Below are 132599 nucleotides of genomic sequence, written 5' to 3' on the forward strand. Positions count from 1 at the left end.
AAAAGAAGCTGTGAAGGTGATAACCTCTTAGAACTGCGACAATTAAAAGATCACATACGTAAAGCCTCTGAGGGTTGTGAGCACACAGGACACAGCGTTGGAGCTACTCGGCACCTCCTCTCTGCTCAATAGAGGAAAGGCCAGAGGGGTATGCAAGTGACCGGAATGGGTGAGGGAAGACTCACACGGCCACGCCAGAGAGTAGAAGGGGGCACGGTGAGAAGGGCACAGATCTGGGGCTTGCGTTTATCTCCTCCCCTACTGGGCAGGCCACCCACCCTCAGCCTAATAAGCGTGCCACAGGTGAGCCGCCAGGCCTGAAGGAGGGCCCCGCCCTTGCACTTCACCTGCACGCACACAGCACCCTCAGGGAGTGGTAGGCGGTGGGTGAATGGGAAAGCTTGGTGTGACAAAGTCCCCATGCACCTGCGGGGGTGTCTGGACCTGAGGCCTAGTGAGCAGGCTGGTGTGGATTCTCCAGCAGCCATTAGCCTCTGGGCACTTGTTGGCTGAAGCTTTCATGTTGCTCTCGAAAGTCAAACTTTCCAAGAAACACTATTCACAGTTTACCTTCAAGGAAATCATTTGCAGCTCTAGCTGCTGTGTCCTCACATTAAGCTTGTTGCTGGTAACGACTGTGCCAAGACAGTGCTGCCAAGCGCAGTCTTCCTAAGTGGCCTTAAAAATTAAGCTAATGGCAATTTGATGCTTTATGGAAACTTGTCGTGTCTACTGACTGCCAACAAGAGCCAATCCTGGCCTCCTCTGCCTACAGCTCAGCTTGGACATCTCAGGAGACTTAGCAGGAAATTGTACCCACGTGGCTTAAACAACCAAGATTTCTGTCTCACAGTTTGAAGGCAGATCAGGACGCCCCTTCGTGGTGCTGTGACTTTGCACAGGGAAGGTCACACGATGAGATGCCTGTGGGAAGCCAGGCCGGACTGTTTATTAATGCGGACCGGCAGACTCCGGCTCGGCTGTAGCGCCCGCATGGTGGCAAGCTGAGCCACGTGCTCCTTCCGTGACACCCCCTACAGCATTTACCGAACCACCGGACGGGAGGAGCTGCATCTCCTGTGGCCCCTGTGGCCCTGCAAAGGCAAAGAGGCCACATCAGAGTTTCTAGGTACACAGGCAATGCACTCAGAGTATATATACCAAAGACCTAGAATGAGAAGAAGCATTAGAGGGCGAGAGTGAGACACACATGCTGCAAAGGATGTGACACTGAGCGTGCTGCCCACGAGTGCGCGCGTTCTGTCCGTGCAGACCTGCGCTTGCAAAGGGTGAGGGCCTGTGGACCAGTGCCTGGAGGCACTCGTGCTTCCTAAGCAAAAAGGGCCAAAAAGAAAGGTGCTCAGATGAGCGGCGTGCTGCTGCTGAGTGCACGGTGGGCTCGGAACGACTGTTCCTGAATGTTCTGGGAAGAACTTGTTTGGTTAACTTCAAGGCCCATGCTAATTTGCATGAATGTTTTATATCCAGGCATAAGAGCACTTGGACTTTAAAAAAGAGGGTGAATTAGGAGCTTAGTTTTTCTTTGTTGTTTTTTCTTGAAATGAGGTAACATCAAGGCACACATCAAGAAACTGCAGCGTGTCAGTGATTGAGTTGGTCCCATTTCACTGGTTGGAATCAGCATGTTGTCTGTGTTGTGCGTGTCCATCTGCATCCACACCTCGGGGAAAGGCTGGGAAGGCTCCACACAGCCGTTAACCACGGCTTCCTGTGGACAGAAGGCCAGGGGGAGGTGGAATGGGCTCGTTTGCTTTCCTTCCTGTCAGTTGCCTGAAAGGTGGAGGGGACAGACGGACGGACATCCCTGCATCAGCTGGGAGCTCGCTCTCCCCTCAGGTAGCCTGCGCTGCTCTGAAAGCTTTTACCCCATTAAAAAGAATAAAATTAAATATTACTGGTGTAAATTAACACCTACAAATTTAAAATATCTAGAATTGATAATTTTTATTAAAACAAGGAACTAGAAATATTTATAAATAGAGAGAAGGAAACTCAAAGTTTGAATATCGGTCTTGTCAGCCACAACCACACATACCTGAGTCTATGGTGGAAGGTACTGTAGCCCGGGAATTAGAAATTATCCACTCCAAATTTTCATTCTACAGACAAGGAAGTTGAGGCACCAAGCGTAGAGTGGCTGGTCCCTGCCACGCAGGAGCTGCCGGGCACGTCCGTTGAGGCCCTGGCACCGCCAGGCCGGCACCACCTGCACGCATTCGAAGCTGTCTCTCCAGGAGCAGTACCTTAGTCCGACTAAGCAGCCTGACCGGCACTTTGGGTATGAAAAATATGTTACCTTAAAGGGACATTGATGCCTTTTGAGATTAGACCCTCCAGGCTAACCACTAACTCCAAAGGCAGGGCTGTGGGACTGGGAGGGAGACCTCAGATGTCCTCTGCAGGCTGCATTCCCTGGCCTCGTTCCCTCCCACCTTAGCTATCAGCTCCAGGCCCCAAGGGGCATGGAAAGGGATTTTGAAGTCATTTCTGTATCCAAACCCCAGATAGGGTGGTAGGTCAACATGCTGAGGCTGTCACTTCAGGCTTTGGAAAAATGCTTCTTTGACCTGGGCAGACCCGGGAGAGGGTGCGCTAGCTCAGCCCTGGTTAAATTTCTATGACTTTGGCCCAACTCCTCTGTTATTTCCAAAAGCCAAGCCTTACAACCTCATACCAGCAGGAGGCTGAACTCTGTTTTTTCCTACACCATCACTTTTGAAAGCTGAAAATGAGAATAACTAACTTGTTCAAACCTTAAAAATATAATCTGAACAAAGCGGTTCTTTGTTTTACGTGTACTTTGTAAAAGTAACGGTTTTGTGGAGGTGAAATTCATATACCACACAACTCACTCTAAAACGTGCACTTCCGAAGCACACCGTCCGGCCACAGTTGATTTCAGAGCACTTCCATCACCTGAAGAAGGGGCTCGTCCCCTTCAGGGTCCCGCGCATCCCTCTTCCCCCAGCCTGGTAACCACTGAGCGACCTCCCGTCTCTGTGGCTTCGCCCTTCTGGACAGTTCCTCTGAATGCAGTTACATGCTGTGGTCTTTGTGGCCAGCTTCTTTCACTCAGCGAATGTTTCCAAGGTCCCTCCACATAGCAGCATGTACAGAACTTCATTCCTTCTTATGGCTGAAATATAATCCCTTGCATGGCTCTGCTGCATTGCGTCTGTCCGTTCGTTGCTGGTTGATGAGCATTTGAATTATTTCCACTTTTTGGCTGGTATGAATATTGCCTCTGTGAATATTTGCGGACAAGTACTTCTGTGGACAATTGTTTTCATTTCTCTTCACTATGTTCTTAGAATGTAATTGCCGGGTTACCTGACGACCCTACATTTGCCATTTTGAGGAACTGCCAGACTGTTTTCCAGAATAGCTGCACCACTTTACAGCCCCACCAGCCATGTGTAAGGGCCCCACTTACGCCATATCCTCGACAATACTGTCGTTTTTCATTACAGCCATCCTGCTGGGTGTGAGGTGGTGTCTCATGGTGGTTTTGATTTGCATTCCTCTAATATTTTTTAATGTATATACCTTTGATTTGTATATCCTTTTTTGGAGAAATTTCTCTTCAAATCCTTTGCTCATGTTTAATTGGGTTGCCATTTTTATCATTCCATTGTAAGTATTCTTTATATACTTTGGATACAAGTCAGATACATGATTTGCAAAGATTCCCTCCCAGCATGTGGGTTTTATGTGTCCTTTTTGTACTGGGAACTTGCTTGGCACCTTGCTTTCCTTCACAAAGTGAGGCTGGCAGTTACCTGCCAGTAGTCTTTGAGAAATGATTCCTCGCTCCCCATGACATGCTGGCAGAGCTACAAGCAGCATTCAGTTACTGGCGGAAAAGCCGCCCAAAGTCCTTTGTTTTGAGAAGGAATGAGGCATGGATGAACGTGTCCTTGCACAGTTGATAGGATGCATTATTTCTTTTGTTCTTGTCCTTAAGGGAAATAAAGGTCTTATAAAAGCCAAACAAACACAGGTAATTCTGGTAGTGGCCCCATTTGGAGCCTGGGAGTCAAATCTTTTGTGCCTAACCCACACGCCTGACGTCCGTCAGGAGTCTAGTCCAGAAGCCCAGAATGAGTTCACGAGAAGGGGCAGCTTTCCTGGTCCTGCGTGCGTCCTCACTGCTGCCCGCACAGCAGTCCCCCGTCAGCAAGGGCTTTCCGTTTCAAACGACAGGAAGCTCCTTCAGTTCAGGAGATGAAGACTCTGTGGGCAGGCACGGGCTTCTTTGGAGAGCTGGTGCAGGGAGAACGACAGTCGGAACTACCTTCCCTCCGTCCTTGAGCACAGCCAGGCTGCTGCTGCACCAGCAGCTTGCTCACTGCAAGTGGGGACACAGTGCTGCTCGGTTAGCACCCCAGGAGAGGGGACATCTTTTTCTCAACTGCTAGAGGCATAAGGTCCTCTGCTGTTTCCGACAATTTCCAGAGAGGGCGGATCTGAATGGCTTGAGCTAGGTTGCGTGCCACATGTACCCTTCTAGAACTTGCTGTGTCCGGTGTCCACTTTCTGACATCAGAAGTTATGCTTTCCTGCCCCCTTCTAGTTATTCCAGGCATGGGCTGTGAGTCGAAGTGACAAGCCTCACTTTTGGGCTTAAGTCTCACTTCATTGCCTGTGCGCGGCAGCCATCTCTCCCCTGGGGTGTGGATGGTAAAGGCCGGGTGTTCCCAGAGATGCGGCTGCAAGACGGTGAGCCTCTGCGGGTCTGGGTCTCCAGGTGCGTGAGTGGAGCACAGCCCCGGGACAACCAATGTCAGACGGCACCACCGAGATTTGTGAGGTGTTGGTTCCTATCGAACAGTAAACCTAGAGCTGATAGTGACTTTGTGAGCAATACGAACAGCAAACTCACAGGCAGGAGGAGGTGTGGGGGGAGGAAGTCTCGCATCACGTGTCTCCTCTTCTCCAAAGGAGAGGACTCGATTATCTTCCTTTGCAATATTTATATTCTACCTTAACGGTATTTCCCCTATTGTTTAATCTCGGTCCTACGTTTACATCAATTCAGCACCTCCTCCCTCCTCCCCTTGCATCTCTTCAGCGCTCATGTAAGGAGATTTTTCAGAAGTCTGCCTGTTGCTTTTGCATTTGAATAGACACCTGGACCATGTATAAAATATTGAGGTGAATCTTTGCCTTAGAATTTTGTAGACATTGTCCTATAATCTTCTGTCATTGAATTATGCATGGAGAAGTTTTAGATGAGTCTGATTCCTGACCCCTTGAAAAAATGTTTTTTTAACAGCTTTATTGAGATAGAACTTACATGACCTAAAATTCACCTATTAAGAGTGTAAAACTTAATGGACAACTTTAGTATATATAGTTTTGCAGCCTTTGTCACAGTGTAATTCTAGAATATTTTCATGTGCCTCAGAGAAACTCACATGTGTTGGCAATCACTCTGCCTTCTCTCCTTCCTCCAGCGCCCGGCCACTGCTCACCCGTGCAGGCAGCTCCATGTGAATGTGTGGAGTCACGCAGCGCTGGGTCTTTTGTGTCTGGCTTCTTTCACTCAGCATGATGGTTTCAAGATTCATGCATGTTGTAGCGTGAGTCAGTACTTCATCCTATTTTGTGGTCAAATAATATTCCACTGCGTGGAGCATGTAACATTTTGTTTACACATTGATCAATGGATGGATATATGGTTGTTTCCAGTTTAAGGCTATTATGAACAATGCTGCTATGAATGTTGATGTTTTTGTGTGGACATGTTTTGTATATATAGCTAGAAGTATGATTGCTGGATCGTATGGGAAGACCATGTCTAACATTTTGATAAACTGCCATGCTCTTTTCCAGAATGGCTGCACCATTTTATATTCCAACTTTCTTTCACCTTTATGTTCCATGTGGGCCCTCCGTGGACTGGGTGATGCCCCATCACACCGGCGGGGGCTGGTCTCTGCTGAGCCAAATGCGAATCTCTTCTCCTGCTACCCACTCCGTATTCCCTCGCCTTCAGCAGTCACCTGGGCCAGTTGTGGTTCTTCACCTGGTGGGGTGACCCAACCTGCATCCCTGAAGGGGCTGGGCCACGACCAGTCCTGCCTGGATCGGGGTTGTAGCTTTCCACTGACCGAGTCGCAGGGCTTGTTAATACTGAGATGCCCAACTGAGATGCCCTACAGGATGCCCCGCCTTCCAGACACTCTCTTCCTCACGTCCACCACGGAGCTGCAGCCCCAAAGCCCCCTGGGGGTCAGGATTAATCATCCCAGGACCTCCTTTCGTTGCCCATTGATTCAGGGGCATGAGGAATGTGAAGTGGCTGGGTGGCAGTCTTAACTTTCAGTTCAAAGGAATCTGTTCTCTAGTGGCAGCGTTCTTCCCTCTGGAACTGAGACCTCTAGGCCAGTAGAGCATAAAGTCACAGGATAAGGAGAGAACACTTCTGCTGGTGGGTCGCTGTGGGTAAGCGCGCAGTGACACTCCTGTTCCCACCCTGTGGCTCCTGGACCTGCGAATCCCGGCATCAGACCCACAGCGCCTGTATTAGATGTTGATTCAGAGTGTATGTGGCCTTCTGGAGAATTCGCCTCAGCCCTGCAGGTATTGCCACCTAACTAGAGTTGTAACCGTGTCTTCAAAAGGCCACTCCACCATTCTATCAAGCCAGCTGCTTCAGGATGCTGGGGACACAGGGACCAGTGAATTCCATGAGCACGGGCCCATTGCCACACTTCTTTTGGCATGAAGTGAATTCCTTGACGAAGCAACGCTGTGTGGGACACCAGATGGTGGATGGGGCGTTCGGGAACTTGGGAGGGTAGTTCTGGCTGAAGCAGTGCACGTAGGGAAGGCCAATCCATACCCAGACTTCTTACTGCAGTGAGGACGAAACGTCGCCCTTCCATGCCTGAAGCTGTCCATCGACCTACCAGGTGGCTGGCGGATCCCCCTGGGGAATGATGCCAGATAGGGGACTCCGTGTTGGTCCTGCTGCTCGCAGATCCCGCTCAGCAGTGGCAGCCTTCATCAGTAGGAGGCCATGTTGCTGAGCCCATGCACGACCTCAAACCCTACCACCGAGGCCACTTTGTTCCTGAGCCTGTTAGGGAATCACAGGTGGCTGGGGAAGCAGGCTGACGTGTCCATAGAACAGGTCCTCCTATCCTATCCACTTGACTATTAAAAGGTCACATAGGACACAGATATATTTACATTTTTTTGTCCAGAGAGGTGTATTCATATACTTCTTCCTCAAATTTCTTTGTCACTAATTTTCCAAATCCTATTTCTTCCAAGTCCCTGACCATCTAACCATGTCACTGGCAACAGACATGAATTAGCGTATAATTGTGCACCTGGCCATTTCTCCTTCCAAGCACAGTAAACTAGCAGGTGCACTGCCTAAAGCTTTGCCCGTGGGAGGATTCCCTTCACACAGTCCCTCGGGGGTGTCCCAGGGAGGGGCTGCAGTGCACAGCTGGCCTTTTTGGGTGGTGCCTGTACATCATGCAGAACCATCCTTTCCTCCTCTGTCAGCTGATTGTAGGAAACTCTCCATGAGGTCGTAGACGACAGGAAAGAAGGCAATGCAGGAGCGGAGAGGGTGAACATTTGGGCCGCTGCTTCATGTAACTTATTTGCAACTTCTGGGCCTGCCTGGAACTGATCACATATACACCACTTTTTATTTCACTTTAATTTTTTAAATTGAAGTACAGTTGATACAAAATATATTGGTTTCAAGTATACAACACAGTGATTCAATAGTTATACATATCATTAAATCCTCACCCCAACTAGTGCATTACTGTCAACATAGGAGGACGTTACAGAATCACTGACTATATTCTCCATGCTGCACGTCCATCCCTGTGACCGACTTACATTATGATTGAGATTTTGTGACTCTTTATCCCCCTCACCCATTGCACCCACCCATGGTAACCACCAGTCACTTCTTAGGATCTACAAGTCTACCACCGTTTTGTTCATTTTGTTTTGTTTTTAGCTTCCACATATAAGTGAAATCACATGGTATTTGTCTTCCTCTGCCTGGCTTACTTCACTTAGCATGACCATGCATGTCATCACAAATGGCAGGATTTCTTTTTCATGGCCGAACAATATTCCTTTGTGTATGTGTGCCACCTCTTCTTTATCCTTTCATCTATTGATGGACACTTTGGTTGCTTACGTATATTGGCTATTGTAAATAACATGGCAATAAACTTAGGGGTACATGTATCTTTTCGAATCAGAGATTTTGTTTGGGTAAATTCCTAGAAGTAGAGTTACTGGGTCATATGGTATTTCTATTTTTAGTTTTTCGAGGAACCTCCATACTGCTCTACATAGTGGCTGCACCAGTTTGCAGTCCTACCAACAGTGTAGGTTCCTATTTCTCCGCATCCTTGCCAACACTTGTTATTTCTTGACTTTGGATAATGGCCATTCTGACTGGTGTGAGGTGATATCTCATGGTGGTTTTGACTTGCATTTCCCTGATGATTAACGATGAGGAGCATCTTTTCATGTGCCTGTTGGCTATCTGTATTTCTTGTTTGGAAAAATGTCTATTCAGGTCCTCTGCCCATTTTTTAATTAGGTTATTTGGCTTTTCAGTGTTGAGTTGTGTAAGTTCGTTACATATTTAGAATGATAATTCATCAGATAAATCATTTGTGAATATATTCTCCCATATTGTACGTTGCCTTTTTGTTCTGTTGATGGTGTCCTTTGCTCTATAAAAGTTTTTTAGTTTGATGTAGTCCCACTTGTTCATTTCTGATTTTGTTTCTCTTTCCTGGGGAGACGTGTCCAGAAAAAAATTGCTTATGTTCAAGAGATTTTCGCCTATGTTTTTCTTCTAAGAATTCTATGGTTTCATGTCTTATATTTAGGTCTTTAATCCATTTCAAGTTTACTTTTGTGTATGCAAGATCACAAAATCACAGATTGCAAGATCACATTCAGAAGAATGAGCCAACCTGAAGACACTCCTACAAAAGAGATGATCAGAAAATATGTGATTCCTGATGAAAGAACAATACCACAACAGTCGTAAAATAAAAATGAATCAAGTATGAACTGACCAAGACTCTGGATCCAGAGGACCGAGAAACATCTTGAACTATACCATTAAGTATAATCAGAAAAAATCAGACTGTAACTTGTGAAACTTCAAGTTAAAGATTTAGTTCTTTAACAAAGCAATTGTAAGGAAAAAATAACAGAAGGGCCACCTATAAAGATTATAGAAAATCCTAAGGAATCTATTAGAACTAATGAACGATTTTAGCAAGTTGATTGGATACAAGATCAATATACAGAAATGCGCTGTAGTGCTGTCGGGGAGGGTGGCTGAACAGCAAGCTCCAGGAAGCCGTCCCTCCGCTGAAACCACGACCAGGCCGGCAGGAACTGTCTGAAGCAACCGCTTTGTGATTCTGGAGGACAGAATACTTGCGGCGCCCAGGAGAGTCTGATGAAGAGCCTGGTACGTTTTTTGTCAATTTCAGCTGCCGTGACATGGTAGCTGCCATCTCCATGCTCCTGGTGTGGCCTGCTGGAGCCAAAGGCGGGCAACAAGGGTTTGTCCTTCAGAAGTCGGGTGTGGGTTCTGGTGGCTGCTTTCAGTTGGTGAGTGGCGGGCATGCAGGTTGGCTGCTGTCTCAGCTCCTACGGGTGCAAGTACCTCCAGGCCATGAGAGAATTTAAAGAGGCAGCAAGTCCTTTTCTCTCGCGGTGGACAGACCTGTAAGGAAATCCTTGTCAGGCCACTGGCTGACAGTAGAGGAAATAGATGGGAAACTTGAGCGAGCACACACAATAAAGAATACACTCTTTGGTATGGATACTATGGAAGAGCCACGGAGGACGGCTCTAGGCATTAACAAGCAAAAATCAGCAATCACTGAAGAGAAGGATGATTAGGGATCCAGAGTTACCAAAACATGATGCTGAGAACGTCCACTTCTCAACAGAAAATTAGAAAACACACAAGGAAACAGAAAAGTATGGTCCATACACAGGAAATGAAACAATCCCCAGGGAAACCCAGATATTGGAATTATTAGCCGAAGGTGTGACTACATCAACAGCCTTACATGTGCTTGATGAACTAAAAGGAAACCTTGGAGAAAGAACTAAAGGAAATCAATAAGATGATGTCTGAATAAAATAAAAGTATCGATAAAGAGATGGATATTATAAAAATAAACCAAAAGGAAATTCTGGAGATGAAAAGTACAATTATTGAAATGAAAAGTGCACTAAAGGGATTCAGCTGTAGATTTCAGCAATTAGAAGATTCACTGAACTTGAAGATTAGACATTAAGAAAATATCCAATCAGAGCAGGAAAAAATAAAAACAAAGAAAAGTGAACAGAGTCTAAGCGACAAGCAGGATATCATCAAGTACACCAATGTACAACATCACAGGAAGAAAGGGACTGAAAAAATATTTGAAAAAATAACAGCTGTAAACTTACCAAATCTTATGAAAGACATGAATATACATATCTGAGGCTCAATGAACTGCAAACAAGATAAACAAAGAGATCCACACTGAGATATATTGGAGCCCAACTATATGCATTATAATCAAATTCTCAAAGACAAAGAGAGAAACTTGAGGTCAGCAAGAGAAGGGACTCCTTATGTACTAGGAATCCTCAATAAGGCTAACAGCTGTTTTCTTACTAGAAGCCGTGAAGACCAGAAGGCAGTGAGATGACATTCCTAAGTGCTAAAATAAAAAAAAACTTAACCCATGAATTCTATATCTAGCAAAGCTATCCTTTAAGAATGAAGAACTTATCAACACCCAAAAAGCAAATAATACAATTAAAAAATGGGCAGAGGATATGAACTGATACTTCTCCAAAGAAGAAATTCAAATGGCCAATAGGCACATGAAAAGATGTTCCACATTGCTAATCATCAAGGAAATGCAAATTAAAATCACAATGAGATATCACCTCACATCAGTTAGGATGGCCAACATCCAAAAGACAAGGAACAACAAATGCTGGCAAGGATTCAGAGAAAGGGGGACCCTCCTACACTGCTGGTGCGAATGTAAACATTCAACCATTGTGAAAAGCAAAATGGGGGTTCCTCAAAAAACTCAAAATAGAAACACCATTTGACCCAGGAATTCTACTCCTAGGAATTTACCCAAGGAAAACAGGTCCTAGATTCAAAAGAAGATATGTACCCCTATGTTTATTGCAGCACTATTTTTTTGAATTTTTTCATTAAGGTATTATTGATTTACACTCTTACAAAGGTTTCACATGAAAAACAATGTGGTTACTACATTCACCCTTATTATCATGTCCTCCTCCTTACCCCATTGCAGTCACTGTCCATCAGTGTAGTGAGATGCCACAGATTCACTATTTGCCTTCTCTGTGCTACACTGTCTTCCCCGTGACCCCCCATACCATATGTGCCAATCATAAGACCCCTCAATCCCCTTCTCCCTCCCTCCCCACCTGCCCTCCCACACCCCTCCCCTTTGGTAACCGCTAGTCCCTTCTTGGAGTCTGTGACTCTGCTGCTGTTTTGTTACTTCAGTTTTGCTTCGTTGTTATACTCCACAAATGAGGGAAATCATTTGGCACTTGTCTTTCTCCGCTTGGCTTATTTCAGTGATCATAATACCCTCTAGCTCTATCCATGCTGTTGCAAATGATAGGATTTGTTTCTTTCTTATGGCTGAATAGTATTCCATTGTGTATATGTACCACATGTTCTTCATCCATTCATCTACTGATGGACACTTAGGTTGCTTCCATATCTTGGCTATTGTAAATAGTGCCGCAAAAAATATAGGGGTACATGTATCTTTTTGAATCTGAGAACTTGTATTCTTTGGGAAAATTCCTAGGAGTGGAATTCCTGGGTCAAATGGTATTTCTATTTTGAGCATTCTGTGGAACCTCCATACTGCTTTCCACAATGGTTGAACTAGTTTACATTCCCACCAGCAGTGTAGGAGGGTCCCCCTTTCTCTGCATCCTCGTCAGCACTTGTTCTTCTTAGTCTTTTCGATGCTGGCCATCCTAACTGGTGTGAGGTGATATCTCTTTGTGGTTTTTATTTGCATTTTCCTGATAATCAGTGATGTGGAGCATCTTTTCATGTACCTGTTGGCCATCTGAATTTCTTCTTTGGAGAATTGTCTGTTCATATCCTCTGCCCATTTTTTAATCGTGTTATTTGCTTTTTGGTGTTGAGGCGTGTGAGTTTTTTAATATATTTTGGATGTTAACCCCTTGTCAGATATGTTGTTTACAAATATATTCTCCCATACTGTAGGATGCCTTTTTGTTCTGTTGATGGTCAAAACATAGAAGTAACCTAAGTGTCCATCAATAGATAAATGGGTAAAGAGGAAGTGATACATATACACAACTAGTATTATTCAGTCATAAGAAAACAAATCCTATCATTTGCAACAACATGGATGGAGCTAGAGGGTTTTATGCTCAGTGAAATAAGCCAGGCAGAGAAAGACAAATACCAAATGATTTCACCCATTTGTGGAGTATAACAACAAAGGAAAACTGAATGGACAAAACAGCAGCAGACTCGCAGACTCGCAGACTCCAAGAAGAGACCAGCAATTACCAAAGGGGACTCTATAGCATCTTACTGTGCTGATGGACAGTGACTGCAGTGGGATGTGAAGGGCGGGACTTGATAACATGGGTGAATGTGACGCTCGTGTGAAACCTTCATAAGATTGTATATCAATGATACCTTAATAGAAAAAAAAAAGAATGAAGGAGAAATTAAGATATTTCCAGATAAGCAAATGTTGAGGGAGTTCATTACTGGTATACCCGCCTTTCAAAAAATGCTAAAATGAGTTCTTCAGGCTGCAATGAAAGAACACTAGGCAGTAACTCAAAGACATAAGAAAATATTTAAAAAATACTAGCAAAGTTAACCTCATAAGTAAATATAAAAGCTAATATTACTGTACTTTAGGTTTGATTAATAACATCTGTTTTCCTATATGATTTAAAAGGAAAATGCATAAAACAACTATGTATCTATGATAATGGTATACAACATATAAAGATGTAATCTGTAACAATAATAGCATTAAAGAGGGAGGCAATGGGGATATACAGGGGCAGAGTGTTTGTATACTATTGTAACTAAGTTGACATTATTTAAAGCACATTGTCATAAATTTAGGATGTTAATTATAATTCTCAAGATAAGTCCTATGGAAATAACTTAAGAAAAAAGACAGTAATGGAGAAACTAAGGAACGAAAAACAGAACGCACACAAAACAAACAGCTAAATGATAGAAGTAAATCCTTCTTTATCAGTTATCACATTAAATGTAAGTGGATTAAACTCTCCTATTAAAACATAGGGCTTAGATTAAAAAACAAAACAACAGAACCCATCTATATGCTGTCTTAAAGACAATCACTTTAGGTATGTGGAAATAAATAGGCTGAAAGTAAAAGGATGGAAAAAGATATTCCAGACAAATAGTAAACAAAAGAGAACTGGGTGCCTATATTATTGTCAGACAAAATTGACTTTAAATGAATGAGATAAGAAGAGAGAACATTTACTATTGATAAAATTTTCAATAAAGAAGGTATAACAATTATCAACATATTCATATCTAGGAAGCCCCAAAATATATGAAGCAAAAAATTGACAGAACTGAAGTAGAAATAGTTCTACATTAATAGTTGTAGACATCAACCCCACTCTCAGTAAGGGGCATAGAACAGATGAATGAGGACATACAGAACTTGAACAACACTATTAACCAATTAGACCAGACAGATGCAGAAAACTGAACAATAGGAGAATACACATTCTTTTCAAGTACATGTGGAACATTCTCCAAAATAGACCATATATTAGGCCACAAAACAAATCTCAATAAATTGGAATAGATTGAAATCACACACAGTAACTTTTTCTAATCACAATGGAATGAAACTGGACTAACAAATAAAACTAGAAAACTTACAAATATGTGGAATTTAAACACTCTTAACCAATCAGGGGGTCAAAGAGGAAGTAGCAAGGGAAATGCAAGTACCTTGAAACAAATGAAAACACAACATAGCAAAACATGGAATGCAGCAAGAGCAATGCTTAGAGGGAAATTTATAGTCATATGTGTTTATATTGAGAAAGGATTATCTCAAATCAGTAACCATAATTGTACATCTCAAGGAACTAGAAAAAGAAGAGCAAACCAAACTCAGAACTGGAAGGAGAGCAGAGATAAATAAAATAGAGAATAGAAAAAAATACATGAAACCAGAAGTTGGTTCTTTGAAAAGATCAAGAAAACTGACAAACCTTTATTTAGATTGACTAAGAAGACTCAAATAACTAAAATCAGAAATGAATGCAGGGACATTATCATCAATTTTACAGAAAGAAAAAAGATTATAAAATAATACTATGAACAGTTGTACAACTTATTAAATAACCTAATCTAGATGAAATGGATAAATTTCTAGAAACATACATTCTACCAAAACTGACTCAAGAAGAAATGGAGGTGTGCAAGGATTTCTGGGGGAGGTGACTGGGTGGCATCAAGGCCTTTTGCAGGAGAAGGCACCCCACACAATTCTCTGGCCAGGCCTAGACACTGCAGTCCTTGTAAGGCTGAAAACCTCATGGGAACCTTCCTCTGTAAAAATGCAAACAGTATGGCCTTCTGAACAGACACTAAAAACAGCTCTCATCTGAAACAACCCAGCACTTGTGCAAGAGCATGCACACTTAGATGTGGGACACGGCATTTGATGAATGAATCCTTCAGCCAGGCAGTACTCTCTTTGGACTCATTCCCTTGCATTTGCAGTCAGATTGGATCACTTTCCATCATGTGGCTCCTGATGACTTTGAAGTTTTTCAATATTTACCAAGACACCAGCCCCAGAGAAATCCAGTATTTATATACAGTCTGTTGGTATATACTAGATCTCTAGGGAACACCAGAATTACCAGTGAAGAATATATTAAATGGCTCAAGGGTTACTATGAAGTATTTCTCTATGGCTTGACACTAAAACTCCTACTATCATTTTCTGTTTCCACAGTGAAATCTACAAATTCATGCAGGGCACATCCTGAAGCTTTTATGAAAGAAAAAAATCTAAAGATGCATTCTGTGTTATGGAGATAATAACTGACCTTTAGTCAATATATCCCTGGAACTTTTTCTGTGGACAGGCATCTTTGACAGATAGTGAAGGAATATTCAGCTCTGCCAGGTCTGGCAGTGATTTTTCTAGCTTGTGGCATGAAGAGAAAGTAAAGAAGCTTCAGACAACATCTTCAAGTGACTATTCAATTTCTGGTAACTATTATATTCCAGAAATCATTAGTCTTTTGCTGCTTCAATCCTTTAAGTCTCTAACCTATGAGACTGAACATATATCTGGCTGAAACACTGTCAGGGACTTGCATGCTTGATGCAAGGCTTAATTCAACCACGTGGAAGAAGTCCCCTGTCACCTCTCAATCTTTTTCTGCCCTATCAATTTACACAAGTCACAGTGTGCTACTGGCTCCAATATATTTTAGAAGGACACAATGCACTGTTGAAGTGGATTAATGATGACTTGACATATACCTGGCATCACTGAAACAGTCGTGAAGATAATGTGAAATTTGCCAAAACCTGTGGAAACTTTAAGGAATGGAAAGGGTGGATCATAAAATGCCTTGCAGTCCTCAAAAAATAAGGACCTTTAAACTGGAATAATTAAAACAATACACTTGCACATAAAAATCGGAGTAAGACTTACCCTATAGACTGGATGTTTTGTGTCTCCCCTGAAATTCATATTGAAATCCTAACCTTTAATGTGATGGCATTAGGAGGTGGGGCCTTTGGGTGGTGATTAGGTCATGAGGGCATGAGGCCAGAGCACTGATGAGTAGGATTCATGTCCTTTCAGGAAGAGATATGAGAGAGCTCACCTTCTCTCTCTGCTCTTCCCCATGTGAAGACACACAGTCACCTACAAACCAGGAAGACTGTCTCACTAAGACAGCAGACATGCCAGCTCCTTGGCTGGACTTCTCAGTCTCCAGAACTTGAGCAATAAATGTTTGGTGATGAAGCCACCTGGTCTACGGTGATCTGTTATAGTGGCCCAAACTAAGATAAAACCTATGAGGTAAGGAGATTGAATTAGTAATGAAAAATCTCACAACAAAGAAAATGCCAGAGTCAGATGGTTTCACTGGTAAATTCTACCAAATGTTTAAAGAAGAATCAATACCACTTATTGCAAACCCTCCCAACAAATTGAAGAGGGGAAACACTTTCCAGCTCACTCTATGAGGCCAGCAGTACCCTGAGACCAAAACTATACAAAAGCACTTACAAGAAAAGAAAATATAGATGAAAATCCATTTGAAAATAAATACAAATACTCAAAGAAATATTAGCAAACTACATACAGCATTATATATAACGGACATCTCATGTCCAAGTGGGATTTATTCTGGGAATGCAAGGATGGTTCAAGATTAAATTAATCAATGTAGTAAATCACATTTACAGGTTGAATAAAATCACATGAATCTCAAATGATGCAGAAAAAGGACTTGACAAAACTGAATATAAAAGCACTTAATAAACCAAGAAGAGCAGGGAAATTCCTCAACACGGTAAGAGCCATATATGACAAAACCATAGCTAACATCATACTCAACAGTGAAAGACTGAAAGCTTCTCTAAGATCAGGAACAAGGCAACAGTGACAGCTTTTACTACTTTTATTGAACATAGTTCTGGAAGTTTACACCAGAGCAATTCGGCAAGAAGAAGTAAGAGGCATCCAAATTGTAAAGGAAAGAGTAAAGTTATCTCTGTACACAGATGACATGATCTTACATGTAGGAAAACATAATAATCATACAAAAACCTGTTAAGAGTTAATAAATGAATTCAGCAAACTTGCAGGATACAAAATCAACACATAAAAATAAATTATATTTCTATATACCTAGCAATAAACAAAATTAAATTTAAAGACAATTCCAATTATAATACCATCAAAAAATAAAATACTTAAAGTAAAATGGTACAGCTCTGATGGAAAATAACTTGGCAGTGTCAGAAAGTTGAACAGAATTATTGAATGATTCATAAATTCCACTCCTTGATATACATCCAAATGACTGAAACCAGGTACTTGGACAGGTACCTGGTATGTCAATGTTCATTACAGCATTATTTACAACAGTCAGTAGGCAGAAACAATCCAAGTGTCCATCAATAGATAAGTGGATGAAATAAAATGTGATACATCCTATCACAGAATATTATTCAGATATAAAAAGGAATGAAGTTTAGATGCATGTTATAACCTGGATGAACCTTGAAGAGCTTATGCTAAAGTGGAATAATCCAGACACAAAGGACTAATTGTATGACTCTATTTATATGACGTCCCTAAATATAGGCAAATCCAGAGACAGAAAAAAGAGAACACCAGGGGCTGGGGGAGGGGAATGAGTTATTGCTTAATGGTTACAAAAGATAATACAAACATTTTGGAAACAGTGGTGATATTTGCATAATATTGTGAACGTAATTAATGCGACTAAATTATATACTTAACATGGTTAAAACAGCAAATCTGGTTATTTTGCACTACAATTAAAAAATAATGTAATATATCAAAAACTATTGCACTGCACACTTTATGGGTGAATTATATGGTATGCAAATTATATTTTGGTCAGGGTGTTTAAAAGTAAGTAGTACAATATTAAAAAAATCAATTGGATCAGGGACAGAGCCAAGATGGCGGTGTGAGTAGAGCAGCGGAAATCTCCTCCCAAAACCAAATATATTTATGAAAATATAACAAAGACAACTCTTCCTAGAATAGAGACCAGAGGACACAGGACAACATCCAGACCACATCCAAACCTGCGAGAACCCAGCGCCTCGCGAAGGGGGTAAGATACAAGCCCCGGCCCCGCGGGAGCCGAGCGCCCCTCCCCCCAGCTCCCGGCGGGAGAAGAGCAGGCAGAGCGGGAGGGAGACGGAGCCCAGGACTGCCGAGCACCCAGCCCCCGCCATCCGGGCCAGAGCGCAGACACAGTGCGTGCAACGGGGGGCCCTGGATGCTAGGGAAACAGGGCAGGAAGAACAGTGAGCGGGCACCAGAGGCCGGGCGCCGGAGGACATAAAAAAAAGCACACGACCATTTTTTTTTTTTTTTTTTTTGCTTTTTTGCTGTTTTGTTTTGGTGAGCGCTTTTTGGAAGTCTTAAAGGGATAGGGACCCCAATACTAGGGAAACAGGGCAGAAAGACCGGTGAGCAGAGGCCTGAGGCTGGCACTGGAGAATAAAGAAAAACGAGCAACCACCTTTTTTTTTTAATTAAAAAAACTTTATTTTTATTTTTATTTTTGGTGGTCGTTTTGTTTTGGCGGGTGCTTTTTGGAAGTCTTAAAGGGGCAGGGCGGGGCACTTAATCCAGAGGTAGGGAATCCGGGATCTCTGGGCACCCTAACCCCTGGGCTGCAGGGAGCAGGGAGGCCCCTTACGGAGATAAATAGCCTCCCAGCAGCTCCTGCTCCAACGCGACTCCACCATTTTGGAGTAGCTGCCCGAGCCAGGCCACGCCCACAGCAACAGCGGAGATTAACTCCATAGCAGCCGGGCAGGAAGCAGAAGCCCTGTCTGCGCGCAGCTGCGCAGCACAAGCCACTAGAGGCCGCTGTTCTCCCAGGAGAGGAGGGCCACAAACCAACAAGAAGGGAAGTCCTTCCAGCCGTCACTCGTCCCAGTTCTGCAGACTATTCCTATCACCATGAAAAGGCAAAGCTACAGGCAGACAAAGATCACAGAGACAACACCAGAGAAGGAGACAGACCTAACCAGTCTTCCTGACAAAGAATTCAAAATAAGAATCATGAACAAGCTGACAGAGATGCAGAGAAATACGCAAGAGTAATGGGATGAAGTCCAGAGGGAGATCACAGATGCCAGAAAGGAGATTACAGAAATGAAACAAACTCTGGAAGGGTTTATAAGCAGAATAGATAGAATGCAAGAGGCCATTGATGGAATTGAAATCAGAGACCAGGAACGCATAGAAGCTGACATAGAGAGAGACAAAAGGATCTCCAGGAATGAAACAATATTAAGAGAACTGTGTGACCAATCCAAAAGGAACAATATCCGTATTATAGGGGTACCAGAAGAAGAAGAGAGAGGAAAAGGGATGGAAAGAATCTTGGAAGAAATAATTGCTGAAAACTTTCCCAAACTGGGGGAGGAAATAATCGAACAGACCACGGAAATACACAGAACCCCCAACAGAAACGATCCAAGGAGGACAACACCAAGACACATAATAATTAAAATGGCAAAGATCAAGGGCAAGGAAAGAGTTTTAAAGGCAGCTAGAGAGAAAAAGGTCACCTATAAAGGGAAACCCATCAGGCTATCATCAGACTTCTCGACAGAAACCTTACAGGCCAGAAGAGAATGGCATGATATATTTAATGCAATGAAACAGAAGGGCCTCGAACCAAGGATACCGTATCCAGCATGATTATCATTTAAAAATGATGGAGGGATTAAACAATTCCCAGACAAGCAAAAGCTGAGGAAATTTGCCTCCCACAAACCACCTCTACAGGGCATCTTACAGGGACTGCTCTAGATGGGAGCACTCCTAGGAAGAGCACAAAAAAAACACCCAACATATGAAGAATGGAGGAGGAGGAATAAGAAGGGAGAGAAGAAAAGAATATCCAGACAGTGTATATAACAGCTCAATAAGCGAGCTAAGTTAGGCAGTAACATACTAAAGAGGCTAACCTTGAACCTTTGGTAACCACGAATTTAAAGCCTGCAATGGCAATAAGTACATATCTTTCAATAGTCACCCTAAATGTAAATGGACTTAATGCACCAATCAAAAGACACAGAGTAATAGAATGGATAAAAAAGCAAGACCCATCTATATACTGCTTACAAGAAACTCACCTCAAAGACATATACAGACTAAAAGTCAAGGGATGGAAAAACATATTTCAGGCAAACAACAGAGAGAAGAAAGCAGGGGTTGCAGTACTAATATCAGACAAAACAGACTTCAAAACAAAGAAAGTAACAAGAGATAAAGAAGGACACTACATAATGATAAAGGGCTCAGTGCAACAAGAGGATATAACCATTCTAAATATATATGCACCCAACACAGGAGCACCAGCATATGTGAAACAAATACTAACAGAACGAAAGGGGGAAGTAGACTGCAATGCATTCATGCTAGGAGACTTCAACACACCACTCACCCCAAAGGATAGATCCACCGGGCAGAAAATAAGTAAGGACACAGAGGCACTGAACAACACAGTAGAACAGATGGACCTAATAGACATCTATAGAACTGTACATCCAAAAGCAACAGGATATACATTCTTCTCAAGTGCACATGGAACATTCTCCAGAATAAACCACATACTAGCTCACAAAAAGAGCCTCAGTAAATTCCAAAATATTGAAATTCTACCAACCAACTTTTCAGACCACAAAGGTATAAAACTAGAAATAAATTCTACAAAGAAAACATAAAGGCTCACAAAAACATGGAGGCTTAATAGCATGCTCCTAAATAATCAATGGATCAATGAACAAATTAAAATAGAGATCAAGGAATATATGGAAACAAATGACAACAACAACACAAAGCCCCAACTTCTGTGGGATGCAGCGAAAGCAGTATTAAGAGCAAAGTATATAGCGATCCAGGTACACTTGAAGGAGGAAGAACAATCTTTACCACTTGGAAGAATTATGATACTCGGTAAATTTGATATGAGGCACGAATTCTATGTAAGGGTTGTAATTAGGAAGGAAGAAGAAAAGCTATAGAAGTAGCAGGCGGAAGAAAACATGGGAAGATTGATTATTTCTTTGACATATCTTCTTGTAGAGTAACTTCAGCATGTATAGGTTTTAAGCTACTACTTAAATTGCACACACACATTAACATAATAGGAGTATAGTTACATAACCAAAGCATATCTGTAATTACCAGCCATCTCCAGTGAAACCAAGAAAACCAGTTAGGCACCTTAGGCATTTGTGAAAACTTATCTATGATATGGTGGATATTGTCCAACTGAACTTGAACAGTCTGAGAGAAATCAGACAAATTAAAACAACCCATTCCTGGGAACTGTTCACATGCCATATGTTCTTTTAACAGTAAATAGTTTGTAGTTGTAAGACTTTGGAGCGCTACAATTTGCACTTCTCCAAATTCTTGGTTGAGTTCCAACAGTATAGATCCAGTCAAATTTGTTGTTTTACTGTATGCACAGGCCAGCTTAGATATCTCCTTCCTCATTCCCATGGCAAGTCCAGGAACTGGTGGGATGAGTGCATCTACAGCTGTAGCAGTGCGTGGATCTTTGTTGGGGTTTTTTGATGATCATCTTCTGGCATGAGTCTTCCAGAGAGTGCAGATGTTGGAAGTTCTTTTTCATATCGTATCTTAGTTCATTTTCGGGGTAGCCCAATTAGGCTTTGATCCTCTGTATAAACACAAACAGACCCTTTGCCTACACTTTTATATGCCCTTTATACCCTTGTGTAGAACTCGTTGGAGGTTACCACACAGGAACTGCCTTTTTTTTTTTTTTTTTTTTTGCTATCACTAATCTACACTTACATGACGAATATTATGTTTACTAGGCTCTCCCCTATACCAGGTCTCCCCTATAAACCCCTTTACAGTCACTGTCCATCAGCATAGCAAAATGTTGTAGAATCACTACTTGCCTTCTCTGTGTTGTGCAGCCCTCCCTTTTCTCCTACCCCCCCCATGCATGTTAATCTTAATACCCCCCTACTTCTCCCCCCTTATCCCTCCCTACCCACCCATCCTCCCCAGTCCCTTTCCCTTTGGTACCTGTTAGTCCATTCTTGAGTTCTGTGATTCTGCTACTGTTTTGTTCCTTCAGTTTTTCCTTTGTTCTTATATTCCACAGATAAGTGAAATCATTTGGTATTTCTCTTTCTCCGCTTGGCTTGTTTCACTAAGCATAATACCCTCCAGCTCCATCCATGTTGCTGCAAATGATTGGATTTGACCTTTTCTTATGGCTGAGTAGTATTCCATTGTGTATATGTACCACATCTTCTTTATCCATTCATCTATTGATGGACATTTAGGTTGCTTCCAATTCTTGGCTATTGTAAATAGTGCTGCAATAAACATAGGGGCGCATCTGTCTTTCTCAAACTTGATTGCTGCATTCTTAGGGTAAATTCCTAGGAGTGGAATTCCTGGGTCAAATGGTAAGTCTGTTTCGAGCATTTTGATGTACCTCCATACTGCTTTCCACAATGGTTGAACTAACTTACATTCCCACCAGCAGTGTAGGAGGGTTCCCCTTTCTCCACAGCCTCGCCAACATTTGTTGTTGTTTGTCTTTTGGATGGCAGCCATCCTTACTGGTGTGAGGTGATACCTCATTGTAGTTTTAATTTGCATTTCTCTGATAATTAGCGATGTGGAGCATCTTTTCATGTGTCTGTTGGCCATCTGTATTTCTTTTTTGGAGAACTGTCTGTTCAGTTCCTCTGCCCATTTTTTAATTGGGTTATTTGTTTTTTGTTTGTTGAGGCGTGAGAGCTCCTTATATATTCTGGACGTCAAGCCTTTATCGGATGTGTCATTTTCAAATATATTCTCCCATACTGTAGGGATCCTTCTTGTTCTATTGATGGTGTCTTTTGCTGTACAGCAGCTTTTCAGCTTAATATAGTCCCACTTACTCATTTTTGCTGTTGTTTTCCTTGCCCGGGGAGATATGTTCAAGAAGAGGTCACTCATGTTTATGTCTAAGAGGTTTGTGCCTATGTTTTCATCCAAGAGTTTAATGGTTTCATGGCTTACATTCAGGTCTTTGATCCATTTGGAGTTTACTTTTGTATATGGGGTTAGACAATGGTCCAGTTTCATTCTCCTACATGTAGCTGTCCAGTTTTGCCAGCACCACCTGTTGAAGAGACTGTCATTTTGCCATTGTATGTCCATGGCTCCTTTATCAAATATTAATTGACCATATATGTCTGGGTTAATGTCTGGATTCTCTAGTCTGTTCCATTGGTCTGTGGCTCTGCTCTTGTGCCAGTACCAAATTGTCTTGATTACTATGGCTTTATAGTAGAGCTTGAAGTTGGGGAGTGAGATCCCCCCTACTTTATTCTTCTTTCTCAGGATTGCTTTGGCTATTCGGGGTCTTTGGTGTTTCCATATGAATTTTTGAATTATTTGTTCCAGTTCATTGAGGAATGTTGCTGGTAGTTTCATAGGGATTGCATCAAATCTGTATATTGCTTTGGGCAGGATGGCCATTTTGACGATATTAATTCTTCCTAGCCACGAGCATGGGATGAGTTTCCATCTGTTAGTGTCCCCTTTAATTTCTCTTAAGAGTGACTTGTAGTTTTCAGAGTATAAGTCTTTCACTTCTTTGGTTAGGTTTATTCCTAGGTATTTTATTTTTTTTGATGCAATTGTGAATGGAGTTGTTTTCCTGATTTCTCTTTCTGTTGGTTCATTGTTAGTATATAGGAAAGCCACAGATTTCTGTGTGTTGATTTTGTATCCTGCAACTTTGCTGTATTCCGATATCAGTTCTAGTAGTTTTGGGGTGGAGCCTTTAGGGTTTTTTATGTACAGTATCATGTCATCTGCAAATAGTGACAGTTTAACTTCTTCTTTACCAATCTGGATTCCTTGTATTTCTTTATTTTGTCGGATTGCCATGGCTAGGACCTCCAGTACTATGTTAAGTAACAGTGGAGAGAGTGGGCATCCCTGTCTAGTTCCCGATCTCAGAGGAAATGCTTTCAGCTTCTCGCTGTTCAATATAATGTTGGCTGTGGGTTTATCATAGATGGCCTTTATTATGTTGAGGTACTTGCCCTCTATTCCCATTTTGCTGAGAGTTTTTAACATGAATGGATGTTGAACTTTGTCAAATGCTTTTTCAGCACCTATGGAGATGATCATGTGGTTTTTGTCTTTTTTTGTTGTTGTTGATGTGGTGGATGATGTTGATGGACTTTCGAATGTTGTACCATCCTTGCATCCCTGGAATGAATCCCACTTGGTCATGGTGTATGATCTTTTTGATGTATTTTTGAATTCGGTTTGCTAATATTTTGTTGAGTATTTTTGCATCTACGTTCATCAGGGATATTGGTCTGTAGTTTTCTTTTTTGGTGGGGTCTTTGCCTGGTTTTGGTATTAGGGTGATGTTAGCTTCATAGAATGAGTTTGGGAGTATCCCCTCCTCCTCTATTTTTTGGAAAACTTTAAAGAGAATGGGTATTATGTCTTCCCTGTATGTCTGATAAAATTCCGAGGTAAATCCATCTGGCCCGGGGGTTTTGGTCTTGGGTAGTTTTTTGATTACCTCTTCAATTTCGTTGCTGGTAATTGGTCTGTTTAGATTTTCTGTTTCTTCCTGGGTCAATCTTGGAAGGTTATATTTTTCTAGGAAGTTGTCCATTTCTCCTAGGTTTCCCAGCTTGTTAGCATATAGGTTTTCATAGTATTCTCCAATAATTCTTTGCATTTCCGTGGGGTCCGTCGTGATTTTTCCTTTCTCGTTTCTGATACTGTTGATTTGTGTTGACTCTCTTTTCTTCTTAATAAGTCTGGCTAGAGGATTATCTATTTTGTTTATTTTTTCGAAGAACCAGCTCTTGGTTTCATTGATTTTTGCTATTGTTTTATTCTTCTCAATTTTATTTATTTCTTCTCTGATCTTTATTATGTCCCTCCTTCTGCTGACCTTAGGCCTCATCTGTTCTTCTTTTTCCAATTTCGATGATTGTGACATTAGACCATTCATTTGGGATTGCTCTTCCTTTTTTAAATATGCTTGGATTGCTATATACTTTCCTCTTAAGACTGCTTTTGCTGTGTCCCACAGAAGTTGGGGCTTAGTGTTGTTGTTGTCATTTGTTTCCATATATTGCTGGATCTCCATTTTGATTTGGTCATTGATCCATTGATTATTTAGGAGCGTGTTGTTAAGCCTCCATGTGTTTGTGAGCCTCTTTGCTTTCTTTGTACAGTTTATTTCTAGTTTTATGCCTTTGTGGTCTGAAAAGTTGGTTGGTAGGATTTCAATCTTTTGGAATTTTCTGAGGCTCTTTTTGTGGCCTAGTATGTGGTCTATTCTGGAGAATGTTCCATGTGCACTTGAGAAGAATGTATATCCCGCTGCTTTTGGATGTAGAGTTCTATAGATGTCTATTAGGTCCATCTGCTCTACTGTGTTGTTCAGTGCCTCCGTGTCCTTACTTATTTTCTGCCCAGTGGATCTATCCTTTGGGGTGAGTGGTGTGTTGAAGTCTCCTAGAATGAATGCATTGCAGTCTATATCCCCCTTTAGTTCTGTTAGTATTTTTTTCACATATGCTGGTCCTCCTGTGTTGGGTGCATATATATTTAGAATGGTTATATCCTCTTGTTTGACTGAGCCCTTTATCATTATGTAGTGTCCCTCTTTATCTCTTGTTACTTTCTTTGTTTTGAAGGATATTTTGTCTGATATTAGTACTGCAACCCCTGCTTTCTTCTCACTGTTGTTTGCTTGAAATATGTTTTTCCATCCCTTGACTTTTAGTCTGTACATGTCTTTGGGTTTGAGGTGAGTTTCTTGTAAGCAGCATATAGATAGGTCTTGCTTTTTTATCCATTCTGTTACTCTGTGTCTTTTGATTGGTGCATTCAGCCCATTAACATTTAGGGTGACTATTGAAAGATATGTACTTATTGCCATTGCAGGCTTTAAATTCGTGGTTACCAAAGGTTCAAGGTTAGCCTCTTTAGTATCTTACTGCCTAACTTAGCTCGCTTATTGAGCTGTTATATACACTGTCTGGAGATTCTTTTCTTCTCTCCCTTCTTGTTCCTCCTCCTCGATTCTTCATATGTTGGGTGTTTTGTGCTGTGCTCCTTCTAGGAGTGCTCCCATCTAGAGCAGTCCCTGTAAGATGTTCTGTAGAGGTGGTTTGTGGAAAGCAAATTCCCTCAGCTTTTGTTTGTCTGGGAATTGTTTAATCCCACCGTCATATTTGAATGATAGTCGTGCTGGATACAGTATCCTTGGTTCAAGGCCCTTCTGTTTCATTGTATTAAATATATCATGCCATTCTCTTCTGGCCTGTAGGGTTTCTGTTGAGAAATCTGACGTTAGCCTGATGGGATTCCCTTTATAGGTGACCTTTTTCTCTCTAGCTGCCTTTAACACTCTTTCCTTGTCCTTGATCTTTGCCATTTTAATTATTATGTGTCTTGGTGTTGCCCTTCTTGGATCCTTTCTGTTGGGGGTTCTGTGTATTTCCGTGGTCTGTTTGATTACTTCCTCCCCCAGTGTGGGGAAGTTTTCAGCAATTATTTCTTCTAAGATACTTTCCATCTCTTTGCCTCTCTCTTCTTCTTCTGGGACCCCTATAATACGGATATTGCTCCTTTTAGATTGGTCACACAGTTCTCTTAATATTGTTTCATTCCTGGAGATCCTTTTGTCTCTCTCTATGTCAGCCTCCATGCGTTCCTGTTCTCTGATTTCAATTCCATCAATGGCCTCTTGCATTCTATCCATTCTGCTTATAAACCCTTCCAGAGTTTGTTTCATTTCTGCGATCTCCTTTCTGGCATCTGTGATCTCTTTCCGGACTTCATCCCATTTCTCTTGCGTATTTCTCTGCATCTCTGTCAGCATGTTTATGATTCTTATTTTGAATTCTTTGTCAGGAAGACTGGTTAGGTCTGTCTCCTTCTCTGGTGTTGTCTCTGTGATCTTTGTCTGCCTGTAGCTTTGCCTTTTCATGGTGACAGGAATAGTCTGCAGAGCTGGGACGAGTGACGGCTGGAAGGACTTCCTTTCTTGTTGGTTTGTGGCCCTCCTCTCCTGGGAGAACAGCGGCCTCTAGTGGCTTGTGCTGCGCAGCTGCGCGCAGACAGGGCTTCTGCTTCCTGCCCGGCTGCTATGGAGTTAATCTCCGCTGTTGCTGTGGGCGTGGCCTGGCTCGGGCCACTGCTCCAAAATGGTGGAGTCGCGTTGGAGCAGGAGCGGCTGGGAGGCTATTTATCTCCGTAAGGGGCCTCCCTGCTCCCTGCAGCCCAGGGGTTAGGGTGCCCAGAGATCCCGGATTCCCTACCTCTGGATTAAGTGACCCGTCCTGCCCCTTTAAGACCTCCAAAAAGCACCCGCCAAAACAAAACAACGACCACAAAAAAAAACAAGAAAAAAAAAATTTTTTTTAATTTAAAAAAAAAAAAATTTTTTAATTAAAAAAAAAAAAAAGGTGGTCGTTCGTTTTTCTTTATTCTCCAGTGCCAGTCTCAGGCCTCTGCTCACCGGTCTTTCTGCCCTGTTTCCCTAGTATTGGGGTCCCTGTCCCTTTAAGACTTCCAAAAAGCGCTCGCCAAAACAAAGCAGCAAAAAAGCAAAAAAAAAAAAAAAAAAAATGGTCGCGCGCTTTTCTTATGTCCTCTGTCGCCCAGCCTCCAGTGCCTGCTCACTGTTCTTGCTGCCCTGTTTTCCTAGTATCGAGCGCCCCGCACTCTGGCCCGGATGGCGGGGGCTGGGTGTTCGGCAGCCCTGGGCTCCGTCTCCCTCCCGCTCTGCCTGCTCTTCTCCCGCCGGGAGCTGGGGGGAGGGGCGCTCGGCTCCCGCGGGGCCGGGGCTTGTATCTCACCCCCTTCGCGAGGCGCTGGGTTCTCTCAGGTGCGGATGTGGTCTGGATATTGTCCTGTGTCCTCTGGTCTTTATTCTAGGAAGGGTTGTCTTTGTTATATTTTCATAGATATATGTTGTTTTGGGAGGAGATTTCCGCTGCTCTACTCACGCCGCCATCTTCCGCCCCCTTCCTGTATCTATTTTAAAAATTGAATCAATAATTAATAATTTTCCACAAAAGAAAGTACCAGATCCACGTTTTCACTGATCAATTTGACCAAACATTTAAAGAAGAAATGATACGTTTTCTACAATCCCCGCCAGAAAATAGAAGCAGAGAATCACTTCCTAAGTCATTCTATGAAGCCAGAATTACCCTGACACTGAAACCAGACAAACGCAGATCATAGACCTAAAATGTAAAGCCCAAAACTATAAAACTCACAACAAAAATAAGTGAAAGTCTAGATGACCTTGGATTTAGTAATGAGTCTTTAGATATAACCCAAAGGCACAATCCATGAGAGAATAATTGATGTCATACTTCATTAAAATTAAAAACTGCTCTCCAAAAGGCACTGTTAAGTAAATGGAAAGATAAGCTCCAGATTATGAGAGAATATTTGCAAAATACATAACTGAAAGAGGAATGGTGTCCAAAATATATGAAGAACTCTTAAAACTCAATCAGAAAACAAACAACCTAATTAAAATACAGGCAAATATTTGAACAGATACCTCATCAAAAACAATGTAAAGATGGCAAATGAGAATATGAAAGAAGCTCAACTTCATGTCCTTAGGGAACTGCAAGTGAAAGTAGTGAGACACCACTACATGGCCAACAGAATGGCTAACATCCAAGACTGACAACACTAAACACTGTAGACAACGTGGAGCAACAGGAACGCTCATTGCTGGTGGGAATGTAGAATGGTACAGCCACTTTGGAAGGGAGTTTGGTGGTTTCTTACAAAACTAAACATAGTTTTACCTTATGATAAAACAATCAGTCACACATCTAGGTTTTTACCCAACTGATCTGAAATTTTATTTCCACACAAGAACCTACATGCAAATGTTTATAGCACCTTTATTCTTAAGAGTCATAAGCTGGAAGCAAGATGTCCTTCAACAGGGAAGCGGATAACCAGAATGCTGCACATTCACACAGAATACCACCAAGCGGTAACAAGAAGCAACTTGTGACACATACGGCACATGGGTGACTCTAAAATTATGCTGAGCCAGACACAAATAACTATGTCTTGTATGATTCCATTCATACAAAGTTCAAGAACAGACAAAACGAATCCATGTTAACAGATAGTCAGATGGCAAATGACTAAAGACGGGCACTCTTTCTGGGGTTATGGTAATATCACCTATCTTTATTTGGATGTATATATTTGTCAAAATGTGTAAGACTGTAAACTTAAGATTTGGGTTTTTTATTCCATGTAATTATACAATAAAATTGGTTTTTTTAAAAAAAAGTCAAATAGTGGTTATTTTCGGGGGAAGTAGAGGGTTGTGAATGTGGTGAACACCTGCAGGGCTTTGAGGTGACTAGCAAAGTTCTATTTGTTACTCTGGATGGTAATTTCAAAGTTGTTGTTCTTTTACAAATTTATGAAGCTATACATTTGTTTCATGTAGTTTTCTGTTTCTGTGCTATATTTTACAATAAAAAAGTATGAAAAAATACATCCTTTCAAAGGTGTCCCTTTCATGCCAGGTTTGGTTGGACTGTACAACCTTTAACTTCCAAACTCTAAAACTCTGGTTCTACATTATTACTAGGAATCTCTGAAAATGAAAATACTACCATGCATTTTCTATTTAATGATCTTTTGAAACATCCAGGTTTAAGAAAACAGTATGAAATATTTTCTAGCCCAAACAGGGTTAAAACTTTTCCCCCAGCTTTATGTTTCTTTGATTTTCCCCTGTAAACAACACAAGTCAAATCCAAGTCTTACCTCAAATATATTTTCAATTCTTCCTAATCTTTAAGTAGGCGAGCGACAATTTTCTGGACCAAAAGCCCCTTGGATTCTGGACTTCTCAGCACTACCTCTGGGTCAAAAATTCCTGGGAAGTACAACTAACAATATCATTAATTAAAAAGTTGTGTATAAGTTTATATACAAAGAATAGAAAGCCAGTTTTATCAATACTAAGCCAAACCTGCTAACAACCCAAGTATCTTTCTACAGGTGAATGCTAAGAATTTGTGACATATCCACACAATGAAATGCTTACACTCAGCAATAAAAAGCAATGAGCTATAGAAAAAAGCAGCCTGTGTAAATCTCAGCACAACTTCCATTATGCTGAGTAAGAGCTACCAGATCCCTCCCTCAAAAAAGAACATACTGCATGATTTCATTCACTAGAATTCAGTAGAATTCTGGAAAATGTAAACTAATCCAGAGCGACAGAACACAGATTTGTGTTTGCCTGGAGATGGGGAGGTGGGAGGGCTGGGGCCAAGAAATCACAAAGGGCACAAGGCAACTTCTGGGTTTGACAGTATGTTCGCTGCCTTGGCTGGTGTTGGCTTCAGAGGTGTACACGTCAGATCTTAGCCAGCTGCTTACAGTGCTCAGTTTATGTCGGTTAGCCCTCAGTAAAAGGCTGTTCTTAAATAACAGTGTCCATGGCCAAGGCTCACCTCCCCGCCTCTCCTAACTTCCTCAGAGGGCAGGAGAACACTGAAAATGCTATTTTTCTGGGCCGTACCATCATCACTTGCACTGGCAAGCTTCCTTTGGTCAGGATTATCCAAGTTTTCAGTTGAGGTCACAATACTTTTACAGAGAGCAGGTCTGCAATGCAGGATCCCAAATACTTGAATGCTGTCTTTCCCTGGGCAGGTACACATGACATCACTGGGGCAGTATGTGCACAGGAGAGAAACTCAGGCAAAGGCATGCTCTTCTAGCACAGCCACACTATCCTGGTGGGACGCCGTCCTAGTAAAGCAGCAGGAAGAGCTTGAAGAGCTGCTCCATGCCCCATGGGACAGCCTGGTGGGGCAGCCTCAGCAGTTCTGAGGACTCTTCAGCCTGTGCGCTGCAGGCCTACGAGGCCTACCCAGCGGGGGAGCCAAAGCCTGCTTCACTTCTTCCTCCCACAGCCCCGCACCAGGTGAGAGCTTACCATCCCAACGCAACGGTCAGAACTGGCACGGCCTCCCTGTCTTCAATCTGTTCAGGTCTGGGCGAAAAGTAGAGCTCCAGCCCCCAGCTGGGGACCAGAACCATGTCCTGAGGCGGGAGGACACCCTGCTGGGGGAGGGAGACGGCTGCCTGGGCCAGAGGAAGCGAACCTGGGCCATCCCACCGCTCAGGCGGCTCTGTTCTATAAAGAGAATCCACCCTCATCTAGAGTCTTAATTATTCTAGGTATTGACCAATTTATGTCTGCAGTGAGACACAATACAGTTTTGTATTTAAGATAACCAGGAGCCAACCAACATCTTCAGAATACCAGGGAAGGTGGAACTCTTTATGTGGAACAAAAGAACTTGGACAGACAGACTTTCCACAGTGAGGAACTACAGTAGTATGAGCATCCCACTGACGTTCAGTACACCGGTTAACTTCATAAAAAGATGCCAACGGCGCAGGTACAAAACCCCTTTGAGTCCTTTATTAACTTTTGGAGATGTGTGGTACATACAATTAACAGCATCACCAGCTACAGAAGTACAGATAGCCAAGAATGTACTTCAGAACAGGGACGTCAGAGCAACTTTGGTGCTGCCCGCTCTGAACCTCCACAAAAACTCAACTCACACACGCAGGACAAACAATATAACAATTTCACTTTGAAATGGTTCTTTAAAAAAATGACAAGAACTGTTCAAACCCTTTATAGAGTGAGATGTGGCAGGTCTTGAGGAGCCATGGCACTGCTGTGAAAGGCCAGCTTAGGCATTTGAAGGTCAGAGGGGAGTGAGAGGAAAAGGTGTGAACTGCAGTGTGAAGAGATAACTGGTGGTCTGAGTGGGTACTTTCAGTCCAGGCTCGGTACAGGTCCTGCAGGAATCCACCAGATAAATACAGTTTATAAACCAGAAGACTGAAAAACACTGGCCATTCATTTGTGTCACTGATTCCAACTGGCAGACGCTGGAGCGTCAGGAGTCCCGCACGGCCCAGAGAGCTTGGGAGGGATGCACCCAAATGCGAGCAGCTCGCTGTGCCAGATCTGCTCTGATCCTCTCCTGCCAACGGCTGCCACGGCCCTCTGCTTCCCGTGGGAACTGAGGAACACTTGATCTCAGTGCTCCACTTGAAAATAAACCAAAGCCCTCCCCCCACCCCCACCCCCATTCTTCATAAATTCTGTTTCCAAAGTCCTCTTGATTCTTCTTGGTCTAGACCTTTTCTTTTCGCTTCAATTTTGACACCTTCTTGACAGTCCCATTCTTGTTCAGAAGCTTCAGGACACGATCTTTATGATCTAAAACCTTAAGCATGGAGTCTCTGGCCTCACTGATTTGATCCATCACAAGTTTACACCTCTGCATGTTTCCCTGAAACAAAAGATATTTTATCACCAATTAGTAACCCTGAGGGCCATAGCTCTGGACTGGGGACATTTTGAGGCTTTCACATAGAAACAATGATCTAGTACTTCTTGGTGATGCAGGCTTCCGGACAGCATAGGTTTTCTCTAAAGGTGCTAGTGGATGGGGGAGGGAGATGGGAGGTCGGCCTCACTGTGAACCCCTGACGTGGATGATCAGAAGGCAAGGGCTTGTGCAAACCTGGATCAGCTCATTTATTCGGTGCAGGTCATCATCTGTTGCTGCTTTTTTCTTTGGGATAATCCCTTCCTGTAGGTTGGTGAGTCTTTCATAAACATCATGCTCTAGATTTGTCTGCAACACACAAAGAGGGAGGGCACTGTGACCTTGGGGATACTTTTTTTTGTCAGCCTCAGGCCAGTGAGCCCACCTCCAACCAGCCTTGTAAACTAGCGTCAAGAGCTGTCTGGGTGATGACTCCCTCTGTCCCAAGGACTGAGGTACAGTAAGGGAAACGGATCGACGAGTAATATTACAAGTTGCCGTCATTCAGAGTCATCTTCAAGGACAACTTCTAAATACTGCCCTGGGTTCACAACTGCTCTAAAAAACAAGCCTGCAAGTTTCAAAGAAATACGCTTTGCTGCTAAGTACAAACACAAGGCACGGCACTATTTGTTTTAGGTGCTCATGACAGCCCACGTTATTCCGAGGCTGTTGTTTGACTAACCCCCTCGGCCTTGATGATGCAGGAAGGATTCCCGCCCGAGGCTCATGGAAATGGCTGCACACCTGACGCCCGCCAACTGGACAGATGAGATCGACAGCAGTGTACCAGTCAGTATACTCACAGCCCAGGGGAGGAGGACACCGCACACCACGCAGGGCCGCACGGGGGCTGCACTCAGGAACAGAGTGAACAAGCAGGGGCTGTGGGAGGCAGGCTTTGTAGTATCAAGAGGGAGAGGTGTCCCCTGGTTCCCACAGGAGGATGCGACTGACTTCCTTGAGTAACACTGCAAGGTGGCAGGGAACTGAAGCCCGCTACTCAGGGTAGACGCAGGGACGGTGGCTGTCCCCACGATAATGAGCAGAGAGGGGAGGTGGGGCTTCCAGTTAGGATATTTGAAGCTCCCGTGCCAGATGCCATGGCGACACCTAGTGCTGACCCTTAATCATAAGTCTGATACCACAGCTGTTCGATATATTTTGGATCTGGGTTCCAGAACTAAGATATATTTAGATTTTATCTATGAAATAGATACAATAATCACAATAAGAACACATACAAATTCTACCACAGCCCACGTTACCTAGGAATGCTTCGGAAGTACTCAGAGGGAAATGCTTTATGAACTCAGATGTCTCTAGCATCTACTCCTCTTCAGCAGGATGTGGAAACTGCTAGAACTCTACCTACCAGCTGGAGCAACTGCGCAGCACAGAGGTGGACTTTCCAGCCTTGGGCACGACAGGATACTCCTTTCTGATTAGCTATTTCCTGCAGCATCGCTTTCTTCTCCTCTGGAGCCATAAAAAATAAAAAATATGATTCAATTTTTATAAAGCTAAAATCATTTATGTTTAGGCTGCCTAAATTCTATTTTACCAAGAATTTAGAAATATCTAAATAAATCCTTCTGTACTCAAGTCATTAGGAACAGAGGCCCCGACATGAACAGAAGCTCGCTTGCTTTCCGTCTGCCCCCGAGGGCGGCTTGGAAGACACACTCTGCTGATCTAGCCAGTTTAGGAGGGAGCAAGATAACATTTTAATCTCTTCAGAGAGGGGAAATGGTCTTTGGTGCTTTGGAGCCTTGCTCTGCGTGATGTCTGCAGGCATGTGGAGCTGGGCATGAAGTCGTAGAAGCTCTGTGGTGGTGTCCAGACCTTGGAGAAATCACAGGAATCAAATTTAAGTAACATTTAAGTAACTTTTATTACTGGAGTAATAAAAGTCCAGTAACCAGAACTGTGGTAAAATAAATATGAACTTTATCATCTGAACTGGGGAGAGACAGACTAGGATTGAGGGGTGCTTGTCAAAGATGAGTGTAGCTGTATCTGCATTGTTCTAATTTCTGTTGAACCAGGACTTAAAAATGTATTTATACATTACATGGATAAACATCTTAAAAATGAAAAAAACATTATTATTTCAAAAATTATTCTTGAAAAAACCCTATTTGTCAAAACTGAAAAGTACAACACCAAGACTGAGCCCTAATATAAATGATGAACTTTGGGTGATGATGTGTCAACGTAGGTTCGACACATGTAACGAATGAACCACTGTGGTGGGGGTGCTGGGAGTGGGGGAGGGAGCTGTGCGTGTGGGGGGGCAGAGGGGGGACGGGAAATCTTCCTACCTTCTGTTCAATGTTGTGAACCTAAAACTCGCCTATGAAATTCATCAATTAGCATGAGTATTACTGGAAGAATTTTTAAACTTTTTGACATAATTGTGGATTTACATGCAGTTGTAAGGAACAATGGTAACATCTTATAAAACTATAGTACAATATCACAACCACGACGCTGACATAGTCCATCGACTCTATCAGATTTCACCAGTTTTAGATGTACTTGTATATTTCATTATAACCATTTAAAAAACTTTAGAGTTTGAAATAATTATAGATTCACAGGAAGCTGCAAAAACAGTACAGAAATATATCTGATAAGGGACTTCTATCTAGCATATATAATTTTTTAAAATTAAGGCATCATTGATATACAATCTTATGAATCTACATTCACCTATATTATCAAGTCCCCCCCATACTGCACTGAAGTCACTGTCCATCAGTGAAGTAAGATGCCACAGTCACTACTTGTCTTCTCTGTGCTATACACTGCTTTCCCTGTGCCCTCCTATATTATGTTTGCTAATCATAATGCCCCTCAATCCCCTTCTCCCTCCCTCCCCCTCCCCACCCCCACCTCCCCTTTGGTAACCCCTAGTCCCTTCTTGGAGTCTGTGAGTCTGTTGTTGTTTTGTTCCTTCAGTTTTGCTTCACCGTTATATTCCACAAATGAGAAAAATCATTTGGTACTTGTCTTTCTCTGCCTGGCTTATTTCACTGAGCATAATACCCTCTAGCTCCATCCATGTTGTTGCAAATGGTAGGATTTGTTCTCTTATATATAAAGAATTCTTATAATTCAGTAATAAAAAGACAAACCAATTAAAAAGGGACAAAGATCCAAGTAGACATTTCACCAAAGAAGATATACAAATGGCCAATAAGCATGTGAAGATGTTCACTATCACCAGGGATTAGGGAAATGCAAATGAAAACCACAGTGAGGTACCACTTCACACTCACTAGGATGTTACCATCAAAAAGACAGTATGTCTGAGGTGAGGATATGGAGAAACTGGAAGCCTCATCCACTGCTATGGGAACGTAAAATGGTTTGTTTGCTTTGGAAAACAGTCTGGCATTCCTGGAATGTTAAATACAGAGTCACCAAACATCCCAGAAGTTCTAATTCCAGGTATATGCCCAAGGGAAATGAAAACATATACACATAAAACTATGGTCCATAGCACCATTATTCATAGTAATCAAAAAGTAGAAATAACCTAAATGCCCATCAGTGATGAATGGATAAATAAAATGTGGTATATCCATAAAACAGAATATTGTTTTAAGAGAGAAGAGTGACAGACTGACACATGCTACAACATGGATGACCCTTGAAAACACTGTGTCAAGTGAAATAAAGCAGCCAGTTACAGCAGGTCACATGTCATACAATAGCTCTCGTCTGAAATGCCCGGCCCTGCAACACCCAGATTCAGCAGGCAGATCAGAGGCTGCCCAGGGTTGAGGGGTAGGGAGGGGCAGAGTGGGCAGGCTGGAGGGCAGCGGCTAAATGTGTGCATTTTCTTACTGGGGTAATGAAAGTGTCTTAAGAACTATAGTGACTGACGCAAAACTGTCAATATACTAAAAAACCCCACGGAATTGTACATTTTGACAGATGAGTTATATGCTACATGAGTTGTGCTTCAATAAAGCTACCATTAAAAAAAAAAAAGACAGTAAAGAGATGTGAAATGTTACCCCTGCACTTGGATTCCCCCATTGGGCCAACTTAAGAAACCTGTGGTACAGGACCAAAGTCAGGGAGTCGCCACTGACACTAAGTGAGTACAGTTCTGTGTCACTTTATCCTGTGTGTAGGTTCATGGGACCACCACTGTGATCAGGATGCGGGACTACCGCACACGAACATCTCCCTGGGCTATACCTGTAGCGGCCCACATCACCCATCACTAACCCCTAGCGCCCACTCGTCTGTTCTCTATCTGCATAATTTTAACATTTCAAAAGTGTTACTTAGGTAGAATGACAGTATGTGTCTTCTTCCCTTTTTTTGGTATCCTTTTAAGACTGGCTTTATACACTAAGTGGAAGCATAATGTCTTTGAGATCCAATCCAAGCTGCCGCACCATCAGTGCTTTGCTGTTCATTCCTGAACAGCATTCAATGGGACCAGTATGTTTGGCCATTTGCCTACTTATGGCCATCTGCATTGCTTCCAGTTTTTAACTATTACAAACAAATGTTGCTTTGAATACCTGTGTACAGATTTTTGTGTGGACGCAGGTGTTCAATTTTCTAGCATAAATGCCCAGGAGTGCGACTGTTGGGTCATGTGGTAAGGGTGGGTTTAATTTTTACACAACAGGCACACTCTTTTCCAGAGTGGCTCAACAATGTACGACAGATGATTGACTTGCAGTATGATTGTGCTCCACTAACCTGCTCTTCAGTTTCAGAAGCTGGTAAAAACATAGTAAGCCATTTAAACCTCTGCACAAGGTCCTAAGGGAAAACAGCTGTTCTAATCACACATCTATTCAAGCAAATCTGTGGTAAGAACAGTGAGCCTGTGGTACCTGAGCCAGACAATCACCTCCCTCCCAAGCTCGAGAGGCGGAGACCACCCAGGCAGCTGCAGCCCAAAGGGCTCCCTCCCCTCCAGCTCCCAGGTGGAGAGCTTTCTTCCCAGGAGGGGAATGTAGGCATGTCTCATCCTGCTTCCTGGTACCTGCTGCTGACTCTAAGTCCCAGTGAACACAACTGACATGTGGGGGTGCTCTTCTTCTGTGCAACCCCCACTTGTGGAATGGAGCCTGTACTTTAGGCAAGGTGTGCTAGAACACTGGGGCCCCAGGATCCCTTCTCCCAGAGTGGGCAGTGGTGGCTCTGGCTGGGAGAGACAAGCCAAGACCACCCCAGGCTGCTCACTCCTCTGCCCCCCCGACTGGGTGCTCCTCTCCTAGAGCGGCAGGCTACTCAGAAAGCACGCTTCCCTTGTCCCTACCCCCATCTCCAGGGCTTGAGCCCAGAGATCCTGCCTCGGGGGAGGAACAGGCTGTAAGACACACAGGACAGGTAGCTTCTAATCTCTTCCTAAAGAATCTACAGCAGAGTGAAATTCAAACCTAAAGGTGTTCTTATCAACAGCAGAGGTTGTAATGAAAGGCAACTGTGATAGAAATTTGTAGATCTAATGAAAATACAACCTAGACTGTGGGCTGACTAAATTGCAGGAGAGAACAAAGAATAAGACAGCTGGGAAGAGCCCTCCTGTGGACAGAAGAAATATCAAACACTGAACTCAGGAACTATTCTGGCAAGGAGCTACCATCTCTGGATTAGTTTGCAGAGGAATTTAATTTGTTTCCTGGAAAATTCCAGTACCGTGTTCTTCAGAGCAAACGGCAAGCAGTTAGTGGGGTTCACCAGCTGGGTGCAGTCAGGGAAAAGTGGGAAAGAGGCTTGTCCTGGATGACAGTGACACAGGCACACCCAAAGCTGTGCCGCCCAGAGGACTAACACCAGTAACACACTTGCTGGTGGGGCGATGAGCTTTCACTACAACAGCCTAGCCAGTCACTGCACAAATGAGCAATCAACAGTAACCTGCAGGAGACGAACCACTACCTACAGCTGCTACAATATATGACCTAACATGTCTACTTTCCAACAAAAAAGTATAAGGCATGGAAAGAAAAGAAGGGTATGACCCATTCATGGGGAAAAAAAGCAGGCAACAGAAACAGACATGAGAGTGACCTGACATAAGATTCATCAGAAAAAGATTCCAAAGTGACTATTATAAATAAATTCACAGAATGAAAGGGAAGCGTGAGTAAAGAAGTAAGCAAAGTATGAGGGTCATGTCACATGAAATAGTGAAGTCAATAAAGAGAAAGAAAGTACAAGAGAACTGGATGGAAATTCTGGAACTGAGAAGTACAATAAATGAAAATAAAAAATTCACTACAAGGGCTCAGCAGTAGATCTGAACTGATACAAAAAGTTGAAGCTAGATGGATAGATTATGGAAGCTAAAGAACTGAGAGTAAAGGAACACAAAAAGAATAGGGGCTTGGAGAGATGGGAGACACAACTAAGAGCCCCAACTTGCTAAATTTATTGAAAAACAATAACCTATACATCCAGTGAGCTCAAGAAACTCCAACTATGATAAATGCAAAAATACCCACAAACAAACACATCACAGCAAAAATTCTCAAACTCCCAAGCTGAGAAAATCTTCAAAGCAGCAAGAGAAAAAAATGATGCATTATACACAAAATTACTTCCGTATAATCAACAGCTGACTTCTCTGGAGAAACAATGGAGGCCAGAAGGCAGTGGAATCATATACTCAAAGTGCTTACAGGAATGATGAGAAATCTAACTCTTCCACATCCTCACCAGCATTTAGCATTACCAGGATTTTTAATTTCAGTTGTTTTGATAGGTGTGTAGTGGCATCTCACTTAAAATTTCTCTAATGGCTAGTGATGTTGAATTTCCAAAAATAAATTTTATTGTCATTTTCTGATCCAAGACCCAATAAGGATACCATATTACAGTCACTTGTCTTGTCTCCTTAGACAACTCTTGGCTTGATGGTTGACTTTCCTTGCTTCTGATGACCCTGACAGATTTTTTATTTTTAGGGTGCCCTTCTATTTGGCTTTGATAGTTTTCTCAGGACTGTCATTATGGGTTTTTGAAGGGAGACAGAGGGAAAATGCCACTGTCATCACACCCTACGTAGGCACATACTATTAACATGACTCATCATTATTGGTACTGACTCATCTTGCTGAATGGTGTCTGTCAGCTGTCTCCCTAGTGAAGTTCCTCTTCCCCCCATTCTCTTCCACACAGTACACTTGGAAGAAAGTTTTCATGCACAGTCCACACATGGGGACTAGGGATTTATGTCCCCTTGAACATCTTATCATGTGTGTGGCATTTGTGAATTCTCTTTGGTGAAATGTCTCTTCATGCCCTTTCTAATTGGATTATTCTTATTTACCATTAAATATTGGGAATTCCTAATATACACTCTAGATACAAAGTCCTTTATCAGATAAATGGTTTGCTAATATTTTCTCCCAGTTTATAGTATGTCTTTTCATTCTTCTAAGTCTTATGAAGTTCAATTTGTTTTTTTTTTTCTTTTATGGATGTTGTTTTTGGTGTCATGTCTAAGAACTGTCCACCATGCCCTAGGGCCTGAAGACTTTCTCCCAGATTTTCTTCTAAAAGTTTTATAGTTTCACATTTAAATCTATTATTCATTTTGCATTACCTTTTATTTAAGATGCAAGGATTATACACTCTTCCGTTATTTAGATCTTTCATCAGCATTTTGTAGTTTTTCCAGCAAACATGTCCTGTACATGTTTTGCTAAATTTATACCTAAGTATACCAACTGTCAAAGGTATTATGTTTTCAGTATTGGTTTCCACCAAGTTCACTGCAAGCATCTAGAATTACAGTTGATTTTTTTTATGTTGACAGTGTATCCTGTGACCCTGCTGCATCATTTACTAGTTTCAGAAGTCTTTTTGTAGAATACTTGGGATTTCCTATGTAGACAATGATGTCATCAGCAAACAGAGAGAAGTTTTATTTATTCCTTCCCAGCCTGTGACAGCCTTTCATCTCTTGTTTCTGCCTTACGGTGTGGCTAGAACTCCAACACTGTGCTGAGCAAGAGCAGCGAGAGGACAGCTCTGTCTGCTCGCTAATCTCAGGTAGAAAGCATTCGGTCTTTCACCATTAATTATGCCAGCTGAAGGTTTTTTGTAAGCATTTTATCAACTTGAGGAAGTCTTCCTCTTTTTCTATTTTTGAGATATTTATAATGAAGTACTGAGTTTTGTCAAATAACGATCATGTGACTTTTCCTTTTTAGCTTCTGTTGTGGCCTGACCTGTGTTCCCTCCACAGATATGCTGAATTCCTGACCCTGGCACCTTATTTGGAAGTAGGGTAATTGAGTTAAGGAGAAGCCATACTGAATTAGGGTGGGCCCTAAATCCCAGGACTCATGTCCTTATGAGGAGGGGACAGAGAGAAGCGAGACACAGTCAGGAGCACCACGTGACGAGGGAGGCAGAACATGGAGCAAGTCACACCGAGCACCGCCGGCACCACCAGAGATTAGGAGAGGAAAGGAAGTATTATTTCAACACCCTGCAGATAGAGTATGATCCTGTGGTATTTTGATTCTGGACTTATAGCCTCTAGAGCTATGAGAGAATAAATGTGTTTTAGGCCATCCAGGTGGTGGTACATCGTTATGGCAGTTCTAGGAAATTAATACAGCCTGTTAATAATGGTGAATTACATTGACATTCAAGTACTGAACAAGCCTTGCATAGCTGGAACAAGTCCCACTTGATCAAGGTGTCAAACTCTGTATCCGCTGGATTCAATTTGCTAACATTTGTTAAAAAAGAGTTTTTGCCTCTGTATTTCTGAGGAACATTGATCTGTTGTTTTTTCTGTATTTGTGCTCATTTTCTGGTTTTGGTATCAGGGAAATACTGGCTTCATAAAATGAATTTAGAAGTGCTCCCTCCTGTATTTTGTAAGATACTGTGTAGAACAGGTGTTGACTCTTTAAATATTTGGTAGTATTTCCCAACAAAAGTACCCAAGCCTAGAGATTTCTGTATGGAAACTGTTAAATTAAGGAGTCAACTTATTTATTGCTTATAGGACTATTCAAATTGTCTATTTGTTTCTGGTTGAAGTTTGGTAGTGTGTGGTTTTCAAGGAACTGGTCTATTTCATCTACATGGTTGACTTTATGAGCATAAAGTTGTTGACAGTTTTTCTTATGCTCTAATGGCTACATAATCTATAGGAGAGTAATACCCTGTTTCATTCTTTTTTTTAAATTTTATTTTGGTACTATTAATTTACAATTACATGAGCAACACAATGGTTACTAGACTCCCCCCATTATCAAGTCCCCACCACATATCCCATTAGAGTCACTGTCCATCAGCATAGTACGATGGTATAGAATTACTACTTGTCTTCTCTGTGTTGTACTGCCTTCCCTGTGCCCCACCCCCTACATTATGTGTGCTAATCGTAATCCCCACATTTCCCCGCCTTATCCCTCCCTTTCCACCCAACCTCCCCAGTCCCTTTCCCTTTGGTAACTGTTAGTTCATTCTTGGGTTCTGTGATTCTGCTGCTGTTTTGTTCCTTCAGTTTTTTCTTTGTTCTTATACTCCACAGATGAGTGAAATCATCTGATACTTGTCTTTCTCTGCCTGGCTTATTTCACTGAGCATAATACCCTCTAACTCCATCCATGTTGCTGCAAATGGTAGGATTTGTCTTCTTCTTATGGCTGAATAATATTCCATTGTGTATATGTACCCCATCTTCTTTATCCATTCATCTACTGATGGACACTTAGGTTGCTTCCATTCCTTGGCTATTGTAAATAGTGCAGCGATAAACATAGGGGTGCATCTGTCTTTTTCAAACTGGAGTGCTGCATTCTTAGGGTAAATTCCTAGAAGGGGAATTCCTGGGTCAAATGGTATTTCTATTTTGAGCATTTTGAGGAACCTCCAAACTGCTTTCCACAATGGTTGAACTAATTTACATTCCCACCAGCAGTGTAGGAGGGTTCCCCTTTCTCCACATCCTTGCCAACATTTGTTGTTTGTCTGTTCAATGCTGGCCATCCTAACTGGTGTGAGGTGATACCTCATTGTGGTTTTAATTTGCATTTCTTTGATGATTAACAATGTGGAGCATCTTTTCATGTGCCTGTTGGCCATCTGAATTTCTTCTTTGGAGACGTGTCTGTTCAGCTCTTCTGCCCATTTTTTAATTGGATTATTTGCTTTTTGTTTGTTGAGGTGCAAGAGTTCTTTATATATTTTGGATGTCAACCCCTTATTGGATATGTCATTTATGAATATATTCTCTCACACTGTAGGATGCCTTTTTGTTCTACTGATGGTGTCCGTTGCTGTACAGAAACTTTTTAGTTTGATATAGTCCCACTTGTTCATTTTTTGCTTTTGTTATCCTTGCCCAGGGAGATATGTTCATGAAGAAGTTGCTCAAGTTTATGTCCAAGAGATTTTTGCCTATGTTTTTTTCTAAGAGTTTCATGGTTTCATGACTTACATTCAGGTCTTTGATTCATTTTGAGTTTACTTTGTGTATAGAGTTAGACAATAATCCAGTTTCATTCTCCTATATGTACCTGTCCAGTTTTGCCAACACCAGTTGCTGAAGAGGCTGTCATTTCCCCATTGTAATCCATGGCTCCTTTATCGTATATTAATTGACCATATATGCTTGGGTTAATATCTGGACTCTCTATTCTGTTCCACTGGTCTATGGGTCTGTTCTTGTGCCAGTACCAACTGGTCTTGATTACTGTGGCTTTGTAGTAGAGCTTGAAGTTGGGAAGCAAGATCCCCACTGCTTTATTCTTCCCTCTCAGGATTGCTTTGACAATTTGGGGTCTTTGGTGGTTCCATATGAATTTTAGAACTATTTGTTCTAGTTTACTGAAGAATGCTGTCGGTATTTCCATAGGGATTGCACTGAATCTGTAGATTGCTTTAGGCAGGATAGCCATTTTGACAATATTAATTCTTCCTACCCAAGAGCATAGGATAAATTTCCATTTATTAGTGTTCTCTTTAATTTCTCTTAAGAGTGTCTTATAGTTTTCAGGGTATAGGTCTTTCAGTTCCTTGGTTAGATTTAATCCTAGGTATTTTATTCTTTTTTATGCAATTGTGAATGAAATTGTTTCCCACTTTCTGCTAGTTCATTGTTAGTGTATAAGAATGCAACAGATTTCTGTGTATTAATTTTGTATCCTACAACTTTGCTGAATTCAGTTATTAGTTCTAGTAGTTTTGGAGTGGTTTCTTTAGGGTTTTTTATGTACAATATCATGTCATCTGCAAGCAGTGACAGTTTGGCTTCTTCTTTACCAATCTGGATGCCTTTTATTTCTTTGTTTTGTCTGTTTGCCATGGCTAGGACCTCCAGCACTATGTTGAATAACAGTGGGGAGAGTGGGCAACCCTGTCTTGTTCCCAATCTTAGGTGAAAAGCTTTCAGCTTCTTGCTGTTAAGTATGATGTTGGCTGTGGGTTTGTCATATATGGCCTTTATTTTGTTGAGGTACTTGCCCTATATACCCATTTTGTTGAGTTTTTATCATGAATGGATGTTGAATTTTGTCAAATGCTTTTTCAGTATATATGGAGATGATCATGAGGTTTTTGTCCTTCTTTTTGTTTATGTGGTAGATGATGTTGATGGATTTTCGAATGTTGTACAATTCTTGCATCCCTGAGATGAATCCCACTTGATCATGGTGTATGATCCTCTTGATGTATTTTTGAATTTGGTTTGCTAATATTTTGTTGGGTATTTATGCATCTGTGTTCACCAGGAATATTGGTCTGTAGTTTTCGTTTTTGGTGTAGTCTTTGCCTGGTTTTGGTATTAGAGTGATGCTGGCTTCATAGAATGAGTTGGGAAATATTCCCTCCTCTTCTATTTTGTGGAAAACTGTAAGGAGAATGGGTATTACGCCTTCTCTAAATGTCTGATAAAATTCAGTTGTGAATTTGTCTGGCCCGGGGGTTTTGTTCTTGGGTAGTTTTTTGATTACCGATTCAATTTTGTTGCTGGTAATTGGTTTGTTTAGATTTTCTCTTTCTTCCTGGGTCCGTCTTGGAAGGTTGTATTTTTCTAGAAAGTTGTCCATTTCTTCTAGGTTATCCAGCTTGTTAGCATATAGATTTTCATAGTATTCTCTAATAATTCTTTGTATTTCTGTGGGGTCCGTCATGATTTTTCCTTTCTCATTCCTGATTCTGTTTATGTGAGTAGATTCTCTTTTTCTCTTAGTAAGTCTGGATAGGGCTTTATCTATTTTGTTTATTTTCTCAAAGAACCAGCTTTTGGTTTCATTGATTTTTTTCTGTTGTTTTATTGTTCTCAATTTTATTAATTTCTTCTCTGATCTTTATTATGCCCCTCCTTCTGCTGACTTTGGGCCTCATTTGTTCTTTTTCCAGTTTCAATAATTGTGACTTTAGACTATTCATTTGGGATTGTTCTTCCTTCTTTAAATATGCCTGGATTGCTATATACTTTCCTCTTAGAACTGCCTTTGATGCGTCCCACAGAAGTTGGGACTTGTGCTGTTGTTTTCATTTGTCTCCATATATTGCTTGATCTGTTTTAATTTGGTGATTGATAGATTGATTATTTAGGAGCATGTTATTAAGCCTCCATGCATTTGTGAGCCTTTTTGTTTTCTTTGTACAATTTACACCTTTGTGATCTGAGAAGTTGGCTTGTAGAATTTCAATCTTTTTGAATTTACTGAAGCTCTTTTTGTGGCCTAGCATGTGGTCTATTCTGGAAAATTTTCCATGTGCACTTGAGAAGTGTGTGTATCCTGCTGCTTTTGGGTGTAGAGTTCTGTAGATGTCTGTTAGGCCCATCTGTTCTAGTGTGTTGTTCAGTGCCTCTGTGTCCTTACTTATTTTCTGTCTGGTTGATCTGTCCTTTGGAGTGAGTGGTGTGTTGAAGTCTCCTACAATGAATACATTGCATTCTATTTCCCCCTTTAATTCTGTTAGTATTTGTTTCACATATGTAGTTGCTCCTGTGTTGGGTGCATAGATATATATAATGGTTATATCCTCTTGTTGGACTGACCACTTTATCATTATGTAATGCCCTTCTTTGTCTCGTTACTTTGTTTTGAAGTCTATTTTGTCTGATACAAGTACTGCAATACCTGCTTTTATCTCCCTATTGTTTGTAGGAAATATCTTTTTCCATCCCTTCACTTTGAGTCAGTGTATGTCTTTGGGTTTGAGGTGAGTGTCTTGTAGGCAGCATATAGATGGGTCTTGCTTTTTTATCCATTCTATTACTCTGTGTCTTTTGATTGGTGCATTCAGTCCATTTACGTTTGGGGTGATTATCGATAGATATGTATTTATTGCCATTGCAGGCTATGGAGTCGTGGTTACCTAAGGTTCAAGGGTAGTTTTTTTTTTAACTATCTAACCATCTAACTTAACTCATTTATTATGCTATTATAAACACAGTCTGATGATTCTTTATTTCTCTCCCTTCTTTTTCTTCCTCCTCCACTCTTTATATGTTAGGTGTTTTATTCTGTACTCTTTCATGTTTCCCTTGAGTGATTTTGTGGATAGCTGATTTTATTTTGCATTTAGTTAGTATTTGGTTGGTCTACTTTCTTTCCTATGGTTTTATTTTCTCTGGTGACCTCAATTTAGCCATAGGGGCACTTCCCTCTAGAGCAGTCCCTTAAAAATACCCTGTAGAGATGGTTTGTGGGAGGTAAATGTCCTCAACTTTTGCTTATCTGGGAATTAATTCCTCCTTCATATTTAAATGAGAATCTTGCTGGATACAGTATTCTTGGTTTGAGGCCATTGTGTTTCATTGCATTGAATATATCAAGCCATTCCCTTCAGCCTGTAAGGTTTCTTCTGAGAAGTCTGATTATAGCCTGATGGGTTTTCCTTTGTAGGTGATCTTTTTCTCTCTCGGGCTGCTTTTAATACCCTGTCCTTCTCTTTGATCTTCACCATTTTAATTATTATATGTCTTGGTGTTGTCCTCCTTGGGTCCCTTGTGTTGGGAGATCTGTGTTTTTCCATGGTCTGAGAGACTACTTCCTTCCCCAGATTGGGGAAGTTTTCAGCAATGATTTCTTCAAAGACATTTTCTATCCCTTTTTCTCTCTTCTTCTTCTGGTATCCCTATAATGCAAATATTGTTCTGTTTGGAACAGTATTCTCTTAATTTTCTTTCATTACTAGAGATACTTTTATCTCTCTCTGCCTCAGCTTCTCTGTATTCCTGTTCTCTGATTTCTATTCCATTAACAGACTCTTGTCCCTCAGCCAGTCTGCTCATAAATCCTTCCGTTGTTTTATTTCATTTCTGTTACCTCCGTCCGGAATTCGTCCCTTAGCTCTTGCATATTTCTCTAGCTCCATCAGCATGCTTATGACTTTTATTTTGAATTCTTTTTCAGGAAGATTGGTGATTTTGGTCTCACCAGGCCCTTTCTGGTGTTTGAGGGATTTTGGACTGAATAAGGTTCTTCTGCCTTTTCATGGAGATGGAAGTTATTGCCGGTGAGTAGCACCTATGTCAGCTGAGAGAACAAAGTCCCTTCTTACTTGCTGGTTGCCTTGCCCGTCTCTGCTGCCTGTGCCAGTCAACCGCACACAGGGAGCAGCCTCTGGGTCAATCCCCTGAGCTGCCATGGGCAGGGCTCCCTCGGGATGGCCTAGGGCACTGGTTGGGGTTGCAGGTGAGCGCCATTGTGTTCTCCTGCGAGAACTGTGCCCCTTTGTGCTTTCTGGACTTTGCGCCAGTCTCTTCTGTCTGTTCTGGACAACTGCACACAGGGAGCAGCTTCTGGGTTGATCCCGAGCTGCCATGGACAGGGTGGCCCTCGGGATGGCCTAGGGCCCTGGCAGTGGTTGCAGGCGATCAGCATGTGTTTGCTGCAAGAACAGAACCCCTACATGCTTTCTCGACTCTGCGCCGTTTTCCTCTGCCTGTGCTGGTTAAGCAGGTACAGGGGACAGCCTCTGGGTTGATCCCTGAGCTGTTGTGGGCAGGACGGCCCTGGGGATGGCCTTGGGCACTGGTGGGCATTGCAGGTGATCAGCACGTGTTCACCATGAGAACAGAGCCCCTACATGCTTCCTGGACTCCGTGCTGGTTTCCTCTCCCTGTGCCAGTCAGCTGCATGCAGGGGGAGCTCTGAGTTAATCCCCTGAGCTGCTGTGTGCGTGGTGGTCCTCAGGATGGCCTAGGGCACTGGTGGGTGTTGCAGGCAAGCAGTGCGTGTTTGCTACGAGAATAAAGCCACTTTGTTCCTTCCCGACTCTGTGCCAGTCTCTGCTGTTTGTGCTGGTCAACTGCAGGCAGGGGGCAGCCTCTGGGTCTGATCTGGTTAGCTGTGTGCTGGGAGAAGCCTCTGTGTGGTTGCTGTGGGTGGGGCTGATGCCTGGCTCCTCCGCAGCAATGGCAGGTCAGTCGGTTCGCTTGCAGTGCCGGAAGGGGAGAATGAACAGCAGGTTGCTTATCACCGTGAGGGGCTTCGGAGATGCGTTGCCACCCACAGGGTAAGGGCGCCTTAAGTTTCTTAAAGTTCCCAGCCTGCTGGGCTGAGTGTGCAAGGACGATTTTGTCCACCTGTTAAACCCTTATCACTTTAAGACTTTTAGAGCACCCACTTTTCTTTTGTCCCAGGGCAGCCGGCTGTGGGTCTCAGTCAGAGATTTTGCTTTTCCATTCCTCTAATATCCAGAGCACCATGCAATGTGTGTCTCTGTTCCCAGTGCAGAGTACTAGGGCTGATTATTTAGTAGTCCTGTGCTTCCACTCCCTCCCCACTCTGGTTCTTTTCCTCCCACTGGTGAGCTAGGGTCGGGAGAGTGCTTGGGTCCCGCTGGGTCGTGGCTTTGTATCTTACCCTTTTTGTGAGATGCTGAGTTCTCACAGATGCAGATGTAGCCTGGCTGGTGTATTGTATCTTCTGGTCACTCTTTTAGGAATAGTTGTATTTGCTGTATTTTCAAAATATATATGGTTTTGGGGGGAGATCTCCGCCACCCTACTCACGTCGCCATCTTGAGAATCCCCCTGTTTCATTCTTGATATTCATGATTTGTGTCTTCTTTTATCTTTTTTAGTCTTCCTAGAGATTTATTTATTGATGTTTTTTCAAAGCACCAGCCTGTTGTCCCACTGACTCTGTGCTCTTGCACCCAGTCCCACGGATTCGTGCTGTCTTCCCTATTTCCTTCCTTGCACTTGCGCACAGTTCCCTTTGCTCTTCTCTGCCTAGGGCTTTGTGGTGGGACTCCGAGGTACCCCACTCTGCCCAGGCAGACAGTAGTGCCGTCCATTTCCCCCTCCCATTGCTTTAGGCTTCCACTCATTCTTTATGTATTTTTTTAAAAACTTCTGTTGAGTCTTCCGCTTGACCTGTTGTTTAAATTCTATGGTTTGGAGTTTTTTCTGTTCTCTGTTACTGGCCTCTAGTTTGATTCCATTATGGTCAATGAAGTCATTTTCTATGATTTCCGTTCTTCTACATTTGTTAAGGCTTGTTTTATGACCCAGGATATGGTCTATCTCTGTATGTTCTGTGGACACCTGAAATGATGTGTACTCTGATGCTGTCTGGAGTGTTGGGTGAATGTCTGTTGGATGTTGGTCCACAGGTTCAGTTCTTCCACATCCTTAGTGGTTTCCTGCCAAGCAATTCTCAGTTGCTAGTTTGCACTGTATATATTTTTCTTTTACCATCAATCTATGTCATTGTATCTGGTGAGTTTCTTATATGTAGGACACAATTGGACCTTTTCTTTCCAGCCAGTTAGCCAATCTGGGTTTTAATTGGTATGTTCAGACTATTTACACTGGTGGTAATTACTGACATGTAGTATACATTACTGTGTTTTCTGTTTGTTCCTGTGCTTTTTGTTCCTCTTTCCTTCCTGTGAATTATTTCACGAATTTTTAGAATTGCATCTTGATTTATTATACAAACATGACTTTAAAGTGAGGCAAAGCAGTTCACTAAAGTTTAATAGTCAGGAGACGTGGCACAAGGGAGGTATTAGGATATACATATCCAAAAGGAAGACTTAGGAATCACTAATAATACTAGCTGGCAAATTAACTTTTTTGAGATAGTTTTTGAAAAGTAAGTCTCAATAAGCAGTAAGAATCTTTCAGTATAGCTTAAAATGTTACCAGGCAAGACTTCAAATATTTTACTGCTGTGATGTGGAATTCTTCTGGTGTGGAGAGATGTTTAAGTGGCCATATCCTGCCTCCCTGAAAGGGCAACATGCTCTGACCTTTGACAATCTCCTGTCATATCCTCAGGGGAAAAAGAGCTGGGAGTGCAGCCACCTGAGGGCGTCTATTCAGAGACTGCACTGTCAGGACCCTCGCCCCAGCTCACTCAGAGACACTGGTCAGTATCAGCCAACTCAGACTCACCTCCAGGCTTCAAGAAAAGTCCCACAGAAGCTTCCAAGAATTTAAATGAAGAATGGGAAATGTGACCAATTCTCTGAAAATGTACCCTTCTCTGTGCAATACATATGAGATTAACGATATTTGTAGGGTATTTACAAAGTACTATAAGCCATTTCTATTATATGTGGGTTTATTAAAATATTATTCCCAAGTTTGATCAACAAAAAAATTTATTGAGGGTTTGCCCTATACCATTCTAAGAGTTGCACATATGTTAAACAAAGGATCTTTTGGAAAATAAACTTCCTGGGGTTTACAATGCACGTCTGAGCCTCCTATGGACTACAGGGACTGTGTGTATATCTCTTCCACAACTACTCTGGGGGCTAAGGAGGTCATCCTATATTACCACCCAGGGAGTTGGTAACACATGAATCTAAAACAAATGCTGTTGCTTACTTATTACACTGTTTTTTCAATAAAGCATGTATAGCTCTCTGAGGCAAAGGATAATATTCCAGATTTATACTCAACTGGATATCTTTTTTTTTTTTTTAATTATTTCAAATATATTTTAAAACAAAGAGACAAAGGAGGGCATTACATAATAAAGGGATCAATCCAGCATTGTAAATGCCTATGTACCTAATATAAGAACACTTAATTATAAAGCAAATATCAACAGACATAAAGGGAGAAATTGATAACAATGCAATAATTTTAGGGAACTTTAACACCTCACTATGTCAATGGATAGATTATCCAGACAGAATGTCATAAACAGTGGCCATAAATGGTATATAAGACTAGATGGATGTAACAGATACACACAGAACATTCAATCCAAGCACAAGAATACACATTCTTTTCAAATGCATATAGAATATTTCCCAGGATAGATCATATGTTAGGCCACAAAACAGTCTCAATAAGTTTAAGAAGATTGAAATCATATAAAGTATCTTTCTGTACCACAGCAGTAGGAAACTAGAATTCAATTATAAGAAAAAAAACTGAAAGAAAACCCCCACAAACATGCGGAGGCTAAACAACATGCTATTAAACAGCTAATGGGTCAAGGAAGAAATCAAAGAGGAAATTTAAAAATACCTTGAGACAAATGGAAATGGAAGCACAATGTGCCAAAATCTATGGAATGTAGCAAAAGCAGTTCTAAGAGGCAAATTTATACTGATACAGGCTCAACTGGATATCTTGCCTCAGTTAAACACTAAAGTCTAAAGATTTTATAACAATAATTCATGGGTATTTTTGGAGCTGGAAAATTGTGATTCTGTCTACTATAATTGCAATACAGTCAAGTGAAAGACCAATTCCATGCATTTACATTGGATATTTTGGAGAAAACTAACCTTTGACTCGGACATCACTATACCGCTGAAAGTGGTGGTATGCAGCTTTCCAGGGGTTTCGGTAGTGACGGAGCAAAGTAATGGGGGGTCTTGGACGCACTGGGACGTACCTCACACCTTCTTCATCTATTCAAAAGGGAAGAAAAAGACATTAAATAGCTCATTATATATTTTCAAAAATCCTCCAGGTACAATTTTAGTTAAGTGAGCTGTAATTGTAAGTGAAATGTGACTATGTAAGCAGCCTTAAGGATGGACTTCTGACTCAAGGGGGAAAGCTTCACATGACAATCATTAGCTAAGTGACCATTACCGATATACTCCTTGGGAGGAGACTTGCGCTTCTCAGCTTTCACCAGGAGGCTCTTAGCAGCAGACTTCTCATCATCGGTGCTATTCGTCTCCATCATATCGCCTTCTTCAGTTGAAATCACGTGCTGTTGCTTCCGAGGCTTTTTCCTTGGTGAGGCACCAGGCGGTAGGTCACTTGTAGGCATGGACAGGTTGTTAGCCAGCAAAGCAAGAGATGGAGACACAGTGCTGGGAGCCAGTGGAGGAACTGCTGTCAGAGGGAAAAGCACGCATATGTATAAGGACCCAAACCTAATGGAAGGTGTCCCTGATTTCCACCAACGAGAATGGATGAGGAGATAGGAGGAGAGCATTAGTTTTCCTGAGTCTTCCAATGTGCCAGCACCGTGTTAAGCTCTCTAATTATGGCAGAGGCTGCTAACTGCAGAAGCCACTAATACCCCACTGAGCAAGTTGTAGTATCCCACAATTCCACAATCTTGAAGTGAGAACCTTCACTTTTGATGGGCATATTCACACTCAGCTGAAATGCAGTACTTATTAGCCTCCCTTATAGGTAGGTGTGACCATGCGAAAAGAAAATAGAAGTGTTTTGTAGTACTTTTTGGAAGTTTCCTTAAAAGAAAGAAGGTGTGACCTTCTATTCCTCATCTTCTTTCTGTGACCTTGGAGCTCAGATATGATAGGTGGAGTTCCGGCAGCTATCTTAAATCAAGAGCACAAGGGTCAAAATCCTAGGGTAGTAGGAATCCGGATCCCTGATTTTCTGGAGTTCTCAGGCCACCCCTGGACTGTTTTTCCTATCTGAGGCTTTTTATACTCACTGTTCTCTTGGCCTGGAATTCTTTTTTCCCAGATAACCTCATGACCAGCACTTCACTGTTTTAATGTCTCAAAAGATCACTTCCTCAGTGAAATCCTCCCTTTAAAACTTTTCTTAAAATTATCACAGCTCCAGCCCTAACTTTCCCTCACATCTGTATCCCTACCTTGTTTCACCACTTGTCTCCCTCGCTAGAATGTAAGCTCACAGGGGGTGGAGATGCACCTGTCTTGTACAAGGAGGCCCTCAGTGCGTGCTGCAGAGCCCCCCAGCACGAGGCAGGGTACTGTCAGCTTCCCCAGATGGGAGGTTAGGGGAACCACCCAAAATGAGGGAGCAGGGGAGATCCACAACTGAGAACATTTTGTTTCCATTCCTGGGTTATCCGTGGTACCTTCAATGGAAGTGCTGAGGCTAAATATGGATGGGTGCCACAGAAGGCGATTTTGCTGCATAGTAGGTGAAATAAATGAGCAAATAAATCAACAGCAGATCTAAAAACTGTAGACATAGCCCAGTCACACCTCTTGCTATAAGCGGCGTGGGAGACGGAGGCCTTCATGCTGGAATGGATCTTCGTGTAGTACTGGGTAGGTGGGGTGCAAAATGACCTGCTTTCTACTCTGGCTTTGTCTGCATTTCATACATTGCATACTATCAATGATCGTTTTGTAGAATTTCAGATTTCTCAATAAATTATTTTTTTTAAAAACCCTAACAAATAAAAAGAAAACCTCTAAAATGGAGGAGTCTGCATACAAGCTAGAAGTTTAGAGTCAGGAGGAGGAGGGACAAGGGGTAATGAATAGTTTAGGATTTTACTAATCACATGTAAGTTTATCCAGAGGATGTTTTCAATAACATAAATATTGCTTTACTGAATAAACGGGCAACAAAAATTGTCAGGAATAAATTGTAAACGATCAGGAATTGGCTATAATCATATCGTAACCCCTTTCACATGGGAGTATTTTCTTAATGAATACAACAATGAAGCTACATTTAAGTATATTCTCGGGGAAGCAATAATCTTTTTCATGATTTTGGTAAGAAATAAATTAAAAGGGCAGCAAAAATGGTTTTGGTTTTCAAAAGGAGCTTAATACTGTCTTCCATTTACTAAAAACTAATAAAGTGCACATTTAAAACGGCCATCCCAGAGTCAGGCTCCCTGGCTGCCGTGTCTAGGTCCAGGGCCGGGGCGCCAGGAGAGCTGGAACAGAGAACACTTGGCCACTGGACTCACCAGACACCGGCCGCATGATGTCCATCGGTTCCACTTCCTCTTTAACTTTTATATCAGGGACAGCAGGGCCCAAAACGGAGGAGAGACTGCCACCCACGGCCGCTGGGGGCGGGGGGGCGGTGGCAATGGCAGTGGCGGGCGGAGGGGCGGGCACTGCCCCAGGAACGGCTGAAAGGGCAGCTGCGGGTTGTGAGGGTGGACTAGCTGCCATCACGGCTGGAATGCTCGGCGCAGGCTGCTGAGCTGCGGGTGGTACTGCGATGGTGGGCTGGTCATTACTCTGATTGGATGCCGTCTCCATGGACACGGTGACTGGAGTGGCCACCGATACGTGGATTTCTGATTTAGGTTTGGCACTGAAACACAAAAGTAAAGAAAATGCAGCAAACAGAAAACTGCCTTATCCTGTTAGCATCTCAGAGGAGGGGATCTGCCCAATTCTTTCTGTATAACATGTAGCACAACTGAAACCATTTCTTGATTCTACAAACTGAACTCTAAGGTAAGCTTTAAAGGGAATTCAAGTTTCAAAAATATATCCTCCTTGCCCATCACCATGAAGTTTTAAAAACAGCAATAAAATTAACTTGGAAAATAAACATTTGAAGACATCATTCAATGTCATGTCACTGAAATACAACTAATTTTTATTATTTTTTCTCCCAGAATTCCATAATGCATATGTTGTCTCAGGAATTTTTCCCCCACGATTGTACTCATACTTCATATGTAGTTTCTTGTAAACCTATTTCTTATAAAAGAGGAAACTCATGCACATGGCAAAGATCCAAAAGACCCAAAAGAATACAAAGTGAAAATAATTTCTCTTTACTTCACACACCCAGCCCTCTTCCCACAGGTAGCAATGCATAACTTTTCAGTACATCTTACCAGAATACTCCAGGTATCTAAGGTAGTTACAAATACAGTGTGTTCAAAAATCTATATCCTATTTTTCAGTTTCATAAAAAGGATTCAGTCACGTCATTATAAATTCTTTTTAGACATTTTTAAGCAAAATATTTTATTGAATAGCCATGAAGGTTTACCTAATTTATGTTACTACTGCTGAGAATTCAGGGTATCAGAAGCTACACAAAAAATACTCTTCAAGTTCAAGGCCAAGAACAACTGGACTTCCACAGGCAAAAACATCTGTCATAGGTCAACACAGGTCATCACTGACCTAAACCCCACACCATATACAAAAATGAACTCAAGAGAGGTTATAAATCTAAATGAACAATGTAAAACTATTAAATTTTTTACAAGAAAATACAAAAGAAAACCTAGGATTAGGTGAAGAGTTCTTGTCAACATGTTACCAAAAACACAACCCATAAAAGAAAAAATTGATAACTTGGACTTTCTCAAAATTAAAAACTCTCATTTTGCTAAATAAAGACTTCATCAAGAGGTTGAAAAGACAAAGCACAGACTGAAAGAAAGTATCTGTGAAACACATATCTGACAGGATGAACCTTGAGAACTATGCTAAATGAAATAAGCCAGTCACAAAGACAGTATTGTGTGATTCCACGAATATGAAGTACCTAGAGTAGTTAAGCGCCCTGAAGAAAAAGTGGTTCCCAGGGGCTGGGGGGAGGGAAATCGGGGAGTTCTTGAATAATGGGTATAGAATTGCAGTTTTGTAAAATGAAAAAGAGCTGGAGATTGGTTATACAACAGTGTGAATATGTTTAATACCACTGGAATGTACACTTAAAATTGGTAAAAAACAAAACAAAACACACATGTGATAAAGGACTTATATTCATAATATATAAAGAACTCTGTGAATTCAAAACTAAGAAAACATATAATCCCATTAGAAAATGGGCAAAAGACATGAATAATGAACAGACACCTCACTAAAGAGAATATTCAGATGGCAAATAGTACATGAAAAGATGTTCAACCTCACATGAGCCATCAGAGACAAGCAGATTAAAGCCCTGATGATATACCACTACACACCTATCAGAATGGGGAAAATACGATTCAAAAAATTTTTTAATACTAAGTGTGGGGTATGTGGAACAACTAGATGTACAAAAAAAACTCCTACACTAGTAAATGAAGTTAGCAAGGTTACAGGACAAAAGGGTCTCAGATGTTGCAGGTGGGAATGTACAATGGTACAGCCATGCTGGAAAACAGTTTGGAAATTTCTTATAAAATTACAAATATACATACCATGCAACTCAGCAACTGCTGAGATAAAAGTCTTGGGGTTTTTGAAGAACCAAGATGGCGGCATGAGTAGAGCAGCGGAAATCTCCTCCCAAAACCATATACATTTTTGAAAATACAACAAATAACAACTATTCCTAAAAGAGAGACCAGAAGACACAGGACAACATCCAGACCACATCCACACCTGCAAGAACCCAGTGCCTCTCGAAGGGGGTAAGATACAAGCCCCGGCCCGGCGGGACCCGAGGCCCCTCACCCCAGCTCCTGGCGGGAGGAGAGGAGGCAGAGCGGGAGGGAGAGGGAGCCCAGGACTGCTGAACACCCAGCCCCAGCCATCCGGGCCAGAGTGCAGACACAGGGCGTGCATGGGGTGTTGGAAACTAGGGAAACGGAACAATAAGACCTGTGAGTGGGTCCCCGCAGCCACACCCCTGGGACAAAGAAAAGCGAGTGCTTTTTGTAAGTCTTAAAGGGACAGGGACCCCACAGCTGGACGGAAGTGTCCTGGTACACCTAGCCCAGCAGCTGGGAATCCCAGGGAACTCTGGGCGCCCTAACCCCCTGGGCGGCAGTGCATCTCAGAGGCCCCTCACGGTGATAAACAGCCTCCTGCCTGTTCCCCCTCCAATGCGGCTCCGCCATATTGGAGCAGCGGCCCGAGGCAGGCCATGCCCACAGCAACCGCGGAGCTCCACAGCAGCCCGGCAAGAATTAGAAACCCCGTCTGCATGCAGCTACCCAGCACAAGCAGCTAGGGGTTGCTGTTCTCCCAGGAGAAGAAGGCCACAAACCAGCAAGAAGGGACTTTCTCTTAGCCAACACATGCACCAGCTCCCCACAAATACCTCTATCGCCATGAAAAGGCAGAAAAATTTGATACAGACCAAGATCACAGAGGCAAACCCTGAGGAGATAGACCTAACTAATCTCCCTGAAAAAGAATTAAAAATAAAGCTCATAACCATGCTGACGGAGCTGCAGAGAAATATGCAAGAGCTAAGGGATGATGTCCAGAAGGAGATTACAGAAATGAAACAATCTCTGGAAGGATTTATAAGCAGAATGGATGAGATGCAAGAGGCCATTGATGGAATAGAACAGAGAACAGGAACGCATAGAAGCTGACATAGAGAGAGATAAAAGGATCTCCAGGAATGAAACAATATTAAGAGAACGGTGTGACCAATCCAAAAGGAACAATATCCACATTATAGGGGTACCAGAAGAAGAAGAGAGATAAAAAGGGATAGAAAGTGTATTTGAAGAAATAATTGCTGAAAACTTCCCCAAACTGGGGGAGGAAATAATCGAACAGACCACGGAAGCACACAGAACTCCCAACAGAAGGGACCCAAGGAGGACAACACCAAGACACATAATAATTAAAATGGCAAAGATCAAGGACAAGGACAGAGTTTTAAAGGCAGCCAGAGAGAGGAAAAAGGTCACCTACAAAGGAAAACCCATCAGGCTATAATCAGACTTCTTGACAGAAACCTTACAGGCCAGAAGAGAACAGCATGATATATTTAATACAATGAAACAGAAGGGCCTTGAACCAAGGATACTGTATCCAGCACGATTATCATTTAAATATGAGGGATTAAACAATTCCCAGACAAGCAAAAGTTGAGGGAATTTGCCTCCCACAAACCACCTCTACAGGGTATTTTAGAGGGACTGCTCTAGATGGGAGCACTCCTAAGACTAAATAGATGTCACCAGAGAAAATAATATCACAGCAAAGCAAGCAGACCAACCAAATACTAACTAAAGGCAAAAAATAAAATCAACTACCCACAAAAGCAGTTAAAGGAAACACAAAAGAGCACAGAATAAAACAACCAACATATAAAGAACAGAGGAGGAGGAATAAGAAGGGAGAAAAATAAAGAATCATCAGACAGTGTTTAAAATAGCTCAGTAAGCGAGTTAAAGACAGTAAGATACTAAAGAAGATAACCTTGAACCTTTGGTAACCACGAATCTAAAGCCTGTAATGGCAATAAGTACATATCTTTCAATAATCACCCTAAACGTAAATGGACTGAATGCACCAATCAAAAGACACAGAGTAATAGAACGGATAAAAAAGCAAGACCCATCTATATGCTGCTTACAAGAGACTCACCTCAAACCCAAAGACATGCCCAGACTAAAAGCCAAGGGATGGAAAAAGATATTTCATGCAAACAACAGGGAGAAAAAAGCAGGTGTTGCAGTACTAATATCAGACAAAATAGACTTCAAAACAAAGAAAGTAACAAAAGATAAAGAAGGACACTACATAATGATAAAGGGCTCATCCAACAAGAGGATATAACCATTATAAATATATATGCACCCAACACAGGAGCACCTGCATATGTGAAACAAATACTAACAGAACTAAACAAGGAAAGAGAATGCAATGCATTCATTTTAGAAGACTTCAGCACGCCACTCACTCCAAAGGATAGATCCACTGGACAGAAAATAAGTAAGGACACAGAGGCACTGAACAACACACTAGAACAGATGGACCTAATAGACATCTATAGAACTCTACATCCAAAAGCCACTATTTACAAAAGCCGAGAAATGGAAGCAACCTAAGTGTCCATCAGTAGATGAATGGATAAAGATGATGTGGTAAATATACACAATGGAATATTATTCAGCCATAAGAAGAAAACAAACCCTACCATTTGCAACAACATGGATGGAGCTAGAGGGTATTATGCTCAGTGAAATAAGCCAAGCGGAGAAAGACAAATACCAAATGATTTCACTCATATGTGGAGTATAAGAACAAAGGAAAAACTGAAGGAACAAAACAGCAGCAGAATCACAGAACCCAAGAATGGACTAACAGTTACCAAAGGGAAAGGGACTGGGGAGGATGGGTGGGTAGGGAGGGATAAGGGTGGGGAAAAAGAAAGGGGGCCTTACTATTAGCATGTATAATGTTTGGGGGGGGCACGGGGAGGGCTGCGCAACACAGAGAAGACAAGTAGTGATTCTACAGCATCTTACTACACTGATGGAGAGTACTGTAGTGGGGTTTGTGGAGGGGATTTGGTGAAGGGGGGACCCTAGTAAACACAATGTTCTTCATGTACTTGTAGATTAATGACGACAAAAAAAAAAGTCTTGGGATTTTTATCCTAGAGAAATGAAAATGTGTCTACAAAGAAAGCCGTGTCTCACTGTTCACAGCAGCCTTATTTGCAATAGCCCCAAACCAGAAAACGACCTCAATGTACTTCAATAAGCAAATGGATAAACAAATTCTGGTACGAATGATGCACCACATGCCCCAACAAATTATTGTCACCTGCTACAACTTGTATGGCTCTCAAAAGCACTAATGGGTATCCTTAGGTTATTGTATCTGAAATATATATATGCAATAGTTATGAAATTCCACTTATATAAAACTGAAAATGAAAAAATTATAGTGATGGAGGACAGCCAAGTGGCATGGCATTGGGGTGGAGGAAACGTCTTTGTGGTGATGAAACATTTTTGTATTCTGTCATGACAATGGTTATGTAAATCTGTTCATGTGGTAAAATGTCATAGTAATATACCCTAAAGGAAAAAAAATGTAGATAAAAACTGGTGACATTCTAAAAATGTCTGTAGTCAAATCAACAGTATTATAACAATGAGAAAGAAATTATTAAAAAAAAAAATTCTGGAGGTGGAAAGGATAAAAGCTGATGGGAAAAAAATTAGTAGAGGGACTCAGAAGCTTAGTTCAGCAGGTATAAGAACAAACAATAATCTTGCAAGATATGTCAATTGAGATTATCCAGTCTGAGAAACTGAAAAAAATATGGGAGGAAAAATAAGGCCTCAGAAAGTTTGGGACAGCAGTGAGCAACCAACGTGTGTAGTGAGAGTCCTGGAAGGAAAGGAGAGAGGGGCAGAAAGAATATCTTTAGAAATATGGCCAACAACTCCAAAAACTTGATGAAAAACATCAATCCACACATCCAAAAGTTCAATGAAGTCCACGTAGGTAAAACCAAGCAACTCACAGCTAGCCACATAATTGTCAAAAGGAAGTACTTAAAAGTAAAATTCTGTAATTTAACTGTACCAAAAAAGCATTACATGGCAAAACATTAAAAGTTAAATCTAGTTGAATATTATTTTTTCTATTTTCCTCTACATTTATAGATTTTCATTTGAAGAACTTTAAAAAAAAAGAGAATGCTGTAAGATAAAGTCAAAGATACCACCAAGAAAAGACTTCCAGCTTAAAATTCTCCCAGCCACTGTATGATTCAAGAGTACAGGCAGGACCTCTGTTAGTGGGAAGATGACAAAGCCATACTTTTTCCTACTCTTCCTGATAAACATGGCTAAAAACCTGGGTGTTATATGTGAAACACACGAAAACTGCTGAACGGTGCAGACAGACCAGCTAGGGTCTTCGGACCTGAGGAATGACCTTGGTGAGTTCCTTTTGGCCTCATGCGCCCCAGATTGGCTGCTGGAGACCTGGCAAACCAGAAATGTCAAAGGACACAGGAAAAAGAAGTCTCAAGTCAAGTCTGCTCAAAGAATCAAGCAAGAAGCAGATTTGCAAGATGGAAAACTTTTAGACAGTAATTGTTTGGCTCCAGTGAAATGCCATGGAAATAACTGTGGTCCCATCCCCATTCCCTCTGGCAAAGGCTGTGGCGAACCTAGATTTCCACACTTGCTAGGCTGCAATGAGGTGCCTCAATTATCTCTCCCCCACCCCACTACTGGTGTCAAAAGAGGCCCAGCAGGCCTCTGCACATCAGTTCCTACCTGGCAGAAATACACAACATTTTCCTTCCCCCAGCTGGGATGGTTGGAGAGGACTGCTAAATCAGGAGCTATAATAAATTCCAGTTTCCTAAGACCTGAAATGTCCAGGACCGAGCAGAAAACCACTTGTTAATCAAGAGCCAGGAAAATCACAACTTGAATAAGAGAGCAATGACGTAGGAAATACCTGATGAGGACTTTAATGCAGCTATCATAAAAATGCTTTGATAAGCAATTTCAAATTCACTTGAACAAATGAGGAAACAGAAAAATCTCAGTGAAGAAATCAAAGTTATAAGAAGAACCAAATAGAAATTACAGAAAAGAAAAAATACTACTGAACAAATAAATTCACTAAATGTTCTCTGTAATAAAGATGAAATAGAATCAGTGGACTTGAGGATGACAGTGTGATTTACCTAATCTCTAAGGGAGAATGAAGAGTGAGAGCAGGATAAAGACATTTTCCTATATATGAAGTGTCAAAAGTTGACACCTTTGTCTGTGATGAAAGGGATGCTCTAACTGATCAAGAGAGCAAACCAAGAGAAAGGAAGTACATGGGCTCCTGCTGATGAGGTGAAGGGAATTCAGAGCACGATGGAGGAAAAGGACCAGGGATAATAATGGCTGGGCATCAAGTGCAGAGGGCAGCCGATGCAGACGAGCGCAGGTGGAAGCAGGGCTTCCAGTAGGGATCATGCTGAGAAAAGATGGAACCAACTGAAATCTGACAGGCCTGCCTGTACCCAGAGGATTTCTGCAGGTTTGGTGGGAAGTGCGAAGATGTATTAGTGGTTGGCAGAGAAAACCTAAGCAAACATTAATAACAGCCTTACAGTATTAGATGACTTCTTTTACAATTAAATTTTTAAATTTATTTTGACAACTTTATTTTCTAAATCTTTTTTCTATTTTATAACATCTTAATTTTCCTTCAAAAGATGTAATGGACCTCCCTTAACGATGGCTACCTCCACACAATACCATTCTATTTTGTATTTCACTGAATCTAAGATGCTGACAATCACACAATACACCAATACTTTGTGTACCACTTTAAAAACAATGGTAGAATATTAACAAGCCATCAATTTAAGATCATATATTGATTTCAGAGATGTTGACATGTACATATTTGATCTTGCTTGTATCATAGTATGTTCTGTATGGTTTTTATCTTTGTTTCTTTTGAAATTTTGTTCACTTTTTCATTTCTACCTGCCATGTCTACACTTTGCTGCATTAATTTTGCCTTCACTCTGTGATGGTTTCTCCTAGATCTTTGTTCAGTTCTGTCAACTCATGTGTCGTCTCTTTTGTTTTGTCATTTCATCTTGGGAGTCTTTGCGTTTCATCTTTGTGTTTTCTTTCTTAGGGGTTGTGGTTATTTGATTAATTTAAATTCAGTCAAATGTTTTGTTACAAACTTCATCTGCCCTGTTTTTCTGGTGAGCATTCTTAATGAACAAATCAGTATATTTTGTTGCTCTTTTCCTACTTTTTAATTTTACTTATCTTCATATTGATCCTTTTATTACTCATCAGTGAATGAGCTGGGTTATTCCCAAAGACAGCTATTCCCTCGACTCCTTTCACATGGGCATGGGACTGTGGGGACACTGATCTTTCGTTAGCTGTTCTGCACAATCCAAACGCTTTCTTCTTTCAGGTGCCTACAGCAAATAAAGCAAGTCTGGGTGCCTGTGTAGGGCCCCACCTCCACAACTTCCCTGAACCATTCTAAATCCTGGGGAGCATCTACAAACAGCCCCTCCTCCCCCGAGTTTTCTGCACACATTAGTGCTCACTAGGAATATACTTGTGTACTCCACCGTGCTCTTCACCTTCAGGAATTATGTATTTTTGTAGCACTTTAAAAGTAACTCCATATGCTATTTTGTTTAAAGAAAAAAAACCCCAGCCTTTTAAACAATAGAAGTAATATTACATTAATAAAATTCAGTATCTTGGGTTGGCAAGAATGTGGAGAAAATGTGACATATATTTCACAAGGATGTAAACAGGTATACTGACTGCAAATCAGAATTTAAACTGCAGTCACTTTGACCCAGCAATGCTATTTCCAGGAATATATCCCAGAGAAATGTTTGCCAAGAGGCTCAGTGGTAAATGAGCAGATTTACTGCAGTATTGTTTATTACAGTAAGAACTGGACATCACTCCAGTGTTTGTTAATGGAGGACTGATCATTGCAGCTACACATCTGGGAGCATCCACCGTATGAGAATACAGCCTCCTTTCCTGGCTTTTCATTTCCCCAACTTCTAAAGACAGTATGTCCTAGGGCAAGTTCCATGTACTTCTCACATCTAGACTGTCAGTGGGATCTCTTCCACTCCCATGGTGTTTAAGAACCCATATTTGTCTGTAATTCCCAAATCCTGATCACCTTAATCTATCTTCAGTTCTGGAATTGTATCAACTTCAGAATTTTATACCCAACAATGCACCTGATTTCTCCACTCAGTATATCTAACCACTTGGATATCTCAAGCAGAATGTTTAAAACCAAACCATTAATCTTTCCCCTTCATTTTAGAGGTTAACAGGCGCCTCCTTTTAGAAGGTTAATTCCTTATCGGTCATTGCTCAGGCAAACCTCACTGCTATCCTTGATTCCCCCCTTTCTCTCCACTCCATCAGAAAAATCCAGAGTCTCAACTCTTCCCGAGACGTGTATGACCTCCAAGCAGGCCCGAGCCATTAAGATGGTCTACGATTCTCTCTCTCTCTCACTTGGTCTCACTGCTTCCACACTGGTCTCCTTGCCGTTTATTCTCAGCACAGGAGGCAGCACAGAGTAGTCCTTTAAAAAATAAGTGAAATCATGTCACTCTTATGCCTTCGCCCTCTGATGGCTCTCCATTTCAACCAGACTAAAATCCAGAGGGTTTTGAATGGCCCACAAAACCCTATAAAATCTGGTCTTTATACTGCCTTGTATAACCCCCAATTTGTTCTAGGCTGGTTTCCCTTCTGCTCCTTGTGAATGCCTAATAAACAGTCAGTTTTCACTATGCACAATACTGATATGTGAATTTCACGTATGTATGTGCAACTCTATTACGCCAGTCCCTCACCAACATCGTTCAAATTTCAGTTACTACAGTATTTTAACTGTGAGTAATCATGTAAAGTGCAAACTTTGCTGCTAGCTCTTCAGTCCACAAGCACCATGTAACTAACAGACCCGCATCGTGGTCCATGACAAATCACATCACTTCTTCTTGAGCATGTCAGTGACTGGTCACTGTGCATCTGCTACCATTTTATGCAAGCAGCAAAGCATGTAGTTGCTGCTGTTCCTTGTTTCCAGTGATAAACCTAGGTGAAATTTTTCAAAAATGGATGATCAAAAAGAGATCTGGCCAACAAAGATGAAAATGCAGAAAAACAAGATAATTCTGGAAGTAAAGTTGGAAGTGACCATAAGATCTGAAATGGCAATAGCAAAGAAAGGCAGGATGAGACCGAAGCTTGTTCGAAGATGGTGTGGGCCCTACTCAGGAAGTCCAGTGAGTATGAAAAAGATGGCAAAGTCGCTCCGTGTCACCGCTTAGTTGGAACTAGTTGGCGCAGAAAGCCACTCTGGTGAAATGGACTATTTACTTCTACTTTGGATTGAAGACTGTTTAAAAAAAAATCCTAATCATTCAGGCCAAACTGTTAAAGTTGGTTGCCCCATTGAAAGAAAATGGCAATTACAAGGAGAATTGAAAAAAAAAGCCCTTTCACTGGCAATAAGGGCTGGCTTGTTTTAAAAGTCAGCATGAACTTGATGAAAAGTTAGCTGGTGAAGCTGCCGGCACAGAAAAGGCGCTACGGTGAAACGTGCACCCAGACCCTAAGGACAGTAAAGGCAAGACTGTTTTGATGAAAAGGATGAAATGTCCTTGGAAGGGATGCTGGCCAAAAATTTCACATCAAAGGAACTCTTACAGATAATTTACAACACTGAGAAGACAAAGGATAAATGTCTGAAGCGGATCCAAACTTGGGAGGAGTTCCGCCCTCCCCCGGGCACAGGACCTGCTCTGCGTCACAGGTCTTACAGTGCGAAGAAGGCAATCACTGTTCCAACTGCTCTCACTTAGTTTTTGGAAAGAAATAAAACGCTCTGATTCTCAATGCTTTGAATGTTTAAATCCCAGTGTACTAGGTAAATATTAGTTGTACTATTTTTTTCATCTCCCTATATAACCGCTGGTAGGACAGCTTTCTGTATTTTCCCAAACGTTTTTAAAGATCACAGATATTCCGAATTTCCCCCACTACGATCACTTTTCAGTTTCAGTTTTCTATACTCTTGCACTCGCCCAGCATGATGCCCGGCGTGCTCCTACACCGAGGCCTTGGGCCCCGCCCCTCCTCTGCCGGACCTGCCGACCGGGAGCACGGCTTCATCCCTCAGCAATTCAGCCGCTGCCCAGGGAAGCCTGGAGGACGTCCTTGCCTCTTCCTCCCATCACCTTGACCCAGGCTTTCTTTTCCTCATGTATTCATTACTTCTCTACACTCACTACAATGTAAGCTTAAGGAAAATGGACACTTTGTTCTAGTCACCACTATATTCCCAGGTTCAAAGACCATACCTGGCGCACATACGAGGCATTCATAATTTTTTTCTTGAATGAAGTTTTAGGAAGTAGACTTGAATATATTAACATGGTAAGCAATTAGTGATATAGGGGAAAAATGCAAGGAAGAACAATCTAATCAGCAAGATCCTGTTTCTAATAATCTATCAATGCATCTACATGTTAATGTAGAAAAAGATATTTAACAAAGTTGTTACCTATCAATATTATTCTGGGGAGTGGGATGGCAAGGTGGGTACAGAACAGGACAATGATTTTTACTTTGTATTTTCACTGTGAGGCAGGCTCTGTTCTAAGCGCTTTAAATTTCTCTCAATTAAATACACAAAAATCCTATGAGGTAGATGTTATAAGTATATCCATTTCATAAGTGAGGATCAGAGAGGCTGACAACTGTGTCCAGGTCACACAGCTAGAATGTTGACATGAGAAGATGCACACAGGCAGGTTATGTAAAGTTTGTCACACGCTTTAGGCTCCCTCCTCCCAATTCTATGCAGCTGGAAGCAAGAGTGATAACGTTCACCCGCTCACCCTGCAGGCCTGGGAGACCCGGACGTACTCCGCAGAGAGCTCTCCACTCGAGGACCAGCTACTTCAGGAGGCTGAGGGGGAATGAGGGTTTTCCGAACTGCCATTCTGCAACATGAGACAGACCCAGAAAACAAGTCAGAAGGCATTCCAGGATAAAAAGTACACATTCGCTATGCATATTTATGGCAAAACAAAAGCACTATGTTGGCTAGGTATTTTAATGGATTTTTCAGTTTTATCAAAGTAATAGAGGCACATTACCTAAAAAGTCAAATAGTACTAAAAAGCTTTTTAACAAAATACAGCAGTCCCCTCCTCAGCCTTCCTCACCTCCTGCCTTTCTCCTGGAATCAATTGCTGTCACTCTTCTAGCTGCTGCTTCTAACATGCCATATCTCCTTTCTACTTAATATTAAAATGTAACTAAGTATTAAGTGCTTATGATCATTATTAGGTTTATGTAGTTATTTTGACCTGAGCAAGTTCCTGGAAGGCAAGAAAAAGTTGATCAAGGTGGTCAGCGATCAGGTATGCCATTCAGCAGAGGCCACGTGCACTCAGACTAGGAATTAACCCCTGGGTTCAGCAGTGAAGCAGTCATGAGCAAGTATGACAGCTTTCGTTTGGCAGAGTGGTGGGAGCAAATGCTGGACAGAACTGGGTTGGAAAGAAACCAGCTAGAACCAGAACATACCACTGTGCAATGCCTAGTAATCAGGGTCCAGATGCAGACCATCAAAGCTAACATCTCAGAAAGGGTGGCCACAAGACAACAACACCTCTCTTGGTAAAAGACTAAACCACCAACTTATGAAGTAATCTTGCCCCAAAAACACAAAACGCTAATCGAGCTTCTATATTTATGTAACAACATTAGAGAAAACACGCAGGAGAGAAAGACAAGCAGATGACCCTGCAGGGGTGGAGGACTGAACTGTGTTCATGATACAGCCACAGCCTAAGTCCTGGTACCTGTGAATAAAAAAAAAATAGGGCCGTTGAGAATGAAACGAGATAACGTTCTTAAAATAATTCTAGATTTAGGGAAGGCCCTAAATCCAGTAACTGGTATCCTTCTAAGAGAAAGAAGAGGGAGATTTGAGACACACAGACAAAGAGGGAAGGCTGTGTGACACGGAAGCACAGATCTGAGTGATGTTTCTGTGAGAAATGCAAAATATTGCTATCAGCCACTAGAAGCTAGGAGAGAGCCATGGAATGGATTCACCCTAAGGGCATTCAGACTTAATCCAGACACTGCCAACACCTTAGTTAAAGACTTCTAGTCATCAGAACTATGAGAATGAATTCCTGTTGTCTTAAGCCACTAAATTTGTGATGTTATAGCAGCCCTAGGAAACTAATACAGTGGGGTTGCTCTGTATTATACAAAATACAAAGTCCAAGGAGAGAAATACAATGGGGATGCTTTGTATTAATTTTTTTTGTATTTGTATAATTGACAGTATCCAAGGAGAGAAAGGGATGGAGATTTAAAAACACGTTTCTTCAACAGATAAACTGCGAGAAAAAAAGAAAGAGAGGAAACCTATATATTAGAAGAATCTTAAGAGACGTAACTAATCATAATGTGGTCATCTTATCAAAGTGCTGATTCAAATAAGTAATATAAAATAAAACAAGAAACTTTTCACATTTGAACCACAAGACTAGACATTTGATGACATTAAGGGGTTATTACATATTTTTTAGTAAGTATCTCTTACTAGAGATAGACACATGCTGAAACATATACAAATGAAATGACATGTAGTCTGGAATTTGCTTCAAAATATTACAGTAGAGGGGGTGGGCAGGGACTTAGATAAAACAAAACTGACCATGAGCTAGTAAGCTGATAATTGATGTTGGATGATGAGTATGCATTCTTATGTTCAAGATTTTATTATGTTTAAATTTTTCCATCAAAAGAAGAAATAAAGGAAAAAAACCAACTCCGTTATCCACACCAAAAAATCAAAACAAAGAACCTAAATGGGATAAAACACCATAAATCCAAACTTGAGAAGAGGGCTGGCAAGGGTGACCGCAGTGGTCCCCACTGGTGGGTGTAAGGTGGGGTAAGCACCTGCAGGACTGCAGTTCATCTACTAGAGCTGGACCTAAGCAGAGCCCCCACCCCAGCAACCCCTTCTGGGTACAACAGAAATGGTTTCATGTATGCAAAGGTCATGCACACAGTGTTTAGGAAAACATGGCCCCAAACTGGTAACCACCCCAATGTCCACAGATAAATTATGGTAGTTACACTATGGCACTCTTTCTATAGCAACGAAAAATGACCATCACTGACAATAACATGGATGAACGCAAAACCAAGGGAAGAAGACAGACTCACACAAAAAAATGTGTAATACATGATTCCCTAAGTTCAAAAAGAAGCAACAGAAGTATACATGGTCAAAAGAAAAAATGGTTAGTGACTGTGGGAGAAATGCTGGTAGAGTTCTGTTTCTTGACCTACCAGTGGCTATATATTGAGCTCGCTTCGTGCTAATTCGTTACGTTCACACATTATCCGTGCAGCTTCTGCACTTCGGTGGAACTGCTGAGAGATTGGAGGAACTGGAAATGGCCAGGAAGACAACTCCTTTATTTTCTTTGCAAACAGGAGCAACAAATGGGGTAGATAATGGAGCAAAGTGGTCAACAGGAGGATTTTTTTTTTATGTAAATGATGCACTAGCAGGGAAAACTGATGAAGTAGTAGGAAAGAGGGAGAAGAGCTGGACAGGCAGGAATGGCTGAAGCCAGGGGCTTGGAGAGAACGCTGACTTCAGCCTAACAGATGGGAAGGCAGCACACAGGGCACATGTGGCTGGCAGGGAGATGAGATGGGCAGTGTTTGTGGAGCTTCTCTTTTGCTAACTTCCCATTTTCTCAAAAAAGTAGGCTGCCAGTTTGTAAGCTAACAGTGAACAGAGGAGAAGAGCAGATGAAAATGTTTCTCTAGGAGAGTACCCGGCTGTTTCCCTGCCACAATCCACTGCACAAATTAGGCAGAAAGTTGACTCAACTCTGGTTTTGACAAAGTGAAGAGGGGGGAAGGAAATCAAGGCTGTATACAAGGAAATGACTGCGACAGGCACAAGAGCTGAATCAGGAGGACAGAGAAAGAGGCTAGGAAAGGCAGTGAAGAACATGAGACGGTGGTAGGATCAGCAGACTGAAGGCTCCCAGGGGCGGGTCGCTGGGTTTGAGGACTGCACCAGGGAGGGGGGAAGAGGGAAGGCAGGCTGGGGGACACTGGAGTGAAGAAAAAGAGGTCCAGGCCTCCTCCTTCCTGAGCTTCTGTGCTGAGGAGGGCTGGGGATTGTGGGTGCGCACCGTGGAGGGTGGGCGGCGGGAGGGGAAGCATTCAAGCAAGGGGCTAGAAAGCTAGGAAATCGTTTTTGTTGGCATTAAAGACAGAATGACAGGCAGCTGTTATGGGAAGGTACATTGGAGGAGAAAGCCGCCACTGAGAGAGGGCAGGGGAATGAGGACTCCAAGCAAGAGCTTAGAGCTTCCTAAGCTCTTAGGAAGAGCTAAGCTCCAGTTAAAAAGCAGTGCGGGATTTTGATGGTGGCCTGCAGAGGGCGTGGCGGAAGGTCCTGAGGGGTGTGAGGTGTGGGAGAAGGGGGTGCATCTTTCTGTCTCCACTGTTGTGTTGTTGGTTTATTTGTGCCCTATGAGTGCAATAAACCATTTACTTGCTGAGCATTTCACGGTTCTTGAGATCAGGAAACTCATGCCATTCCTGTTTGGGAATTTTCTATGAGTTATTTCTAAGTGTTCCTCCTCCTCTTTGATCTCTCTTGCCAAAACCCTATTCCTTGGAGGGTGAATTGGTTCTTTCATTTTGTCTTTTCTCTACTTTCTTTTTGCCTCTTTGCTCTACTTTAGAGATTCCCTCAACTTGATCTTCCAACTCAGCACGGAGTTTTCGATTCCTACCATTACGTTTCTAACTGCAGGACACACTAGTTCTCCGGATAGCACTGCCTTCCCGTTCACGGGCTGCAGTTTTTTCTTTTGCCCTTGGACAGGAGTATTCGGAGTTTTTGTCTTTGTTCACCGGTTTTGTGTGTGGTTGTAGCTGTATTCTCCTTGCCTAGCTTCGGATCTTCCAAGCTGCTTCTCCTCAGGATGATTCCTGTGTTATCCACCTTGCATTGTTAGACGTCTGCTTATCCTCGGGTTGTGTGCTCATGAGTAGGAGTGGGGCCCTGAGAAGCAGGTGGAAGCCCTGAGCACGTGGAAGGGCTTGTCGACCTCGAGGTTCACCGTAGGGCGATCTGATCCCTGCGCTCAGGAACCCCTCTTGTCAGTATCAGTGAATCTTCCCCGGGGCGGGCTGGACCCCCAGAGGGAAAGGAGAGTCTGCCTCTCACTCTGTCTCCAGAGTGCAGCCCGACTGCCAGGGCTCTACAAGGGAGAAAGGGCTGCAGGTCTCAGCACTCCTCACATGCCCGGTCACCACCTGTTTCTGGTAGAACATGCATGGTCTTCATTGTGCCACCTGATCCCAGTGGCCCAGGAAGAGTGTACCCCTGCCCCCTGTGCCTGCTGGGGTGGGGAGTGGCATGCACCCCTCGGTGTGGGTAAGGAAGGGGATGCAGGGTTCTACCCATTTTTCAGATTCCAGCCCAGCCTTCTTTCACCCCTGGCTCTTCATGTTGCTGGTCCTTTTGAAGATTCAGCAATTTAAACAAGGCTGGGTCTCTGTTCTCCTCTGCAGACCTGACATTCAGCTTTCTCACAGCTAAGCGAGTGACCCCTGCCTATCTGCTTTCCAGCTTCAAAGTTTTATTGCTGTTGTAGCTTCTATTCTCCCCATCTTGTGTGCTTAAAGACTTTTCTTTTTTATTAAGGTATCACTGATATACACTTTTATAAAGGTTTCACATGAAAAGCATTGTGGTTACTACATTTACCCATATTATCAAATCCTCTCCATACCCCATTGAAGTCACTGTCCATCAGTGTAGTAAGATGTGTGCTTAAAGTCTTTTTAAAAAGCATCTTTATGACAAATTCGGTATGGTTTTGAGAGAAAGGACATTTAAAACTGTAGGTGCAATCTGCCATCTTAACCACAAGCTTTGCCTTGTGCTTTCATTAATAAAGCTGCTTTGCCATTCACTGACTTACCCTTAAAAGACAGGCTGGGCAAAGATCTGCACATCTGAAAATACTGCATGGATCCAGCAATTTACATTCTTGCTGTGCTTCAATCTTCTGATGTTGATGCTTATCAGCTCAGCGGAACCACAGAAACTCTGCTCTTTAAAATGTGACTGCTCATCTCCCCCACTCCTAAATTTTTATGTTTCATAGCATAGCACATACTTTCCTGCCTATGACCCTCCACCTCAGAGCTTACAAGGCAACACAGACACTATTTGCTACTAGATAGGTCCCTTAATACGTGTAGCAAATTGCTTGCCCCGAACAATTCATGCTGGATGATAAGGAAAAAATATACAGTATGTGTTTATATGCCTACGTAGATAAGCCTGAGGAGTTCCGTACAAGCACTTTAGGGGTTCTAGGATTAAATTCCCAGAACTGGAGAGAACTCACAGTGTGCAACAGATGCTTACACACAGACATGCCACTGACTCACAGATTCCCAGCATCCTGTGGTCTGCACTTGGCAAGGCTCTACCCAGCACCCTGCAGTCAAGATACTCTGGAGGATATTTAAAGTGCCCCAGAAGACGAGAAATTAGAGAGTTTGCACCAGCAGTGGCTGGGTTTACACCAATCAGATCCAGAAGAGAGGTGCCACCTGGCACTGCTGGGCCCACTCACCCATCTGTGGTGGGTTTCTTCCGGAGGATGCTCGGACGGGGGGACGAGCCTGGGGCTGGCGCGCTGGCGCTCGCGCTCTGGCTGTGGGTCTGCACCACAGTGGTTGCTGCTGGAGCGGCACTGAATGGACTGTTAATGGGGTTGGCCACAATGGTGGCGCCGTCTGCCAACACCACTGCTGGAGGATGGGGAGGGGGGATGGAACAACGGAGGGGGAGAAAGGAACGTTACTCCAACGTCACGAGACAGCAAGAACCATCAGCCCGCCAGAATTAGAGCATTCGTGCTGTGACTATGTGGTGCGAGAAGGTAATGGGCGGGAGCACAGTGTCTGTCCACCTAGAGGCAGACGGCAAAGAGGGAGAGGCTACTAAGGCTACTGACACACGATCAATAACCATTTTTCTCGGTTCTGTAATCATCATTACTAACAAATGAGATATGATAGTATGGTTCATAGTAGGCTTTAAGAAATGCTCTACAGCTTCTGTAAAACCACCATCTCTCAATCCCTCACAATGACATCCATAGTCCAGTCTGCCTTAATTTTAAAGCTTTCACACAGTTGCGAGCCCACTCTCACAGGGAGTGAGAACAACTCACTGTAAGGTGAATCTGCTCCCTTAACCATGTGCCCATCACAGAAGGCTTCTGACCGCACAGAGATGTGCATCAGGCTATTCATACATGTGATCACTAATGCCTGTAAGGACCCCAATGGGCAGCTTCTAAGCAACTCATGTTACAAATATAAACTGAAGCCCAGAAAAATTACCCGAGACCACGAAGCCAGCAAGTGGCAGAACCAGGGGCAAACCCAGTGTGTCTTCCTCCACATCAACTCCCACGCAAAAAATTAAGATTACCTGACGTCTTTCCTTCCGGCTGAGGCTGCTGAGTACCCACTGGGGCAGGCTGAAGTCCCTGTGTGCTGATTGGGGTTGCTGAGTGAATTCCCTGTGTGCCGATTGGTGCTGGCTGTATTCCTGGGGTCCCAATGGGGGCTGGCTGGATCCCCTGTGTGCTGATGGGTGCTGGCTGGATCCCCTGGATGTGTCGAGCATGAGATGCATCTACTGTCATCAGCTGCATGGGGTTCAGGTGGACTGTAGATGCCACCCCAACACCAGTCTGAGCTGTGATGGCAGAGTTTGGAGCTTGAGCTGAAACTAAAAATGATGCAAAAAATGACTATAAGAGTCTCAGTTCTGATTAGACACAGTCCACAAAAACAATAAAATGCAAAAAATTTTTCCAATGTACAAGGTTCTAAACAGTCAGTTAAAAAAAAAGGTGCTACACAAAATTGTATACACCAGAGTTTTTTTCTCCTCACTTCCCACCCATTTGATATGATCTTTCTGCAGATTGCTAGAAAAGCATTAAAACCAGAAAAAAGCAGTCATTTACTAAATACAATAAACCAGGAAACTGTGCTAAATAGTATAAAACTTCTGAGACATACACATGGCTCCATGGTCAAGAATCTTTGCTTTAGTTGTTAAAACCACTATGACAGGCAATTCTGAAATATAGTACTTAATTACTTAAAATCCCATATATCCACTGAAAAGAAAGAACAAGCAAGTTTCCTTTTACCTGTAAGGCAAACAGTTGTCTACTGTGTGTATCAAAAACAAACTCAACAACAATAAAACTGAAAACAAAAGCATCCCTAGGAACAGCAAAAAATAAGGGATTTCTCATTATTTGTAGAAAGAAAACACAAAAGACTTCTCATTTCAGCCATCAAAACAATGCAGATAAAGATACATGCACCCATTATGTTCATAGCATTATTTATAACGGCCAAGCTATGTAAACAACTTAAGTGTCCACAGATGAATGGATAGAGATGTGGTACATATATGTAACGGAATACTGCTCAGTCATAAAAAAGAATGACATCTTGCCATTTACAACACGGATGAACCAAGAGGGCATTATGTTAAGTGGAATAAGTCACACAGAGAAAGACAAATACCATATGGTATCACTTATACATGGACTCTAAAGATGAGTAAAAACAAACTGAGTTTATACAGAGAATAGATGGTGGTTGCCAGAGGTGAGGGAGGTGGGTAAAGTGGGTGAAGGGGGTCAAAAGGTACAAACTTCCAGGTACAAAATAAATTAAGTCATGGGAATGTATTGTACAGCATGGGGAATATAGTAAAAAACACTGCTTTGTACATCTGAAAGCTGCTAGAAGAGTAGATTTTAAAAGTTCTCATCACAAGAAAAATTTTTTTAACTATGTATGGTGACAGATGTTAACCAGACGTACTGTGATCATTTCATAATACGTACAAAATACCGAATCACTAAAACTAATATAATATTCTATGTTAATTATATCTCAATTAAAAAGAAGAAATAACATTATGGAAAAGGTTTTATAAACCACATAGGTTAAAAAAAAGGGGAAATAATTATGAGAATGAAAAAAGTACAGTGAAAAGGCAGTACATGTAAACTGATAGTCACAGCTCTATTGTAATTCTTCGCTTATTGTAAATGAATGAAAGAGCCAATCCCCAGAGCAGGGTGGTCTCCTCCTGAGGAGTGTACCTGTGTTACTTCTGTTCATTAACAGCTTTTGGTCTACATCTGTCTGTGTGGACCATGCAGTCTCGTCACTGTTCATGCCTTCTTGATCCAGTCTTACCCCATGCTCTGCATCCTTAACACTATGCTCCTGGCAAAAGCAAAACCACCCTGTCCGAGCACACGTTTTGAGGGTACTTTATCCACAATGTGCTTTTCTCCAGCCCCACCATGGCTCTGCCCTATCCATTCCGAAAGATGCCTCCCAAAAGTCACTTCCTGTGGGAAATCACTCCTGGCCTCTCAAGTAGAAAAGACCCTGACCTCAGGCGCAGCATGGCTTTGCTCCAGCCTCACTTTTGGGACTGAGAACATTTTCTCCTGTAGTCTCTCTCCACATCTGATCTCCATACTAGACTCTAAGCTTGCTGAAAGTAAGAGCTGTTTAGGAGTCAACTTTAAAAACAGACCCTACCATAGGACCTTACGTACAAGTACAGAAGGGTTTCAATAAGTATTTGTGGAATTAATAAATGCACAAATGAATGAAATGGGAAAGCATCTATGAAACAAATGAAATTTCAGGAACAATTTGTGAGGGATCAATCACTTGAAAACTTTATCAAGTATGTGTATATATTAATAATTATACATCCACATCTATATTTAATAACTAATGACCAACAAGATTCTAACCTACCATTAACTATATATTACAGTAACCTTATATTTGGCAAGGTAACAGCCTATTATATATACATTGTCCTATTCTGTTCTTGATTTGAAAACATCTGCTTTGAATCGTTTAAAATGAGCCATAGACTCCATAACACTTGAAAACAGGACAGCGTAAGCTCGTTAATAAGGCCTTCCTTCAGTCATGCTGAGTGACATGTCTGAGAAATAATACATTACCTTTCATTTCGTCCAAAATATGTCTTCAAAATTTAGGGTATATTTTACTCTTAAAGCACATGTCAATTCAGATATTAAGTTTTTATCAAAAGTATTTGATTGGTATTTCAATTCTATAAAATCTACAATTTTGAAAAAGTAGTTTCATATGGCTGTTGTTCTAAACACACAAACATGACTGGGAGATAGTTTGATTCCAGACTCAATATTGCAGTTAAGTGAGTCAAATGAATGCTTTGGCTTCCCAGTGCTCACAGAAGTTATGTTTACCCTTTACTGTTGTCTGCTAAGTGTGCAACAGGATTTCATGTAAAAAATAACGTACGCACCATAATTAAAAAATACCTAACCATCATCTGAGCTTTCAGTAAGTTATAATCGCTGATTACAGATCACCATAACAAATATAATAAAGAAGTTTAAAGTACCTTGAGACTTACTAAAATGCCACAGAGACATAGAGTGAGCAAATGTGCTTGGAAAAATGGTGCCAACAGACTTGTACACATTTTGTATTTGTAAAAAAAAGCCACTGTTTGTGAGGTGCAACAAAGTGAAGTGCAATGAAATCAGACATTTGGAATACATGTATTTGAAATTTCCCTAATTTTAATTAATCACAACGGAAAGTTCAGTTCTTCATTTGTGGCAGGTCTCCGCCCCTTCAAGTGCTCAACAGCCCCCTGCAGTCCTGGACTGAATGAGAAAGGGCAACACCCACAACCTGCACAACCTGGCTTTCTTATGTGTCTGTGTGTCGCACAGGAAAAGATTACACAAACCTTGATGCTTAAGAATTGTTCTTTCCTGGATTGGCAAAAAACACTATTTTCAGGTCAGGATGGTGAGTGCTGAGCGTAACTGGACTAAGAACGAAAACACAACTACCCCACAGGACAAGAGAAACCTGCAGAGCCCAGCTTCATTCATGTTAAGGGTACTACCACTGTACGGTGCAACAGCAATTAACATGCTTCTCCTTGGGGTGGGGTAAAATCATCCCAATAAAAAAACAACCTTTTTATAAATCACAGAGATGGTGACTGGAAACCTTAAAGCTTCAGATTTTAGATTTATCTGAATCTGAAAATAGAAGCTGGAGTAATTAAATCCATACTAGAAATACTGATTGATTCTACAGGCAAAAATAAAAATGTTACATCATCTTAATAGTGGGGTTCATACCTGGATACTGTCGGATGGTGGACACAGAGCTGGTGATTGGAGTGTACGTGTGTGCGGCCAGTGGGTACGCAGAAGGTGGGTACGTTGGCAAAAAGTACTGGAACTGAACAGGAACAGATGGTCTATAGATGGAAGACAGCTAATATGAGCCAAATTGTCTATTTTCTTCCGTACCTCCATATGCCCCTACTCTCCAGATCCTCTTCACCCTCTTAACTGTCATACCAGCACTTCCCAAATAGCATCCCAAACAATCAGATCAAAGGATACACGCCTAGAGACAATAACATTTTAAAATATAAATGGGTACTAATAACTATCAATAAACATAAAAATGTACATAGAATAATTACCAAAACTGACTCAAAAACTCAGGTCCTCCCTGTTCAATTCCACTTGAAAGACTCTAAGCTCAGATTGCTTTTACTAGCAAATTTTATCAAACATACACAAAAGCAGTAATTCCAAACTTACACAAACTGATTCAAGGACCAGAAAATGAAGAGCTATAACTTATTTTTTGAACTTAATATATAGCCCAATACCAAAATTGGACAGGGAGAGTATAAGAAAAGATTCCTCATTGACAAAACATTCCTAAATTAAAGTGAATTAAGTACTATATAAAATTAAATACATTATGATCAAATAAGGTTTACCAGAGAAGAATGATTCAATAACAGAATTTCTATTCATGTTTCAGATATTAAAGAATTAAAGGGAACAATCATTTGAAATGTTGCAAAAGACACAGAAAAAGTATTTACTAACATTCAATATTATTCGTGATATAAATGCCTAACAGGAATGGAAAGAAACTGTTCCTCAAACTGAAAATAGTATCCACCAAAATCTGTAAGGAAATTTATGAAGAATTCCCTTTATGTCAGGAATAAGACGAGAATTCTGTTCAACATCGTATTGGAAGTTCTAGCCAACAAGAAAAATGTACGTATACAAGATGAAATTGAAAAAACTCCCTCATCCCTCAAAAAACTGTCCGTATTTGTAGTTGAAATAAACATCAGCATAGGAAATCCAAGAGACTCCACACTTTTAAAGCTAATAGTTGTGTTCAGCAAGGTGGCTGGACACAAGATCGATACAATAAACCTACAGGCATTCCTATATACCATAGTAACCAAACAAGGATTCAAATGACCCAATTCTGAAATTACTTCATGTGCACTGTGGGAGGTTCTCACTGTGCGAGGAGGGAGAGGCAGATGTGAAAGGGTGGAGAGAATGAGGTTCAACCGTAAGTGTCCATGTGTACTGAAGAGTTTTTAAATGTATTCCTACCTCCAGGCCTGCTGAAAGGGCCTAGAAGTAATGATAATAGTAGCAATGAACAGAGCTGATGCCTAGGTCTGGGTTTCTAGATGATGAAAAAACCCAGGGCTCCTTGGAGAAATGGCAGATTCCAGGGCTGAAAGTTCAGGAGCAGCTTGGAGTGCTGGGGGGTGGTGGGAGCTAGGAGGGGCCCGAATGACTGGGATGTGGCGGAAACAGAATGACTAGCCTGTAGGGGCTCCCAAGGACTAACCTGGAGACAATTTGAGCATCAAAACAGATGACAGTAATAGACTATAATAATGAGTAACAACAAATCCATGAGCCCATGCTGATTTAAAAAAAATTAAAATATGCAACAAAATAAATAAATGGGGGACAGAATTTCTTTACATAAGACTGTCAAATGATAAACATGGAAGAAATCATAGTTAGAAAAAGTCACTATTTTCCAAACAGCAACTGATTCAGCCAAGAATCATCAATAGGTGCTAAAACTCTTGAATGAAAGTTTACTGGGGAACAGGGTATTTAGTCTTGAAGTATTTCCACACAAATTAGTTGTTTACAAAGAAGGAAAGTACACTTTTACAGTGAAAAAATAGGGCAAACATCACCTTAACTAAGCAGTTAATGCTGACATAACTAATAATAGTATGAGTTCTCTGATGTAATAATGAGGAAAATTTGAAAGTAAGTCAATATATACCACATCTGTGGGACATTTTGTTGTATTGAAAAATCAAAACAATTAATGATAAAATGGGGCAGTGTGACCGGCACATTCTCCCTACCTATTGTCACTTCGGGTTTCCATGGCCACAGGATTTGGAGAGGCCCGGTGTCCTGAAATGGGGATCAGGCTACCCCTCTCCGCAGGGTAGTCAGGCTGGATCCGAGGGGAAGTGTGTGTGATCTGTTGAGGCACCACCTTAGCTACAAAAAGTGAAATTCAATTACGTTACTGCTCAGCTGCTTTTTTTTTTTTCCCAGCTGCTTTTAATGGCATGCCAAACCTTCCTGGCCAGCGACAATCTTAAGAAGGCAAACAGCAGTAAGATGCCTGGGTTTTTACTTTTAATCAAAATAGAACATGAAAGATGAAAACATAAAGTTCAACTGAATTATTTCAATCCAAAATCCTCTGATACATTCCTACTGTTATTTGTCAAAGCAGAGTTCAGTGTTAATACTTGAGCAAAAATATCAGCAACCAGGCCCTTTCCTCCCAACCCGGCTTCATGGAGACCTATTTTTTAAAAGGAGAAAACTTAAAAAAAAAAACCAACAAAATTTTGAATTCAGAAATGGCAGACTTGTGAGTCTACTTCAAGGTCCCATAGGCTAATTAAAAATATGTAGCTATTTAGTAATGACTAGATCATTTTAATTTTCAGGTCTCAGTTTTCTCATCTATGAGGCCTTTTCTAGATAATCACTAAATTTCTAAGGTCCTTTGAATATCCTGTGATTTTGCATACTTTAAAGCAAAATCACAATGACCACAGTTTTCAAATTTAATCTGAGGTTCCAATTTCATCTAAGGCTCAAAGTTTGCTCTTCTCCACAATTTGCAATCAAATTTTGTTTAGAAGGTAAAGGTGAAGAGAGACATACTGTTCTTACAGACCCATTAACCAGCTGCCTGGGAATGTGGAAAGAAGAGCTGAGACCTACATCAGAGAGACACACAGGGACAGCCTCCATCTGCAGAGACCCCAGGCACACCAGGGACAAACACGAGCGACTAGGATGCCGCCACATTGCCTGGAGTGCAGCTCCGTGAACACAGCGGTAAGCACATAAACCCACGGCGATTCTCAGGTATTTCCTGAGGAGAACAGCTGGTGCACTTCTGCAGGATGACAGCTGGGACGCCCAATTCAACCTCTGATGATGGCACTTAATGGCCAATGCAGAGAAGCTGGCATGACACATTTTCCATCACTAAGTAAGAGGGGGAGCTGAGTGGAAAGCAACTAAACCTTGTTTTTTCACTGTGTTCAAAAAAGGAAGAAAATAATGCTTCCGATAGGTTCATCTGCAAATTAGCTAACCAGTGGTTGGTAACCATTCACACACCCACAAATTTATGTCTTTATTTTTTTTCTAATTAGAAAAAGTACGTTCTTAGTTATCTAAAAATGCATAAATAAAACTTAAGGAGAGATACAATGCAAAAACTGTAAATTGGCCATAATGCTATCTCCAAAGATAATCTGTTTTCTGAATGCTGTGATCATCTGATTCTGCTTTCTATAATTCTGAGACCCCTGTCACAAGTGGGCCAGAGCTCAGGGAAAATGAGGTACTCTGATGGAGATGAGCAGTCATTAGTGACACACCTATGCTTATGGTTAACTAGGTTTTTCCCTGACCCAACACATTTCCATTAGCAACAGTGGCTGAATTCAGTATTTAATCTCACCTGGAGGAAGCAAGTGTCACTTGGAAAAAGCTGTTTAGGAGATCTTAGTGTATTTCCTACACCCCAAATTAAAAACCAGTGGCTAAAACTGAAGGAACAAAATAGCAGCAGACTCACAGACTCCAAGAAGGGACTAGTAGTTACCAAGGGGGAGGGGTGGGGAGGGAGAAGGGGATTGTGGGGTATCAAGATTGGTGCACATGATGTGTGTGGGGTCACGGGGAAGACAGTGTAGCTCAGTTAAGACAAATAGGGACTCTGTGACACCTTATCACACTGATGGACAGTGACTGCAATGGGGTATGAGGGGGACTCAATAATAAGGGTGAATGTAATAACCAATGATACCTTAATTTAAAAAAAAAGAGAAATAAAAGTTAAAAGAAAAAATCAGTGCCTAGTAGTTTCAGCCAAAGCAGACACACCCATTTCCCGGTCCTTCAGTGAGCTCACCTCTAGTGCAGCCTCTTGGGGAGATGGTGATACCCACAAGAACCAACTCTGAGCAATTCTTCAGGGAGAGGGTTTAAGGCAAGACCAGAGAGCCCCACAGCGTGCCTCAGCCTCACTGGGGTGGCTATCTTCGTAGCTACACATGTGCTCATGAGCATGGGTGTGGCTCACGGCACAGCATGAGGAGCACTGGTGGCCTTGTGAGGCACAGCCAGGATGTGGTCAGAAGGGGGGCTTTGGTACCACCACCAATCTTTTCAGCAGAAGGCCATTCGTGCTCAAATCACACACACACAACAAACTTCTTTTGGTGGAAATGCAATTAATTCAGAGGGGTATGAGAGAAGTATGTATTGGTCTCTCCAATGCCACGGAAGCAGTGACATGAGAAAGAGCAGTGGCTGTGTTTTCACTGCTAAAAGCCTACGGGGGGCTTAGTACCAATTTCAGGTCAGGAATGGCCCAGTTATCTGAAGAGAAGTAGGGTTTCTTAGGTCCTATGATTATTTTGGAAAAGTATCTTCGAAGGTTTTTAAGAGGGATGTAGAGATGCAGCCTGTCTCACATGCCAAGGAAGGAAGGAAGAAGCAGGGAGGGAGAGGGGGGCACCCCATCCCAGGTCACAGCAGGTAGGGAAGCCACACTGCTATTATGGTCTCCAGATTTCAGACAGTTAAAATGTGTCAGTGTGTCCTCTTGTAAGAGCAGCCTCCCTTGTAAAAGCACAGCATGTTAGAGATCTGGCAGCTATCCCTTGTCTTTGGGGGTGGAGCCCGGTGGGAGTGTGTGCTCACTGGTTTTACAAACCCAGGCTAAAGTAACATTAGACACTAAACCTGTGGCCTGTGGGGTAGAGAGCAGCGTTGTGCGTCCATGTCTCTGCTCTGGCAGCTGTGAGATGTCAGCCCCTAGAACAGGTGTTGGCAACCTGTGGGCCAAATTGGCAGGAGGCCCGCTTTCAGTATGGCCCGTGAGCTAAGAGTGCTTTCAAATGGTTGGGGGGAAAACATCAAAAGAGTACCTCATGACACATGAAAATTTATGAAATTCAAACTTCTGTGTCTGTAAAAAATGTTACTGAAACGTAGCCATGTGCATTTGTTTACATATTGTCCATAGCTGAGTAAGTGCAACACACACTTACCGGGCCTGCAAAGCCTGAAACAGTCACTATCCAGTCCATAGAGAAGCCTGCCAATCCACTGCCAGAAACTTTCCAACGACTTTTTTATATTCAAAGTACCTCCAGTTACAGCCTGCAGGGAATTCTAGGATGGTGTGCAGGGCCTCGGGCAGCACCCAGAGCAGCAGCCAGTGCGAGCAGGGCAGCTCTCCGCCTGCCAGCCTCTGGGCCGCCTGGAGGTGCGGACTCAACCCCCTGTCAGTGACAAGTTCTCTTCACCCCACTTCTTTGCTTCTTTCTTGCTTTCCCTGTTGTTCTTATCTAACTATGTCAGTCAAATTATTTCTTGAAAAGATATAAAAATGTAGAGTTTGATGAATGAGGAAGTCAAGAGTTGAATAAGGTTTACTCTGAGCTCTCAAAGACTGTTATCCTTTTTTTTTCTACTGTCAATGCCAAGTGTGAGGCAAATAATATTACAAGTTAAATTCAGGGTTGCTTTGCAAATCAACAATAAAAAAAATTAACGCTAGCCATTTATATGAAGACCTGGTTGGGTTGTAGAGCAAAAAATTCCTTTCAAGCTTCTGTCTGCAGGCTGCACGGCACTTACCGACTGGGATGTTTGAGGTGGTCACTGCGGGGGCGTGGGATGAGTGTGAGGGCATCGTCATGGTAACAATCGTACTCGTGGGTGCCTGCGTGTGAGACACAGATCCTGAAATGAGAGAAGAAAGGGAGTTCTTCAACAGTGACCTGTCCACACACATCACAGATTCTCAAAAACTCAGGAGAAGCTCTGAGGGGAAAGCTGAGACTCCTTCTCGCCTGCCCTCTCTCTCTCTGGCCGACGCTGGGAAAGGAAAAGGCAGCTCACCATGCAGGCCTCATTCTTCCCCGCCAGGAAGAGCAGGGCTGCTGACTTACCGGCTGTGGTTGCTGAAGGAATGGTGTTGGTTGCCAAAATAGGTGCTACTGTGGCTGCGGCCACTGGTGTGCCAGTGCTGAAGATCGTTTTCTGTGGGGAAAGCCACACCACAGTCATCAACGAGGACCTACCCACTGGGCCCAGCTGGAGCGATCGCTGCCAGGCTACTGGCAGGTTTCAGCAGCTGTGACACCACGCTGGTCTAGCCCACAGAGTACTGGATGGTTCTCCGCCTCTCGTCTTACCTGAGCCATGGCATGAAGCTGCTGTTTTGGTGTCCCTAATGCAGGGTGAGATGGCAGTGTGATCCTTGTTGTGACATCCCGTGCCTGGGCCGGGCGCTGGATACTAATTGCTGCAGATGGTGGGTGCTGGATAGACAAAGTTGGCCGACTGAAAAGTCAGAAACGACATTGATTTATAGCTTGTCTCTGGACACAATGCAGGCCATTTACTACCTTGAACTAGACCACAGTGGTGCAGCTGTATTTTTTCACAGGTCTGTGAAGTCCACAGTTGAATCAATGAAGTAAATGGCCCATCAAGTTTCTCTCCTGAAACTGTTGTAAAGCTCAATTCAAAAATTATCAATATGCACCATGAACTGAATAAATCAAACCTTAGTCACATTTAGGGCCCTTGACAGAGTTTATCAACACACTGACACTCTCAAGTAACCACTATTACATCAAGCACACTTATTCTGTGGACAAAGCTGAAGATCATGAAGGCTCTCATGTTATGAGAGAAAATTACAGACAACCTTGATTAACAGCAGCTTAACCTGTGGCCCATGAAGCACCGGCCACCCCCTCTTCGTTTTGTTCCTTCCTGCATGCTAGGCAGTTACAGCTTGATTGCCTAGTGACTGAAAGGGACATCAACACAGACAGCATGCATGTCTCACTGGCAGCAAGCTACTGAAATCGCAACAATGGCAAGAAAATTTGACAGTGTAAGAGTTGGTATCTCGAGTCAGAGGTGGCAGAGAGTGGAATATTTAATAAATGCTGTTTAGAAGACTAGGTAACTATTTGAAAAAAAAAATTGGATCCATACTTTACACAGTGCCCTTGGATAAACATGAAGATTAAGGATTTAACAGCAAATTAAAGAGTACATAATGAAAAGATAGGAGAACTCTTTTATAACCTTGGAGTGGGAGAGAGCTATTTAGCTGTGAAAAGCTTTCAAAATCCAAAAGCTATAAAAGATCAACTAAATTGACTTTGTGAATAAGCAAACTGCCTACATAGCAAAACATATTATAAGCAAAGTAAAACTACTCATAGATGGAAGTATAATCTTCTTAACAGACAAAGAGCTCTTAGTAGTCAAAGAGTAAAGTAACAGCCCAGTAAGAAACAGGTAAAGGCTATGAAGAGCCAATTTGCTAAAAAAATAACATAAACAGCCCCTTAACAAGGAAAAGGTGCTCATTCTCACTCATAGGGAGAGAAATGCAGTTTAAAAAATACTGAGATATCCACCTGTCAGGTTGGCAAACCCCCCGCAAACCTGACAGCCTAGCCCCACTGTTCAAGCTGCAAGGAAACAGGCACTTTAAAACCTTCTGGAGGGAGTATAAACTCTAAGCAAGGCAATTACAGGTATTAAATTGCAGCTGCATATCCCCTCTGACCACTTCTGAGATTCTAGCCCACAGGTGTTCTGGTGCACATGCATAATGACACAAGCACAAGGTTATTCACTACAACACTGCTGGAACCAAGGTCATGTCTGTGCACACAAGGGGTCACTGTATGACCACTAAGAAAAGCGAAACTCTAAGTAATGAAATGGAAAGCTCTTTATAAATATTGTAATGTGGGAAAATGTAAGTAAAAGAGGAATACATGAATTAAGCAGTTTTGCATAAAAAGGATAAAAGAATTTAATTTGAATGTGACTATAAGAAATGCTGGAAGGAGACTCAGTAAGCTGTTAGCAGTAACTTAAGCAAAGGGACAGAACAGGAAGCTTGGTAGAGGGGAGAGTGATTCTTTTTATCATACGCTTCTTTGTTCTTTTCTGTTTTGGAACCAAGTGAGTATAAATTAGCAATAGAAGGTGACGAGCTGAGCTGATAATCTGATTGGGACTGCATGTGTCCAAACTCGCAGTGGTTCCATCTAAGGATCCACTCTCAAAGAGTTTTAAAACCAGACATGGTGGGTTATCAGGGAATAAAGTTTGACAACTGAATAAAGGACGGTTTTCTCCCCGCAGATAGATAACTAAGCCGGCGAATCACTGGAGTCTAAAGGAAAGCGGAAAGGCTGGTCACAGATGCACCATGGAATTTGGTGGAAAGCACTGAGGAGAAAGCCCACTACTAGAGTCTGGGTTTGTATTTTTAAATTTTCATTTTGTATTTTTTCAGGATGAGTCATTTCCCAAGCCCGTTCCCTGTGTTCATCTAAAATGTAAAGGACCCAGACCCTGAAAGATTTCCCTCATGGTCTCTGTCCAGGTGAGGCTCAGATACATGCAGGAAATGTAAGAAAAGCAGCAAAAACCTAGTAACGTAAAAGCCAGGATAAACCTAAAAAACCTGGTTGTTTATATTATGCCTCTTCCACTAGTCACTCAAGATGGCAGTGGGACACAGATGTCCCGAGAATCTAAATGACCAACTCTTGATTTCATTTGTTTTCATTATCTTTGTATTCTGTGGCAGAATCCAGTTTTTATTATGAGTAATAGAGCCCCAAAGTGACATCCAGGAATCTGAAGGAGAAAAATAAAAGGACCTGCGCCACTCCGCGGTGAGGGCACCTCCACCATGAAGTGGAGAGCCGGTGCACTGCGGAAGAGTTGGCCTGCGCAGGGCCGGCAGCTCAGACCAGGGTCTCTGCGCTCTCAGGGACAGGCGAGTACTCTGTGGCTCCTAAATGACGACAGACGGCCATCACCACACCAGCTGTTGTGAGGGTCCAAATGCAGGTTGCAGGGCCAGGTGTTGGCGTGATCCCTGCTTGGTCAGCCTACAGTTATTAAGATAATTCTTGATGAGTTATCATCAAATGTTGAGCTCAGACCTTGCTCCAGGTGACAGGGTCCTGAACACCACCGGTTCAGTGTGAGTGAGCAGTGATTAGGACCGCATTTTACCGCCTGGACTCTTTCCTGTAGGGCCTTTGCGCCCCCTTCCAGGGGGACTTCAGACTAACCACACAAGGTGAGTGGTTATTTGTGGACACGGATCCACTGCATGAAGTTGTCACTCCAGTACCAGGTTGCCCCTGAGGTTTCACCAGGTAAAAACTCAATTTTAAAAAAGTATATTGGAGACTGGATTTAAAGGTCCAATTCACACAAAAACATACCCAAAAATAAATATTTATGTTAAGTATTTGAGATGTTTTTTCAAATATTTTTTAAAGCACAGACTATATAGTAGTGTTTGATTTTCATTTACTTCAATGAAAAAAAACAAATGTTAATATTTATATAAGGCATATTACATGCTAGGCATGTTGTAAGTGCTTTACATATATTAATGTAGATATTCCTTGTAATGATTTCTGTGGTAGTTGTATTATTGCCATTTTCTAGGTGAGGAAACTGAGACATTTACTCTTTGACCTCACACTCCCACCTCCACAAATATACCTTCAAGGTATACCATCAGAAGCACACAACAGCATAGGCCAAAATGTCCATTACACAGCCACATGCTGAGTATAATTCAGTCAGACATAAAAAGAACGAGTGAGATATCTTTGCATACTGATCTGGAGTCACCTGCAGAATATACTGTTAAAAGAAAACTGCATGGTGTGAGACAGTAGGTGTAACTATAATATGCTGTGCTTTCTGTAAGAAAGGAGCACAAACAAGGAAAATGTATGCATTTATCTGTGTGTATACTTTTCTCATAAAAAGAAACTGAGAGGGCGAATCCGAGGAAAATAAAATGGTGACCTACCAAGAGTAGGGGGCAACTGGAAGGGGACAGAGCTACTCCTGAGTCTGTCTTTTTATAAAGCTTTGACAGCAAATTTAAATAAAGAATCCTAACTATGTAATAAATTATAATAAAACACACAGTAAAGATAACCAAGAAACTCCTAACAGGTTACCTTAGAAAGCAAAGGGATAGAGGACCACAGGGAACTGGCATCTGGGTGACAGAGATGAATGACCCTCCTCAAAGGGTACCTTCTTAGATGTTTATATTCTGGGAACATGTGAATATAAACTAGCAAAAAGAAAATGTTACTACATATCCTACAGAGAAAGAACTACTTCAAGTGACTTTTGGACCAACACATCCCTACTCTGCTCAGTGGGATTGGGTCTGAGGACAAAGAGAGCTGTGACGAAATCTTAACTGACTACTCAGTAGGCTTGTTGTCAGTGTATCTACAGAAAATAAGGGGTTAATTCATGACAAGTGGATTTTGGACTCTTGAATTGTCACTGCAATTATTTTTTGTGTGTTATGGATGCAAAAAACCAAGCACTTATATTAATGTCTTTGGGAAGTAAGGTTTTCAGTGCAAGAGAAGAGATACACAAATACAAAAAACTGAAGAAAACAAGAAAAACTTGTAATGTTAAATTTCATTTGTAAGTACCAGTATGAAGACACGACTGCCTGCTATTTCCGTCCACAGAAAGCCCAAAGCAATGAGAGCCCAGAAGCAAGGTGTACCCCTAGTTCCCAGATCTTGGGTTCTAAGTACAATGGTATTTCAGTAAAAGCAACCAGGGATCCTGGGAGAAATGGCTGCTTTCAAGACTAGGGAAGCAGGGAAAGTAAAAATGGGCCTGATTCATCATGTACCATAAAGAAGAAAGTACCCAAAGACTAACAGGAGTTACCAAAAGATACTCGAGCCAGTTCAAAGCGGTTCTCACCAGCCAAATTTGGGGATACTGGGAGAGAATAGAGGGATTCTGATGAAAACACATTGAATAAATAAAATATCCCTGAAATAGTGGTCACTCGTCCCTGCCCCACTCCTCCACCCCCCACACAAAGGTTGAAGAGATTAATTAAGGTCAGCCAGCAAGGAAGCGCTCCTGGGTCTGTTGTCACAATCGCTGCACGATTGCTCCCAGTGATCCATCTGCTTTTACAGCTTCAGAGGAGGCTCTAGGGATGGAGACCCGATCTAGAACCTTGACATACACAGAAAACACGGGTTTAAGCTGTTAACCCCCCAGTGTTCAGCTGGGTCCTTATCTGACTTCTTGAAGCGAGGAAAGACTGCATCAGAGACCACCAGTGTGGCGTTTTCTCCTCCTCTCAAAGGACAGAAACAAAGAAAACACAGAAGAGAAATACCATCTCCATCTGTGGCCAAGCTGGGGGACACCTGAGGCCTCCTGCCACCGAGCAGGCAGAGCACCACCAAAGGCAGCGACCAGCAAACAGGGATGCCGCAGCTGAGGGAGGAAGGGTGGGTTTCCACAGCTGGAACTAAGGGGCAAAACCCAGGGCAGCGTAACCCTCCAAAGTGAGGCATGTACTCTGACCGAGGAAATCAAGGTCCTTTGTTTGTAACAGTGGGAGTCAGCAGTGAAGCAGGACCTGGACCCAAACTGCTTCCACGACCCAAAAAGCAAAGGACAAAGGGTTGACCTACGAGGCACACCATGTGGGACACACTGTGCTGAGACCCAGGGAAAGAGACACGTTGCCACTTTGAGTAGTCTGTCTTCACTGGCAGGAAAGAAGAAACAACCAAGAAAACTCAAACACAGGACCTTGAGTCACTAGGACCATTTCTTCTAAGCCTCTATGTGTACAGCCCAGCCTACAACAAGAACTAAACACAAATAGCTGATCCAGAATAAATTCAATTCATCCAAAGACGAGCACAAGGAAAGGGACCAGCGCAGGATCTACTTAAACATGCTATAAGACAAAGGTGGACAGAAACAGGCAAGTTCACCACAAATGCTTTCACTGAGCAGAGGTAAACTGTGCCATGAATTACGAAACTTAATGAAATCACTGCTTCCATGAAATGAACACAAGAACAAAGATGTATGAGCTCACCAGGAGTGATGACAAGACACCAGGAGATGAAATAAACAGGCAAGCTCTAAAGAAGCGGAATTCCTCCAGCTGTTTCAGTAATGAAGGCAAAATTAAAAGTGGAGCATGAGAGGCAATGCTGAACACTCAGTGAGGGACAGAGACTGTGACAGAAGTAAGCAGAATCAAAAGAAGAAAAAACAGAGAGGGTTAGATAAGGAAGTTGTGCAAAATGCTCCAACAAACACATAGTTGGGTGCATCTCCCAAACAAAAGGGAACAAAATGGACACACAAAGATAAAGCTCAAGAATACTATTCAGGAATAGTTTTATGCTGCAGATTAAAATGGTACACTATGTTCTGGAACAAAATGATACATAATGGTCGCAACAAAGCACATCCCAGTAAAGTTGCTGAAATTTGAAAATAAAGAATCTTAGGCAATCAGGCAAAAATATCAAGGTCCTTTTAAGGGGTTAAAAAAAATGAGGCTGGCCTCAGACTTCTGTACAGCATTACCCAGTTCTAGAATGCAGAGGAAAAACCCTTATAAAGTACTTGTAGACAAACACACAAACCAAGTGACTTCTTTGTCAGCCAAACTACTGCTTACAAATACTTAAAAAAAGTATAAGGCTATCTGGGAAATGATTTTGAGCATGTGAAAATTCCAAGTACTGGTCCTATAAGCCCTTCTTGAAGTAAATCAAAGACTCATTCAATCAGGTGATGAACAACAACAAAGATTTTTAAAAACCTGGCAGATGGGATTCAATCTATTTAACAGGAGGAGGAAGACATCACTTAAATTTTAGGGGGAACTTTCCCTCTATTTCTATGCCTTGAACCAATTTAATTACCACCGGTTTCTCTGGTCTTTGGGAGTCTGGCAGAACTCAGTGGCACTGTGACACTGTGTGGGCCTGGTGCTTTTCTGGGAAGCAGTGCTTTGAAATTTTCTTCTATTCTTCTGTGGAAATTGGTGTCCATAAATTTTCCATCTCCAGACTTCACAGGAAGTTAGATATTAGGAAATCTGTCATGGGTACAGACATAAGTGAAGAAATCACCTGGCCATCAGGGCTCGCATCTGATCCAGAAGCATATGCCAAGTGTCTGGAGCAGTGACCGGCACGCCAGAGGGACGTGGGAGCTGCGGTACAAGTGAATGCTGCAAGTGTGCCCACAAAACTCAGTAGCTACTTTTTATTAGAAACTCGGTACACTGGAAAACATACTCTGATAATACAGTTTTTAAAAACACAACCTAACCTGTGTTTTCCCTGTATACACAGTTATGCCTTTTGAATTTCATCATATCACTTGAATATATGAACTTTTTAAAGGTAATATAAAGTTAAAACGAACATCACATAATCTATTTTACATTGGGCAGTTGTGTCTTTTTGTACCTCAGGCAATATATTCAATCACTGAAGAGTAAAGTGCCCTCTTTTCATTGAAGGGACTAAGGATCAGGAATGTTGACAAACTTGCCTGATGTCACACAGGTAGTAAAGGACAGAGCTAGTGGTTGAAGGTAAATGCTAGGCACAATTGTACTTCATTGTTCACCCTGAGTTCTGCTCCAGGCCCTCTTCTCACTCTATTTCCTACTGACACACAGACTCAGATACCTCAAAGCTTCAACTGTTGATGACCTAAACCCATGATCTCTTGTGCAGACATCTTTTCAACCGCCTGTTGACTATTCCATGTAAACCAGGATCCCACCAACTCAACATTCTTTCTAAGCCTGCTTTCTTTCCTTCCTTCCCTTTTCACTTACTCAGTCAAGCAAGGAGACATGTCACACTGCCTGCTCCTCCTCCCCACGCAGCCCTGCTTCTGACTGTAACCAAGTCTTATGGACAGTCCAGCTCCTGACACTCTCCCCTCCAGGCCTACTGTCCCTTCTTCTATACAGTGAATCACTTGCTTATATTGCCAAAAGGCTCTTTTCCTGGCACCCACAGAACCAATGGCGAGCATCTAGAATGACCCCAGGAAGCCTGCGTGCTCCTGGCAATGCTCCTGCCCCCTGCCTCCCCAGCGTTCACAGCCTCAGCCCACAGGGGGGTTTGGACATCATGAGAACAAAGGCCATCACGGCTTCATTGCTATCTGTGTCAGTCCTATGAAATATCCGAGACCACCATTCACTAAGCAGACTTTATCCCTGTATAGCCCTGCAAGTCTCTTCATTGTACTATCTTCCATTTCCAAACACCCAACCCTTCCACGACACCCTCTCAACTTACACATTCAGCAAAACCCTCTATGTCCTCAACCTCTTCTCTGAGTATCTCCTTTACCATCCTGCTCTAGGGTGCCTTGATTCTCCTGAGAACACTGCTTCCCTAAGTCCTCTCGACTGGGAGCAATTTCTCTCATAAACCTCCACCCCATCTACTGTCCTCCTAAACTGTCTCCTCCAGAACTCATCCCTGACTCCAGACTCACATGTTCAACATCTTGCCCAGGTGCTCAAAAGTCAGCTCCACCTTAAAATGCCCAAAACCAAATTCCTCCCATGGTTCTCCATCTCAGGCTGCGCATCTGCTAACCACACAGGCACAATCCTGATTTTTCTCTTTCTCTCATGGCATCCTGTGTTATACCTCTGAAATCCTCTTCTCTTCAAAATTCCATTCAGGATCTAAGCATGCCCTTCCATCAACAACCACCTCTCCTGGATCCCCGCCACATACTCCTAGATCACGTTTCCAGTTTTGCCTCTTCCCAGCTTACTCTACCCAGCAACTAGGCTGCTCCAACTAGAACTTCAGATAATGGCCCTGCTCTGCTCAAAACTCTGCTAAGGCTTACCACTGCACCCCAGCCAAGTCCAAATCAGAGTGGTTCATAAGTCTCTACGTCATCTGGGGCCCGTTACCTCCTAGAATAACCTCTCACCACTTTCCTGCTGCTGCTCCTTACATGTGGCAAACATGCCTGTCTCAGGGCCTTTGCACCTTCTATTCCTGCTGCCAAGAATGCCCTTACCTCAGACTGCCATATGACTCGCTTCATCACATCTTTTCATCTTACCCACAAAGCCCTCCATGATTCCCTTACATGAAACAGTAAACCTCCCGTAATGTCACTCCAAATCCCATTCACCCTAATTTTTCCCCAAATCACTTTTCACCATCTAAAAAACTACGTGTGTGTGTGTGTGTATGTGTGTGTGTGTGTGTATATATATATATATGTTATTGTTTATGTCTTCAGCCCCTAAAGTAAAACTCTGTGAGGGTGGGCATTTCTTACTGTTTGATCACTCATTAATCCTCAGTATGTGAACATACATGGCTCATAAAAAAAAGCACTCAATATTTATTGAGTTGAATGATGGAACGAAGGCAGGAAAGGAAATGGTGAGGAGGAGGCAGGGCAGCCGGGTCTCCACCCCCCGTGTACCTAAGTGCCGCGTCGGCCGCATGTGCTGCTGTTGTAGTGATGACTGGAGACTGAGCTCTGGTGGCCGCAACCGTTGCTACCACAGCGGGAGGGATGGTGTTAGAGGTGGTCACAGGTGGGCGAGACTACAAAGGGAAAAAAACATTTCATTTAGAACAAAAAGCCAAATAAAATACAGTAAGCCAAATACTGAAAGTATCATTTGAAACTTGGGCCTACAAATGAGTATGTGTGTGTCCATATAAAGTAATTTCTTGCCATTCTAAGGAATTCATTTTCAGACAGTTGTTTTAAGACCAAGAGGCAGAATTATCAAACTCAATTTTGGCTGTACAGTACACAAGTCCCTCCTTCCCAAATACGACAGGATTCCAAGTTCTGTTCCAGCACACATACAGGTGGGACAGAACCCTGCAGATCTAGAGGTCCCACACACCTGTCACGGTCCTGGTGCAGACATTTCACACGCCTCACAACCATGCACTTCCCACTGCAGGGCTACTCAGTGCCTGGAGAGAGCTGTTGGCTCTCAGGCCATGTAAGGTGGCATACGAAAGGCAAACCCATGCTGACAGCATTCTTTGCGTGCAGAAGGCTCGGGGTGCACAGGTGCTTTCTGGATGTTTTCACATGGATTTACTTCCTTGACCACTATATCCATGTGTAAGATCTTCATCTGACAAACAGCCTTGACACTGGGCTTCATCTGCTTGTCCACTGTCACTTCTTCCAATCGGAGCTCTTCTGAGCAGACCCTTTCTTGTCTGACATACTCAATTAAATCATAAACTCTGCCCATCCCCGACCCCTGCCGGTCACCTCCAGCCCTCTTACCTGCTGCACCTAAGGCCACAGCTTCCTGTCTCACACCAGGACTGCTGCAGTATCTTCCTCACTAGTGACTCCTCTTTCTCCAATCCTTCCTATATGCCATATGTACTGCCAGGGGCCTGATCAGTCTTCAGCAAGGCCTTGTATTTTGTTTCAGTTTGCAAACCCCAGACTGCACAAGTGCACACAATCTCCTAATCAGCACTCTTCCATACTGTCTGAAATCCAGCTGTTTCACACCCATTACTAATCTGGCCCCCAAAGGTACCTGAACTTTCACCTCTGGCATGGAATTCAGCTAGATTAATTTTTCAAAGACACTTTGTTGATCATAACATTACTGCATCCAAAACACTTAGTGGTCTCTGCTGTGTATAAAATCCAGTGTACACTCTGTATCCTAAAGTTCTGAACTTAAAGAGACACCGCAATATCCCCTGGTAACACATTATACTTTGGTAGTACTGAGGCCAGATGTTACTTTGAAAAAAGCTGAAAGGCATGTACTGTCTCCCTCAAAAAGCATGTATGTGTTTATGCACATGTGCATACATTGGGGGTTCCCAACTGCCACCCAAATTCGGATCCCTCAGTGCCGGCTGGCCGTTACTCAACAGTTATAACCACTGTTGTCCTTGCCGTTGTTCAGCATATGGCTCTCTTTCACTTCCTCTTCGTTTATCTGATCCCATGACCACACCCACCCCAGAACAAAGCCTTTCCTCATCCTTTCTCTCCTAAATTCCTACAGCTCATCACATGACAATGTACATAATTCAACCCTCCCTCCACCTGGGCAACTAGGAGGTCCAAGGACTGCTGGCTCCTAGCGGGGTGGGTCACCCCGAGTCAGTGCCCTGTATGCGCTGGCTGACCACTGAGCCTGGACGTGCCTGGATTGGCTGGTGAATGATGTGCTGGACAGCAGGCTGAGCTGCGGCAGCATTTGGCAACTGTGAGGTCGGCCTCAGGACCGTGGTCACCTTGGAGCTGGACATCACGGCAGCAGCGGCTGCGCCTGGAAGAAATTGCTTCTGTTAGTATGAGAAATAAGCTCACCACTCCCAACGTTTCCCCAGGAAGGTGATCAGAGTAACTTCTAATACAAGCTCGACACTCCCAACACTTCCCCAAGAAGGGGATCGGAACAACTTCAAAAATCCGGGACACTTCTAAAATCCAGAACAACAGCATTTGGCCAAGGTGCTTTACGTCTATTTCTCATTTCATCACACAGAAAATTAAGACTGCATGTACTCAAGGGTTATGGTTTAATAAGATCAATAATCTGTATTGTTTCCTCAAGGACATTCTTAACGGAAACTGGCTGGCTTTGGTTTTTGTGACTGCGTGTGTGGAGCTGTGCGGTACACACAAGAACCAGCATGGTGTGGTGCCACTGCCTTGTTTAGGCCACGGCTCCAGCAGTTTGACCACCAGACAGTGAGCGTTCCCAAGAACCACCAGTGCCCTGCACCCTCAGTGCAAATGTTAGCACTGTGAGAAAGGAAATGATGTCTTAAGATTGATGAAAATAGTTCTGACCTTTGCCACCTGTGAAACTCAGCGAACCAGTTACGTTACAATTAAATAAAGCTGGTTTTGGGTTTATTAATCTGATTTTACCAACAATTCTACCTTCCCCAACAGAAGGTACAACTTCCTATCAAGCAGCTGAGAAAACTCATTAAATGTAATACTTTACAACCTATTAAAATTTAATTGTTAGAATTCATCTTATTACTATGTGAGTAAAAAATTGGGATAACCATTATCTCTAAACCTAAAAATTATTCAAAATTAGTATCTGTGACTTATTTACCAAAAGCAAAGACCAGGCATTGAGAATTCATTGCTTTGAGTTCTTCGTTTTAAAGGACAACTTTTAGATCATACTAAAATCTAATTGCCTCGTTTCTACACATAAGTACATATGCTTGTTGCAATGCGAGTATAGTAAGCACACACTTGACCACGCTAAGAATGGGTACCACTCTTAAGTTTATTCCTGCCGTCCTGCAGACTTTAATTAGCTGATTCTGGACACACTCTGTGCTACCGTATCTCCTACCAAACATGTATCTGACATTGTTTTTATTCAGTCTCCACCTCGAGGTAGATGAGACGCTCCGATGTGCAGAGGGGGTCCCGGGGCACTGCTGCGGATGATGGACATCTGTACATTTGTGGTCATGATATGATGCAGGCTACTGGGGTGTCCCTGCAAGAGACAGGGTGCAGCATTATTTTCAAGGGCCTGGCCTGCACCATGGCTGCTTAGCCATAGCTTCTAGGAAGTCAGCTGCCTCCAAATGAGGGTCAGGTTGTTCCTCTGAGATAGTAAGCTCCCCAAGGACACTGAGTTTTTTACCCAGCATACTGCAGAATGACCCGTGCCAGCAGGTGTGAGGTAAGTGATGGAGGACCCACCCCCAGCCCTGAGCCTAGTGAGGGGCCAGATCCCTATGACAGACGGTACACCTGACAGTCCACTTTCGGACACTCATCTTCAGTGTTATTCACACTTGTTTTCTCTGTCTTGGCCAAAAGTTTGTTTTTTCCCCTAGTTCCACTACTTCCTGAACAAGCCCCCACATTCACCCGCTTCTATGCCACGTGGGATTTCTACGTGAGCATCAGTGAGCACCCGGCAGGGATGCCCCCACCAGTGCTTCAGCTCACCCCTGAGGTATCCCTTCCTCACACCCTCCCGACCCTGATGCCAGGGCTTCTCAGCAGGGGTGCCTGGACTCGCAGGAGCACTTGGCAGTATGGCGAAAGGAAAACCACAGTGCATCTTAGAATGTCAATTTTTTTTTAAAACATGAAGGGAGTTTTGAGATTCAGTTTTTTCATTGGTTACATATATATATATATATATATATATTCAATATATTATTATATACATATACTGAAATCAATTAAATACATATTATAGAATAGCACTACAAATTCAACAAAAGAATTTGAGTTAAAACACGAGACTTCAAAATCAATGTTGGTGACTGGTAGGTGTGTAAGGAAGCCCACCTGCTGCCCTCCTGAGACCCTAGAGAAGCAGCACAGTTGCGAGTGAGGCTGCTCTCAATCCACCAGCACTGGACCTACAGCCAGGCAGAGCCGGACTCAGAGCTCCCAGGGACAGGAGTGTCCTTCCCGGTGCACATCTCAACCAAGGGCAGGGCCTCACACACAGCGCATGCACAGCACACTGACTCGGTGACGGCGACCAGCGTGAGTGTGCCACTGAGCACAGCAGCCGGGCTCCCGGTAGCTCCCCTTCTCTCAAGCCCACTCTCTCCCCCTTGTGGGTGTCAGTGACGATTTAACTTTTTACTCATACAGTGCCTGATGTACTGCTGGCATTTGATAAATAATGATCAACAGTTTGGCATCTCAGTTTGAAAATCAGCAAATTAAGAGGAAAAAAACCTGTTGTCCACTGATTGTTGCCACAGGAATGGCGGAAGCTTGAGGGATGCTACTCTCCATGGTAACGGTAACCTGCCCTGGAACCTTGGGGGGAAGTGACAAGGTAGAAGGTGGAGCAGGAGCAATGGGACGACTAGGCATGGTGGGCTTCGGGGGCGGCTGCAAACAGAAAACCACACGAAACATATCAACAGCTTTTTACTAGTGATGCATTTCATTCTATAGTTAAAAGTACACAAATCAAACCTGGAGAGTGCCAGGAAGATGCCAGAAGACTTACAAAGTTTATCTCTTAGCATCACGGCTTTTCCGTTTTACAGATGAGGAAACATACAAAGCAAGACTAAGTCACTTGCTCGAAGCCACACAGGCGGTAAAAACTAGAACTGGGAATAAAGCCCAGATCTGTGTGGCTCACAGCCCACATTCTTTCTTTTATACAATGCTGCCTCCCAAGTTGGGTGGAAGTAAATGAACTCCCAGCAACTGAAACAACCACAAGGTAATACGCAAGGCAATCTTCTCAGATACCCCCGAGTTAGCATGCTATTAAAACAAAACCTTGGAGAAGAGTGCCACTCCAAGATAAAAACTGAATCAGCATGTCCAGAACATGAATAAAATCAGTATCAAAAGACACTGGAAAAGATCCTGTGATGCCAACTGCCCAGCGGCACGAGATGAGGCACTGCAGACCAGCAGAACTCTGAGCAGAGCTGAACTGGTAGGTCAGAAAAAAAAACCTAAGCTCCTACGATATAGCCTCAGACCTTGTGAAACTGTCAGGAGTATCAGCCAGTCTTTAGCTGTGGTTCAGTGTGAGATTTTAAGCCTCTCCATTACCTTCATAAGTCCCTCCGAAAATGAGAGTGGCACTGCTGGCGTCAGGTGTGCCGGTGGGGCTGCCACTGTGACAGGTGTGCCCGATGCGACAGCATGGTGTGTAGACAACATCTGCACCTGTGGATAGGGCCTTACCACAACAGGCTCTTGCTTCTCTTCCCGGGACGGGAGGGAGCTGCTGGAACCCATGTGCTCCCTGGCAGTGACTTCAGCATCTCGACCAGATTCATCGTTGACTAGTAAAGACATAAACAGTAAAAGAACATGTCATATCCTTCCAATATTAATTAATGTAACAGTATATACCAGAGTGGCATTTGCAGGTAAGTTTCAGGGTTGATAAACTGACCATCTCCCAGTGAGATTTAGATCCCCCTGATGGAGATCAAACCCAAGAGCCTCACTTGTGGAACACAGGCCTTGTTCGGATACCGTGCTTTCCCACTTCAATGAACAAAGAGCCTGACAACTATCTCAAGTGAGCTCAATTAGTTGAAAGTACAATATACATACAAGAATTTCATTAGAATATTTATGTAATAAGTTATAAAAGCCAAACATTAAAGATAACTTAAGTATAGTTAAGTCCAAGGGCATATGATTTTTCAAAACAAATTTCTCAGTGCAAATCCCCACAGAGTGAACATGGAAATCTCTATCATTATTACAGTGTGTGCACCCTTTGAGCCTCAACAATTCCACTTGCTGGAATGTATCCGATAGACTGACAGCATACATATAAAATTACTAATTACAAGGTAATTTGTTTAATCATTTTTATGCTAGTCAAAAAGCATAGAAAAAAACCACATGACCATCAACAGGGGACTGGCTATATTAGAGTGCACTCCAACAGTAGACTACCATGCAAATAAATAAAAGTTAAAAGTTAAAAATAAAACAATGTTTTAGATACTCTTACAGAAAATCCATAGTATATATTATTAAAAATATATATAAAGGAAAAAAGTAAGGTACAGAACAGTGAAAAAGCAAATTAACACACAAACATATATGCGTTTATATTTGTACATGGATAACACATCTTCCCACAGCATCCTGACTGCTTGAAGGGAAAGAATGGATGACTGGGAGATAAGGATGGGAGAGATACTTTCCGTTGTGTACTTCTTTTCTCTTGGAATTCTGGACCATGAAAACATGTAATCTATTTAAAAATTACATTGCAAAATCAAGGAACTAATGTAGTGAAAGAAAAGAGTTTGTGAAAATAGTAACTCATACTTGTCTATTATTTTTCCAAAGTAATACTAACATTTTTCTGGACATAAAGATCATACTTATGTGAAAATTTTTAGTTATTTGGAACACTAGAGAAAGTAAAGCTGGTCCCAAAGTCTATCCCCCAAAGGCACCAAGAGTTATTATTTTGGTAAATCCTTCAGACACTTCTCATTTTTTAGTTTTGGTGGGCTTTTATTTAATTTTTCTTTGAACTATGTAACCTTCATAAAGACAAATGCACAAATATTAATTATGCAGTTCAACAAAGTTCCACAAACTGAATACACCTGAATATCTGGTGCCCAGCTGAAGAAGTAAAACATTACTGGTTCCCCTGTAACCCTGTTCTTTCCGATTCCAGTCACTCTCTCTCCCAAAGATCCTCACTAAATCCCAACTTCCAACACTACAGATTACTGTTGTGTATATTTTTGAACATAACAGAAGTAGACTTGTAACGAATGTACCCTGTTGTGTCTTGCTCTTCTACTTACAGGTATGAGATTCACCTATGTTACTGCACATAGCTGTGTGGCTTTCATTCTCAGTGCAGTATGCTACTGCATGAATAAACCACCAACTATCCATTTTACTGTTAATAGGCATTTAGACAGTTCTCAGGTTTTTTTTTTGCGATTATGAATAGTTGTGTCAGGAATATTTTCAACCATGTCCTCTGGTGAGCATATGCACCACTTCTACCAGCTAATACCAAGCAGTGGAACTGCTGGGTCTACATCCTGCACTGTTTTTAAGATGCTAAATGGAATTACCCTGCAAAGATATATATACTATAGTTTTTTATTTTTATTTACTTTTTAAATTTTTTTGTACTATATTTGCTTTTTTAACCACTCTATCATTGATGAGCTTTTAGGTTATTTCCAATTTTTTGATATTCTCAACAATTCTGGGATAAACATCCATATGTACTTTGAGTCCTTGTTCAATGATCATAGGAAAAAACTTCCTAAAAGTACAAATGCTGGCTGAAAAGACTGATGTGTATTTTATATTTGCCAGGTATTGTTTTCCCCCCAGGTCATTCAGATTATTTAAGATTTTTATTTTAAAAACCGCTGGAGATGTAATTCACATCCAATAAAATGGCTATTCCTAGAGTGGAATTATTTTTTTTTACAGACACTCTCACCAATAACCCAGGAGCAAAATGGCTGGGCAAAACAGTAAGCAATATTTAACTTGATACAAAACTGCCAAAGTACTTTCCAGAGTAGTTGTATTATTTTATGCTCCCACCAGCAGCTAATTGAAGAGTTCCAGTTGCTCCTCATTCATCCTTACCAACTCTTCATACACATTCTATGGTTTCAGTGTTTCCATGACAACTAGTAATGCTCAACTTCTTTTTGTGTGCTCATTGGCCATTCACATATATCTTCCTTTGTGAAGTGTATGTTCATCTTTTATTCTTTTTTTTAACCCATCAGCTTTATTGAGGTATAGTTTACATATAAAATCCGCTAATTCCTTGTATAAAATTAAATTTCACAAAATTTACAGTACTGTAACCACAGTAAGATGACCACACAGGGCATTTTGCATTACTCTAAAAAGTTCCTTCATGCCATTTGCAGTCAATTCCCTCCCTGCCGACCCTACTCCTTAGATACCACAGTTCTGCCTTCCATCACCACAGCTTTGTCTTCCTGGAATCTCATATAAAGAAAGTCATATAGCACATGGCCTTTTGTGTCTATCTTCTTTCTTAGTGTACTCTTTTCTGAGGTTGATCCATGTTACGCACACCAGTAGTCGCTCCTCTTTATTGCTGAGCAGTATTCCACTGTACAGATAAACTAGTTGCCAGTTGATAGAATTTAGGTTATTTCCAGCTTTTGGCTTTTTTGAATACTGCTTCTACGAACATTGAAGTATAAGTCTTGGTATGTATGACACACATTTTCATGAATCTTCAGTAAATGCCTAGGCATGGGATTGCTGGGTTGCATGGTAAGTTGTTTAACTTTATAAGATACTGCCAAGTGTTCACTAAAGTGGATAGGTGGTGGTAGGTTCACCAACCATGTAAGTTTTCTACTTGCTCTGCAAACACAGCAAAACTTGGTATCCTTGGTTTTTTAATTTTCATCATTCCAGTGGATGTATATAACTTTTTTTTTTTTTAAATAAGCCATGAACATGGTAAGATCTTGAAGTAAGATAGTAGAGTCCACTGTGGCTTTAACTTGAAATGCCCTAAGGATTAATACTGTTGAGTATATTTTATGTGCTGATTTGGCACTTACACAGTGTCTTTGGTAAAGAGTCTATTCAAATGTTTTGCCCATTTAAAAAATTCAGGCTGTCTTTTTACTGTTGAGTTACAAGGGTTCTTTATAATTCGGGAAGTAAGTCTTTTGCAGATATATCTATTGTGTGTTCTCATCTGGGGCTTGCCTTTTATTTTGTTAATGGTGTCTTTTGAAGAGCATTTTTAATTTTGATGAAGTATAATTTATCAGTTGCTTCTTTTATAATTAGTGTTTTTTGTGATCTAAGCAATTTTTGCTTACCCCAAGGTCACAAACAGCTTCTCCTAGGTTTTCTTTTATAAATTTTAAGTTTTACATTTAGGTCCATGATACTTTTTGAGGTAATTTTTGTGTATGGTGAAGATAAAGGTCAAGGTTTATTTTTTCCCATATAGATATTCTGGTGTTCTAGAATTGTTTTTTGAAAAGATTGATCATTTCCCTATGGAATTAACCTATACACTTTCATAAAAAAATCAACTGACCATTACAAGTGGGTCTATTTCTGGATCTTCCACTTTGTTCCAATGATCTATATTTCTATCTTTATGCCAATATCACGCTGCCTTGATTCTTGTAGCTTTATAGCACGTCTTGAAGTCGAGAGTCCTCCAACTTTTTTTTTTTTTCCAAAATTGCTTCAGCTATATTCTAAGTCCTTTGGTTTCATTTGGATTCAGGCTGTCACCTTTTATAAAGGGCCTGATGAGATTTTGATTAGGATTTCTCTGAATCTACAGTTCTCTCTGGATAGAATTGGTAACTTAAAATTACTGAGTTTTATAATCCATGAACATGATAGACCTTTTCATTTATCTAGGTCTTTAATTTCTCTCAGCAATGTTTTAGTTTTCTAACCTTAGGTCTTACACATATTTTGTTAACTTATCCCTAAGTATTCTGTGTGTGCGTGTTTTTTAATGCTACTATCAATGACATTAAAAAAGTTTCATTTTCACGGCTAGTAGAAATATAATTGATTTTTGTACACTGAACTTTGGTCCTGTAACCTTTACTAACTTTACTTATTAGTTTTAACAGCTTTTCAAAAACATTCTTAAGGATTTTCTACATACACAACCATGTTATTTGTTAATAAAGATAGTTTTACTTCTGTGTTTCAACTATCAAGTGATTTTTAAACTTCCCACTGTCTGAACAGATTTTCCCCCAGTTAAATTTTAAATTTCATAACTTTCCCCTAAACCTATTTGTCCAGGAAGACTTTTATTTTTGACAATTTCATTAAGATATCATGTATTGACCACTTTCTGATGGGCTCTTTTTGGAACCGTGTATCATTTCCTTCCAGACATTTGGAGCTATTTTGGTTTATTTTTACCAGAAAAGAATCTTGAAGCAGTAGTTAAGAGAACTGGTTGTAAACATGTACTTGAAATCCTGATATGCTTAGGATCCCAAATTACTTATTCGGATAAGAGTAAATGAAAATACAAAGAGATACCTAACTATTTAAGGAAAACTTTTATCTTCTTTTTTAAGAGCAACTAAAGAAAGAAGCCCATTATTCTGAAGTAAAATTATAGACAATTTTGGTCTAATGATTTCCTTCTCAGCAAGATCTGAGGGCAATTACTGTTAACTAAAATTTTTAATCAGCAGTCAATTCCTTACAAACATTTGTGCAAAAATATTCTCCTTAACTTTGCTTCTTTAAATTACCCTGCTGTGAATTATACCAGAGACAAAATATTGTTAAAAATATGTTAAGGAATAAAGAATTTTAAGTGGCTCGACAGGAACCTGCTGACCACTCTTTGTGCCCCACACTGTAGCAAGCATTGCACACACAAAGGTCTAAGAGACAGACATGGCCTCTGCCTTCCTTTAGGATATCCTAACCTGCATTCTTGTGGATGATGGAATCAGCAAAGACTTCCTGGAGAAAAGTGACGTCTAAGATGAAATTTCAAAGAACAGGAATTAATCGGAGAAGTGAGTGTGGAAAGTAAGAAGGAAAGCTGTGGCAAAAGGAACAGAATACGTAAAGTTCCAAGGCAAGAAAATTGGGACCTTTTTATCATTCACTCAGAAAATGAGTAGCTATTATTACATAGGAGGCATAAATAGCTTTGAGTTACTTCAAGTCTAAAGAAAACTAAATTTGTAACAAGAACTAAGTTGGCAGGAGGGGGGCAAAGCAACAGAAAATGAAGCAGAAATATTAGACAAACAGTGGTAGCTTGTAAGTGAGAGGCAAAGAGCAACCGAACATGCTGCTGGAGTTCCTGGTTTGAGCAACGATTAGACAGTGGTACCATTTACCACAATAAGGAACACAGGAATTAGGTAGCGAAGAAAAAGGAATAGAGAAATGAGTACTTCATCACTTCGCAGTGCCATCTTTTTTTCAAAATGTAGGAGACAACCTGAAGGAGCTCCTCAGTCTTGGCACTGCCGACGAGATGCTTGGTGGGGGGCTGTCCTCCCCACAGGCAGGATGTCTAGCAGCCTCCCTGGCCTTTAAAAATCAGATGCCAATTGCACCCCCTAGTTATGACAACCAAGATGTATTTGAACATTGCCAAATATTCCCTGGGAGGCAAAAATCATCACCTGCTGAGGACCACTTATCTATGGCACGCAAAGGGTATACAAATAAAAACCAAGTTACCTATAAATGCATAAACTTAAAAAAAAAAAATTCTCTTTTCTTACACAATAAGCTCCTAAAAGGCAAGACCTATGCCTTACACACTTTTGGGCTCCTTCATGGCACTATTTGAGAGCCTTTACTAAATGAGAACACATTAATGCATTTAAAAAATAGTTCTTGTAGGCATGCCTTACTATAAGTTTCACATCTACTCTAGCATATGCAAAAGAAGTGGTTAAAATAGGAAGGAAAAACCCCTTGTTTAAATTAGAACTGTGATATATTCTTTCTTCCAACCCGGTAACCTAGTGTTGACTAAATTGTCACAAGGAATTTGCTAATTTTTACATCAGAAAACTGATAATATTCTTAAAGTGGAAAGCATTATAGGAGAACAGCAGATATCTCACCTGTAGCAGCTGGGTTTATCAGTCCTGCAGAACCACTGTTTGCAATCTGTGAAGGAGCCTGGCTTAGCCCAGTGGAAGGGGTTCCTAACCGCGGAAACTGTTGAGAACTCATTTCCACCTGCAGTGTATATGTCACATGGTTATCACTGGATTCTGAGATTAGACTCAATAATGAGAAATTAAAGCAGCCTTAGTACCTATATCTTCTCTTAGAAAGCAAATGCAGCCTCATTTATCTATAACAACTACTTATAATCAATATACAGTACAGAAATAGGTCTAAATTCTTTAAATTTTTGTATGTACATAGATACAATAGTAAAATCCTTTATGTGGTGTTGGGGGATGCTATGCGCTTTCAGAAATACTTTGAATTGGTACACTAAAAAATCGACACTGAAGCCTGTACCACAGCCACGGGACAGGCATTAACATAATACATATGTATCTGTGTGAAGTTTTATGGAAAATGGCACGTCCCTTTGAAAGACTTAAGCCTCACATCAAGGTGAACACAACTGTCATCAGTATGTCACAGGAGGCTCTGAGGGGAGATGCTTTAAGAGATCAGAAACCATACGTCAAGACGTGAGCCAGAAGGCATTCTCAAATGGTTTTCAGCACGGGCCTCCATTTACGGATTTCCCCCCGCCCCTCTTTCACAGACACCCCCGACCCGAGCCAGAGGGACCCGAGTGCTTCACCGCCCTCCCTAAAATCGAACCCCACGTTTCCTTCAGGAGCCAAGCTCTGCCGAGATCCCCGATTCGCCCGCCCCCGCCCCGCCGCCGAGATGGGAGAGCCCGGGTCGCCAGACACTTCGGGTCTCAGACTCTGTTCCCGGGTAGGGGCAGGCGTCGTGGGAAGCCCCGACAAGCAGTGTGCCGCTTCACCTGCAGCCGCCGCCCGCAGCCCGCACCTCCCGCTTCCATGTCGCCGGGCTGCGGCTGCCGCGGAGGGCCCATCTCCGTGCGGCGCCGGGCCGCGGAGGTCTAGTGCTGGAGCGCCTCGGGCCCGCAGTGGTCCAGCCAGCGGGCCCGCTCAGCCGGCCGCCCGGCCCCGCTCCGCTCCAGTCCCCGTCCCCCGGACCTGCCCCTGCCTCCCCCACGCGCCCATTGGCCCCACGCCGGGCGCGTCACTTGACGGCCGGCACCAATCGGCCGCGGTCTGCGCGCTCAGATCCCGCCCCACCCTCCCGCCGAGCACCAGCCAATCAGGAGCGAGCCTGGCCGCGGCCAGGGGGGCGGGGAGCCGGTAGGCCCCGCCTCGGCCGGGGTCTGAAAGCGGCGGGCGCAGGGCCCGGATGTGGAGAGTCACTTTAAACTGCTCCAGGAACCAAACTCCCTGGGCCGCCCGCCCGCCGACGCTCCCCCAGCCGCTCCGCTTCCCCGCCAAGGCCCACGCCCGCCACGCCCCCACGCCCGAACCAGCCCACCCCTCCCGGCGCCTCTCCCTCCCTTGCTGCAGGGCACTCGGCCCTGCCGCCTGCCCAACAGCCGTGCCCAGCTCGCGAAAGAGCCCAGGTGTGAACCGCAGGAGACTGGGCACCGCTGCCCTTCCCCGGGGACGCGCAGCGGGACGGACGCTGCAGCCGGGCTCGGCCGCCCCGCCCCCTCGTCTCCTCCCCTCTCCTCCCCTCCCGGGCGCTCGTCCCGCCATTACCTGGGTGCTGCGCCGAGTGGCCGCCGCGCCGCCTCGAGCTCGCCCCCGTGAGCTCTCCGCCCGTGGGGACGACGTCCTCAGTCTACCGACCCGCTGCCGCCGCCGCCGCCGCCGGGGCTCTGGCACTCTGCCCCCCACCCCTCAGCCCAGCGCCGCCGCTTCCGCCGCCGTAACGAGCCCCCCATTCATTGGCCGGGGAAAGCCCCGCCCCACTCCAGAAGAGCCAGTCAGCGCTCAGTGTAAGCGCGAGAGCGGACGGGTCGGCCCCTCAAGGCCGCGGAGGCCTCTGGGAAATGTAGTCTCCGGGCCGGGAGGGCGGTCCTGGGCGGGGCTCCAGCGGCCGGGCCGAGCCACACACCCCTTTCGCTGTTCGGAGTCGGTTCTACCATTTTTTCTCTTTGCCACTGAAAAGGTAGTGGGTCCCACCCTCTTTCCTCAGCTGAAGGTTCTGAGTGTCACTCTCCCCGGGTGGTGCGGCGCGCGAAGCGAGTGGTGGAGGCCGGGTCGGCGGGCCGGAGAGGCCGCAGGCGGGCCGCGGTTTCCCGGCTGTGCTTGCTTCCCGCGCCGCGCGGGACTTGATGTCGCCGCTTAGGGCCACTGCCTGCAAGCCTGAGCCCCGGGGCGGGCAGCGCGCGCACTGGAGCGGCCCGGCTGGGTTTGCGCCGGACGCGCCGCCTGGGAGCCGTATCCCGGGTAAAGCAGGCCGGCGGAGTGGGCTCCGGACCCGGACCCGGGCCCGTGCGCCTGCTGCGCTGTCCCAGATTGCAGAGAAGCGGCGGGTGCGGGAGGGGCGTCGTTTTGTTGTTTTGTTTGGGGCGGAGGACTGGAGTTTATACACCTGTGGAAGCCAAAGGTGCCGAAGCAAAATTTGGATCTATCTGTAATAGACGTTATGCCCGCCTTCTCCCTTCCCAGATGGTGTTTAGACCTGGGGTTTTGTGACAAGTTAGAAATAAACGAGACTCAAATCCCTCCTTCCTGTCGTGCACAGAGCTCTCTGTAAGGAACCTGCATGCTGAGAGGACAGGAGCTCCTGGCAACAAGGATGAGTCTCAAATACCCCTCCTCCCTCAAGCCACTTTCCTTTCTCACTTTATTCCTTCCCTCCTCAAATTTCTACTAAAAGTAACTGGTGTGCTATCCTTCGGCCTCCCGCTCCTTAGGCAGTCTCTTACTTCTTGTTGCATTCTGTTCCTGTCTCTGTTCTCAAGCTGCTCCCCCAAAGTTACCAGTGACCTATTCAGCTTAACCCAGTTGTCTTTGCTTAGTTTTCATCTTGTCTGTTTACTGACAGTAAACTTTCTTCCCTTGGCCTCTACACTCACACTCTCTCCTGCTTCTGCTCCTCCTGGTATCAAGCTCCATTACACCTATTTCTCACAAATACAGCATTCCCTGAGACTCCCACCCTCTTTTTATGCTCTACTATCTTCCTAACTGGTTTAATGTACTCTTACAGTTTCAAATATTCTTGAAAATGATTCAAAGTTTTATCTACACAGTGACCTCTGAGTTGTACACTGATAGTTCTACATATATGTCTTACAAACCCTTGAACTTAACTTACTGAATGCCTTTATTAATGACCTCACCTATGTATTCCTCCTGATTTCTGGGTCTGATCCCTGGCATCACCACCCTCTCTGCCTTTGGTCTCCACTTTTCCCGAAGTCACCATATGTACCTAGCTACCCCCTTTCCAATATCTTTCATAGTGTTGGCTCAAGCTTTCATTTTCTTGTCTGGGTTATAGCAATGCTATAATTGAGTGCCCCCACTCAGATCTCTTCCTGCCCCCAATCTGTCCTCCACAGAGTTCTTTTTCTAAAGCATTAATCTGAGTCTGTCCTTCCCATGTGTGATGTTCCAGGAACTTCAGAATCTAGTCCAGACCCCTAAACTCAGTATTCAAAGGCCTTACTAATTTAGTCCCTCCTACTTCCCCAAATACTGAATACTCCCCAGGGTTTTGCTCAGGCCTGATGTGCCTTGTATAAGGCCTCAACCTTAAGCAGTCATCTAATAGTGTTCTGCCCATTCTACAACACCTAACTGGAAAGAAAGGAAAATCATTTACCTTCTCCAAGAAGCTCTCCTTGAGTTACCCTCCTTCCCCCATGCTGCAGGGTACCTTCTTGGAAATTATGCAGTACCTCTACTGGAGCATCCCTGCTGGACTAGGCAGAGAGAGAAGTGACTTATCTTTATATCTCCCATCAACAGAAGATTCAATAAATGTTCACTGTGCATAGTCACAAATACATCATCGTACATAGATGAAATCTGACCTTTCCTTAGTTGCTAGGGACAGTCTCTGCTGTTTTATCTACCCATGTCTCCAGTCTCTCACATCATGGACACTGGAAAGAAAATAGATGTTTCACCCATGGTTGTGTTGTTCGGATTTAGAGTTTCCATCCACTGAGCTTGGCATGCTGAAGACAGCCTGGCCTGGCCTGGCTGAACCTTCTGCACTTCTCAGGTGCTCAAGCCCTCTGACAGTCTCAGGGCATATGATCTTGAGTTCCTGGAAATGATGTTGCCCCCACAAGTTAGTCTGGATGAAGTGAACACAGACATCAATAGGTACCACATCTGCTGGGTGGTGAGCTAGAGAAAAGGCAGCTGATGACTGCCCTCTGCTAGCAAAGAGGACAGGTTCTCAATGCAAGGGTCCTGTGCTGAGCCCCCGGATGTCAGCAGGTGGCTGGCGAGTGTTGGTAAAGCTCCAGTGGGCCTCAGTCTCAGAGGATGGGTGGTCTAATGATACTGACTCTTTGTGGTTCTTCTAATTCCAGGACTCCTCTTGGCCCAGCTCCAGCCAGGGAAACTGAGTCCCTTCCAGTTCACTCATCTGTCAAATGAGAATACCACTACTTACCTCAGTCTTATTGTATAGATCAGATGAGCTACGCACATAAAAGATGTGAAGCTTTTGAACTTTCTCACATCCTTTGATTTTATAGCCCTCATTTGTTTATTACCTAGGCCAAACCTAGCATCTGTCTCCCCCAGCCCCATGGGCTGTAGCACTGCCCCAACCCCACATGCTGCTATGCAAGGTGTCACAGACAGACCCTACGATGACCCCTCATGATCCTCCTCCTTGTGTTTATGCCCTTGTATTATGCCTTCCCCTTGAATTTGGGCAGGACCCATGGCTTTCTTCTACCCAGTAGAATATGGCAAAGGTGAGGGGATGTCATTTCATTGACGAGGTTATATTCTGGAAGACTCTCTTGCTGCCAGACTCATTCTAGAGGCTATCCTAGATGGCCTGATGAAGCAGCCTGTGGCTTACATGGCAAAGGACCGCAGGTGGCCTGTAGAACTGCAAGAAGCCTCTAGGAGTTGAGGTTGGCCTCCAGAAAATGCCTGTGAGAGGCTGGTTCCTCAGTCCTCAACAGCAAGGAAATGAATTCTGCCAACAACCTGAATGAGCTTGGAAGATGATTCTTCCTTAGTTGAACTTCCAGATGAGAACCTATCCAGCTGATACCTTAGTTGCAGCTTGGTGAGACCCTGAGCAGAGGGCTGAGCTAAGAAATGCCTGGACTCCTTATCCACAGAAACCATGAGACAATAAATATGTGTTAAAGTCACTAAGTTTGTGATGTCTTATGCAGCAATAGCTAACTAGTACCTAAGAGTAGGGTGGCATGTGACCCTAGGGCAGCCATCCTATAGGCTGTCTGCAAGGAAAGTTCTTTCCATACTAGAAGGCATGCACTTAACCAACCTCAGTTCTCTCCAGAACTTGAAAGTGATACAGAGAGAATAGGAGCAGCAAAGCTGAAAAGCCTGCAGCCCATGAAAGCTATAAGGAAGCTAAGCCAGAAACAGACTGAAGCCATGGACAGAAAAGTGCAGCATGGAGTTCCCATGGACACTTGGCAGACAGGGCAGCCTGGAGAAGCAGAACAGGGAGGGGTCAGTTCTTCAGGCAGTGAGTGGGAGACAGCAGACACCTCTTGGCAAGGAGGGCAACCAGTTGTCTCCATCTTGGGACTGGACCAGAAGTCCTGTGGGTCTGCACCCCCAGCCCACTCTTCATGAGGCAGAGGGAACACCCATCTCCTTTATAGCCAGGGACAACTTGGTGGTAAACTCACATTAATTTGAGTGAGTCTGATGGTGGCAAGCAAGCTGCCAGGTTCAAGTGTGAAGTCTGAAGGTAGGCAGCATGGATTTGATGTGATGGCTGCACAGTCTCTAGGAATCCAGATCACTGTCTCCTGCCTGGCACGTTTCATCTGCTCCCCCTTGGCAGCACCAGCTCTAACCATCTACTCCGTTTCCACCCCAGTCAGTGCAACCTGTGTGGACTGCAGTTCAGTCCTGACTGTAATTACCGCATTAATGCAGGCCCCATCAGCTGCCCTCACTTCAGATGCCTGCCACAAGTCTCACAGGGCTCCCAGGCCACCTGCACTTCTGACTAACTGGCTATAAATTTGGGAGTTCCCACAAATCTGTTCCATAATTTGCTAGACCAACTCTGTATTTACAATCATATTTTTATTGTAAAGGATACAGACCAGGTGAGGTCTGAGAAGCCTTCACCAACCAGGAAACTCCTCTGAACTTCTATGTCTAGAGTATTGGTGTTTCACCATGTAGGCGTGATGAATTAAATCAATGGCTGCATGATTGAATTCAATATCCAGTCCCCCTTCCATCCCCAGAAGTTGGTCCCTGAAAGTCCCTACGCCCATCCTAAAGCTTTGTAGTGGCCCTTCAGGAGCCCCCTCACTGGCATAACAGGCTCTCCTATCACCCAGAAAATCCCAAGGGTTTTTGAAGCATTACGCCAGAAACCCTGCACAAAGACCAGACAGCGTGTGTATTATACCATGCCAGGAGTAAGGGGCAGAGAAAGCCCTCTGCTGTCCCTTTACAGACACACTGAAAGCTACATAGGACTACTCCAAAGGCTGGAGAGAAACACAAAAGGTAGAAAGTTCTTTCAGCCTCTGTAGGAAGTTGAGATGTCGTGGAACCACTAACATGGCTGTGAGCAATTTTTGTGGTAACAAATGGCAGCGTCCTGGCCCCAACCCTGAGATCTGGCAGGGACTGCCAGCAGCAGAGCTGTGAGTGTGCCCACGTCAGAGGCCAGGCTCCTACCTGTGCTGACCACGAGGGCAGCTGAGATCACCCCAGCAGCCAGAGAAGATAACGTTCCCTGGAGCAGACGGGAAGTGCAGGCCACTGGTTTGCCAACAGATGGAGTGACAGGTCCATCACCACCCTCAGGAGCATTACATAAATACAGTAAGCTGCCCACCCACCCACCCCAGGTAGGAAGGAGGCAGAGTCACAGAGCTAATAATTTGTGACCTTTACTATGACAATATTGCTGGCCCGCGTGGTCATAGAAATCTCAGGAACTGTCTCTTTGAATGAATGACTCGTGTTTTGGCTGACCCATAGTCCTTTCTTTTAGGAACTCCTGATCTCCACAACTCCAGGTGTAATGATAACAATCATAAGGCCCTGTCCCAGCGCCCAGGGATGGGTGTGATGCCCCCTGGAAGAGTGAGTCCTCCCCCGTGAGCTGGAAGCTTGTGCAGGGGCTGCAGATACTAATGGTGCACGGAGCCCAGTCCCCCCAGGGCAGCCCTGCAAGGTTCTGGTGCACAGGATGCCAGTGGCTCCTGGGCTCCTGCCTTTGCTGGAGTCTGCTCCTCGGGCTCTTGCTTTGCATCCATGCATTTTCAGCACGGATCTGAATTAGTTTTCTACTGCTGTTACAAGTTACCTCAAGCTCAGAGCAGCCCTATGTACCATCTTGCTGTTCTGCAGGTCATCTGTCCCTTGGGAATCTTCCTGTCTGGAGGCTCTGGGGAGAATCCATTTCCTTGCTCATTTGTGTTGTTGGCAGAATGCAGTTCCTTGTGGTTGTAGGACTGAGATCTTTGTTTCCTGCTGCTGCCCCCGCAGGCCATTCCCAGCTCCCAGAGGCCGCCCACGCTTCTGGGTCTTGCTCCCTTCCTCCATCTTTAGACCCAGCAGTGTGGGTTGAGTCCCTCTTGTGTTCTGAATCTCCTCTCTTTCTCCCATCTCATCTCTGATGAAGCCAGGAAAGGGTCTCTGCTTTTAAGGACCCATGTGATTAAACTGGGCCCACTGGATAATGCAGGAAGATCTCCCATCTCCAGATCCACACCCTTACCTGCACCTGAAAATTCCATATCGCCCTGTAAGGATCCTGGGCCGGAGTGCAGGCCTGCTGGGTAGGCCATTAGCCGACATACCACAGCACACACCTGGTTAATCCCTGGGGGCCAGGGGATCTGGTTTCAGTCTCAGCCCTGCTGGGCCAGACGCTTCCTACCTTCCAGCTAACAGGTCACATCTGGAGGAAGCCCCTCTGGCAGAGCCGGCCACACAGGCTGGCACAGGGCCGACAGAACAGGTCAGCAGCCTGGAGGCATCAAGTCAGACTGAACCTGAGGGTGGAGAAAAGCTGCTGCTGGGGAGGAGACAGACAGGCCGAGCGGGGACACTGGGGCTGAGGCATCTTCGCGAGGGCGGGCTCTGGGCTGCCCTGCTGAGTGCCAGCCCACAGTGAGTCGGCAGTCAGCCCGACGTTCAGGCAGCAGAGCCAAACCTCGCTCCCACTCCCTGGCCCTTGGACCCTCTGCGGACTCCAGGGGCCCTTTGAGATGGTCCACCTGGTCTCTTGTGACTTGGTGGCCTTGTGGCTTCCGGCCCTCTGGGCGGTGGGATGTGGTCCCATTCCCAGCACATTGCCTCCCTCCCTCCCCACCACCATACAGACCCTAAGAGTCCAGTGGGTGCCCTCCCACTTGCTCCAGCCTGTCTCCTGCCCCTCCCACAAGGCTGTGTTTGGCAAGACCCCCTGGAGCCCCCTGCTGCCTACCTGCTTCTGCTGACCATGCCTTTGGCCAGCTAAACCTTGAATTTGAGTCCAGCCCTGCCAGTAAGGGTGACTCACAACGAGGCTTAGTGCAGCAACCCCTCTTGGGTCTGAGGGAGGGAGAACCTCAGGTGGCCAGCCAGGCCTGTGCAGGCCCTCCTCCCCTGCCCTGACCCACACCACAAAGGCACCTGGCTTTCTCGCAGGACAGTTGAGCAGTGTGGCTCAAAGACCTCTGCTCCTGGTCTTTTTTTCCCAGGAAGCTGGTCTTGAGACAAACTACCTGCTTTGGGACTAGAAGCTTCTCACCATAAAGGTCGCCTTTAGAGGCCTGACTCCATGGGGTCCCCCGCCGTTGTGAAAAGCCCTCAAACGTCTCTGGAGCTGGCAGTGCTGTGTTTCATTATTCTGGGGCACCTCGCTACTTGGAGTCTCACCGTGGTATTTGTATCTACCCCCTCACATTTTTTTGTGGGTGTAATAGCATTGATCCAGACATTGGCCAGCTGCTGTGTCCGCCCTTCTTGGTTCAGTGTTCAGGCCCTTCCTGTTCTCCTAGTCACCCTTGGTGCTCTTCTACTTCCTCTTCCCCCCTCACTCTGACAACTTCCCAGTCCCCTCCCATTTACCATGCCTCCCGGTTTCCCTGAGAAAGGAAAAGCTGAGTGGGGACCTCATAGAGGAGTCTTCTGGGTAAGGGGAGGCATCAGAATGCACCCCAGATTGGCGAGAGAGAAATAGAAACTACTTAAGTTAGGTCCTGGCCAGACTGGAGCAGCTGCTCCGAGGGGACCCCCCACCAGAGAGGAAGAGAAGCCCCCCGGACACCACAAGTGACAGCTCCTGAGGACTCCTGGAAGTGCCGAAGGCAAGGGAAGCAGCAAAGTCTGGAGGGGCCAGAGAGACATTTTATACTATTTACAAATGTTTGTATTTGAAATTTTTCCTTATTTTGTGAATTCTGCAAAATGAAGTAAAATGCCAGTTTTAACACTGGTGCTCTTGTATTACCCCAAATAAAAATGACAGAACTGGGCTTGTCCTCTTGCTCCATCATTGCAATTTCTTGATCACTGCAGCCTTGAGTAGCTGAGATGGGCCTGGAGAATCAGCACAAATGCGCCCAGGAGATCTACCTCTTTCTGGTATGTACGGACCATGAAGCAAAATCAGATGGGCCATGTCCTGGAAAGCTAGAGAACCAGAGTAGCAAAGTCATAGAATATAAGGTCAAAATATAAAAATCACTGTGTAGCTATATGCTAGCAATGAACTTTCAGAAAATGAACTTTTAAAATAATACCATTTACAATAGCTACAAAAAATAAGCTACCAGTAGAAACCATAAAACTTCTAGAAGAAAACATAGACAATAAACTCTCGAACATCAGCATGAGTAAATTTTTTCTGGATATGTATCCCCAGGCAAGGGAAACAAAAGCAAAAATAAACAAATGGGACTATACCAAACTAAAAAGCTGTACAGCAAAGGACACTCTCAACAAAACAAAAAGGCAACCTGTTGTTTGGGGGAGTTTATTTGCAAATGATATAACTGATACGGGGTTAATATCCAAAATACATAAAGAACTCATATAATGCAACATCAAAAAGCCAAATAACTTGATTAAAAGATGGGCAGAAGACCTGAATAGGCATTTTCCCAAAGAGGACATACAGATAGCCAATGGGCACATGAGAAGATGCTCCATATCTGAAATCATCAAGGAAACACAAACCAAAATCACAGTGAGATAACATACCAGTCAGAATGGCCACTATCCAAAAGACAAGAAATAACAAGTGTTGGTGAGGATGTGGAGAAAAGGGAACCCTCTTATGCTCTTGGTGGGACTGCAAATTTGTGCAGCCACTATGGAAAGTGGTATCGAGGTTTCTCAAAAAACTAAAAATGGAAATAACATTTGACACAGTCATTCTACTTGTGGGAATTTATCCAAGAAAAACAAAATCACCAACCCAAAAAGACATATACACTCCCATGTTTCTCACAACATTGTTTACAGTAGCCAAAATATGGATACAACCTCCATGTCCATTGATAGATGAATGGGTAAAAAGATGTACATTTATATGTGATGGAATATTACTCTGTCATGAAAAAGAATGAAATCCTGCCATTTGCAACAACATGGATGGATCTAGGGGGTATTATGCTAAGCGAAATGAGTCAGACAGAAAAAGACAAATGTCACATGATTTCACTTACATGTGGAGTTTTAAAAAACAAATAAACAAACAGATTCAGAAACACAGAGAACAGACTGGCAGTAACTGTAGGGAGAGGGATCGGGGATGGGTGTAAAAGGTGAAAGGGGAAAAATTGGTGAGGAGAAAAGTAAAATTCTATGGCTAAACTAAAAAAATTTGGCTGTACAAAATACTGTATACTTAAAACCTCCAAAGATTTGCCAAGAGAAACTAAAGAACTAAATAAATGGAGCTATGTACCATGAGTTTAGTAGATTAAATGTTAAGGTGACAATTTTCCCAAAATAGATCTACAGATTCAACACAATCCTAATCAAAATCCTGGGAAGCCCTTTTTGCAGAAATTGACAATCTGATTCTAAAATGTATACAGAGATACATACATTACATGTACATGTAATGGAGGTAAACATTTTAGAGACAGGAGATGCAAAAGACCCAAAAGAGCCAAGATAATCTTGAACAAGAGAATAATGTTTGAGGACCTACATGCTCTGATTTCAAGTCTTTCGAGACTTACTATAAACCTACAATAATGAAGACAACGTGGTATTGCAGTAAGGATAGATGTATCATTCAAAGGAGCAGAATACAAAGTCTAGAAGCAACCCCCACCTCATGCATGATTAATTGCATTTCAAAATGGTGCAAAGGTAATTCAATGGGGGAATATCATTATCTTTTCAGTAACTGTTGCAGGAATAATTGGATATTTGAATGGAAAAAAATGAACCTTGACTCCTAATTCAAACTATATATAAAAATTAACTCATGAGGAACTTATAGATAAGCCTTTCAGGTATGTTCAAAGAAACAAGAAAGAAATACCGGTATCATCCCAATTTATTAGTTGTTATGTAAGTATTAATGAAAATGCCTTAAAAAGTGTCATATTTAATGGCATATTGTGTGGCTTACTTTGTGGCTTCCTTAATCAGAGAATTTTATATTTAGACCCTCACCTTGTGACTAAGCAGATAGCCCCATCCAAGACCCTCTAGACTGCAGATGCCCACACTTCCACAGCCCCACCGCACCACCCATGGCTGTTTGGAGCATGCCCACCTCCCACAGCATGCCCTCCCACCGTCTGCCAGGGCACAGTAAGCAGGATCTTCTCCCCTGTGCTTTCCCCATGCATGCAGCACTCTCACTCTGGGTCGCCCACAAAGAATGGAATGATACCTTCTGGTTGTGGGCAAGGACTGTGACTGAATCTCCTTCCGCCACCCCACCCGCTTTGCTTGAGAGAGCCTTCTAGACACTGACCTGCAGCTGTGCTTCTGCAGGAACCATGTGTCAGTGGCACTCTCTGGCCTCCAGAGGGATCCCCGTGAATGCGGCAGAGGAGGAGCAGCTCAGCCTCCTAAGAATGGGGGTCTGGAACCTAGCTGTCCTGGAGAATGGGGCTCGTGTCTTGGCCACATACCCTAAGTTCCCTGATGTCCTGGGGTGTCCTTCGGGCAGGACTGCCCTACTTGATTTACCGTCTGGTCTGTCTCCCCACCAGCCTTTGCGGGTTGCCATCTATCTGTGAGTAGGTCATGATGCAGACAGATTTCTGACTCCTTAGGCTCGGCCTGGCCTTACCATCAGTACCCAAGTACTCCCTTAATGCAGAGTCCGGATTTTGGCAAATGTGTACCGTGGGCATACCTGGGAAGCACTGCTCTGGGGCACATGTGTATCTCTCATCCCATCTAGGCTACTATCTAGATATAAACAATGCTCTGTATCATGTTGAGTTTTGTTTTTTCCCTTTGACCTGATTGTTAGAAGCACTTCAATATATTATTTTTCTTTTCTCACCCTTTTATTTAGAAATATTTCAAACACACAGAAGAGTTGAAAGAATTGCGTAATGACTAGCTATATTCCATCCACCTAGATTCAACAGATGTGTTCAGCATGCATCTCCTAAGAACTTTCTCCTACAAAGCTTTAATTCCATAAAATTTGCTCCGATGAGCTCCGTATCTCCAAAAGACCCAAGCCTTCTGCTGTTCAGTTGAAGCCTTGTCTTCTTAGCAGGTGCATCAGCACAAGTGGGCACCAGGTACTAGGCTGTTGCCTCTGGCTGTTGCCGAGAGCCAGCCCTGGGCCTGCCTTTTATGAATTAGCTGTGCTTTGTTCTGCTGCTGATTAAGCTAGATACTCAGGCTCCCAGCTTCCCAGGCACAAATAACCCACCAGTTCTTCTATTTTGTGTTCTAACTGAAATACATCCACCTGTATTTCTGCTCAGCCCTGCAGCCCTGCATGTATGCTTGTTAATGTTCAGCATGCATCTCCTAAGAACTTTCTCCTACAAAGCTTTAATTCCATAAAATTTGCTCCGATGAGCTCTGTATCTCCAAAAGACCCAGGCCTTCTGTTGTTCAGTTGAGGTGTCGTCTTCTTAGCAGGTGTGTCAGCACCGGGTCCTCTTGCTGCTCCTGTCTTGTGGCCCTTCAGTTCCCCTCCCTGGAGGAAACCATGCGTACTAGCCTTTGTGTCATTTCCCAGATTGCCTATGTCTTTACAAGCAGATACGAGTGTATCAGTGGTTCCCCTTTTTTACAGAAATGCTCGCCCATGACATACACTGCTCTGCACCCATTTCAATCAATACTTTAGAAGTATACATCTGAAAGATAAGCAGTCTCACATTTGAAAATGGTGCCTAAATTCCAACTGTTCTGTTGTAATCAGGCATTAACAGCTAACTTGATATCCAAGGGCTATAGTTTCCATTCCTTTAGGAGACAGTCTGGTGGCCACAGAAAGTGGTGTTTGCTCAGGGAGCCTCTGTTCTCACAAAAGGGTTTCCCCAGAGACTCCTGCCAAGTCACCAGCGACAGAATCCAAACTCCAGCTTATGTCGCCCAGTCCAAGTTCATGCCACTTGCCGCACGGCAGGCCAGTAAGTCGAGAGACAAGGGAAAGTGACTTCATTCAGAAATCCAGCAGACCGAGAAGATGGTAGACTCGTGTCCTAAAGCACCATCTTAACTCGGGGTTGGTTTCAGGCCTCTGTGATGCTGGTGAAGGGGGAGCAGGAAGGGGGTGACTGTAGGCTGCAGACGTCTGGGCACCAGCCCCGGTCCAGGAGAGCTGAGGACCTCTGTGTCCTTGCGGGGTGACTCTCACCCACACAGGTCTGGTCATGACGCTCCTATACATCTCTGACAATCACTATGTCCACACATACTCCCCTCTCTCCTAGGGGGAGGCAAGCTTTGGGTAAGGGTCTACTTACAGAGACCTCAAACTGAAAACAAAATTCCTTTTGATGATTAACAAGCAAACATGCAGGGCTGCAGGGCTGAGCAGAAGCCATTTCTCTTTTTATCCTCCCTTTTGGCCCAAAGGTTAAGGCAGCAAAGGAGACTAATGCAGTGTGGAGGTAGAGAGGCTGAGCTTTTTCTACCTGTTAACAATGATAAGAAAAACAATTTTATCTAGAACCAAATATATTTCTAACATAGTATTGACACTATCTCTTCCCAGCACAATGTGTGCCATTTCTAACATGTAACTTAACATGTGAGGAGTAGTGGGCAGCCCCTATGCTCTGGACCCTGCTGAAATTAGTCAAACTTGCCAATCCTAAATCTGCTTTTAGCCTCCTTCCCCTGCCTCACCCATTCCTTCCACTGGGAACCATAATAAAAGCTCTTGGCGTGATTTCCCCTGTGTTCTCTGACTCCTGCCTGACCCTGGTGCTTCCCCATGTGGCCCTGTGTGGCATGGCATGCCCACTCCTCTGGGGGAACTGTGAGTAACAGCCTGTCTTCTCAAACATAAGTGTGTTCTGATCTCTTGGCCTCACCATACCTACATTTAAAAACAATCATGCAGTTTATATAGTTAAGGTAAGGTATGGTAACATCTCAAGTGAATGTTAAACCTAGAAAGTTATATATCTGTGTAGTTGGAGTGTAAAGGAGAATTGCAATGGCCCAAACCAACACTAGGTTAAATTAAGTTAAATTACTCCCAAGACTAAATGGCAAAATGAGATTCAGAGTCAAGGAGTCTAATGCATGGTGATTTATCAGGTTAAACTGATCGTTTGAACAAAAAAAGCAGGAGTAACCCTGTGATTTCTTTACGCATAAAAGGGAAATGTAACTATTTCTCCAGTAGTCTTCAGATTTTCCCTCTGTTCAGAGCAGGAGAGAGCATGAGATCAAGTTCCATTTAGAAAAGTGTGTAACTTAGAGATTCAGCACACTCTCTACCAAAATTCTAGCTAGTTCTTTTTCAGAAATTGACAAACTAAAAGTTATATGGGACTACCAGGATAGCTAAAACAATCTTATAGAAAAGAAAGCTGGGGGGACTTTTATTTCCTGATTTCAGAACTTTCTGCACTGCTGCAGAAATCAAACAGTGTGGCACGGTCATCAGGATGGACTAGTAGATCAATGGAGTAGAATTAAGAATCTGAGAAGCTAAAAGTAAACCCTCACACTGTGACCAATTGATTTTCTAAAAGGGTGCCTTGAAAATTCAGTGAGGGTAAGAATAGTCTTTTCAACAAATGGTGCTGGACACGGGAAAGCCATATGCTAAAGAGTGAAGTTGGACTCTTTGCTTACATCACACACAAAAATGAACTGCAAATGGATGATCAATCTAAATATAGAGCTAAAACCATAAAGCTCTTAGAAGAAGAAACCTGAGAAACATAGGAGCAAGTGTTCATGACTTAGGCAAAGTTTCTTAGGTGTCCATTTAAAAAATGAAAAGATAGTTCACAGGATGGGAGAAAATATTTTCAAAGTATAAATCTGATAGGGAACTTGTAACCACAAAATATAAAGAATCTTATATATCAATAATAAAAAGACAACCCAAATAAAAAATAGGCAAAGGATATGAACAGACATTTCCCCAAAGAAGAAATGTGAATGTCCAACAAACATGTGAGAAGATGCTCAACATCATGAGACATCAGGGAGACTCAAAGCAAAGCACATTGAGGTCCTGTCATACCCCTGAGGACGGCTGCAGGAAAAGGTCCCATAACAGATGTCGGTGAGTATGTGGAGTGATCGGGACCCTCATACGCTGCTGGTGCAAATGAGAACAGTGCACTTAAAAAATATATATTTGCTGCAAACTTCTAGGGGATTCGATATGCCTCTTTAAATTTGTAGTTTTCATTGCCTGCTCTTCTTTAGCTGTTTATTGTTTTCATCTTTGAGTGTTTTCCACCAGTGTGTGGCGGTGGTGTGCATTCCCAGACGGAATATGAATCACTGCACCTTGCATCCCTGCCGCTAATAAAGAGGCATAGGACTTTGGTGGGCCACTTTAAATTTTGGAGGCCACAGATCCATCTGAGCGTGTTGTCTGATCTCTTTACTGAGTAACACATCATCTTTCAGTTTTGAGTTAAAGCCAGAGCAGAGAAGGCACTGAAGTCACCTCAACTTTACTGCCAGCTACTCTGCCCCTTGAGCCTCATGACCCAGCACGTTCAATGGCTCTCCAAGTATTTCTGGTACTTTGATGGAAATGACGGAGCTCCTGCAAAATCCCAACAGAGCATGTGAGCTCAAACTTCTAGCACTGTGGAGCAAAGTGATGCCTCCTTGTGAAGACAGATGAAAAACAGCTCCTAATTTATTTTCGGTCCTGGTATAGAACAAAAGGCAACTAAGTTCTCATCTGACCTCAGTTTCTTATCATGATTTGGTGTTATTAGACCCATGAAGCCATGAAGTTGGTCTCATACCGGTAACTCAGCATCAAGTGGAAACAGTATAGATGAGACTGTGCACAAACACGTCCTGATGGAGCAAGTGAGTTGTGTGAGCAAAGGGCTTAGACCTTTGCAGCAGCTGCGTCTCTGGGAGTGTTGATGCCTCTTTCACAGCCCACTCTGTGGCCTCATGGGGGAGTGTCCTCTGACCAGCTGACTGAGAAAAGCTAGTTTTTTTCTCAGGCTTGGTTAATAAATGGTTCTAGATGACATGCTAGTACTGATCAGAAGTTGCATTTGTTGATGCTAACCTTATAATTTAGACTTTATAGTATATCAAAAGTGGGCTGCAGTTGGTAGAAAGGAAATGAACATCACCTAGAGACAGATACAGTGGTTTAAAGGCCTCAAGGTGTCACCTGAGGGAGAGCCCAGGAGCGTCTCTGATGGCATGAGGGCCAGTGACAGGATGTGAGGGAGAGATGATGGAATTATTGTTGTTTGTTGGCATTTTTAATACAAATAGAAGGGTATGTAAGCATGCTGGTTTTTTATTTTGAGAAAGTGTAGACTCACAGAAATTTGTGAAAATAGTATAGAGTTCACTATATTCTTCACCATACATCCTCTAACATTAATAATGTATATGATCATAGTATAATGATCAGAATCAGGAAATCAACAATGGCACAATACTATTAACTATAGGCTTTCTTAAAAACCCCACCAGTCTTCCTCTAATGCCCTTTTAATGTTCCAGGGACCAATCCAGAGCCCGCATTGCATTTGGTTTTTGTACCCCCTTGTCTCCTGCAGTCTATTTTCTTACTCTAGTCCAGTTCATTTCTTTGACCCTGACGTTGGTCAGGGGTTTTAGAGTATCTCTCCGTTTAGGGTTTCTCCAGTGTTTTTTCATGATTGTACTGAAGTTCCACATGGGATTATATTGAAGGACACAGTGTGTCCTTCTTGGTGGTTTGTATCAGGACGTACACCTTGATCACTTGGTTAAGGTGGCATCTACTGGGCTTCTCTGATGTGAAGTTACTGATTTGCCCCCTTTGCAAGTGAGGAATGCCACCCTGCTTTGCCCACTGACTTTAGTGTCCTCTGGTGAAACTTGCCTCCAACAATTAGCTATGGTATTTGCCTGCTGATCATTTTAAACTTCTTTTATTCCTTCAACATTTATAAGTGGTATTCTTTCATGAGGAAGGGCTGTCCCTTTTCTCCCATTAATTAACTAATTAATATTAGTATGAAATCATGGATATTTATTTTATTCTACCACATATTATGTTATCATTGTTTAGTTTATTTGCTAAATTTCCCTGACTTTGATGTTGAGAACTCCCTCTGGTGAGCTCTGTGTCCTTTCGACGTTCTTCCATCTATTCAAGCACTTCTTTGTTTTACGGCATCACAAGATATTCCACACTCATTTTCTATTTTCTCTTGCATAAGGTTTTGAAGGCAGAATAGAACCTATGGTGGCAGTTTCAGGCCGATACTGGGTGGATGGCAAACGCTAAGGCCCTTTGGTATTGTAGGCAGCTGAGATGGTCATCAGCATCAGCCTCCTGGACATTTGGTCCCTGAGCCTTCCAATAGTCATTGTACTAGTTATCTATTACTGCTTAACAAACTACCACAGACTCACAGTTTAAAACAAATTGCCTTTATTTTTCCACAATGGCTTTGGGTCAGGAGTCTGTCCTGACTTAACTAGGTCATCTGCCTCAGAGTCTCTCATGAGGCTGAAATCAAGGTGTTGAGTCAGGGCTGGGGTTTCATCTGAACCAACTACTTGGGAAGGATCATTTCCAGGCTCCAGCGCTTGTTGGCAGAAACCAGTTCCTGCGGTCTGTTGGAATGCGAGCCTCAGCTCCCGGCTGACTGCTGGCTGGAGGCCATCCTCAGTACCGTGCCAGGTGGACCTTTCCAACTCGACTACTTATTTCACCAACCGTGAGACAGAGGCAGTAGAGAGTCTGCTGGCAAGACGATGTCACAGTCTTGTGTAACCTGATCCACAAGGTGACCTCCTTTGATGTCCCTAGCCTCTGCTGCATTCTACTGGTTAGAAGCAAGTTGCTGGGCCAGTCCACATTCATGGGAAGGGGATCATGTGAGGGTGTGAGCAGCAGGAGGGGGACATCACTGGGCCATCTTCCAGCACAGTTGTGTAAACCTCTAATTTTTTCTTGGTCTTTCTAGAGTGGCTACTGTTTTCCTATTGGAAGCCTGATTGACCCAGCCATCCTAAAAGGACTGCATCTATATCTCTTCTGGAAACCAGGAGACTCTCTGGGCTAATCGAACTGTGGAGATCATAAAACCTTGTGGCTTCCACCTCTGTGCACTCAAATAATCTTTCATAGCAGACCAGGCTGTTTGGACATGGCTCCACCTGATATTCTTCAACTCTAAGTGGTGTTAGAGGGTTTTACTCAGGCCTTTTCTGAGACCAGTTGTGACACCAGACATCAGGAGCGCAGAGCAGATCAGGTCTTCTCCTGTATCTTATTGTATAAGGACCTCTGAAGACTGATGCCTTCCGAGGGGGCTGGGTTTTACCTTCCCCACCTCACAGCACACTTTCTGACAACAGTAAGGCAAAGGGAAGGCATGACCCTGAATCTGAAAAATGAAGAAAGAAGTAGGAAAGAGAAGTCTTTTCAATAAATGGTGCTGGGAAACCTGTTTGTCCACAGGCAAAAGAATGAATTTGGACCCTTACCTCATACCATGTACACAAATTAATTCAAAATGGATCAAAGACCTAAACATAAGACTTAAAACTATAAAACTCTTCAAAGAAAACATAGGGCAAAAGCTTCATGACATTGGATTTGGCAATGATCCCTTGGATGGGACATTGTACAGTCAGCAACAACAAAAATAGACACACTGGTCTTCATGGATATTAAAATATTTTGTGCATCAAAAGACATTATCAACAGAGTTAAAAGGAAGCCCACAGAATGAGAAAAATATTTGCAAATGATATATCTGATAAGTGATTAGTATCCAGAATTTAGAAAGAACCCCTAAAACTCAATAATGACAAAAGGCAACCTGATTAAGAAAATAAACAAAGTACTTGAATAGACCTTTCTACAACAAAGATGTGCAAATGGCCAATAAGCACATGAAAAGATGCTCAATGTCACTAATCATTAGGGAAAAGCAAATCAAAGCCACAGTGAGCGACTGCCCCATACTCGTGGGAACAACTACTATCAAAAACCCAAACTACAACTCAGCAAACCACAAGTGTTGGCAGATGTGGAGAAATTGGACCTCTTGTGCAGTGTTGGTGGGAATGTAAAATGATACGCCCACTGTGAAAACAGTATGGCAGTTCCTCAAGAAGCTAAAGATAGGATTATTATATGACCCAGTAGTTCTACTTCTGGGTACACCCAAAAGAATTGAAAGCAGTCCCAAAGAGATCTCTGCACATCCGTGTTTATGGCAGCATATGTTCAACAGCTACAAAGTGAGGCAACCCAAGTGTCCACTGAAGAATCAGTGGGTAAGTGAAATGTGGTATATACACACAGTGGAATATTAGTCAGCCCTAAAAAAGGAGGAAATTCTGATATATGCTATAACATGGATGAACCTTGAGGACATTATGCTAACAATATACAACATTAATAAATCAGTCACAAAAGATAAATATGATTCCATTTCTATAATGTACCTAGAGGAGTCAAATTCATAGAGACATAAGATAGAATGGTGGTTCCAGGGGCTGGGTGGAGGGGGAACTGGGAGTTGTTTAATGGGTATAAAGTTTCAGTTTCACAAGAGGAAAAGTGTTGTGGAGATGGACGGTGGTGATGGTTCCACAACATTATGATTGTATTAACTGTATTAAAAATGGTTAAGATTGTAGATCTTAAGTTACATCTTCATTTCATTACTATTTTTTTTCCTGAGGTTTTCTCTTCTTCTTTCATTTGGAGCATATTCCTCTATTTCTTCATTTTCCTTGACTCTCTGTGTTGGTTTCTGTGTGTTAGATGAAACTGCCACCTCTTCCAGTTCTTCCGCAACAGCCACCGATTATGAGGTAAAAGCATGTAATGTTAATGAAACTTCTTAGTACTGAAATGCCCTGCAGTATGTCTGCTGCCTTCTATCTGGCAATTCTAGGGAAACCCTAGCTAGGCCTGATATGCATTTTTTTAATGTTGAAACAAAATTGTAATAGGTAAGGATTCTTATTACATTGGGGTATAATAAAATATACCAAGACCTTAAGACACTCCAGGAGAGAGAAAAATAAAAAGGAACTATACAGCCATCACCTTGAAGAATGGTAAAAGATAAAGGTTCCATTAGCAAAGTAGTGTGATAAGAAAAGAATAGAGGGAGGGGAGAGAGATTCAAGATGGTGGGGTGAGAGGTGAAACAGAGAACTCCTCCCAAAACCACATATAATATGAAAATATATTTAATACAACTAATTTTAAAAGAACAACAAGAAAGAAGGCTGCACCAGAATGCATACACCTAAAGAACAGAACAGACCTCACAAAACAGGGTAACGTACCAAATCCTTGATCCAGTGGGACCCCCACTCCAGCTCACCAGCGGGAGGAAGAGAAAAAGAGTGGGGAGCGGGTGGAATCCTAGGACTGCTGAACACCCAGCCCTGGAGATCTGCTTTGGGAGCAGGAACCTACATTGCATGGTGCTCTGGAGATTAGTGGGGTTGGAAAGCTAAGACAGGCAGAATACCTAGAGAGACTGAGATTCCGGCCATTTGTGGAGGACAGGGATCCACATCCAGCTGCTCTGGGACAAAGGAAAGGCGGGAAGTCTGAGAGGCTTCCTGGCAGCAAGAGGGCTGCTGAAGGGGCAGGGTTTACATGGAGCTTGCTGTGCAGGAGAAGAGATAGGTGGACAAGGTTGTCTGGGCATACTCTGCCCAGCAAGTTGGGACATTTTAAGAGCTTCAGGCACTCCATCCCCCTGGCTGGCTACTCAGCTCCAAGGCCTCCCACTGTGATACGCCACCTGCTGCACCTTCCTCCTGGTCTGTCAGTACTGGCTCACAAATCTGCAGTGCCTTCCTTGGCATCAGGCCAGCCAGAGGGAGGTCCCACCTATGGCAGCTACAGACACAAAGCACAAGGCTTACATGTGTGTGCTTGGACCACTGGTTCTGGCAGTGCAGACAGGCACGCAGCCAGGAAGCAGGAAACAGCTCTTTCCTCCCCCACCAGGCACCAGTGGCACTCCCTGTGATCCCTGAATTCACTCCACGGGCTGAGCAGCTCCAGAGACTAGAGCTTCTGGGCACTAGAGGGCGCCACATACAAATATGAAACTTCAAAGGAAACTGGTTCAAACAAAAATCTCACAAACACCAGGAAAAGGGCCAAATGAAATGGAACCCACCAATCTTCCTGAAAAAGTGTTCAAAATAAAAATCATAAACATGCTCATGGAGATACAGAAAAACATTCAAGAAATCACAGACAAATTTAGGACAGAGATTCAATCATTAAGAAATTCCATATCTGAAATGAAACATACAATGGAGGGATTTAAAAGCAGATTATATGTAGTAGAAGAGATGGTAAATGGAATAGAAACTAGAGAAGAGGAATACAAAGAAGCTGAGGCACAGAGAGAAAAAAGGATCTCTAAAAATGAAAGAATATTGAGAGAACTATGTGACCAATCCAAATGGAACAATATTCACATTATAGGGATACCAGAAGAAGAAGAGAGAAAGAAAGGGATAGAAAGTGTCTTTGAGGAGGTAATTGCTGAAAACTTCCTGAATCTGGGGAAGGCAATAGTCTCTCAGGCGATGGAGATGCACAGATCTCCCAACACAAGGGACCTAAGGAAGACAACATCAAGACATATAATAATTAAAATGGCAAAGATCAAAGATAAAGACAGACTTTTAAAAGCAGCCAGAGAGAGAAAAAAGATCATATGCAAAGGAAAACCCATTAGGCTACCACCAGACTTCTCAACAGAAACCTTACAGACCAGAAGGGAGTGGCATGGTATATTCAATGCAATGTAGCAGAAGGCACTTGAACAAAGAATACCCTACCCGGCAAGAAAATCATTTACATTTGCAGGAGGGATTAAACAATTTTCAGATAAGCAAAAGCTGAGGAGAATTTACCTCCCACAAACCACCTCTACAGTGCATTTTGGAGAGATTGCTATAGATGAAAGAACTCATAAAGCTAAATAGCTGTCACCAAGGGAAATAAAACCACAGCAAAGAAAGTAAAACAATTAATTACTAAGCACATGCAAAATCAAATCAACTACCCCCAAAGTCAATCAAGGGATAGATAGAGTACGGAATATGATACCTAATAAATAAAGAATGGAGGAAGAAGAAAAAGGAGGGAAAAAAAAGAACCTTTAGGTTGTGTTTGTAATAGCATACTAAGTGAGTTAAATTATACTGCTAGATAGTAAGGGAATTACCTTGAACCTTTGGTAACCACAAATTGAAAGCCTGCAATGGCAATAAGTACATACCTATTGATAATAACCCTAAATGTAAATGGTCTGAATGCACCAATCAAAAGACACAGAGGCACTGAATGGATAAAAAACTAAGACCCCAGAAGAGGGGCGGAAGATGGCGGCGTGAGTAGAGCAGCGGAAATCTCCTCCCAAAACAACATATATCTATGAAAATATAACAAAGACAACCCTTCCTAGAATAAAGACCAGAGGACACGGGACAATATCCAGACCACATCCGCACCTGAGAGAACCCAGCGCCTCGCGAAGGGGGTAAGATACAAGCCCCAGCCCCGCGGGAGCCGAGCGCCCCTCCCCCCAGCTCCCGGCGGGAGAAGAGCAGGCAGAGCGGGAGGGAGACGGAGCCCAGGACAGCCGAGCACCCAGCCCCAGCCATCCGGGCCAGAGTGCAGGGCGCTCGATACTGGGAAAACAGGGCAGCAAGAACAGTGAGCAGGCACTGGAGGCTGGGCCACAGAGGGCATAAGAAAAGCGCGCGACCATTTTTTTTTGCTTTTTTGCTGTTTTGTTTTGGCGAGCGCTTTTTGGAAGTCTTAAAGGGATAGGGACCCCAATACTAGGGAAACAGGGCAGAAAGACCGGTGAGCAGAGGCCTGAGGCTGGCACTGGAGAATAAAGAAAAACGAACGACCACCTTTTTTTTTTTTTTAATTAAAAACTTTTTTTTTTTTTTAATTAAAAAAATTTTTTTTCTTTTTTTTTTTGGTGGGCGTTATTTTGTTTTGGCGGGTGCTTTTTGGCAGTCTTAAAGGGGCAGGGCGGGTCACTTAATCCAGAGGTAGGGAATCCGGGATCTCTGGGCACCCTAACCCCTGGGCTGCAGGGAGCAGGGAGGCCCCTTACGGAGATAAATAGCCTCCCAGCAGCTCCTGCTGCACCGCGACTCCACCATTTTGGAGTAGCTGCCCGAGCCAGGCCACGCCCACAGCAACAGCGGAGATTAACTCCATAGCAGCCGGGCAGGAAGCAGAAACCCTGTCTGCGCGCAGCTGCCCAGCACAAGCCACTAGAGGCCGCTGTTCTCCCAGGAGAGGAGGGCCACAAACCAACAAGAAGGGAAGTCCTTCCAGCCGTCACTCGTCCCAGTTCTGCAGACTGTTCCTATCACCATGAAAAGGCAAAGCTACAGGCTGACAAAGATCACAGAAACAACACCAGAGAAGGAGACAGACCTAACCAGTCTCCCTGAAAAAGAATTCAAAATAAGAATCATAAACATGCTGACAGAGATGCAGAGAAATACGCAAGAGAAATGGGATGAAGTCCGGAAGGAGATCACAGATGCCAGAAAGGAGATCGCAGAAATGAAACAAACTCTGGAAGGGTTTATAAGCAGAATGGATAGGATGCAAGAGGCCATTGATGGAATTGAAATCAGAGAACAGGAACGCATAGAAGCTGACATAGAGAGAGACAAAAGGATCTCCAGGAATGAAACAATATTAAGAGAACTGTGTGACCAACCCAAAAGGAACAATATCCATATTATAGGGGTCCCAGAAGAAGAAGAGAGAGGAAAAGGGATGGAAAGTATCTTAGAAGAAATAATTGCTGAAAACTTCCCCACACTGGGGGAGGAAGTAATCGAACAGACCACGGAAATACACAGAACCCCCAACAGAAAGGATCCAAGAAGGGCAACACCAAGACACATAATAATTAAAATGGCAAAGATCAAGGACAAGGAAAGAGTGTTAAAGGCAGCTAGAGAGAAAAAGGTCACCTATAAAGGGAAACCCATCAGGCTAACGTCAGATTTCTCAACAGAAACCCTACAGGCCAGAAGAGAATGGCATGATATATTTAATACAATGAAACAGAAGGGCCTTGAACCAAGGATACTGTATCCAGCACGACTATCATTCAAATATGACGGTGGGATTAAACAATTCCCAGACAAACAAAAGCTGAGGGAATTTGCTTTCCACAAACCACCTCTACAGAATATCTTACAGGGACTGCTCTAGATGGGAGCACTCCTAGAAAGAGCACAGCAGAAAACACCCAACATATGAAGAATCGAGGAGGAGGAACAAGAAGGGAGAGAAGAAAAGAATCTCCAGACAGTGTATATAACAGCTCAATAAGCGAGCTAAGTTAGGCAGTAAGATACTAAAGAGGCTAACCTTGAACCTTTGGTAACCACGAATTTAAAGCCTGCAATGGCAATAAGTACATATCTTTCAATAGTCACCCTAAATGTTAATGGGTTGAATGCACCAATCAAAAGACACAGAGTAATAGAATGGATAAAAAAGCAAGACCCATCTATATGCTGCTTACAAGAAACTCACCTCAAACCCAAAGACATGTACAGACTAAAAGTCAAGGGATGGAAAAACATATTTCAAGCAAACAACAGTGAGAAGAAAGCAGGGGTTGCAGTACTAATATCAGACAAAATAGACTTCAAAACAAAGAAAGTAACAAGAGATAAAGAAGGACACTACATAATGATAAAGGGCTCAGTCAAACAAGAGGATATAACCATTCTAAATATATATGCAACCAACACAGGAGCACCAGCATATGTGAAACAAATACTAACAGAACTAAAGGGGGATATAGACTGCAATGCATTCATTCTAGGAGACTTCAACACACCACTCACCCCAAAGGATAGATCCACTGGGCAGAAAATAAGTAAGGACACGGAAGCACTGAACAACACAGTAGAGCAGATGGACCTAATAGACATCTATAGAACTCTACATCCAAAAGCAACAGGATATACATTCTTCTCAAGTGCACATGGAACATTCTCCAGAATAGAACACATACTAGGCCACAAAAAGAGCCTCAGAAAATTCCAAAAGACTGAAATCCTACCAACCAACTTTTCAGACCACAAAGGCATAAAACTAGAAATAAACTGTACAAAGAAAGCAAAGAGGCTCACAAACACATGGAGGCTTAACAACACGCTCCTAAATAATCAATGGATCAATGACCAAATCAAAATGGAGATCCAGCAATATATGGAAACAAATGACAACAACAACACTAAGCCCCAACTTCTGTGGGACACAGCAAAAGCAGTCTTAAGAGGAAAGTATATAGCAATCCAAGCATATTTAAAAAAGGAAGAGCAATCCCAAATGAATGGTCTAATGTCACAATTATCGAAATTGGAAAAAGAAGAACAGATGAGGCCTAAGGTCAGCAGAAGGAGGGACATAATAAAGATCAGAGAAGAAATAAATAAAATTGAGAAGAATAAAACAGTAGCAAAAATCAATGAAACCAAGAGCTGGTTCGTCGAGAAAATAAACAAAATAGATAAGCCTCTAGCCAGACTTATTAAGAAGAAAAGAGAGTCAACACAAATCAACAGTATCAGAAACGAGAAAGGAAAAATCACGATGGACCCCACGGAAATGCAAAGAATTATTGGAGAATACTATGAAAACCTATATGCTAACAAGCTGGGAAACCTAGGAGAAATGGACAACTTCCTAGAAAAATATAACCTTCCAAGATTGACCCAGGAAGAAACAGAAAATCTAAACAGACCAATTACCAGCAACGAAATTGAAGCGGTAATCAAAAAACTACCAAAGAACAAAACCCCCGGGCCAGATGCATTTACCTCGGAATTTTATCAGACATACAGGGAAGACATAATACCCATTCTCCTTAAAGTTTTCCAAAAAATAGAGGAGGAGGGGATACTCCCAAACTCATTCTATGAAGCTAACATCACCCTAATACCAAAACCAGGCAAAGACCCCACCAAAAAAGAAAACTACAGACCAATATCCCTGATGAACGTAGATGCAAAAATACTCAACAAAATATTAGCAAACTGAATTCAAAAATATATCAAAAGGATCATACACCATGACCAAGTGGGATTCATCCCAGGGATGCAAGGATGGTACAACATTCGAAAGTCCATCAACATCATCCACCACATCAACAACAACAAAAAAAGACAAAAACCACATGATCATCTCCATAGATGCTGAAAAAGCATTTGACAAAGTTCAACATCCATTCATGATAAAAACTCTCAGCAAAATGGGAATAGAGGGCAAGTACCTCAACATAATAAAGGCCATCTATGAAAAACCCACAGCCAACATTATATTGAACAGCGAGAAGCTGAAAGCATTTCCGCTGAGATCGGGAACTAGACAGGGATGCCCACTCTCTCCACTGTTATTTAACATAGTACTGGAGGTCCTAGCCACGGCAATCAGACAACATAAAGAAATACAAGGAATCCAGATTGGTAAAGAAGAAGTTAAACTGTCACTATTTGCAGATGACATGATACTGTACATAAAAAACCCTAAAGACTCCACCCCAAAACTACTAGAACTGATATCGGAATACGGCAAAGTTGCAGGATACAAAATCAACACACAGAAATCTGTGGCTTTCCTATATACTAACAATGAACCAACAGAAAGAGAAATCAGGAAAACAACTCCATTCACAATTGCATCAAAAAAAATAAAATACCTAGGAATAAACCTAACCAAGGAAGTGAAAGACTTATACTCTGAAAACTACAAGTCACTCTTAAGAGAAATTAAAGGGGACACTAACAGATGGAAACTCATCCCATGCTCGTGGCTAGGAAGAATTAATATCGTCAAAATGGACATCCTGCCCAAAGCAATATACAGATTTGATGCAATCCCTATGAAACTACCAGCAACATTCTTCAATGAACTGGAACAAATAATTCAAAAATTCATATGGAAACACCAAAGATCCCAAATAGCCAAAGCGATCCTGAGAAAGAATAATAAAGTAGGGGGGATCTCACTCCCCAACTTCAAGCTCTACTATAAAGCCATAGTAATCAAGACAATTTGGTACTGGCACAAGAGCAGAGCCAAAGACCAATGGAACAGACTAGAGAATCCAGACATTAACCCAGACATATATGGTCAATTAATATTTGATAAAGGAGCCATGGACATACAATGGCGAAATGACAGTCTCTTCAACAGGTGGTGCTGGCAAAACTGGACAGCTACATGTAGGAGAATGAAACTGGACCATTGTCTAACCCCATATACAAAAGTAAACTCCAAATGGATCAAAGACCTGAATGTAAGCCATGAAACCATTAAACTCTTGGAAGAAAACATAGGCGAAAACCTCTTAGACATAAACATGAGTGACCTCTTCTTGAACATATCTCCCTGGGCAAGGAAAACAACAGCAAAAATGAGTAAGTGAGACTATATTAAGCTGAAAAGCTTCTGTACAGCAAAAGACACCATCAATAGAAAAAGAAGGATCCCTACAGTATGGGAGAATATATTTGAAAATGACACATCCGATAAAGGCTTGATGTCCAGAATATATAAGGAACTCACACGCCTCAACAAACAAAAAACAAATAACCCAATTAAAAAATGGGCAGAGGAACTGAACAGACAGTTCTCCAAAAAAGAAAAACAGATGGCCAACAGACACATGAAAAGATGCTCCACATCGCTAATTATCAGAGAAATGCAAATTAAAACTACAATGAGGTATCACCTCATACCAGTAAGGATGGCTGCCATCCAAAAGACAAACAACAACAAATGTTGGCGAGGCTGTGGAGAAAGGGGAACCCTCCTACACTGCTGGTGGGAATGTAAGTTAGTTCAACCATTGTGGAAAGCAGTATGGAGGTACATCAAAATGCTCAAAACAGACTTACCATTTGACCCAGGAATTCCACTCCTAGGAATTTACCCTAAGAACGCAGCAATCAAGTTTGAGAAAGACAGATGCACCCCTATGTTTATTGCAGCACTATTTACAATAGCCAAGAATTGGAAGCAACCTAAATGTCCATCAATAGATGAATGGATAAAGAAGATGTGGTACATATACACAATGGAATACTACTCAGACATAAGAAAAGGGCAAATCCAATCATTTGCAGCAACATGGATGGAGCTGGAGGGTATTATGCTCAGTGAAACAAGCCAAGCGGAGAAAGAGAAATACCAAATGATTTCACTTATCTGTGGAATATAAGAACAAAGGAAAAACTGAAGGAACAAAACAGCACCAGAATCACAGAACTCAAGAATGGACTAACAGGTACCAAAGGGAAAGGGACTGGGGAGGATGGGTGGGTAGGGAGGGATAAGGGGGGAGAGGTAGGGGGGTATTAAGATTAGCATGCATGGTGGGGGTAGGAGTAAAGGGAGGGCTGTACAACACAGAGAAGGCAAGTAGTGATTCTACAACATTTTGCTATGCCGATGGAC

General features: G+C 42.8%; 1 protein-coding gene and 1 pseudogene across 11 annotated transcripts; one reads left to right on the forward strand and one right to left on the reverse strand.

Annotated features, from left to right (window-relative positions):
* Window positions 1-14709: 14709 nt before the first annotated feature.
* On the forward strand, window positions 14710-15662 carry LOC118911711 (archaemetzincin-2-like; annotated as a pseudogene).
* A 15740-nt stretch (window positions 15663-31402) lies between these two features.
* Window positions 31403-105192, reverse strand: SAP130 (Sin3A associated protein 130). 11 transcript variants are annotated; one of them, XR_005024573.2, is made up of 22 exons: window positions 104257-104432; window positions 103364-103481; window positions 96816-97051; window positions 95973-96131; window positions 94650-94761; window positions 93434-93558; window positions 91710-91834; window positions 82538-82685; window positions 82292-82382; window positions 81978-82082; window positions 78155-78296; window positions 76068-76189; window positions 72287-72589; window positions 71421-71598; window positions 65604-65708; window positions 53464-53819; window positions 51396-51644; window positions 51083-51208; window positions 33732-33835; window positions 33163-33241; window positions 32552-32665; window positions 31403-32317 (listed from the first exon to the last, which is right to left on the reverse strand). XR_005024573.2 is itself a non-coding variant. In XM_036884194.2 (21 exons), the coding sequence occupies exons 2-21, from the start codon at window positions 103473-103475 to the stop codon at window positions 32159-32161; spliced, it is 3171 nt and encodes a 1056-aa protein (XP_036740089.1). In that variant the 5' UTR covers window positions 103476-103481; window positions 105026-105192; the 3' UTR covers window positions 31403-32158. The 11 variants fall into 11 exon arrangements, 10 of the variants coding, with proteins under 10 accessions (XP_036740089.1, XP_036740087.1, XP_036740095.1 ...); XM_036884194.2 differs by lacking the exons at window positions 33163-33241; window positions 104257-104432 and adding an exon at window positions 105026-105192; XM_036884192.2 differs by lacking the exon at window positions 33163-33241 and having other exon boundaries at window positions 71421-71595; window positions 104257-104431.
* Between the last annotated feature and the right edge of the window lie 27407 nt (window positions 105193-132599).

This window comes from Manis pentadactyla, chromosome 8 (genome assembly GCF_030020395.1).
Source record: "Manis pentadactyla isolate mManPen7 chromosome 8, mManPen7.hap1, whole genome shotgun sequence".
NCBI classification, from domain to species: domain Eukaryota; kingdom Metazoa; phylum Chordata; class Mammalia; order Pholidota; family Manidae; genus Manis; species Manis pentadactyla.

Bases quoted from the DNA above. Each gene is read 5' to 3' on its own strand.
- SAP130 (XM_036884190.2), bottom strand. From the start codon at position 104,328: ATGGGCCCTCCGCGGCAGCCGCAGCCCGGCGACATGGAAGCGGGAGGT. The intron at 72,590-76,067 runs GTATGAACCCCA...CATCATTTTTAG, and splicing joins CACCATCCGACAGTATCCAG to TTTCAGCTCAAGCTCCAAAC. The intron at 51,645-53,463 runs GTGAGTCCAGTG...TCCCTCTGACAG, and splicing joins CATCATGCGGCCGGTGTCTG to CAGTTCCTCCACTGGCTCCC.